Source organism: Oncorhynchus mykiss, chromosome 15, assembly GCF_057628025.1.
Source record: "Oncorhynchus mykiss isolate SJ-2025 chromosome 15, ASM5762802v1, whole genome shotgun sequence".
Lineage (NCBI taxonomy): Eukaryota > Metazoa > Chordata > Actinopteri > Salmoniformes > Salmonidae > Oncorhynchus > Oncorhynchus mykiss.
Window position 1 is genome coordinate 7,321,579 of NC_143036.1, and position 144,179 is coordinate 7,465,757.

Consider the following 144,179-nt stretch of genomic DNA (forward strand, 5'->3'; position numbering starts at 1 on the left):
ATTCAGCTATAATATATACAGTATCCTCCATTCAGCTATACTATCTATCCTCCATTCAGCTATAATATATACAGTATCCTCCATTCAGCTATAATATATACAGTATCCTCCATTCAGCTATACTATATACAGTATCCTCCATTCAGCTATAATATATACAGTATCCTCCATTCAGCAATAATATATACAGTATCCTCCATTCAGCTATACTATCTATCCTCCATTCAGCTATAATATATACAGTATCCTCCATTCAGCTATAATATATACAGTATCCTCCATTCAGCTATACTATATACAGTATCCTCCATTCAGCTATACTATCTATCCTCCATTCAGCTATAATATATACAGTATCCTCCATTCAGCTATAATATATACAGTATCCTCCATTCAGCTATAATACTTACAGTATCCTCCATTCACCTATAATATATACAGTATCCTCCATTCAGCTATAATATATACAGTATCCTCCATTCAGCTATACTATCTATCCTCCATTCAGCTATACTATCTATCCTCCATTCAGCTATAATATCTATCCTCCATTCAGCTATAATATCTATCCTCCATTCAGCTATAATATATACAGTATCCTCCATTCAGCTATAATATATACAGTATCCTCCATTCAGCTATAATATATACAGTATCCTCCATTCAGCTATAATATATACAGTATCCTCCATTTAGCTATAATATATACAGTATCCTCCATTCAGCTATAATATATACAGTATCCTCCATTCAGCTATAATATATACAGTATCCTCCATTCAGCTATAATATATACAATATCCTCCATTCAGCTATAATATATACAGTATCCTCCATTCAGCTATAATATATACAGTATCCTCCATTCAGCTATAATATATACAGTATCCTCCATTCAGCTATACTATCTATCCTCCATTCAGCTATAATATATACAGTATCCTCCATTCAGCTATAATATATACAGTATCCTCCATTCAGCTATAATATATACAGTATCCTCCATTCAGCTATAATATATACAGTATCCTCCATTCAGCTATAATATATACAGTATCCTCCATTCAACTATAATATATACAGTATCCTCCATTCAGCTATAATATATACAGTATCCTCCATTCAACTATAATATATACAGTATCCTCCATTCAACTATAATATATACAGTATCCTCCATTCAGCTATAATATCTATCCTCCATTCAGCTATAATATATACAGTATCCTCCATTCAGCTATAATATATACAGTATCCTCCATTTAGCTATAATATATACAGTATCCTCCATTCAACTATAATATATACAGTATCCTCCATTCAGCTATAATATATACAGTATCCTCCATTCAGCTATAATATATACAGTATCCTCCATTCAGCTATAATATATACAGTATCCTCCATTCAGCTATAATATATACAGTATCCTCCATTCAGCTATACTATCTATCCTCCATTCAGCTATAATATATACAGTATCCTCCATTCAGCTATACTATCTATCCTCCATTCAGCTATAATATATACAGTATCCTCCATTCAGCTATAATATATACAGTATCCTCCATTCAGCTATAATATATACAGTATCCTCCATTCAGCTATAATATATACAGTATCCTCCATTCAGCTATAATATATACAGTATCCTCCATTCAGCTATAATATATACAGTATCCTCCATTTAGCTATACTATCTATCCTCCATTTAGCTATACTATCTATCCTCCATTCAGCTATACTATCTATCCTCCATTCAGCTATAATATATACAGTATCCTCCATTCAGCTATAATATCTATCCTCCATTCAGCTATAATATATACAGTATCCTCCATTCAGCTATAATATATACAGTATCCTCCATTCAGCTATAATATATACAGTATCCTCCATTCAGCTATAATATATACAGTATCCTCCATTCAGCTATACTATCTATCCTCCATTTAGCTATAATATCTATCCTCCATTCAGCTATAATATATACAGTATCCTCCATTCAGCTATAATATATACAGTATCCTCCATTCAGCTATACTATCTATCCTCCATTTAGCTATAATATCTATCCTCCATTCAGCTATAATATATACAGTATCCTCCATTCAGCTATAATATATACAGTATCCTCCATTCAGCTATAATATATACAGTATCCTCCATTCAACTATAATATATACAGTATCCTCCATTCAGCTATAATATATACAGTATCCTCCATTCAGCTATAATATATACAGTATCCTCCATTCAGCTATAATATATACAGTATCCTCCATTCAGCTATAATATATACAGTATCCTCCATTCAGCTATAATATATACAGTATCCTCCATTCAGCTATAATATATACAGTATCCTCCATTCAGCTATAATATATACAGTATCCTCCATTCAGCTATACTATCTATCCTCCATTCAGCTATAATATATACAGTATCCTCCATTCAGCTATAATATATACAGTATCCTCCATTCAGCTATACTATCTATCCTCCATTCAGCTATAATATATACAGTATCCTCCATTTAGCTATAATATATACAGTATCCTCCATTCAGCTATAATATATACAGTATCCTCCATTCAGCTATAATATATACAGTATCCTCCATTCAGCTATAATATATACAGTATCCTCCATTCAACTATAATATATACAGTATCCTCCATTCAGTTATAATATATACAGTATCCTCCATTCAGCTATAATATATACAGTATCCTCCATTCAGCTATAATATATACAGTATCCTCCATTCAGCTATAATATATACAGTATCCTCCATTCAGCTATAATATATACAGTATCCTCCATTCAGCTATAATATATACAGTATCCTCCATTCAGCTATAATATATACAGTATCCTCCATTCAGCTATAATATATACAGTATCCTCCATTCAGCTATAATATATACAGTATCCTCCATTCAGCTATAATATATACAGTATCCTCCATTCAGCTATAATATATGCAGTATCCTCCATTCAGCTATACTATCTATCCTCCATTCAGCTATAATATATACAGTATCCTCCATTCAGCTATAATATATACAGTATCCTCCATTCAGCTATAATATATACAGTATCCTCCATTCAGCTATAATATATACAGTATCCTCCATTCAGCTATGCTATCTATCCTCCATTCAGCTATAATATCTATCCTCCATTCACCTATAATATCATAGCTCATCTGTAAATAGCCCATCCAACAACCTCATCCTCATACTGTCTGTATTTATTTATTTTGCTCCTTTGCACCACAGTATCTCTACTTGCACATTCATCTTCTGCACATCTATCACTCCAGTGTTTAAAATTATTATAATTACCTCGCCACTATTTGCCAATTTTATTGCCTTACCTCCCTTATCTTACCTCATTTGCACACAATATATATATATATACTTTTTTTCTACTATATTATTGATTATTTGTTTGTTTATTCCATGTGTAACTGTGTTGTTTAATGTGTCGAACTGCTTTATCTTGGCCAGGTCGCAGCTGTAAATGAGAACTTGTTCTCAACTGACCTACCTGGTTAAATAAAGGTGTTCTCAACTGACCTACCTGGTTAAATAAAGGTGTTCTCAACTGACCTACCTGGTTAAATAAAGGTGTTCTCAACTGACCTACCTGGTTAAATAAAGGTGAAATAAAAAAGAAAGAAAAAATACTGGCTATCATCCATTCAGCTATACTGGCTATCATCCATTCAGCTATACTGGCTATCATCCATTCAACTGTACTGGCTATCATCCATGCAGCTATACTGGCTATCATCCATGCAGCTATACTGGCTATCATCCATTCAGATATACTGGCTATCATCCATTCAGCTGTACTGGCTATCATCCATGCAGCTATACTGGCTATCATCCATTCAGCTGTACTGGCTATCATCCATGCAGCTATACTGGCTATCATCCATTCAGCTGTACTGGCTATCATCCATGCAGCTATACTGGCTATCATCCATTCAGCTGTACTGGCTATCATCCATGCAGCTATACTGGCTATCATCCATTCAGATATACTGGCTATCATCCATTCAGCTATACTGGCTATCATCCATTCAGCTACACTGGCTATCATCCATTCAGCTATACTGGCTATCATCCATTCAGCTACACTGGCTATCCTCTGTTCAGCTATACTGGCTATCCTCTGTTCAGCTATACTGGCCATCTACATTCAGCTATACTGGCTATCCTCTGTTCAGCTATACTGGCCATCTACATTCAGCTATACTGGCTATCTACATTCAGCTATACTGGCTATACTCTATTCAGCTACACCAGCTATCCTCCATTCAACTTAGTGAGTTGGAGTTATAGTAGTCAGGTCTTATGATTCAACTTAGTGAGTTGGAGTTATAGTAGTCAGGTCTTATGATTCAACTTAGTGAGTTGGAGTTATAGTAGTCAGGTCTTATGATTCAACTTAGTGAGTTGGAGTTATAGTAGTCAGGTCTTATTATTCAACTTAGTGAGTTGGAGTAATAGTAGTCAGGTCTTATTATTCAACTTAGTGAGTTGGAGTTATAGTAGTCAGGTCTTATTTTTCAATAATCGTATAAGACATTGCTCATTGACCCAACCTCCATATACATCATGAATTTTAAACCTAATTTACATAGACGATCATATTGGTTGTCTGTATTCAGATTGTCTTAAAGTTGGCTATACTGGGTTTCCTTAGCGACCAACACATTCCCAACGTCAGAGTGTCTTAGTGACAGCGCTCAGCCGAACGCTGTGTTAATTGCGATGCCATGCTTATTCGTCACGTAAGAAAGCAGCTAGTCTGGCGTAATTACAGGAGGCCTGCGTACCTCCCGATACATTATTCCTGAGTGCGTGTCACGGCATGCTAATGACCTAATGTATTCTGTTATTGTAATTAGGAGGCTATGCTAATTAATGGAGGATGGAGGGTTAGCATTCGGGGCTCAGGGCGTGAGTCTCAAATGGCACTCTATTCCCTGCAGTGAACCACTAGCTGACAGTAGTGCACGATCTAAGGAAATAGGCAGCATCAGAGAAACAGAGAAACAGGTGGCTCTGCTTCGGGTCTGTGGGTCACGGTAAAGAGGTTGTAGAGGTTGTAAAGAGGTTGTAAAGAGGTTGTAGAGGTTGTAAAGAGGTTGTAGAGGTTGTAGAGGTTGTAAAGAGGTTGTAGAGGTTGTAGAGGTTGTAAAGAGGTTGTAGAGATTGTAAAGAGGTTGTAGAGGTTGTAAAGAGGTTGTAGAGGTTGTCGAGGTTGTAAAGAGGTTGTAGAGATTGTAAAGAGGTTGTAGAGGTTGTAGAGGTTGTAAGAAATGTTGTGTAGCTTTGTGTTCTAATTCAGTGGTGTTGCATGTGCTATGTCATAGCATTGGTATGTTTATATCTAAAATTAATATTTTTTTCAATATCCTGTGATCATGTCGTGCCATCCCCGTATATCAGAAGGGTTCATTTTATTTTAAAAAAATGATTTAACCTTTATTTAACGAGGCAAGTCCGTTAACAACACTAGTAGTAGTTCAGGCAGTAGGAAGCTCTCTCAACCATTTATATGCAGATGATATAGTCTTATACTCAAGCTGGCCCCTCCCCGGATTTTGTGTTGAACACTCTACATCAAAGCTTTCTTAGTGTCCAACCAGCTTTCTCTACCCTTAACCTTGTTCTGAACACCTCCAAAACAAAGGTCATGTGATTTGGTAAGAAGAATGACCATCTTCCAACAGGTGTTATTACTACCTCTGAGGATTTAGAGCTTGGGGTAGTCGCCTCATACAAGTACTTGGGAGTATGGCTAGATGGTACACTGTCCTTCTCTCAGCACATATCAAAGCTGCAGGCTAAAGTTAAATCTAGACTTGGTTTCCTCTATCATAATCACTCCTCTTTCACCCCAGCTGCCAAAATAGCCTTGATTCAGATGACCATCCTATCCATGCTAGCATTATGGAGACATCATTTATAGATCGGCAGGTAAGGGTGCTTTTGAGCGGCTAGATGTTCTTTACCTTTCGGCAATCAGATTTTACACCAATGCTCCTTATAGGAGACATCACTGCACTCTATACTCCTCTGTAAACTGGTCATCTCTATATACCAATACTCCTTAGCAGGCCCACAACAATGGAATGGTCTACTGTATCAAAAGTTTTGGCCAAGTCAATAAAAATAGCAGACAATATTGCTAAGAATCAATGGCAATGGTGACGTCATTGAGGACCTTTAAGGTTGCAGTGGCACATCCATAACCTGAGCCGAAACATTATTGCACACCCGAGAGAATACTATAGACATCAAGAAAGCCAGTCAGTTGATTATTGACACATTTTTCCAACACTTTTGATACACAGGGCAAAATAGAAATAGACCTGTAACAGTGAGGATCAGCTCTATCTCCCCCTTTAAATAATGGATGAACCGTGGCTGCCTTCCAAGCAATGGGAACCTCCCCAGAAAGGAGAAACATGTTAAAAAGGTTGGAAAGGAGAGAGAGGCTTGGAGATGATCGGGGCACCAACCTTAAAGAAGAAAGGGTCTAAACCATCTGACCCAGACGTTTTTGGGGGGTCAAGTTTCAGGAGCTCCTTTAGCACCTCGGACTCAGTGACTGCCTGCAGGGAGAAACTTTGTAGCGGGGCAGGGGGAAAAGAGGAAGAAGCATCGGGGACAGTCGCATTAGAAGGGAAAAGAGGGAGGAGCATCGGGGACAGTCGCATTAGAAGGGAAAAGAGGGAGGAGCATCGGGGACAGTCGCATTAGAAGGGAAAAGAGGGAGGAGCATCAGGGACGGTCGCATTAGAAGGGAAAAGAGGGAGGAGCATCGGGGACAGTCGCATTAGAAGGGAAAAGAGGGAGGAGCATCGGGGACAGTCGCATTAGAAGGGTTGGGAGATGAGGAAATGTTGGACGGGCAAGGAGGCATGGCTGAGTCAAATAGGAATCCTGACTTAATGAATGGATGAGCGCTCAGCCATGTGCTTCTTATCAGTGACAACCACATCAGCAAAATGAAGGGACAGCTGTGAGGAGGAGGGTTTATTCTCCAGGTCTTTAACTGCTCCTTAAAGTAACTAACTTTTGCCTTCCAGAAAGCCTGACTGGACTTATTTCCCATTTGCCTGAACGATAGTCAGTCATCCTGAGGATGCGTGTGCCGAGCCTTTCACCAAATGCAATTCTTGAGGTGGAGTAACTCTGCCAGATCACGGTCGAACCAGGGGCTGAACCTGTTTTTAATTCTAATTTTCTTTACGGGGGCGTGTTTGTTAACAATACCACTGAAAATATCAAAGAAGAAGTCCAAGCGTCTTTGACAGAGGGGATCAAGATGATTCTATACCATTTTACAGAGGCCAGGTCATGAAGGAAGGCTTGTTCATGAAAGTTTTTTACCAAGCGTCTATGATAAATCAGGACATGTCGTTTCACTGAGCAGCCATTACGACCACAGGCTGTAAAACAGTGATAACTCAGGTCATTACAGAAAACACCAGGCTGATACCTATCAGGATTATTTGTGAGGATAACATCGAGAGTAGCCTTTTCTGGGTGGGATTGGTAATAATCTGAGAAAAATCTGGGGAGTCCCATTGCTTTAGGACTTGGTCAGGTGGTTTAAGCATGTCACAGTGTTGGTCACCAAGCAGGACAAATTCAGACTTAGTGTAAGGGGCTAGGAGAGAACTTAGGGCAGGTAGGGTACAGGCCGGTGCTGATGGAGGACAATAGCACCCAGCAACAGTCAACAAAGAGCTTTTTGAAAGTGTAATGCTTAAAACCAGCAAATCAAATTGTTTGGGGACAGACTTGGTGGAGACAACTGAGCACTGAAGGTGATCCTTGGTAAAGATTGCCACTCCCCACCTTTGGTAGATCTGTCTTGCCGAAAAAGATTTTAACCAGAAAGGTTAACATCAGTATTCAAAAAACTATTCCTTAACCACGTCTCAGCAATGGCCAACACATCTGGATTGGAGCTGTGAACGCACACTTTCAATTGACAATAAGCTTCTATTGTTAACGTGCAGAAAACCCAAGTATTTACGGTTGCAGAAATCAGTGAAGCAGATATCAGAGCGCAAGTCAGAATTGGGGCTAGCAACAGTAAAATGTTGCATGCCAGGGTGTACAGGCACATTTCCAGATATCATCAACAGTAATACAATCAGGGCACGGAAGAGGACAGGGAGAGCGCTGCAGTGCTGATTTATGACATCTGAATGTGCATCAGATGGCAACAAGATCATGTTGTTCAGCAACTTCATCAGGTAACATGAATACTAAGACAGGCAAAGACAGTTGGACAAAGAAAGTTTGTGGCTAATTAACAAAGTATGCAGGAGTCATGAGGCAAATAGCAAAATGCACAAGAAAAAAACAACAACTTGGGGCTAGCCATTGTAAGTTCAGAGTCACTCGCCCGAGCAAAAGCTCAGGAGAGAGGGGGGAGTGTGGTGGGGGTACCTGTACCAGACAGGGGGAGACAGGCCAGGGCAGACGGTGAACAGAGAGGGGGCAGTGCGGTGGGGACACCTGTACCAGACAGGGGGAGACAGGCCAGGGAGAGAGGGGGGAGTGTGGTGTAGGTACCTGTACCAGACAGGGGAGACAGACCAGGACAGATGGTGAACAGAGAGGGGTGAGTGTGGTGGGGTTACCTGTACCAGACAGGGGGAGACAGGCCAGGGAGAGAGGGGTGAGTGTGGTGGGGGTACCTGTACCAGACAGGGGGAGGCAGGCCAGGGAGAGAGGGGTGAGTGTGGTGGGGGTTCCCGTACCAGACAGAGGGAGACAGACCAGGGCAGACGGTGAACAGATCGCCAGGTGGAATCCAAGCAGCAGTGCAGCAGGCAATGGGAGTAGGTGTCACATCCACTTGGGAGAAGCTTTTAACTGTGGAGGCAGATTTCCAGTAGAAAATGCCAGTGGATGGTCTCTGAACAGCAGGAGGGGGCTTCAAAGGATGCTTCAAAGACTCCTGCCACTTGTTGGGCCCAAAGGCCTCTACACCTTTTTCTTCACACCTTAGTACTAATTGAATTTGTATCTGGTCTGTCCTTGCAAGCTTGCCAGGCTTTACTCAGCACTCAGTCCCCATTTAAAATAAAATGTATCATTGTAATGTACTTTCTTTTTTTTATTTTGTTTTTCAGTAAGAGAACGTGTAGGAAAAAAAAGAGCATTAGGTGATGTTGGATTTCATTCAGAGTTTACAGTTTCAACAAATCAGGTGTGGAATCCAATCGATTGTGTGTTTTTCCAACGTAGAAGAGTCCCTCAAGCATCCGAATATTAACCACCATCCCTCTGTCTTTATTTGCATATTTTACTAAAAAACATTGACCTTTTCCTCACATTTACAACCAATTAGAAGGCCACATATCCTGTCTTTGTGTGATTATTTTTGTTGTAGTTAACGTACAAGAGATCAACTGTTCTATTGCGATTCTGAAAAGTCTCTATTAAAACAAATACACATTTATGTCACGACTCGTCCCGAAGGTGGCTCCCCTTCCTGTTCGGGTGGCGCTCGGCGGTCGTCGTCACCGGCCTACTAGCTGCCACACACAAATGCGAGCACAGGAACACTACCTGATCTAACGACCACACGAGGGGACAGCTTTATTACAGGCCATAGTGTCTCTGTCTTCATCTCCCCATAGAAACAACAGTGACAGACCACACGAGGAGACAGCTTTATTACAGGCCATAGTGTCTCTAACTGTCTTCATCTCCCCCATGGAAACAACAGTGACAGACCACACGAGGAGACAGCTTTATTACAGGCCATAGTGTCTCTAACAGTCTTAATCTCCCCATAGAAACAAAATTGACAGAACCAGCAACAAAAACGGAAGGGATCTGTTGCAGCTCTGTAGAAGCCTTTGTACTTTGTCAATGGTAGGTTACGGGGGGGACTCTTTGGGGAGATTCACCTACTGCTCACCTCTTGGCCACAGTACAGTAGACTATATGATTACAGACATTGACCCTTTCTCTCTCAGCTCATTCATCGTCAATCACAGACAAATTACCTTGTTCCTCAAAAAGACAGACATGGAAACAACCACACATTCGCAGCCCAGTACGCTGTACAAAATCAGCTATTCATACAAATGGGCCCAAAACAGCATGGACGAATGCCAGAACAAGTAACCAAAAAATCCAAACACTCTTAGATAGAGGTTGTAAAGAAGTTGTAGAGGTTGTAAGGAGGTTGTAAGGAGGTTGTAGAGGTTGTAGAGAGGTTGTATAGGTTGTAAAGAGGTTGTAGAGGTTGTAGAGAGGATGTAGAGGTTGTAAAGAGGTTGTAGAGGTTGTAAAGAGGTTGTAGAGGACACATCCACTCACAGTAACGAAGGCATACAAAAAACATCAACATTATAAAACATCAACATTATATTCAGGCGAACAGAAAAAGAAGCAAAACTGAAATTGACAAAAATATTAAAAATAAAAAATTGTCTACAGATGACTGTTGGTTTGATACAGATTTGTAAAATTCAGATAAAAACGTAGAACTAAACCACAGCACAGAGACTCAAACAATGGTAAATTACAGCTTAATTACCGTGAGACTTTAAAACTCTATGAACGTACACACAGAAGAAGAAGAAAAAGCACAGTACAACAGGAAGCTGCTGACACTAACTGAGGAGTCCATAAACACAAACAACTTCAGGAAATATTTTAACAACTTCAAATCGAAACAAGAGGAATGAGCAGTACAATATGGTGACATTTTTAAAACGCTCTACAACATCGTTCAAATTGATGCAAATGCAGAACAAATGTATGAGAAGATGAATGGATCGGAAAAAGCTATAAAGGACAATCAAAATCTCCACAATTACTGACCAGGGGCTCTATAAGAAACTTCAGGCCCTCAAATTTAAAAAAGCATGCGGACCTGATGGTATCCTAAATGAGATGCTCAAACTCACTAGTGCAACATTTTATATTAGCTATATTAAAACTGTTTCATTTGATCCTGAATGTAGGTTATTTCCCTGACATCTGGAATCAAGGATCAAGGTTTATATATATAGGGTCCTGTACACACCACAATTACTTAGGTTTAAATATATAGAGTTCTGTACACACTACAATCACTTAGGTTTATATATATAGGGTACTGTACACACTACAATTACTTAGGTGTAAATATACAGTGGGGCATAAAAATATTTAGTCAGCCACCAATTGTGCAAGTTCTCCCACTTAAAAAGATGAGAGGCCTGTAATTGTCATCATAGGTACACTTCAACTATGACAGACAAAATGAGAAAAATAAATCAAGAAAATCACATTGTAGGATTTTTTATTAATTTATTTGTGGTGGAAAATAAGTATTTGGTCAATAACAAAAGTTTATCTCACTACTTTGTTATATACCCTTTGTTGGCAATGACAGAGGTCAAATGTTTTCTGTAAGTGTTCACAAGGTTTTCACACACTGTTGCTGGTATTTTGGACCATTCCTCCATGCAGATCTCCTCTAGAGCAGTGATGTTTTGGGGCTGTTGCTGGGCAACACGGACTTTCAACTCCCTCCAAAGATTTTCTATGGGGTTGAGATCTGGAGACTGGCTAGGCCACTCCAGGACCTTGAAATGCTTCTTACGAAGCCACTCCTTCGTTGCCCGGGCGGTGTGTTTGGGATCATTGTCATGCTGAAAGACCCAGCCAAGTTTCATCTTCAATGCCCTTGCTGATGATAGGCTTTGTTACTTTGGTCCCAGCTCTCTGCAGGTCATTCACTAGGTCCCCCCGTGTGGTGCTGGGATTTTTGCTCACCGTTCTTGTGATCATTTTGACCCCACGGGGTGAGATCTTGCGTGGAGCCCCAGATCGAGGGACATTATCAGGGGTCTTGTATGTCTTCCATTTCCTAATAATTGCTCCCACAGTTGATTTCTTCAAACCAAGCTGCTTACCTATTGCAAGTTCAGTCTTCCCAGCCTGGTGCAGGTCTACAATTTTGTTTCTGGTGTCCTTTGACAGCTCTTTGGTCTTGGCCATAGTGGAGTTTGGAGTGTGACTGTTTGAGGTTGTGGACAGGTGTCTTTTATACTAATAACAAGGTCAAACAGGTGCCATTAATACAGGTAGAGGACAGTGGAGGAAACAGTGGAGGACAGAGGAGCCTCTTAAAGAAGAAGTTACAGGTCTGTGAGAGCCAGAAATCTTGCTTGTTTGTAGGAGACCAAATACTTATTTTCCACCATAATTTGTAAATAAATTCATTAAAAACCCTACAATGTGATTTTCTGGATTTTTTTCTAATTTTGTCTGTCATAGTTGAAGTGTACCTATGATGAAAATTACAGGCCTCTCTCATCTTTTTAAGTGGGAGAACTTGCACAATTGGTGGCTGACTAAATACTTTTTTGCCCCACTGTATATAGTACTGTACACACTACAAATACTGAGGTTTAAATATATAGAGTACTGTACACACTGCAATTACTGAGGTTTAAATATATAGAGTACTGTACACACCACAATTACTTAGGTTTAAAAATAAGCTCAACTGAACTGAGAGAGAAAGGGCATTCTACGGCAATAAAAACCCAATTCAAATTGAAAACCAATTACACTTTATGGCAGTGAGATGTGGGGTCCACTTGCAAAACAAGATTTCCCCCAATGGGACAAACACCCCACTGAAACCCTGCATGCAGAGTTCTGTAAGATCCTCCTACATGTCCAGAGGAAAACTGCAAACAAGGCCAATATAAACACAAATAAGAGCAATTACATTTTTGGAAACATCTAAAATACAGTGTCCCCCTCTCATATCATAAACAAGCCCTGTAATGCCAAGAGCTGAGTAAAGAAAAGAGTCCCCTCATCCAGCTGGTCCTGGGGCTGAGTTCAAAGTACATGCTCGGGGAGAACAGCCATGCCATTAAGAAGACAGAGAAAAACCTGGCTCCCTGTAGAGGAAAGGCTGGGCAACCACTGCACCACAGCAGAACCCGAGACAGAGCTGCATTTCCAGACAACAACAAAAACAACTAGAGAGTGTAATTTCCCCAAATTTGAAACCCTTATCTAAGGTTTCAAAGACCTCTCTGATGAGAATAGGCTATCCATCCTGTTGGGGGAAGAAGTAGATAACTGTGGGTTGGCAGTGCACTACATTGCTAAATGCCATAAGAGGAAGGACAGTGTCTGACAGACCAACCATGTCCTCTATGCCATTGTTATTGTCCATTGTATGGTTATTTTCGGTACTGATTGTCCCGTTGAAAATCTTGATTATTATTAGTAGTTTTATTAGTAGTATTTTAATTATGTTAATATTGTAAATTAAATCACTTAATTTCCAAAGTACACTTTGGCAATATGTACATTGTTACATCATGCCAATAAAGCTATTTGAATTTAACTGAAAGAGAGAGAGCAAGAGAGAAAGATAGAGAACTAAAGAGAGCGAGAAGGACATATGCCCTGGCCGTGAGCAGAACAACAGGCCCAACCCTAAAGAGAGCGAGAAGGACATATGCCCAGGCTGTGAGCAGAACAACAGGCCCAACCCTAAAGAGAGCGAGAAGGACATATGCCCTGGCCGTGAGCAGAACAACAGGCCCAACCCTAAAGAGAGCGAGAAGGACATATGCCCAGGCCGTGAGCAGAACAACAGGCCCAACACTAAAGAGAGCGAGAAGGACATATGCCCAGGCCGTGAGCAGAACAACAGGCCCAACCCTAAAGAGAGCGAGAAGGACATATGCCCAGGCCGTGAGCAGAACAACAGGCCCAACCCTAAAGAGAGCGAGAAGGACATATGCCCTGGCCGTGAGCAGAACAACAGGCCCAACCCTAAAGAGAGCGAGAAGGACATATGCCCAGGCCGTGAGCAGAACAACAGGCCCAACACTAAAGAGAGCGAGAAGGACATATGCCCAGGCCGTGAGCAGAACAACAGGCCCAACCCTAAAGAGAGCGAGAAGGACATATGCCCAGGCCATGAGCAGAACAACAGGCCCAATACCTGGAGGTGTTCTTGAGGAGGGCCGACCAGGCTCTCCTCCAGGTACGACGAAAGCGGCAGACAAACATCTGGGCAGAAGGCATGCCGACCTCCTCTTCCTGCTCAGGGAAGAGCGGGGGCTGATACCCCAGGGAACACTCAAAAGGAGATAGGCCCGTGGAAGCGTAGGGAAGGGTGTTGCGGGCGTATTTGACCCACAGCAGCTGCTGGCTCCAGGAGGAGGGGTTGGCGGAGACCAGGCAGTGCAGAGTAGCCTCCAGATCCTGGTTGGCTCGCTCCGACAGGCCGTTGGACTGGGGGGTTCCCGAGAAGTTGGAGTGACCGATGAGATGGCGCTGCTAGCAGCTGGGTTACTGAGGGGCTGTGTGGTTACCACCGTGGTTGGCTGCCTCCCAGAGAACCCGTGGAATTGCTCCAGAAAAATGTCCAATACCCGGGTCATGGTGTTCAGTCAACTTTTGGACCCCCTCCATAAGGCCATGAAGCAGTTCCTAGTGCCTCCCGATGGAGGCTCCTTGGGAGATGGCATCGCGTAGTTGGCCCAGGTCAGCTGGGTCAGCCAGTACCAGTTCGTACTATAAGTATCAGGTTTGAAGGTAAGACCCAGATGCAGACTGTGCTGAAGTAACAATGTTTTTACAGCAACAGGGCAGGGAAATGACAGGTCAAGGCAGGCAGGGGTCGATAACCAGAGTAGTGGGGGCAAGGTACAAGACGGCAGGCGTGCTCAGGGTCAGGGGGAAGGCAGAGTGGTCAGGCAGGCGAACTCAGAGACAGGACAGGACAGGCAAGGGTCAAAACCAGGAGGGCGAGAAAAAGAGAGACTGTGGAAAAGCAGGAGCTGAGACAAAAAATTCTGTTTGACTTGACAAACAAGACGAACTGGCAACAGACAAACAGAGAACACAGGTATAAATACACAGGGGATAATGGGGAAGATGGGCGACATCTGGAGGGGGGTGGAGACAATCACAAAGACAGGTGAAACAGAACAGGATGTGACACCTAATGTGATGGTCTGGGCCTAAATCACACAAAAACGACACAAGACACTATGGAGCACAAAGCTTTTTACTATCTCATCCTGGAATATACAAGGTTTAAGGTCATCTGACTTTGCCCTAAAGAGCAGGAACCTGGAATTTATCAAAGAAATTGGAAATACAGACATCGTCATCCTACAAGAAACATGGTATAAAGGAGAAGGACCCACCGCTTGCCCTTTAGGTTACAGAGAGCTGGTAGTCCCATCCACCACACTACCAGGTGGATGGTATAGAGGAGACGGACCCACTGGTTGCCCTCTAGGTTACAGAGAGCTGGTAGTCCCATCCACCACACTACCAGGTGGATGGTATAGAGGAGACGAACCCACTGGTTGCCCTCTAGTTTACAGAGAGCTGGTAGTCCCATCCACCACACTACCAGGTGGATGGTATAGAGGAGATGGACCCACTGGTTGCCCTCTAGGTTACAGAGAGCTGGTAGTCCCATCCACCACACTACCAGGTGGATGGTATAGAGGAGACGAACCCACTGGTTGCCCTCTAGGTTACAGAGAGCTGGTAGTCCCATCCACCACACTACCAGGTGGATGGTATAGAGGAGATGGACCCACTGGTTGCCCTCTAGTTTACAGAGAGCTGGTAATCCCATCCACCACACTACCAGGTGGATGGTATAGAGGAGACGGACCCACTGGTTGCCCTCTAGGTTACAGAGAGCTGGTAGTCCCATCCACCACACTACCAGGTGGATGGTATAGAGGAGATGGACCCACTGGTTGCCCTCTAGTTTACAGAGAGCTGGTAGTCCCATCCACCACACTACCAGGTGGATGGTATAGAGGAGATGGACCCACTGGTTGCCCTCTAGTTTACAGAGAGCTGGTAGTCCCATCCACCACACTACCAGGTGGATGGTATAGAGGAGATGGACCCACTGGTTTCCCTCTAGTTTACAGAGAGCTGGTAGTCCCATCCACCACACTACCAGGTGGATGGTATAGAGGAGACGAACCCACTGGTTGCCCTCTAGTTTACAGAGAGCTGGTAGTCCCATCCACCACACTACCAGGTGGATGGTATAGAGGAGATGGACCCACTGGTTGCCCTCTAGTTTACAGAGAGCTGGTAGTCCCATCCACCACACTACCAGGTGGATGGTATAGAGGAGACGAACCCACTGGTTGCCCTCTAGTTTACAGAGAGCTGGTAGTCCCATCCACCACACTACCAGGTGGATGGTATAGAGGAGATGGACCCACTGGTTGCCCTCTAGGTTACAGAGAGCTGGTAGTCCCATCCACCACACTACCAGGTGGATGGTATAGAGGAGATGGACCCACTGGTTGCCCTCTAGGTTACAGAGAGCTGGTAGTCCCATCCTCAACATGACAGCAGGACATATGCCCAGGTCCTGAGAAGAGCAGCAGGCCCAAGCCCCCACCATTACACCTGCTCCAAGCCCCATCCTGCAACCTAAGAGGAATGTATCAGATGCTCAACATGCTCTGCTGACACCTACTGTGATGGTTCGGGGCCTAAACCCCACAAAAACAACACTAGACACTATGAAACACAAAGCTTTTACTATCTCTTCCTGGTATATACAAGGTCTGAGGTCATCTAAAGAGCAGGCCTAAAGAGCAGGAACCCAGACTTGCCAGACTGGCCTAAAGAGCAGGAACCCAGACTTCATCAAATACATTGGAAATACGGACATTGTCATCCTACAAGAAACATGGTATAAAGGAGAAGGTCTGACTGGTTGTCCTCTATGTTACAGAGAGCTGGTAGTCCAATAAACCAAACTACCAGGTGTGAAACAGGAAAGAGACTCAGGGGGTATGCTAATTTGGTAGGGGGCTGACCTAACCCACTCTATTAAATTAGTCAAAACAGGAACATTTTACATCTGGCAAGTAATTAATAAGGAAATGATCTCAACAGAGAAACGTGTCCTCATGTGTGCTACCTATATCCCCTAATAGAATCCCCATACTTTAATGAAGACAGCTTCTCCATCCTAGAGGGGGAGATCAATCATTTCCAGCCTCAGGGACATGTACTAGTCTGTGGTGACCTAAATGCCAGAACTGGACAAGAACATGATCCCCTCAGCTCACAGGGGGACAAACACCTACCTGACGGTGACAGCATTCCCTCCCCCATACGTCCCACCAACAAAAACAGGTCACAACTCCTACAGCTCTGTCGGACGCTGGGTATGTACATAGTCAATGGTAGAGGACTCCTACGGTAGGTAAACCTGTAGCTCTGTTACATCCTGGGTATGTACATAGTCAATGGTAGAGGACTCCTACGGTAGGTAAACCTGTAGCTCTGTTACATCCTGGGTATGTACATAGTCAATGGTAGAGGACTCCTACGGTAGGTAAACCTGTAGCTCTGTTACATCCTGGGTATGTACATAGTCAATGGTAGAGGACTCCTACGGTAGGTAAACCTGTAGCTCTGTTACATCCTGGGTATGTACATAGTCAATGGTAGAGGACTCCTACGGTAGGTAAACCTGTAGCTCTGTTACATCCTGGGTATGTACATAGTCAATGGTAGAGGACTCCTACGGTAGGTAAACCTGTAGCTCTGTTACATCCTGGGTATGTACATAGTCAATGGTAGAGGACTCCTACGGTAGGTAAACCTGTAGCTCTGTTACATCCTGGGTATGTACATAGTCAATGGTAGAGGACTCCTACGGTAGGTAAACCTGTAGCTCTGTTACATCCTGGGTATGTACATAGTCAATGGTAGAGGACTCCTACGGTAGGTAAACCTGTAGCTCTGTTACATCCTGGGTATGTACATAGTCAATGGTAGAGGACTCCTACGGTAGGTAAACCTGTAGCTCTGTTACATCCTGGGTCTGTACATAGTCAATGGTAGAGGACTCCTACGGTAGGTAAACCTGTAGCTCTGTTACATCCTGGGTATGTACATAGTCAATGGTAGAGGACTCCTACGGTAGGTAAACCTGTAGCTCTGTTACATCCTGGGTATGTACATAGTCAATGGTAGAGGACTCCTACGGTAGGTAAACCTGTAGCTCTGTCGGACGCTGGGTATGTACATAGTCAATGGTAGAGGACTCCTACGGTAGGTAAACCTGTAGCTCTGTTACATCCTGGGTATGTACATAGTCAATGGTAGAGGACTCCTACGGTAGGTAAACCTGTAGCTCTGTTACATCCTGGGTATGTACATAGTCAATGGTAGAGGACTCCTACGGTAGGTAAACCTGTAGCTCTGTTACATCCTGGGTATGTACATAGTCAATGGTAGAGGACTCCTACGGTAGGTAAACCTGTAGCTCTGTTACATCCTGGGTATGTACATAGTCAATGGTAGAGGACTCCTACGGTAGGTAAACCTGTAGCTCTGTTACATCCTGGGTATGTACATAGTCAATGGTAGAGGACTCCTACGGTAGGTAAACCTGTAGCTCTGTTACATCCTGGGTATGTACATAGTCAATGGTAGAGGACTCCTACGGTAGGTAAACCTGTAGCTCTGTTACATCCTGGGTATGTACATAGTCAATGGTAGAGGACTCCTACGGTAGGTAAACCTGTAGCTCTGTTACATCCTGGGTATGTACATAGTCAATGGTAGAGGACTCCTACGGTAGGTAAACCTGTAGCTCTGTTACATCCTGGGTATGTACATAGTCAATGGTAGAGGACTCCTACGGTAGGTAAACCTGTAGCTCTGTTACATCCTGGGTATGTACATAGTCAATGGTAGAGGACTCCTACGGTAGGTAAACCTGTAGCTCTGTTACATCCTGGGTATGTACATAGTCAATGGTAGAGGACTCCTACGGTAGGTAAACCTGTAGCTCTGTTACATCCTGGGTATGTACATAGTCAATGGTAGAGGACTCCTACGGTAGGTAAACCTGTAGCTCTGTTACATCCTGGGTATGTACATAGTCAATGGTAGAGGACTCCTACGGTAGGTAAACCTGTAGCTCTGTTACATCCTGGGTATGTACATAGTCAATGGTAGAGGACTCCTACGGTAGGTAAACCTGTAGCTCTGTTACATCCTGGGTATGTACATAGTCAATGGTAGAGGACTCCTACGGTAGGTAAACCTGTAGCTCTGTTACATCCTGGGTATGTACATAGTCAATGGTAGAGGACTCCTACGGTAGGTAAACCTGTAGCTCTGTTACATCCTGGGTATGTACATAGTCAATGGTAGAGGACTCCTACGGTAGGTAAACCTGTAGCTCTGTTACATCCTGGGTATGTACATAGTCAATGGTAGAGGACTCCTACGGTAGGTAAACCTGTAGCTCTGTTACATCCTGGGTATGTACATAGTCAATGGTAGAGGACTCCTACGGTAGGTAAACCTGTAGCTCTGTTACATCCTGGGTATGTACATAGTCAATGGTAGAGGACTCCTACGGTAGGTAAACCTGTAGCTCTGTTACATCCTGGGTATGTACATAGTCAATGGTAGAGGACTCCTACGGTAGGTAAACCTGTAGCTCTGTTACATCCTGGGTATGTACATAGTCAATGGTAGAGGACTCCTACGGTAGGTAAACCTGTAGCTCTGTTACATCCTGGGTATGTACATAGTCAATGGTAGAGGACTCCTACGGTAGGTAAACCTGTAGCTCTGTTACATCCTGGGTATGTACATAGTCAATGGTAGAGGACTCCTACGGTAGGTAAACCTGTAGCTCTGTTACATCCTGGGTATGTACATAGTCAATGGTAGAGGACTCCTACGGTAGGTAAACCTGTAGCTCTGTTACATCCTGGGTATGTACATAGTCAATGGTAGAGGACTCCTACGGTAGGTAAACCTGTAGCTCTGTTACATCCTGGGTATGTACATAGTCAATGGTAGAGGACTCCTACGGTAGGTAAACCTGTAGCTCTGTTACATCCTGGGTATGTACATAGTCAATGGTAGAGGACTCCTACGGTAGGTAAACCTGTAGCTCTGTTACATCCTGGGTATGTACATAGTCAATGGTAGAGGACTCCTACGGTAGGTAAACCTGTAGCTCTGTTACATCCTGGGTATGTACATAGTCAATGGTAGAGGACTCCTACGGTAGGTAAACCTGTAGCTCTGTTACATCCTGGGTATGTACATAGTCAATGGTAGAGGACTCCTACGGTAGGTAAACCTGTAGCTCTGTTACATCCTGGGTATGTACATAGTCAATGGTAGAGGACTCCTACGGTAGGTAAACCTGTAGCTCTGTTACATCCTGGGTATGTACATAGTCAATGGTAGAGGACTCCTACGGTAGGTAAACCTGTAGCTCTGTTACATCCTGGGTATGTACATAGTCAATGGTAGAGGACTCCTACGGTAGGTAAACCTGTAGCTCTGTCGGACGCTGGGTATGTACATAGTCAATGTTTAGGCTTTGAGGGAACTTGTATGGTATTTTATCCTCATGTCTTCCCTCTCTTCTCTCCTCCTTTCTCTGAGGGGTTTATATATATTAAATAGAGATTCAGGCATTGTGTTAGTGATCCAATTGAGGAGAAACGAAGGGATCGTTGTACAATATCTCCTGTCATCAGATTTGATTAAAAAAAAACAATGGTTGAGCCCAGCCTCTGTTTCTGCCAGTTGACTACACTATAATAAAATATTACCTTTATTTAACTAGGCTAGCCAGTTAAGAACAAATTCTATTTTACAATGACGGCCTAGCCCAGCTAAACCCTAATGACGCTGGGCCAATTGTGCACCTCCCTACAGGGCTGCCGAATCACAGACACTTGTGATACAGCCTGGAATTGAACCAGTGTCTATAGTGACACGTCTGGCACTGAAATGCAGTGCCTTAGCCCGCTGCACCACTCAAGAGCTCACCTATCCAACCGTAAAAGTCTGAGTCTCATTGCTCTACATTGTGCAATAAGCTGAGTGCACAAATTGGAAACTAGACTGATTAATTCTCAATAGAAAACCTGACATTTCACATTTACTTTCCCAATCCCTCTCTCGCTCTCTCTCTCTCTCTGCCCCTTTCTCTCCCTATCTCTGTCCCCATCTCTCTTTCTCTCTATCCTTCTCTGTCCCCATCTCTCTCTCTATCATTCTCTGTCCCCATCTCTCTCTCTGTCCTTCTCTGTCCCCATCTCTCTCTCTCTCTCTCTATCCTTCTCTGTCCCCATCTCTCTCTCTCTATCCTTCTCTGTCCCCATCTCTCTCTCTCTATCCCTCTCTGTCCTCATCTCTCTCTCAAATCATTTCAATTCAATTCAAGGGCTTTATTGGCATGGGAAACATGTGTTAACATTGCCAAAGCAAGTGAGGTAGATAATATATAAAGTGAATATATAAAGTGAAATTAACAATAAAAATTAACAGTAAACATTACACATTACACATACAGAAGTTTCAAAACAATAAAGACATTACAAATGTCATATTATATATATATATATATATTATCTCTCTCTATCCTTCTCTGTCCCCATCTCTCTCTGTCCCTGTCCCTCTGCCCCTCTGTGTCTCTCTCTCTGCCCCTCTGTGTCTCTCTCTCTCTGCCTCTCTGTGTCTCTCTCTCTGCCCCTCTGTGTCTCTCTCTCTGCCCTTCTGTGTCTCTCTCTGCCCCTCTGTGTCTCTCTCTCTGCCCTTCTGTGTCTCTTTCTCTCTGACCTTCTGTGTCTCGCTCTGCTCCTCTGTGTCTCTCTCTCTGCCCCTCTGTGTCTCTCTCTGCCCCTCTGTGTCTCTCTCTCTGCCCTTCTGTGTCTCTCTCTCTGCCCCTCTGTGTCTCTCTCTGCCCCTCTGTGTATCTCTCTCTGCCCCTCTGTGTCTCTCTCTCTCTGCCCTTCTGTGTCTCTCTCTGCCCCTCTGTGTCTCTCTCTGCCCCTCTGTGTCTCTCTCTGCCCCTCTGTGTCTCTCTCTCAGCCCCTCTGTGTCTCTCTCTCTGCCCCTCTGTGTCTCTCTTTCTGCCCTTCTGTGTCTCTCTCTGCCCCTCCGTGTCTCTCTCTCGGCCCCTCTGTCTCTCTCTCTGCCCCTCTCTATCTCTCTCTCTCTCTCAGCCCCTCTCTATCTCTCTCAGCCCCTCTCTCTATCTCTCTCTCTGCCCCTCTCTCTCTGCCCCTCTGTCCCTCTCTGCCCCTCTGTGTCTCTCTCTGCCCCTCTGTGTATCTCTCTGCCCCTCTGTGTCTCTCTCTGCCCCCCTCCGTGTCTCAAACCTGCCCGTCTCTCTCTCTATCTCTCTGCCCCTCTGTGTCTCTCTCTGCCCCTCTGTGTCTCTCTCTGCCCCCCTCTGTGTCTCTCTCTCTCACTCGCTCTCTCACCTCCAACCACAACCCGTGAAACAGCGGGGTCTCATATGACAATCTGACAATATCAGGTCCAAGCAAAAATGCTAAAGCTTTTAAAAGCCTTAAGGCCTTTGTAGCTGGGTGTTAACAGAGCTTTTCATTGCCAACTATAGCTGCAGGGTGGCGATTTGAATACTAATATCACAACAGGGACGGACACGAGTGAACATTTTGCTGAGCCTGAGTCCACATCACAGAACATCAGCCCTCCTACATTGAACACAACAGAGGTAGTATCCCAAACAGCACCCTATTCCCTGTGTAGTACACTGCTGTTGACCAGCACCCATAGAGAATACTTAGGGAATGGGGTGCTGTTTGGGATACTAACTCTGCTGTTGACCAGCGCCCATAGAGAATACCTAGGGAATGGGATGCTGTTTGGGATACTAGCTCTGCTGTTGACCAGCACCCATAGAGAATACCTAGGGAATGGGGTGCTGTTTGGGATACTAGCTCTGCTGTTGACCAGCACCCATAGAGAATACCTAGGGAATGGGGTGCTGTTTGGGATACTAGCTCTGCTGTTGACCAGCACCCATAGAGAATACCTAGGGAATGGGGTGCTGTTTGGGATACTAGCTCTGCTGTTGACCAGCACCCATAGAGAATACCTAGGGAATGGGGTGCTGTTTGGGATACTAGCTCTGCTGTTGACCAGCACCCATAGAGAATACCTAGGGAGTGGGTTCCATTTAAAACGAAGCAGGACACCCACTAATATGCTGTTTCAGAAGACCTTTGCTCTAAACAGACAGGATGTGGTTTTAAAGCCATGACAGATATATGCGCCTCAATCAATTTAAAACCAAATGGTTTCAGAGCCAGTAGAGCCAAAATCCTGTCCCAGACTGCATCTATAGAGTTAAAAGCTGTGCGGACGGAGATGGAGAACTCATAGGTGTCCTTGTTGAACTCTTCGTCGTAGTAATCGATCACGAAGCGGACTTCGTTCCCACAGCGGGTCCACGATCCAGTCATGACGGTCCAATGGCAACTCATATCTGAAGACTGATACAAATAGAATAATTCAAAATGTCTTATACTGTGAAATGGACTTTGTACGCTTCTCAAGGCACTGCCTCTTATCATATCACGCTGGCCCTTTAATTCAGAATGTACTCTGCACATATAACTTCTTCGCACAAACATTTCAAAGTAGAGGACCACAAAGTTACTGACAGCAATTTTCTGATGCATTCGAGCCCTAGAGGAGAACTGCTTGGCTTTGCCCCTCAAAACGTTTCAGGGACGGACCGCGTGGACATTCCCTAACAAGAAAAGTAAAATGTCAGCCAGAACGAGTCAAAAAAATTATAGTTATTTCCTCCTCATTTCCTCATTCCTCATCAGTCTGTAACACGGTGAAAGCAGTGTTAGATCTGGAGGTCTGATGGGTTATTGAATGTTTGGAAAGGCTTCTAAAAAGTATTCTCCATCAATTATTCCTAACTTTAACATAATTAACAATTTTTTATTTATTTAACTAGGCAAGTCAGTTAAAGAACAAATTCTTATTTACAATGACACCCTAGGAACAGCAGGTTAACTGCCTTGTTCAGGGGCAGAGTGACTGATTTTTACCTTGTCTGCTCTGGGACTTGAACTAGCAACCTTTTGTTACTGGCCCAACACTCTAACCTCTAGCCGACATGTCACCCCTAACTATAACTAGCTATGACTATGAATAACTAAATCCAGGAATGTCTATTTTCCTACTCACCTGGCGTGGTGGGCCTCCCACTTCAGATTCTCCTGCCATGCCTGATTGTTGTTGGTGTTGTGGATCTTGATGGTGTTGGACATGTCTTGTTGACCCAGGTCATCTTCCCTTCAGTGCCACCTGGTGGTGGGGAAGTAAATTGTTTTCTGCTGTTTTAAGCCACAGTGCTGCACCGTGTTGGCTCCAGCTTCTTGAAAGCACAGACATACAGGCCAACAGACTTCATGCCACCAGTCCAGTGAATGTGTCCAGCAACAACAACCAAAGCCACTCAGGTGACACATAGCAATTTTACATATCAATTTCATAGTCATGGCACGCTTCGTGTAAGAGTTATTGAATATTGAAAGCTCAAAAAACCTAGAACAAAAACAATTATAACATTTCTACAAAAAGAAAAGTGTTGGATTCTTCCTCTATCCTCCTCTGATTGGTGATATTTCATTTTCCTAGTCATGGCACGCTCTGCGTAAGAGCTATATGAGAGATCACCGTGATGTCACAGACTTAACAGAAAACATTGCAGTCAGAACACATCGTAAGCAGTGTTCACGAAAGAGCTCTCCACGCTTCAATACAGCTTCCTAGTAGATTTAACCCTTTGTAAATAGCATGACTGTAGTACGATGTAAACCTATCTAACATCATCAATGTAGCCTTAACCTTTCCTGAGCCTTAACCTTTCCTGAGCCTTAACCTTTCCTGAGCCTTAACCTTTCCTGAGCCTTAACCTTTCCTGAGTCTTAACCTTTCCTGAGCCTTAACCTTTCCTGAGCCTTAACCTTTCCTGAGCCTTAACCTTTCCTGAGCATTCCAGAACGTCTGTTCCGAGGAGTAGACCCGGTTCTTATGGGTTCCAGCCCCTGGGATCTTAGACTCCTTCCTCTCTGTTCATTGGCGGGTTGGTCAGGAGCAGGGAGTTTGATGGGGGGGGGGGGGGGGGGGGGGTGATAATAACATTAGCCAACATGTTGAAACTTTTTCCTTTTATCAGCTTTTATAAAGTGGATTTTCCCCACATCAAGCCTTTCCCTTCACTATTCTTGTTGAACACTATTCTTGTTGAACACTATTCTTTTGAACACTATTCTTGTTGAACACTGTTCTTGTTGAACCCTATTCTTGTTGAACACTATTCTTGTTGAACACTATTCTTGTTGAACACTGTTCTTGTTGAACACTATTCTTGTTGAACACTGTTCTTGTTGAACACTGTTCTTGTTGAACACGGTTCTTGTTGAACACTATTCTTGTTGAACACTATTCTTGTTGAACACTGTTCTTTTGAACACTATTCATGTTGAACACTGTTCTTGTTGAACACTATTCTTGTTGAACACTGTTCTTTTGAACACTATTCATGTTGAACACTGTTCTTGTTGAACACTATTCTTGTTGAACACTATTCTTTTGAACACTATTCTTGTTGAACACTGTTCTTTTGAACACTATTCATGTTGAACACTATTCTTGTTGAACACTATTCTTGTTGAACACTATTCTTGAACACTATTCTTGTTGAACACTATTCTTGAACACTATTCTTGTTGAACACTGTTCTTGTAGAACACTATTCTTGTTGAACACTATTCTTGTTGAACACTGTTCTTGTTGAACACTATTCTTGTAGATCATAAGCACTTTATCCCCTTACTGACCATGTTAGTGGAGTCGATGTCAGTCTGGCCCTGTGCAGCTGCTGTCTTCCTAGGACACTCCACAAACTCATAGGCCCAGGCCTGGCGCACCTGAGGCAGCAGCGTGCATCTCTTGTGCAGGGGCATCAGCAGTAGAGTGGTACATGGGGCACTCGGATGGTGGGGTCAACTACTGAGGCCATGGATTTGAGAAGTCAACGTTACAACACAGATCTAGGTAGGTCACAGTCAGGAAAAAGTCCTGCTTCAACGAGATAAGCTTCACAGAATAGAATGTGTTGTCGTCAGAGCGGAACATTGTTTCCTCAACCTGCCAGCTACATACAACACAGATCAGCCAACATCAATCTCCACACAAAATGCAAATGGTAAAAAAAATACATATATTTACATTTTATTGTCACCGGGTAGGTGCAGTGAAATGTGTTGTTTTACAGGGTCAGCCACAGTAGTACAGCACCCCTGGGGTAAATTAGAGTTAACTTAAGTGCCTTGCTCAAAGGGAACATCGACAGACTCCACTCCACACCTCTTCGGCTCAAGTATTCGAACCAGCAACCTTCCGGTTGCTTGCCCAATGCTCTAACCGCTAGGCTACATGCTACCCTTTAAATCTTTTTCCACTATAACTAGTAACAATAGTACATGGTAAACAAAGCTCAGGAAAAACAACAACGATAATATATACATACAAATAAATACATGGTTCTGGCTCAGTGGAGGCTGCTGAGGGGAGGACGACTCATAATAAGAGTTGGCACGGAGCCAATGGAATGGCATCAAACACATGTAAACCATGTATTTGATACCAATTAAATTATGCTCCAGCCATTACAACGAGCCCATCCTCCCCAATGAAGGTGCCACCAACCTCCTGTGCTCCGGTGTTGTGCCAAAAAGCCCCCCCCCCCCCCCCCCCCCGCCAGAATACCCTGCTAGAATCTCCTTCAAGCCAGTCAGAAACGAGTATTCAACAAGACTTAAAATATGTTTCATTGATTGGCGTTATTTGGGCATTTTACCATGACGCTGTCAAACATGGATTTATTGAGAGTGGTCACGAGTGTTTTGATGATACGTCATTACGTCATATGAGGACGGGAACCATCGAGAACATATTCAGTTTTTTTATGAAGGACTTCTGTTTCTATGATCCAGAAACCCTCTGCAGTGGTCAGTAGTGAACGCAGTGAACAGGTGTCGGGTCGCGCAACGCATACGTCATCTGGATGCGATTGCAACGTTAATTAGGGAAACGGTACCATAGCAGACCTGTAGGTGTCAATGTAACTCTATAGTGCAAATCAAACCGACGTTTCTTGGTCTCGTACACAGAATTTAGCGCAGGTGCAACGATAACGATTATATTTCTACCTTCAACAATGCAGCAATATCTAGCAATACAATAACAATATACACGTTGTCCAAAATACGTATCAGAATGATCAATATCAGAACGAGCAATAAGAGTCCAGAATTGAAATACGTATATATGTATGTGAATGGTGTGTCTATAGTCAATATTGACAGTGCATGGATAGAAAAGGTGTGGACAGCAGTAGTTATATAGGATGAGCCTTGACTAGAATACAGTATATACATATGAAGTGGACAGCAGTAGTTATATAGGATGAGCCTTGACTAGAATACAGTATATACATATGAAGTGGACAGCAGTAGTTATATAGGATGAGCCTTGACTAGAATACAGTATATACATATGAAGTGGACAGCAGTAGTTATATAGGATGAGCCTTGACTAGAATACAGTATATACATATGAAGTGGACAGCAGTAGTTATATAGGATGAACTAGAATACAGTATATACATATGAAGTGGACAGCAGTAGTTATATAGGATGAACTAGAATACAGTATATACATATGAAGTGGACAGCAGGATGGACAATGACTAGAATACAGTATATACATATGAAGTGGACAGTAGTAGTTATATAGGATGAACTAGAATACAGTATATCCATATGAAGTACACAACAGTAGTTATATAGGATGAGCCATGACTAGAATACAGTATATACATATGAAGTGGACAGCAGTAGTTATATAGGATGAACCATGACTAGAATACAGTATATACATATGAAGTGGACAGCAGGATGAACCATGACTAGAATACAGTATATACATATGAAGTGGACAGCTGGATGAACCATGACTAGAATACAGTATATACATATGAAGTGGACAGCAGGATGAACCATGACTAGAATACAGTATATACATATGAAGTGGACAGCAGTAGTTATATAGGATGAACCATGACTAGAATACAGTATATACATATGAAGTGGACAGCAGGATGAACCATGACTAGAATACAGTATATACATATGAAGTGGACAGCAGTAGTTATATAGGATGAACCATGACTAGAATACAGTATATACATATGAAGTGGACAGCTGGATGAGCCTTGACTAGAATACAGTATATACATATGAAGTGGACAGCAGTAGTTATATAGGATGAACCATGACTAGAATACAGTATATACCTATGAAGTGGACAGCAGTAGTTATATAGGATGAACCATGACTAGAATACAGTATATACATATGAAGTGGACAGCAGGATGAACCATGACTAGAATACAGGATATACATATGAAGTGGACAGCAGGATGAACCATGACTAGAATACAGGATATACATATGAATTGGACAGCAGTAGTTATATAGGATGAACCATGACTATTAAGGTGCCCAGTGTTTAATGGCTCTACAGTATGCACAGAGGGCAGCAGTCTCTGAGGTGCAGGGTAGAGTACTTGGTGATAGCCAGTTATTAATAGTGACTAAGGTTCAGGGCAGAGTACAAAGGCAGAGGCTCACTAGTGATGTCTGTTTAACAGTCTGATGGACTGGAGATAGAAGCTGTTTATCAGTCTCTCGGTCAGAGTCTCTGTTTATTAGTCTCTCGGTCCTTGATCATCTTTGACATAGTTCTCCACAGAGCTACAGCCTTGTGCTAGGTAACTGCCGAAATAAAATAAACATTTGAGTACACGAGGGATACAAAGAATATTGAAAACAGGTGCTTCCACACAAATCAAATCAATCAAATCAAATTGTATTAATAATAAATTAATATTAATATTAATAATTAATACATGTTATTGGTCACATACACATGGTTAGCAGATGATATTGCGAGTGTAGCGAAATGCTTGTGCTTCTAGTTCCGACGATGCAGTAATAACTAACAATTTCACAACAACTACCTTTTACACACAAATATAAGTAAAGGAATAGAATGAGAATATATACATATAAATATATGGATGAGCAATGACAGAGCGGCATAGGCAAGATGCAATGGATGGAATAAAATACAGTATATATATATATATATATATATATGAGATGAGTATTGCAAGATATGTAAACATTATTAAAGTGACTAGTGTTCCATTTATTAAAGTTGGCCAATGATTTCAAGTCTGTATGTGGGTGTCACGCCCTGACCATAGTAAGCTGTCTCTTCTCTGTGTTGGTTGGGGCGTGATAGTGACTAGGGTGGGTCATCTAGGTTTTTTGTATGTCTATGTTGGCCTGATATGGTTCCCAATCAGAGACAGCTGTTTATCCATATCTTCCTCGTTATGGGTGAACATTGGACCCCATATCTTCCTCGTTATGGGTGAACATTGGACCCCATATCCTTCTCATTATGGGTGAACATTGGACCCCATATCTTCCTCGTTATGGGTGAACATTGGACCCCATATCTTCCTCGTTACATTCTGAACATTTTAATAAAAACAACGAATGTCAAATCATAAAAAGGGAACACATATCTTCACAGATTTGACATGTAATTGTAAAAGATTTAAAAACTAAAAGTCAACCATGGCCAGCAACCAAGGATTTTTATTTTGAACATTTGTAGAATTCAGGGTTCACTTCACTGAACCATCTTAGCCTGTGTCCCCTCCCCCTCGTCATTCACTAAACACATGCAGAATGAGAGGACCTTTATTTTGAAAACTTATTTTGCACCATCACCAGTGCACTTCCTGGTTTACTTGAAGAATAAATAGATCATTGTAATGAAATGCAGACATGTAAGTTATTCATGTTTATTTGTATACTTTTCCTAATTGGATATTTCTGTGCTAGGTGTTAAGTCACATTTTTGTTTTCACATGTTCGCCATCATCATCATCATCATCATCATCATCATCATCTCTGGATTCCATGATGAACAAGTAGGTCTACCAAAGAATACTCATGGGGTTAATCATCATGTACAGGACTCAAATATTAACTGCAGCTTGCAATAACATGGCTTTTTATTTTAGTCTTATCTGCGTGCTGTTAGAGAGGGTTTGTGAGGAGAGGACCGTGATCATGCAATGACCACACTGTCACAACCATAGACTGACTGTATGACCACAAACATAGACTGACTACACTGTCACAACCATAGACTGACCACACTGTCACAACCATAGACTGACTGTAATGACCACAACCATAGACTGACTGTATGACCACAAACATAGACTGACCACACTGTCACAACCATAGACTGACTGTAATGACCACAACCATAGACTGACCACACTGTCACAACCATAGACTGACTGTATGGCCACAACCATAGACTGACCACACTGTCACAACCATAGACTGACTGTATGACCACAACCATAGACTGACCACACTGTCACAACCATAGACTGACTGTATGACCACAACCATAGACTGACCACACTGTCACAACCATAGACTGACTGTAATGACCACAACCATAGACTGACCACACTGTCACAACCATAGACTGACTGTATGGCCACAACCATAGACTGACTGTATGACCACAACCATAGACTGACCACACTGTCACAACCATAGACTGACCACACTGTCACAAACATAGACTGACTGTATGACCACAACCATAGACTGACCACACTGTCACAACCATAGACTGACTGTATGGCCACAACCATAGACTGACTGTATGACCACATTACTGAGTGCTGATGTTCTGATATTGACTATACCAACTCTACCATCGCTTCCTTCCCATAATCCTTCCTTCCCATAATCCTTCCTTCCCACAATCCTTCCTTTCCATAATCCTTCCTTTCCATAATCCTTCCTTCCAATAACCCTTCCTTCCCACAATCCTTCCTTCCCACAATCCTTCCTTCCCATAAACCTTCCTTCCCACAATCCTTCCTTCCCACAATCATTCCTTCCCACAATCCTTCCTTCCCATAATCCTTCCTTCCCATAATCCTTCCTTCCCATAATCCTTCCTTCCGTAAACCATATTTCCACCCATCCTTTCAGATCAGTGAACATTGAGGAGAGTTGATAATGAGATTATAAAATAACACGTCAGGGTTTCTACAAACACGTCAGGGTTTCTACAGTTTAGTTAAACTGAAATGTACAGAGCTTCAATTAACGTTGACCTATACTGGCAAACATTTAACTTAGAAACGGTTTATTACAATACCTTCTTATAATCCCCTCCACAAACATTGACGTGTTATTTTCCTTTTCACAGTGGACACGGTTTGTTAATCACATTGAGGCGGGCTTATGAAATAGAAAACAAACACAAATTAAAAGTTGTAAGAAAAAATCGCTGTGCAATTTAAAAATGTGTTAAATTTTAAATTGTAAAAAACAAGACTGCAGAACATAACAAGGGACAAATGTAATAACTGGGGTATCCTCTTTAATTTCACAGACGATTAAAAATATGCTTCTTTGTGTTCACCATAGAAAATAAAAGTACAATCAAAAAAAAGTACACATTTAAATCAATAAATCAAAAGTTTTTTTGAAAAGTAAACTTTTCATTTTGAATGAGGACAATGCTAGTATTTCTTATTAAGTATCCTCACATAAAAACATTTGTCAAAACTACTTTGTTTTTTAAAAAGTCATTCAGTCAGTAAAATGCAAAATGTAGTATGACACACCTTTCCATAAGTAATAATCTTAAGTAATTACAAGAAATACATCTTTAACGTGTGTATGTGCACATTAAACTAAACTCCTCAGAGAAAAGGCAGGCATAATATACATGTTACTTGTAATCATGAAAACTTTTCCTCATAAATCTACTAAAAAGATACATCATGAATACCTCTTTTACCAAATAAATTATACCTCTTTTACCAAATAAATTATACCTCTTTTACCAAATAAATTATACCTCTTTTACCAAATAAATTATACCTCTTTTACCAAATAAATTATACCTCTTTTACCAAATAAATTATACCTCTTTTACCAAATAAATTATACCTCTTTTACCAAATAAATTATACCTCTTTTACCAAATAAATTATACCTCTTTTACCAAATAAATTATACATCTCCTTAAACATAATAAAAATACACAGAGTGTACAAAACATTAGGAACACCTGCTCCTTCCATGACATGCTGACCAGGTGAAAAATATGATTCCTTATTCGTGTCACTTGTTAAATCCACTGTAGATGAAAGGGGAGGAAACCGGTTAAAGAAGGATTGTTAAGTCATGAGACATGTGTTGTGTATCTGTGCCATTCAGAGGGTGAATGGGGCAAGACAAAATATTTCTCTGCCTTTTCGAACGGGCTACGGTAGTATGTGCCAGGCACACCGGATTGAGTCACTGGCATCAACATGGGCCAGCATCCCTGTGGAACGCTTTAGACACATTGTTGACTCCATGCCTCTGACAAAACTGAGGCTGTTCTAAGGGCAAAAGAGGATGAAACAACATATTAGGAAAGGTGTTCCTAATGTTTGTACACTCAGTGTATGTAGATAAACATTGAAGACTTGCTCCAGTACATAACTGGTAAAAAAATGATATTTAATGCGATTCAGAAGAAGTTCCTTACACCAAGATCATGGAACAAGGGGAGTGTTAGTAGCCATTGGTCGAGCTCAGAGGGGACAAACTCATCCAATGACATTGTCTCAGTGGCACCTCATCCAAACAAACTCCAAGTTCCATATTGATCTGATACCCGGTACACACAATTCATTCCAGCATGCACCAGTTGACTGTACATATACGTTGGTATTGACAGTATGTGTGGAAAAAGAGAGAAACAACTTGTTACCACGATTATGCTATTTAAACTCTAATAAATTATTAAAAGTTTATTATTATATTTTAAATAAATAAATTATTAAGAGTTTATTATTAAATTATTATTAATGTTGACGACAAACCCTAACCCTATCATCTGAACAAATAAAATCCGGAAGGAATATCAGAATCCAGTTGACAACTCCCACAATGCATTTCCCCATTGCTTCAACTCACACATTCTCAAAGTTTCCCTTTCGACATCTTTTTGGTCAGACAAGCGAGCAGCGTGACATATCGTATGGCATAATCAGCAAAGTGTACCCATATCAGTCCCATTTTCGATTAAAACAAAAATATCAACATTAATATTTAGAACTAAAATCCTCCTAAATCGAACCCGGCTGGACAAATGTAAGGAATCCATTTATGCTTTTCTACTTCAACTTTCCCCTTTCCCCTACTTCAACTTTCCCCTTTCCCCTACTTCAACTTTCCCCAGAGAGTGACTGGCCCATAGGAGGCCTCACTCCATTTGAACAAGGGGTCTGTGTCTGTCGTTGAGCCAGGGGTCCGCCGGTCTGTATTCTTTGAGCTGGGGGTCTGTCTGTATTCTTTGAGCTGGGGGTCTGTCTGTATTCTTTGAGCCAGGGGTCTGTCTTCTTTGAGCCAGGGGTCTGTCTTCTTTGAGCCAGGGGTCTGTCTTCTTTGAGCCAGAAGTCTGTCTCTGTATCAGAGTGTCTCCCTGAGAGGTTTCTTTCAGTTGAGCTCACTCGTCTTGGATATAGGTTTGATTGCACTAGATGTTCATCCAGCCAACTGACAGACAGTCAGTTCGGGTTTAAACAGGAAGATGCTACACCCTGCCCTTCCTCAGCAGACAGATAGCAGATTTTTAATGACACAATTACAACAATAGGTTTTTGCTGCATGGGTTATTTGAGTTGGTTGGGTTTTTTGGGTTGGTTGGGCTATTTGGGTTGGTTAGGTTGATTGGGTTGGTTGGGTTAGTTAGGTTGATTGGGTTGGTTAGGTTGATTGGGTTGGTTAGGTTGATTGGGTTGGTTAGGTTGATTGGGTTGGTTGGGCTATTTGGGTTGGTTGGGTTATTTGGGTTGGTTGGGTTAGTTAGGTTGATATGGTTGGTTGGGTTAGTTGGGTTAGTTAGGTTGATTGGGTTGGTTAGGTTGATTGGGTTGTATGGGTTAGTTAGGTTGATTGGGTTGATTGGGTTAGTTAGTTTGATTGGGTTGGTTGGGTTGTTTAGGTTAGGTTGGTTGGGTTGGTTAAGTTGGTTGGGTAAGTTAGGTTGGTTGGGTAAGTTAGGTTGGTTAGGTTTAGTTGGGTAAGTTAGGTTGGTTGGGTAAGTTAGGTTGGTTGGGTTGGTTAGGTAAGTTAGGTTGGTTGAGTTGGTTAGGTTGGTTGGGTAAGTTAGGTTGGTTGGGTAAGTTAGGTTGGTTGGGTAAGTTAGGTTGGTTGGGTAAGTTAGGTTGGTTGAGTTGGTTGGGTAAGTTAGGTTGGTTGGGTTGGTTGGGTTGGTTAGGTTGGTTGGGTAAGTTAGGTTGGTTGGGTTGGTTAAGTTGGTTGGGTAAGTTAGGTTGGTTGGGTAAGTTAGGTTGGTTGGGTAAGTTAGGTTAGTTGGGTTAGGTTGATTGGGTTGGTTGGGTAAGTTAGGTTGGTTGTGTCCCAAAAAACTGTTTTTCAAAAACGGTTATTTTATTTGTACTCACCATTTGAACAATAATTAATTCCTCTGTGTTCAAAAGGGGCTTCAAGTTACTTTGGGGAGCACATGAGCATCACACCTTGAGTCTATGGTCTGGAACAAGCAGGAAACGTTTGACTTGGTGAAGTGTTGGGGAAAAACAGATACGTCATCCCAGGCATGCCGTTTTGTGATAAAATGCACAGAAAGTGTTGCTAACAGTTTCACCAACCACTGCCCCAGTTATTGACCCTTTGTCCACATCCAGCACAATGCTCCAATCTCAAAAGGGAAGCAAAAATGTGCTGCGTCAACTAGCATAAAATTCAGTCCGTGTGAGACTTGGCTTTTGATGTGTGTTAGTTGACCCTGAAACAGTCAGGTACTAATCCAATTGTGCACTAAAAAAAAGGGGGGACAGTGGTTCAATGGGTTTCCCCTGGTCATTCCATCAACCATCCCCTTTTTGCTTCTTAGTCAGTCTTTCCATTCTCTCGTGTCTCCACGTTGTGCCGTCGGGCCGAGCACATGACCTTGTAGCAGCCGCGGGCGATCTTGTGCATCCACATGACGTTCATGACATCCAGCGAGACACTGGAGATGATCCAGGCGGCGCGGCCTTCCGGCGGGACGCGGTAGAAGGCTTCGGTGCCGTACACGGACCACATGCGGCTGTAGTAGAGGGGCATGACGGCGATGCGAACCAGGAAGAAGACCAGGGCCATTGCCATCCCGTTAGCGATGTTGGGCTTGGAGGACTTGGGGTAACCTAACACTTCAAAGAACCAGCTGGAAGACAGTCAGAACAACGATGTAAAGAACGAGTCAGTCAAAACAACAATGTAAAGAAAGACACAGTCAGAACAACAACATAAAGAAAGACACAGTCAGAACAACAATGTAAAGAAAGACACAGTCAGAACAACAACGTAAAGAAAGACACAGTCAGAACAACAACATAAAGAAAGACACAGTCAGAACAACAATGTAAAGAAAGACACAGTCAGAACAACAATGTAAAGGAAGACACAGTCAGAACAACAATGTAAAGAAAGACACAGTCAGAACAACAATGTAAAGGAAGACAGTCAGAACAACAATGTAAAGAATGAGTCAGTCAATGTAAAGGAAGACACAGTCAGAACAACAATGTAAAGGAAGACAGTCAGAACAACAATGTAAAGGAAGACACAGTCAGAACAACAACATAAAGAAAGACACAGTCAGAACAACAACATAAAGAAAGACACAGTCAGAACAACAACATAAAGAAAGACACAGTCAGAACAACAATGTAAAGGAAGACACAGTCAGAACAACAACATAAAGAAAGACACAGTCAGAACAACAACATAAAGAAAGACACAGTCAGAACAACAATGTAAAGGAAGACACAGTCAGAACAACAATGTAAAGGAAGACACAGTCAGAACAACAATGTAAAGAATGAGTCAGTCAATGTAAAGGAAGACACAGTCAGAACAACAATGTAAAGGAAGACACAGTCAGAACAACAACATAAAGAAAGACACAGTCAGAACAACAATGTAAAGAAAGACACAGTCAGAACAACAACATAAAGAAAGACACAGTTAGAACAACAATGTAAAGGAAGACAGTCAGAACAACAATGTAAAGGAAGACAGTCAGAACAACAATGTAAAGGAAGACACAGTCAGAACAACAATGTAAAGGAAGACACAGTCAGAACAACAATGTAAAGAAAGACACAGTCAGAACAACAATGTAAAGGAAGACACAGTCAGAACAACAATGTAAAGAAAGACACAGTCAGAACAACAATGTAAAGGAAGACACAGTCAGAACAACAATGTAAAGAAAGACACAGTCAGAACAACAACATAAAGAAAGACACAGTTAGAACAACAATGTAAAGGAAGACAGTCAGAACAACAATGTAAAGGAAGACAGTCAGAACAACAATGTAAAGGAAGACAGTCAGAACAACAATGTAAAGGAAGACACAGTCAGAACAACAATGTAAAGAAAGACACAGTCAGAACAACAATGTAAAGGAAGACACAGTCAGAACAACAATGTAAAGGAAGACACAGTCAGAACAACAACATAAAGAAAGACACAGTCAGAACAACAATGTAAAGGAAGACACAGTCAGAACAACAATGTAAAGAAAGACACAGTCAGAACAACAACATAAAGAAAGACACAGTTAGAACAACAATGTAAAGGAAGACACAGTCAGAACAACAACGTAAAGAAAGACACAGTCAGAACAACAATGTAAAGAAAGACACAGTCAGAACAACAATGTAAAGGAAGACACAGTCAGAACAACAATGTAAAGAAAGACACAGTCAGAACAACAATGTAAAGGAAGACACAGTCAGAACAACAATGTAAAGGAAGACACAGTCAGAACAACAATGTAAAGAAAGACACAGTCAGAACAACAACATAAAGAAAGACACAGTCAGAACAACAATGTAAAGGAAGACACAGTCTGAACAACAATGTAAAGGAAGACACAGTCAGAACAACGATGTAAAGGAAGACACAGTCAGAACAACAATGTAAAGAAAGAGCAAACTGAAGTTTAACTTTGGGCCTAACAGGATTCAAACAACATATCTTTCACACATGTGAACATAAAAAATGGCCAGTAAAATCAATATATGGACGTTCGGGGTCATTTTGACCCTTAGACAAACCCCCCCCCCCCCCCCCCCCCAAAAAAAAAACTTAATTCCACCTTTAATAATTTGAAAGGTGTTGAACTTTATTTGAATGCAGTTCTCTCTGAAGACATAATAACAAGTTATCCATACTAGCAGAGGTGGAGGGGGACCTGTATCAGTGCTTTAGACCAGATAGACGGATCATCCACAGAGATATAGCTCCTCCCCATGTTCTCCCCTAAGACTGTGCTTTTCTACACCATGTATCGTATGACTGTGTACAAGACCAAAATTACCTTATTCTTGTGCATATAAAGATCTGCCAATGGTATAAATACTTAATAGAACTGCAAAACAGAACTCAGATACGCTGTAAATCTACACAGCTGTAGTGGTGTGTATTTCCCCGAATCAGCCCCGATCGTGGACTACAGGAAAAGGCGGGCCCGAACAGGCCCACATTAACATCAACGGGGCTGTAGTGGAGCGGGTCGAGAGTTTCAAGTTCCTTGGTGTCCACATCGAATCCCCTGGCTGACAAGGTACAACTCTGTCGTTCTGCCCCTGAACAAGGCAGTTAAAACATGTATTTTTATCTAACTAGGCAAGTCAGTTTAGAGCAAATTCTTATTGACATTGACGGCCTACCGGGGAACAGTTGGTTACACCGTCAATGTAAATAAGAATTTGCTCTAAACTGACTTGCCTAGTTAGATAAAGATTATTTTCTTTTATGTTTTTTTTTTTTAGAAAGTTCAGGCCTCAGAGTGTGGGGTGGTACCTACCATACGCATAATAAATATGTTTATATACAGTACATCTTATACATACCGCTGGTTCACACACGGCGTGGAGAACTCTGCAAGCAGACGGAAGTTAGCAAAATAAGGCAACATCCCTTGTCCCTGAAAGAACAAGGTGAAAAAGAAAAACCCGAAAGAAACAATGAAACAGGAACGAAAGGGAGTCAAAATGCTTTCGTTTTGGTCGAACATCACATCAGTATGGTTCAAGTGAGGCCTTCACACCGTTTGTGCCCAGAAAGACTCATCCATCGTCAATAACAAAAGAACACAAGGCATGTGATAATTGTTTTTTTTGGGGGGCGAGTTAAGATCTCACTTTTACCATACTGAACTTTTCAGCGCATAAACGTACATTTCAGGATCAATATTAAGGTACAAAATGGTAAATGTATTTTCCAATGGCAATAAGAAGTGGGAAAAAGTGCCCTCAAACAGCCTTGGTATTACCTACCGTACGTGAGGGTTATAACTCTGCTACAGATATCTTGGTGAAGAGACATTTTTATCTGTCAGTGCTGAACCAAAACTGAGATTAAGGAGACATTTTCAGATCTAAAATTAAATCATTGAAATCACTCTCTGAATATAGGTCGGCTCTTCTTCTATTTTTCAGATCAAACAGAAAACGTCTCGTCCCTCTCGGGAGACTCTAACTTCTGAAGGATTTATAGGTTCCATTTAATCTGTTGTTCTATTTCATCTCCAGTAGACCCTAATAACCCCAGTCATATGATTCAGGGTCTATTTGAGATGAGAACAGCTATGAGAACAGCTATGAGAACAGCTATGAGAACAGCTATGAGAACAGCTACGAGAACAGCTACGAGAACAGCTACGAGAACAGCTACGAGAACAGCTACGAGAACAGCTATGAGGCTTCAGTACCCGAAAGACCACGGGAAGTTAAAAAGGGTGCCACTCATTGAAAAGTGTGAGTTTTGCCAGTGAAACAGCTCATTGAAAAGTGTGAGTTTTGCCAGTGAAACAGCTCAATGAAAATCCCTTCACACAAACCGTGAATAGGATAGCACCACTGCTAACAACATAGTGTGCGCATACAGCCAGGATTTTACGAGTAGACATTCAGCCACTAGCCAAATGTGCAATGATTAGCCATGATTAGCCATGATTAGCCATGATTAGCCATGATTAGTCATGATTAGCCATGATTAGCCATGATCAGCCTTGATTAGCCATGCTTAGCCATGATTAGCCATGCTTAGCCATGATTAGCCATGATTAGCCATGCTTAGCCATGATTAGCCATGCTTAGCCATGATTAGCCATGCTTAGCCATGATTAGCCATGATTAGCCATGATTAGCCATGCATACAGTGCATCCGGAATGTATTCAGCCCCTTTGACTTTTCCCACATTTTGTTAAGTTGCATTCTAAAATGTATTAAATTGTTACATTTTTTTTCTCCCATCAATCTACACATAATACCCCATAATGACAAAGCCGAAAACAAGGTTTTATAAATGTTTGCAAATGTATACAAAATAAAAAATAAAAATACCTTATTTACATAAGTATTCAGACCCTTTGCTATGAGACTCGAAATTGAGCTCAGGTGCATCCTGTTTCCATTGATCGTCCTTGAGATGTTTCTACAACTTGATTGGAGTCCACCTGTGGTAAATTCAATTGATTGGACATGATTTGGAAAGGCACCCACCTGTATATACTGTATACGGTCACACAGTTGACAGTGCATGTCAGAAAGTGCATGTCAAAAACCAAGCCATGGGGTCGAAGGAATTGTTCGTAGAGCTCCGAGACAGGATTGTGTCGAGCCACAGATCTGGGTGAAGTTACCAAAACAATTATGCAGTGTTGAAGGTCCCCAATAACAAAGTGGCCTCCATCATTCTTAAATGGAAGAAGTTTGGATTCACTAAGAGAGTCTTCCTAGAGCTGGCCGCCCGGCCAAACTGAACTTGGTCAGGGAGGCGACCAAGAACCCAATGGTCACTCTGACAGAGCTCCAGAGTTCCTCTGTGGAGATGGGAGAACCTTCCAGAAGGACAACCATCTCTGCAGCACTCCACCAATCAGGCATTTATGGTAGAGTGGCCAGACGGAAGACACTCCTCAGTAAACGGCACATGACAGGCCACTTGGATTTTGCCAAAAGGCACCTAAAGACTCTCAGACCATGAGAAACAAGATTCTCTGCTCTGATGAAACCAAGATTGAACTTTTTGGCCTGAATGTCAAGTGTCACGTCTAGAAGAAACCTGGCACCATCCCTATGGTGAAGCATGATGGTGGCAGCATCATGCTGTGGGAATGTTTTTCAGCGGCAGGGACTTGGAGACTAGTCAGGATCGAGGGAAAGATGAACGGAGCAAAGTACAGAGAGATTATTGATGAAAACCTGCTCCTGAGCGTTCAGGACCTCAGACTGGGGGGAATGTTCAACTTTCAGCAGGACAACGACCCTAAACACACAGCCAAGACAACGCAGTAGTGGCTTCGGGACAAGTCTCTGAATGTCCTTGACTGGCCCAGCCTGAGCCCGGACTTGAACCCGATCAAACATCTCTGGACAGACCTGAGAATAGCTGTGCAGCGACGCTCCCCATCCAACCTGACAGAGCTTGAGAGGATCTGCAGAGAAGAATGTGAGAAACTCCCCAAATACAGGTGTGCTGTACTGAGTAATGGGTCTGAATACTTTAAATGTGATACTTCAGTTTTTTTAAATTATCAATTTGCAGACATTTCTAAAAACCTGTTTTTGGTTTGTCATTATGGGGTATTGTGTGTAGATTGATGACGATTTTATTTTTTATTTAATCCATTATAGAAAAACGAGGTAATGTAACAGAATGTGATAAATGTCAAGGGGTCTGAATACTTTCCAAATGCACTGTATAAGAGTCATGTGGTTATAGGACGGTATTGTAGCAGACCTCTGGGCCATTAAAACCCTCACATGAGCAGCAGTTAAGGGTCTCTCTCTCTCTCTCATATGTTATTTATTTCAGGCCTAACACAGGCTACGATTATCCAAAAGGGGAAACTTACCTTTTAACAAAAGTTCATAAATGGCATGTACTCACTCTCAAGATATGGACGTGTCAGGACACAATGCATTTGCTTCAAGTCTATACCAGAGCGGATATGAACTTTCCCCAGCATCTCTATGCTAATACCTCTAGATACTGGTAAGTCCATACTGTTACTGGACAGATAGGTCAGTGTAGCAGACAAGACAGGAAGGATTCAGTCCAGACGAGTCAGCCCGTTTTACATCCTACAAAACCTCATTTGAATTTGGTCTGTTTTTTTTTTTGCTTGAATGTTTTGCTGGTAATTGTGGGCCTAAATTATTTTAAGAAATCATATTAGCAAAGGATAAAGATAGACAGACAGATTAGGGGGGGGGGGGGGGAGAAAGTGTAACTATAGTTACAAGCAACAAAAAGAAGCAACAACAACGTTGATAGTTTAGCATGAGTTCTTGAACTCAAACAGCAATCAAATATTAGTCTATGAATTAATTTGCTTGTTTAGCAAGCTATTTTACCACAAGTTCTGTAGTATAGCCTCATTGTTTTCCCACTGATCTAGTATGACATAATAACAGAACACAATCTAACAATATGTCACCGAATTAACTACATGGGGCGGCAGGGTAGCCTAGTGGTTAGAGCGTTGGACTAGTAACCGGAAGGTTGCAAGTTCAAACCCCCGAGCTGACAAGGTACAAATCTGTCGTTCTGCCCCTGAACAGGCAGTTCTGGCAGTTCCTAGACCAGTTAACCCACTGTTCCTAGACCAGTTAACCCCACTGTTCCTAGACCAGTTAACCCACTGTTCCTAGGCCATCACTGAAAATAAGAAAAAAAAAACATATACCAGCTTTGATACAATTCTTATTTTAAATCACACAAAAAAGTAAGTCAATCAATTAGTAAGCTATCAATTAAATTGGATAATGAGGGTTTTATGTTGATTAAGTTCTTCATGTTGACTAAGCAGTCACGAATGTCCAGTGACAGTACGGCCTTAACCACCGTGTCCATCTGTCCTTCTGATCGCCTGTCAGTTGTAGCAGCAAGACAATTTAACCACATGGTCAATTATCTTACGAAGTAGGAAGTATTGCGTTCTTCAACAACACCATTCATTTTGCTCCGTTGCTTTACCATAATGGACTTTTCTGTCTCTAGAGAGAAAGGTTTTTTAAAAAGACATTTACATAGGAATGCATTACACCTCCGATAGGGTAGCTTATGCAATGCATATACTGTACAGTATGGTACTTCAAGTGTATTCGTTTAATCCAGTCGGGTAGGAATACAATTTGCATACAATGCTAAGGGATAATTATTGTAAAAAGGTTTAAGGATTTGGGTTGGCCTGAATCAAGGCCTGATCTTTGCCTTACTGATGAGCCTAGTGGTTAGAGCGTTGGGCCAGTAACCAGCAGGTAGCCTAGTGGTTAGAGCGTTGGGCCAGTAACCAGCAGGTAGCCTAGTGGTTAGAGTGTTGGGCCAGTAACCAGCAGGTAGCCTAGTGGTTAGAGCGTTGGGCCAATAACCGAAAGGTTGCTAGATCAAATCCCCGAACTGACTAGGTAAAAATCTGCCGTTCTTCCCCTGAACAAGGAAGTTAACCCACTGTTCCTTGGTAGGCCGTCATTAAAAATAAGAATTTGGTCTTAACTGACTTGCCTAGTTAGATAAAAAGGTTAAAAACTTAAAACAGAGATGCTTGAAGTTAAGTAGGCGAGCCCTCACAGAGCTATTATGGGGCATTACAGTGAGCACACATTCATAGACGAGATGCATTTAAGCATCATACATGGCGAAGGGTTATCATTAACATTTCAGTTGTTTTCAAGGGCCCTTTGCCATAACAGACAAGTGAGAAGAAACTGTGGAAATAGTGGGGTGGAGAGTGTGAGAGAAAGGAGACAGAACAGTAGGAAAGTAAGTTGCTTTGGCATGCACACACAGTACTGTTAAGACCTGGGAAAGCCAGGAGAAAATGGAGGCATGCACAGCTCAGCTCAGTCCAGCTCTATATAAGGCTGAGTCAGTGAAAGAAAAGCAGGATATTTTAATGGGAAGGTGATGACGAAGGGAAAGGCAACGAGGGTGTCGGCCACTACCATCACTAAGCATTCCATGCAAAAAAAACACCAACACTGTCACCATAGCCATAATCATGAGCTATAGAACCAGGTGACCAGGAAGACTACAGACCAAGGGTGAACAGCAGTGACCTGGATGGCTGGGCTCAAAACCTGTTTCAGCATTATAACTAGTGGTTATAGTGGCTTTAACCAGCATACAACCTGTTTCAGCATTCTAACCAGCTGTTATAGTGGTTATAACCAGTATATAACCTGTTACAGCATTATAACTAGTGGTTATAGTGGTTATAACCAGTATACAACCTGCATTCTAACCAGTTGTTATAGTGGTTATAACCAGTTGTTATAGTGGTTATAACCAGTTGTTATAGTGGTTATAACCAGCTTCTGTGTCACTGTCCATTCAAACGAGACAAGTTGCTTGACAAGACAGTGCTGATGAAGCATGGTCATACCTGATACTCAACGATATCAAACCTATCAAATGTTCTTTCAATCCAAACTAAATCGCTAACGATCATCCTAAACACGAAATAACACGTACCTCTCGTACCGTAACCACAACCCTTGTCATAACAAGAGACAGTCAACAAGCAACTCCCCCAAAAACTGTACAACACAACATCTAATTTGTGTGAGTGAACACAGAATCCTAAATCCAAGCCTACAGTAGAGTTTGACCTCATACTAATGTAACTGATTTCCTGCTCTTCTTTTCAACAGCTGAGGACTAGCTAACGAGAGGCACTTAACCTACTGTTTTACATGTTATTCTAACATCACATGTTCTCACTAGCAGAGACCTAGCGGAGCTAACAGTAGGTTAACATCACATGTTCTCATTAGCAGAGATCTAGCGGAGCTAACAGTAGGTTAACATCACATGTTCTCTCTAGCAGAGTCCTAGCGGAGCTAACAGGAGCAAAGCTGTGTTAGTTAGTTAGCATCACTGACCCTCCCTGCCCTGTGTTCAGCATCACTCACCCTCCCTGCCCTGTGTTCAGCATCACTCACCCTCCCTGCCCTGTGTTCAGCATCACTCACCCTCCCTGCCCTGCATTCAGCATCACTCACCTTCCCTGCCCTGCGTTCAGCATCACTCACCCTCCCTGCCCTGTGTTTAGCATCACTGACCTTCCCTGCGTTCAGTATCACACTCACCCTCCCTGCCCTGCATTCAGCATCACTCACCTTCCCTGCCCTGCGTTCAGCATCACTCACCTTCGCTGCCAAGCGTTCAGCATCACTCACCTTCCCTGCCCTGCATTCAGTATCACACTCACCCTCCCTACCCTGCATTCAGCATCACTCACCTTCCCTGCACTGCGTTCAGCATCACTCACTCACCCTCCCTGCCCTGCGTTCAGCATCACACTCACCCTCCCTGCCCTGCGTTCAGCATCACACTCACCCTCCCTGCCCTGCGTTCAGCATCACATTCACCCTACCTGCCCTGCGTTCAGCATCACACTCACCCTCCCTGCCCTGCGTTCAGCATCACACTCACCCTCCCTGCCCTGCATTCAGCATCACACTCACCCTCCCTCCCTGCGTTCAGCATCACTCACCCTCCCTGCCCTGCGTTCAGCATCACTCACCCTCCCTGTCTTGCGTTCAGCATCACACAGCGTGACACTCTCCCTCCCTTCATTCAGCATCACTCACCCTCCCTGCCCTGCGTTCAGCATCACTCACCCTCTCTGTCCTGCGTTCAGCATCACTCACCCTCCGTGCGTTCAGCATCACTCACCCTCCATGCCCTGCGTTCAGCATCACTCACCCTCCCTGCCCTGTGTTCAGCATCACTCACCCTCCCTGCCCTGCGTTCAGCATCACTCACCCTCCCTGTGTTCAGCATCACTCACCCTCCCTGCCCTGCGTTCAGCATCACTCACCCTCCCTCCCTGCGTTCAGCATCACTCACCCTCCCTGCGTTCAGCATCACTTACCCTCCCTGCGTTCAGCATCACTCACCCTCCCTGCGTTCAGCATCACTCACCCTCCCTGCCCTGCGCTCAGCATCACTCATCCTCCCTGCGTTCAGCATCACTCACCCTCCCTGCGTTCAGCATCACTCACCCTCCTTGCCCTGCGTTCAGCTTTACTCACCCTCCCTGCCCTGCGTTCAGCATCACTCACCCTCCCTGCCCTGCGTTCAGCATCACTCACCCTCCCTGCCCTCACCGTCACACAGCTGTTCACCTTTAGCTGTATCTTTCCCATCATGCCTGCATGTTCTGCTATTGGACAATAGGGAACTCACCAGTACATAGTAGTAAGCATACAGTGCAGCCAGGTGATGCACTACAAAGAACTTGTCGCCTATCGCCTTCCAATAGTAAAATATTATCAGCAGATCTGGAACACAAAGGAAAAGAGCAACACGGGAGTTAACTGAGATCATGTTGCAGCAGGTGAACAAAAAGCTGGGTTCAGAAATTAAACTATAAAACAAAACATTTTTACAGTCGAAAAGGAAATAGCCGATGTTCCCGATGCCGATAACCAACGTCGCCGAAGTGTGGCTAAAGATGGTCGAGGATGGCCTGTAATGAACGAGGAACGGCGATAGAAAGCCTGGTAAATCAAATCAAAGTTTATTCGTCACGTGCAGCGAATACAACAGGTGTAGTAGACCTCACAGTGAAATGCTGAATACAACAGGTGTAGTAGACCTTACAGTGAAATGCTGAATACAACAGGTGTAGTAGACCTTACAGTGAAATGCTGAATACAACAGGTGTAGTAGACCTTACAGTGAAATGCTGAATACAACAGGTGTAGTAGACCTTACAGTGAAATGCTGAATACAACAGGTGTAGTAGACCTTACAGTGAAATGCTGAATACAACAGGTGTAGTAGACCTTACAGTGAAATGCTGAATACAACAGGTGTAGTAGACCTTACAGTGAAATGCTGAATACAACAGGTGTAGTAGACCTTACAGTGAAATGCTGAATACAACAGGTGTAGTAGACCTTACAGTGAAATGCTGAATACAACAGGTGTAGTAGACCTTACAGTGAAATGCTGAATACAACAGGTGTAGTAGACCTCACAGTGAAATGCTGAATACAACAGGTGTAGTAGACCTTACAGTGAAATGCTGAATACAACAGGTGTAGTAGACCTTACAGTGAAATGCTGAATACAACAGGTGTAGTAGACCTCACAGTGAAATGCTGAATACAACAGGTGTAGTAGACCTTACAGTGAAATGCTGAATACAACAGGTGTAGTAGACCTCACAGTGAAATGCTGAATACAACAGGTGTAGTAGACCTCACAGTGAAATGCTGAATACAACAGGTGTAGTAGACCTCACAGTGAAATGCTGAATACAACAGGTGTAGTAGACCTTACAGTGAAATGCTGAATACAACAGGTGTAGTAGACCTTACAGTGAAATGCTGAATACAACAGGTGTAGTAGACCTCACAGTGAAATGCTGAATACAACAGGTGTAGTAGACCTTACAGTGAAATGCTGAATACAACAGGTGTAGTAGACCTTACAGTGAAATGCTGAATACAACAGGTGTAGTAGACCTTACAGTGAAATGCTGAATACAACAGGTGTAGTAGACCTTACAGTGAAATGCTGAATACAACAGGTGTAGTAGACCTTACAGTGAAATGCTGAATACAACAGGTGTAGTAGACCTCACAGTGAAATGCTGAATACAACAGGTGTAGTAGACCTTACAGTGAAATGCTGAATACAACAGGTGTAGTAGACCTTACAGTGAAATGCTGAATACAACAGGTGTAGTAGACCTTACAGTGAAATGCTGAATACAACAGGTGTAGTAGACCTTACAGTGAAATGCTGAATACAACAGGTGTAGTAGACCTTACAGTGAAATGCTGAATACAACAGGTGTAGTAGACCTTACAGTGAAATGCTGAATACAACAGGTGTAGTAGACCTTACAGTGAAATGCTGAATACAACAGGTGTAGAAGACCTCACAGTGAAATGCTGAATACAACAGGTGTAGTAGACCTCACAGTGAAATGCTGAATACAACAGGTGTAGTAGACCTCACAGTGAAATGCTGAATACAACAGGTGTAGTAGACCTTACAGTGAAATGCTGAATACAACAGGTGTAGTAGACCATACAGTGAAATGCTGAATACAACAGGTGTAGTAGACCTTACAGTGAAATGCTGAATACAACAGGTGTAGTAGACCTTACAGTGAAATGCTGAATACAACAGGTGTAGTAGACCTTACAGTGAAATGCTGAATACAACAGGTGTAGTAGACCTTACAGTGAAATGCTGAATACAACAGGTGTAGTAGACCTTACAGTGAAATGCTGAATACAACAGGTGTAGTAGACCTTACAGTGAAATGCTGAATACAACAGGTGTAGTAGACCTCACAGTGAAATGCTGAATACAACAGGTGTAGTAGACCTTACAGTGAAATGCTGAATACAACAGGTGTAGTAGACCTCACAATGAAATGCTGAATACAACAGGTGTAGTAGACCTTACAGTGAAATGCTGAATACAACAGGTGTAGTAGACCTTACAGTGAAATGCTGAATACAACAGGTGTAGTAGACCTTACAGTGAAATGCTGAATACAACAGGTGTAGTAGACCTCACAATGAAATGCTGAATACAACAGGTGTAGTAGACCTTACAGTGAAATGCTGAATACAACAGGTGTAGTAGACCTTACAGTGAAATGCTGAATACAACAGGTGTAGTAGACCTTACAGTGAAATGCTGAATACAACAGGTGTAGTAGACCTTACAATGAAATGCTGAATACAACAGGTGTAGTAGACCTTACAATGAAATGCTGAATACAACAGGTGTAGTAGACCTCACAATGAAATGCTGAATACAACAGGTGTAGTAGACCTTACAGTGAAATGCTGAATACAACAGGTGTAGTAGACCTTACAGTGAAATGCTGAATACAACAGGTGTAGTAGACCTTACAGTGAAATGCTGAATACAACAGGTGTAGTAGACCTCACAGTGAAATGCTGAATACAACAGGTGTAGTAGACCTTACAGTGAAATGCTGAATACAACAGGTGTAGTAGACCTTACAGTGAAATGCTGAATACAACAGGTGTAGTAGACCTTACAGTGAAATGCTGAATACAACAGGTGTAGTAGACCTTACAGTGAAATGCTGAATACAACAGGTGTAGTAGACCTTACAGTGAAATGCTGAATACAACAGGTGTAGTAGACCTTACAGTGAAATGCTGAATACAACAGGTGTAGTAGACCTCACAGTGAAATGCTGAATACAACAGGTGTAGTAGACCTTACAGTGAAATGCTGAATACAACAGGTGTAGTAGACCTTACAGTGAAATGCTGAATACAACAGGTGTAGTAGACCTCACAGTGAAATGCTGAATACAACAGGTGTAGTAGACCTCACAGTGAAATGCTGAATACAACAGGTGTAGTAGACCTTACAGTGAAATGCTGAATACAACAGGTGTAGTAGACCTTACAGTGAAATGCTGAATACAACAGGTGTAGTAGACCTTACAGTGAAATGCTGAATACAACAGGTGTAGTAGACCTTACAGTGAAATGCTGAATACAACAGGTGTAGTAGACCTTACAGTGAAATGCTGAATACAACAGGTGTAGTAGACCTCACAGTGAAATGCTTACTTACATGCTCTAACCAATGGTGCGGGGAAAAAAAGAGAAAAGAAAGTGTGTGTGTGTGTGTGTGTGTGTGTGTGTATGTATGTGTGTGTGTGTGTGTGTGTGTGTGTGTGTGTAGGTAAGTAAAGAAATAAAACAACAGTAAAAATACATTTGAAAATAAGAGTAGCAAGGCCATATACAGACACCGTTAGTCAGGCTTATTGAGGTAGTATGTACATGTAGGTATCGTTAAAGTGGCTAAGCATGTAGTGAACAAGGAATAGTGAAAGACAGCCTGGTGGAACAGTGAAAGACAGCCTGGTGGAACAGTGAAAGACAGCCTGTAGGAACGGTGAGAGACAGCCTGGTGGAACGGTGAAGGACAGCCTGTAGGAACGGTGAGAGACAGCCTGTAGGAACGGTGAAGGACAGCCTGTAGGAACGGTGAAGGACAGCCTGGTGGAACGGTGAAAGACAGCCTGTGACTGTCTGAATGGTGAAAGACAGCCTGGTGGAATGGTGAAAGACAGCCTGTAGGAACGGTGAAAGACAGCCTGTCGGAACGGTGAGAGACAGCCTGGTGGAAAGGTGAAAGACAGCCTGTCGGAACGGTGAAAGACCGCCTGAAGGAACGGTGAAAGACAGCCTGTCGGAACGGTGAAAGACAGCCTGTCGGAACGGTGAAAGACAGCCTGTCAGAACAGTGAAAGACAGCCTGGTGGAACGGTGAAAGACAGCCTGTAGGAAAGGTGAAAGACAGCCTGTCAGAACGGTGAGAGACAGCCTGGTGGAACGGTGAAAGACAGCCTGTAGGAAAGGTGAAAGACAGCCTGTCAGAACGGTGAAAGACAGCCTGTCAGAACGGTGAAAGACAGCCTGTAGGAACGGTGAAAGTCAGCCTGTAGGAACGGTGAAAGACAGCCTGGTGGAACGGTGAAAGACAGCCTGTAGGAACGGTGAAAGACAGCCTGTAGGAACGGTGAAGGACAGCCTGTAGGAATGGTGAAAGACAGCCTGTAGGAATGGTGAAAGACAGCCTGTAGGAACGGTGAAGGACAGCCTGTAGGAATGGTGAAAGACGGCCTGTAGGAACGGTGAAAGACAGCCTGTAGGAACGGTGAAAGACAGCCTGGTGGAACGGTGAAGGACAGCCTGTAGGAATGGTGAAAGACAGCCTGTAGGAACGGTGAAAGACAGCCTGTAGGAACGGTGAAGGACAGCCTGTAGGAATGGTGAAAGACAGCCTGTAGGAATGGTGAAAGACAGCCTGTAGGAACGGTGAAAGACAGCCTGTAGGAATGGTGAAAGACAGCCTGTAGGAACGGTGAAAGACAGCCTGTAGGAACGGTGAAAGACAGCCTGTAGGAACGGTGAAAGACAGCCTGTAGGAACGGTGAAAGACAGCCTGGTGGAACGGGGAAAGACAGCCTGTAGGAACGGTGAAAGACAGCCTGTAGGAACGGTGAAAGACAGCCTGTAGGAACGGTGAAAGACAGCCTGTCGGAACGGTGAAAGACAGCCTGTCGGAACGGTGAAAGACAGCCTGTAGGAATGGTGAAAGACAGCCTGTAGGAACGGTGAAAGACAGCCTGTCGGAACGGTGAAAGACAGCCTGTCGGAACGGTGAAAGACAGCCTGTATGAACGGTGAAAGACAGCCTGTAGGAACGGTGAAAGACAGCCTGTAGGAACGGTGAAAGACAGCCTGTAGGAACGGTGAAAGACAGCCTGTAGGAACGGTGAAAGACAGCCTGTAGGAACGATGAAGGACAGCCTGTAGGAACAGTGAAAGTGTGTATGCGACTAAAGTATGTCCGTGCCGATCTTACCAGATATGAGGTAGCCTGTTGTCATGCCAACATTTATCTTCACAAGTGTGGGATCTCCCCTGTTGGCAGAAAAAGACGGGATAAACGTTCAACACATCACAACACGGTTCTATATAACATACAGTAACAGTATGTACACAACACCGTGCCTCCATCACGCACTACGACAGAGCAACAGGGTCCTCACCAGACGGGGTCTTCATTGACGGCGTCGTCAAACAGCAGGATGTAGAGGCAAAAGAACCCCACTACCAGGGCATGAAGTGTGGACACCGTCCTAAAACACACAGAAACCTTGTCAAATCTGTGATGAAACACACACACACACACCTTGTCAAATCTGTGATAAAACACACACACACCTTGTCAAATCTGTGATGAAACACACACACCTTGTCAAATCTGTGATGAAACACACACACACCTTGTCAAATCTGTGATGAAACACACACACCTTGTCTAATCTGTGATAAAACACACACACACACCTTGTCAAATCTGTGATGAAACACACACACACCTTGTCAAATCTGTGATGAAACACACACACCTTGTCAAATCTGTGATAAAACACACACACACACCTTGTCAAATCTGTGATGAAACACTTTTTAATAAGTGATGCAGATTAAGCGTTTCAGAGTGCAGGAGGGCGCAGGGTGAATTAACTCTCTGGTTTCACGGCCACCGGCAGGCAGATTCAGACCAATTAGAGAAGGAGATGAAACGCTGTTCAGGGGTCAGTCAGTCACTCAGATATCAGAGAAGCAGGCAGTCATACAGACAGCAGAGGGTCAGTCAGTCAGTCAGAGGAGAGTCAGGCAGTCAGTCAGAGGAGAGTCAGACAGTCAGAGGAGAGTCAGACAGTCAAAGGAGAATCAGACAGTCAGACAGACAGCAGAGGGTCAGTCAGTCAGAGGAGAATCAGTCAGTCAGAAGAGACTCAGGCAGTCAGAGGAGAGTCAGTCAGTCAGAGGAGAATCAGGCAGTCAGACAGACAGCAGAGGGTCAGTCAGTCAGAGGAGAATCAGTCAGTCAGAGGAGAATCAGTCAGTCAGTCAGACAGCAGAGTCAGTAAGTCAGTCAGATATCAGTCAGTCAGATATCAGTCAGTCAGTCAGTCAGATATCAGAGTCAGTCAGTCAGATATCAGTCAGTCGGTCAGTCATATCAGTCAGTCAGTCAGTCAGTCAGTCAGATATCAGTCAGTCAGTCAGACAGATATCAGAGTAAGTCAGTCAGACGGCAGAGTCAGTCAGACAGCACAGTCAGATGGCAGAGAGTCAGTCAGTCAGATAGCACAGTCAGTCAGTCAGATGGCAGAGAGTCAGTCAGTCAGACAGCACAGTCAGTCAGATGGCAGAGAGTCAGTCAGTCAGATGGCAGAGAGTCTGGCAGTCAGATAGCAGAGAGTCTGGCAGTCAGATGGCAGAGAGTCTGGCAGTCAGATGGCAGAGAGTCAGTCAGTCAGATAGCAGAGAGTCTGGCAGTCAGATGGCAGGGAGTCTGGCAGTCAGATAGCAGGGATTCTGGCAGTCAGATAGCTGGGATTCTATCTTGCAACCTTTCGGTTACTAGACCAACGCTTTAACCACTAGGCTACCAGCCGCCCCAGATAAGGAGCCACATTGAGTAAATTACCTGTGTAATGACCTGTGAAAACATCTGGGTGACTTGAGGCATTGACAAATTAACAACAATAACACATTTATAGCAGACTGTCAAAACTGGCATGTATGTAGTGACACATGAAGGACGATCATATGATATCAGTGTTGCAGCCAGTAGCCAATGTTGTGTACCTTGAGTTCCATTCCACTTTCTGCTGGTCTGCTAGGCGTAGGAAGCCAGAACTGGCGCGGGGGGAGACCCAGGGACTGACCCGGTGGAAGAGCCACTGGAAGGAGAGGAAACTGGTGACCAAGATGACTAGGATCAGCTGGCTGAACAGGTCCATGGCTGCCCAACCCCACTGGAGAGAGAGAGGAAGAGAGGAGAGGAGAGGGGAGAGAGGAAGAGAGGAAGAGAGGAAGAGAGGAAGAGAGGAGAGGAGGAGAGAGGAAGAGAGGAGAGGGGAAGAGAGGAGAGGGGAAGAGAGGAGAGAGGAAGAGTGGAAGAGAAGAGAGGGGAAGAGAGGAGAGGGGAAGAGAGGAGAGAGGAAGAGAGGAGAGAGGAAGAGAGGAGAGAGGAGAGAGGAAGAGAGGAGAGAGGAAGAGAGGAGAGAGGAAGAGAGGAGAGGAGAGAGGAAGAGAGGAGAGAGGAAGTGAGGAGAGAGGAAGAGAGCAGAGAGGAAGAGAGGAGAGAGGAAGAGCGAGGAAGAGAGAGAGCAGAGAAGATAGAGAAAGAGGAGAGAGGAAGAGATCAAGAGAGGAAGAGAGAAGAGAGGAAGAGCGAGGAAGAGAGAGAGCAGAGAAGAGAGAGAAATAGGAGAGAGGAAGAGATCAAGAGAGGAAGAGAGGAAGAGCGAGGAAGAGAGAGAAGAGAGAAGAGAGAGAAAGAGGAGAGAAAGAGAGAGGGAGAGCAAGGAAGAGAGAGAGCAGAGAAGAGAGAGAAAGAGGATAGGAAGAGAGGAAGATAGGAAGAGAGAGAGAAGAGAGAGAAAGAGGAGAGAAAGAGAGAGAGCAGAGAGGAAGAGAGGAGAGAGGAAGAGCGAGGAAGAGAGAGAGAAGAGAGAAGAGAGAGAAAGAGGAGAGAAAGCGAGAGAGCAGAGAGAAGAGAGGAGAGAGGAAGAGCGAGGAAGAGAGAGAGAAGAGAGAGAAAGAGGAGAGAAAGAGAGAGAGCAGAGAGAAGAGAGGAGAGAGGAAGAGAGGAGAGAGGAGAGAGGAAGAAGAGAGAGAAAGAGGAGAGAAAGAGAGAGAGCAGAGAGGAGAGAGGAAGAGAGGAGAGAGGAAGAGAGGAGAGAGGAGAGAGGAAGAGAGAGAGAAGAGAGAAGAGAGAGAAAGAGGAGAGAAAGAGAGAGAGCAGAGAGAAGAGAGGAGAGAGGAAGAGCGAGGAAGAGAGGAGAGAGGAAGAGCAAGGAAGAGAGAGAAAGAGAGAGAGCAGAGAGAAAGAGAAGAGAGGAGAGAGGAAGAGCGAGGAAGAGAGAGAGAAGAGAGAAGAGAGAGAAAGAGAAGAGAGGAGAGAGGAAGAGCAAGGAAGAGAGAGAGAAGAGAGAAGAGAGAGAAAGAGGAGAGAAAGAGAGAGAGCAGAGAGAAGAGAGGAGAGAGGAAGAGCGAGGAAGAGCGAGAGAAGAGAGAAGAGAGAGAAAGAGGAGAGAAAGAGAGAGAGCAAAGAGAAGAGAGGAGAGAAGAAGAAAGGAGAGAGGAGAGAGGAAGAGAGAGGAAGAGAGAGAGAAGAGAGAAGAGAGAGAAAGAGGAGAGAAAGAGAGAGCAGAGAGAAGAGAGGAGAGAGGAAGAGAGAGAGAAGAGAGAAGAGAGAGAAAGAGGAGAGAAAGAGAGAGAGCAGAGAGAAGAGAGGAGAGAGGAAGAGAGAGGAAGAGAGAGAGAAGAGAGAAAGAGGAGAGAAAGAGAGAGAGCAGAGAGAAGAGAGGAGAGAGGAAGAGAGAGGAAGAGAGAGAGAAGAGAGAAGAGAGAGAAAGAGGAGAAAGAGTCTTTAAACATTAAAATACATTTTATAATACAATCACATTTTCACATAAAACACACTGTTACAAACAGACATAATACACTGACATATTGACTAGATAAAAACTCTTAACAGTCTATAAAGATAGATTGATTCTTCATCTGTCATAGTCCAGCATAACTTTCCTGTATTATATTTAAATGCTTTTAAAGTATCGTTTGAATTTATACATTGAAATGTTTCTGGATTCATCAGATAAATGATTCCATTTCTTTATTGCTCTGAATCTAAATGTTATTTTGCTTATTTCTCTTTTCTGTCTGGATAACACATAGATGGTGGACAATCTATTCCTAGTATTTACTGAATGTGTTGTCTCTTACCAACTGAATACTGCTGTGAATTGAGTTTGGCTGTTTTAAATGGTGTATATTATGAATTAAAATAAGCATGTTTTTTTTCAATTATTTGTTGACTGATGACCAACCAGGAGCATTGTGTGTGACTGCAACAGAAGAACCGTATCTCCACCTTAAAACAATCCTTTCTGCTTTGTTCTGTGCAATGTGCAGCCTCCTAATCTCACTTGCTGTTGCATTTTCCCAGACCACAGAACAGTTGTTCACCTGACTCCCAATTAATGCTTGGGTTATTTGCTTAAGAATCTTTCCCGGTAAATATTTAGCTATCCTTCTGATCATGCATACAGTTGTACATTTTTTTTTTTTTTACATAGATTATTTATTTGAGACAACCAAGATAAGCAGGTTTCTAGCTGCACTCCTAGAGTTTGGTTTCTGACACTTCTTCAATTTGTACTCCTCCCATGCTTCATTGTATCCCATGCTGCGTTGATCTGGTCCTGGTGGAACAGACCAACATAACGGTGTGGTTTTCTCGGTGTTTAAAATAAGTTTGTTCCGGCAAACCCACTCCCTGATATTTCCCATATCCACTTCTAGAGCTTGCTGTACCTGTTGAACCAAATGTCTTGCTGTATAAATTGTAGTATCATCTGCAAATATAGTAGCTTGAGTTTCAGATAAGGCATAGGGAATATATTAAGTAAAGAAGTGGCCCAAGGCAGAGAGAGAGAGTGAGAGAGAGAGAGAGAGAGGGAGAGGGAGGGCAGGGGAGAGAGAGGGCAGAGAGGGAGGGCAGGGGAGAGAGAGGGCAGAGAGGGAGGGCAGGGGAGAGAGAGGGCAGGTGAGAGAGAGGGCAGAGAGGGAGGGCAGGGGAGAGAGAGGGCAGGTGAGAGAGAGGGAGGGAGGGAGGGAGGGGGAGGGAGGGCAGGGGAGAGAGGGCAGGTGAGAGAGAGGGAGGGAGGGAGGGAGGGAGGGAGGGAGGGAGGGAGGGAGGGAGGGAGGGAGGGAGGTGAGAGTTGAATGAAAGGTCAGATAGATTCAACTAAATAGGGGAGTGGAGAAGCTAGGTGCTTTAGTCTGAACTAGGGGAGTGGAGAAGCTAGGTGCTTAAGGCTGAACTAGGGGTGTGGAGAAGCTAGGTGCTTAAGGCTGAGGAGCCAACAGCGGGTCACAATTCACCTTGTATTTTTTCATCTGTCAAGCACTTTTGAAAAGCATCTATTAATGAAGTTTGATGGATCGCAAGAGGCACACTGACTCAAACAGAGGAAGCACTGTGGATAATAAAGTGTTTGTGGCAATGCTGACATTATTGCCAGGGACAGGGTCCAGGCAAGGAATAAACAAAAGAGTTCACCTAGAACATGGAGCCAAGGTATTACGCCAGAGACACTGGAGTAGATCATTGCTGATCTATACAATGTGTTAGGCTATAAACACAGGGTAGGCTAAATATTAAAAGACCTGTGTAGATATGGTGGGCCTGTCATAGGCTGGACTTTAGGGTTGTCGGCTATCGTTTGTTCTTCTGTAGTTCTTGTCACTTGGCCACTCCCCGTGCTCTGGGTGATGGTGGCTTCGTCAGGTAGATTTGTCACGATGATACTATGATATGCAATGTCATTCGATGGTCTTAAAGTGACAGTACATGATTTCAAGTCCTACGTATGTATTATTGTCTGAGTAGAGCGTAAGACACCATCTGTGTATGTATCGTTGTTTGAGTAGAGCGCAAGACACCATCTGTGTATGTATCGTTGTTTGAGTAGAGCGCAAGACACCATCTGTGTGTGTATTGTTGTGATACTGGCTTGAAGAAAGAAGATTGCCAGTTGTTTTTTTTTTAACCTGTAACTGAACCAAGTGTATTGTAATACAATTGTATATTTTTCATAGTTTTTGCCTGGTCCATTGTATTGCTCATGATCCAACCGGTGGCCTGTCATCACCTGTCTCGTACTGGTTGAGATGGTCCCCGTCATCACCTGTCTTGTACTGGTTGTCTCGTACTGGTTGAGATGGTCCCCGTCATCACCTGTCTCGTACTGGTTGAGATGGTCCCCGTCATCACCTGTCTCGTACTGGTTGAGATGGTCCCCGTCATCACCTGTCTCGTACTGGTTGAGATGGTCCCCGTCATCACCTGTCTCGTACTGGTTGAGATGGTGCCCGTCACCAACTGTCTCGTACTGGTTGAGATGGTCCCCGTCACCAACTGTCTCGTACTGGATGAGATGGTGCCTGTCACCAACTGTCTCGTACTGGTTGAGATGGTCCCCGTCACCATCAGTCTCGTACTGGTTGAGATGGTCCCCGTCACCAACTGTCTCGTACTGGTTGAGATGGTCCCCGTCACCATCTGTCTCGTACTGGTTGAGATGGTCCCCGTCACCACCTGTCTCGTACTGGTTGAGATGGTCCCCGTCATCACCTGTCTTGTACTGGTTGAGATGGTCCCCGTCATCACCTGTCTCGTACTGGTTGAGATGGTCCCCATCACCATCTGTCTCGTACTGGTTGAGATGGTCCCCATCACCATCTGTCTCGTACTGGTTGAGATGGTCCCCATCACCACCAGTCTTGTACTGGTTGAGATGGTCCCCATCACCACCAGTCTTGTACTGGATGAGATGGTGCCCCTCATTAAACAGCAACTTGTGTAGCCTGGTAGTTGAGCTCTTTCAGGTAACCCTAGTTGGCAGGTGTAGCTGTGGCAAACGCTTAATACATCTGTCCATATAGGCCCTATGCATCAAACAAAACACTTGGTTTCCATTGAGCTTGAGACGATGTCAGCAGACTAGAAGGCGAACTGTAGCACACAACAGTGATCCCTGGAGTTCTACAGGAAGTATCCATAGAGATAGGTTCCTTCTGCTGCAGAATCTTCCTTTCGGAGCCGTGCAGCGTACAAGGAGCTCATCCGTACAGATAAAAGCCTTTGGCTCCAACAAGAGCCAGCTCAGCAGACACCACTTACACACAGTGCAGTCTCTATGCAGAGGAGAACCCGAACAACTGGAGATTATCGTGGTTGCAGCTGCGATTGGACACCCTAGATCGTCAATTCCTGATGCTGCTGCGATTGGACACCCTAGAACATCAATTCCTGATGCTGCTGCGATTGGACACCCTAGAACATCAATTCCTGATGCTGCTGCGATTGGACACCCTAGAACATCAATTCCTGATGTCCTACTGTACTATGTTGCCACATGAATTCCGTCAGTAACCATTCACGCAGTAAAATGCAGCTGCTAAGCATGTTAGTTCTGCTCTCCAAATATGTTTCTGTCACTTCAGGTAACAACATTTACAGTCATGTATTATTACTGCCTGTACCAGTAGATAGGCTACTCGGCTTTTACACTGCGAATCCCCCCCTGTGCAAGGGACTATTATTGTGTACTGCAGGTTCAGCCCACCAGCTCCCAGTCCCCAGCCTCAGCTGTAAAGCCTTTATCCAGCAGCAGCAGTGTTAGGGCTATGACCCAGGAGACAGCCCGTCTCAGCCACAGCACTGATGTGTGGCAATAAAACAGACAGATCCTGCCACTCAGAGATACACGCATCAGCATAGCTTCCGCAGCGCAGAAAGAACAATGAACGCACGCAATCACAGAGGACATCTGCTGTAGCTTCGGGTGACTCTCCCAGTGAGCTAGATCAATCACTGTGGTTTTACAATCAAAAACAAAGTCCTGAAGGACGGAGTCATCAAATCAAATTGTATTTGTCACATGCTTCGTAAACAACAGGTGAAACTAACAGTGAAATGCTAACTTCCCAATAACGCAGAGAAAGAAAATAGAGAAATAATATAAAGGTAATAACATGTAATAATAAATACAAGATGAGTAATGATAACTAGGCTATATACACAGGGTACCAGTACTAAATGATAACTAGGCTATATACACAGGGTACCAGTACTGAGTCAATGATAACTAGGCTATATACACAGGGTACCAGTACTAATGATAACTAGGCTATATACACAGGGTACCAGTACTAATGATAACTAGGCTATATACACAGGGTACCAGTACTAATGATAACTAGGCTATATACACAGGGTACCAGTACTAATGATAACTAGGCTATATACACAGGGTACCAGTACTAATGATAACTAGGCTATATACACAGGGTACCAGTACTAATGATAACTAGGCTATATACACAGGGTACCAGTACTGATGATAACTAGGCTATATACACAGGGTACCAGTACTGAGTAATGATAACTAGACTATATACACAGGGTACCAGTACTGAGTAATGATAACTAGGCTATATACACAGAGTACCAGTACTGAGTAATGATAACTAGGCTATATACACAGAGTACCAGTACTGAGTAATGATAACTAGGCTATATACACAGAGTACCAGTACTGAGTAATGATAACTTGGCTATATACACAGGGTACCAGTACTGATGATAACTAGGCTTTATACACAGGGTACCAGTACTGAGTAATGATAACTAGGCTATATACACAGGGTACCAGTACTGAGTAATGATAACTAGACTATATACACAGGGTACCAGTACTGAGTAATGATAACTAGGCTATATACACAGAGTACCAGTACTGAGTAATGATAACTAGGCTATATACACAGAGTACCAGTACTGAGTAATGATAACTAGGCTATATACACAGGGTACCAGTACTGAGTAATGATAACTAGGCTATATACACAGAGTACCAGTACTGAGTAATGATAACTTGGCTATATACACAGGGTACCAGTACTGATGATAACTAGGCTATATACACAGGGTACCAGTACTGAGTAATGATAACTAGGCTATATACACAGGGTACCAGTACTGAGTAATGATAACTAGGCTATATACACAGGGTACCAGTACTGAGTAATGATAACTAGGCTATATACACAGGGTACCAGTACTGAGTAATGATAACTAGGCTATATACACAGGGTACCAGTACTAAATGATAACTAGGCTATATACACAGGGTACCAGTACTAATGATAACTAGGCTATATGCACAGGGTACCAGTACTAATGATAACTAGGCTATATACACAGGGTACCAGTACTGAATAATGATAATTAGGCTATATACACAGAGTACCAGTACTGAGTAATGATAACTAGGCTTTATACACAGAGTACCAGTACTGAATAATGATAACTAGGCTTTATACACAGGGTACTAGTACTGAGTCAATGATAACTAGGCTATATACACAGGGTACCAGTACTGAGTTATGATAACTAGGCTATATACACAGGGTACCAGTACTGAGTCAATGATAACTAGGCTATATACACAGGGTACCAGTACTGAGTAATGATAACTATGCTATATACACAGGGTACCAGTACTGCGTAATGATAACTTGGCTATATACACAGGGTACCAGTACTGAGTAATGATAACTAGGCTATATACACAGGGTACCAGTACTGAGTAATGATAACTTGGCTATATACACAGGGTACCAGTACTGAGTAATGATAACTAGGCTTTATACACAGGGTACCAGTACTGATGATAACTAGGCTTTATACACAGGGTACCAGTACTGATGATAACTAGGCTTTATACACAGGGTACCAGTACTGATGATAACTAGGCTTTATACACAGGGTACCAGTACTGATGATAACTAGGCTTTATACACAGGGTACCAGTACTGAGTAATGATAACTAGGCTATATACACAGGGTACCAGTACTGAGTAATGATAACTAGACTATATACACAGGGTACCAGTACTGAGTAATGATAACTAGGCTATACACACAGAGTACCAGTACTGAGTAATGATAACTAGGCTATATACACAGAGTACCAGTACTGAGTAATGATTACTAGGCTATATACACAGGGTACCAGTACTGAGTAATGATAACTAGGCTATATACACAGAGTACCAGTACTGAGTAATGATTACTAGGCTATATACACAGGGTACCAGTACTGAGTAATGATAACTAGGCTATATACACAGGGTACCAGTACTGAGTCGATGTGCAGGGGTACGAGGTAATTGAGGAGGATATGCAAATATAACTAGGAATAAAGTAACTAGGCTACAGGATGGATAATCCATCTTCACAGTGGAGGTGTCATAATACCCATAATACCTAGCGGTCAAATAGGGAAATGGTTCCAATCATTTTTCCACCATTCCCTTTTCCCATAGCGAATTTTAGAAACACTTAAAATAAAAGCTGTGTTTCATGTAGGTTTACCCTGGCGTGACGTTTTGACAACCGGTTAAATCTCTCTAGGACAAAGACTACTTTTATCAATATAATCGTCCCTATTTACTCTCAGACTCAAAAAATGCGAATTAACATCAAAGTTGACATCATGCAAAACTACAAATCTCTGCAAGCTACTGCGCATCAATTTAAAACTTGTTCACAGAATTGTCCATTTAAAGAAATGTAGCCAATTTATGAATTACTACATTTAGCTAGACAGTTAATCCAGAGATTATTTTATTAATTTATTAATTAATTGATAATATATATATAATAATAATATATAAATATTTTTGCCCCTTTTTTCTCCCCAATTGGTAGTAGTTACAGTCTTGTCTCATCGCTGCAACTCCAGTACAGACTCGGGAGAGGCGAAGGTCGAGAGCCATGCATCCTCCGAAACACAACCCAACCAAGCCACACTGCTTCTTGACACAATGCCCATCCAACCTGGAAGCCAGCCATGAAACATCGTACACCTGCCTATGATAACTGGCATGCACTGCGCCTGGCTCACCACAGGAGTCGCTAGTGCACGATGAGACAAGGATATTCCTGTCGGACAAACCCTCCCTAACCCGGACGACACTGAGCCAATTGTGCGACGCCCCATGGGCCTCCCGGTCACGGCCGGCTGCGACAGAGCCTGGGCTCGAACCCAGAATCTCTGGTGGCACAGCTAGCACTGCGATGCAGTACCTTAGAGCACTGTGCCACCCAGGAGATTGATGAATCCAGAGATTCTTACATTTGCCTCGATTCGGCAGTCTAGTCCAGATCATCATGGCATTTGTAGTTCTTTATGATAGCCACATTAGCAGCTAATTAGCATTTCATTTTGGGGGATAAATACAGGTGAATCACCTTGTCCTAAATAGATTTACACAGTTAGCAAAACCTCACACCAGGGTAAGCCTATTTTATTTGAAGAGTTTCTAAAATCCTCTATGGGAAAAATGAATGGTGGAAAATGAATGATATTACCCATTTCCCTGTTTGACCGCTAGGTTTTATGGGTATTATGACTCATACTGTGGTACTTTATAAATAGTAGCAGAAGCATATGTGATGATGCAAAAAAAAAAGCTAGGGCAAAAAGGGGTCTATGCAAATAGTGAAATAGTTAACCAAAAAGCTACCTGGACTAACTATTTATCAGTCTTATGTCTTGGGGGTTAGAAGCTGTTCAGGGTCCTGTTGGTTCCAGACTTGGTGCATCGGTACCGCTTGCCGTGCAGTAGCAGAGAGAACAGTTTATGACTTGGGAGGCTGGAGTCTTTGAAAACATGTTGGGTCATCCTGGGAGAGTTAGTATGTGTGTGTGTGTGTGTGTGTGTGTGTGTGTGTGTGTGTGTGTGTGTGTGTGTGTGTGTGTGTATTTGTTGTTGCTTCTCTGTAATACTACAAGCAACCTAATTTATTGGGACACTGTGTTAACGAACCTCCAGACGAGCTTCAATACCATACAACTATTCTTCCGTGGCCACAAACTGCTCTTAAATGCAAGTAAAACTAAATGCATGCTCTTCAACCGATCGCTGCCCGCACCTGCCCCGAGCCGTCCAGCATCACTACTCTGGATGGTTCTGACTTACAATATATGGACAACTACAAATACCGAGGTGTCTGGTTAGACTGTAAACTCTCCTTCCAGACTCACATTAAGCATCTCCAATCCAAAATTAAATCTAGAATCGGCTTCCTATTTCGCAACAAAGCATCCTTCACTCATGCTGCCAAACATACCCTCGTAAAACTGACCATCCTACCGATCCTCGACTTCGGTGATGTCATCTATAAAATAGCCTCCAACACTCTACTCAACAAACTGGATGCAGTCTATCACAGTGCCATCTGTTTTGTCACCAAAGCCCCGTATATTACCCACCACTGCAACCTGTATGCTCTCGTTGGCTGGCCATCGCTTCATATTCGTCGCCAAACCCACTGGCTCCAGGTCATCTACAAGTCTCTGCTAGGTAAAGCCCCGCCTTATCTCAGCTCACTGGTCACCATAGCAGCACCCACCCATAGCAGGCGCTCCAGAAGGTGTATCTCACTGGTCACCCCCAAAGCCAATTCCTCCTTTGGCCGCCTTTCCTTCCAGTTTTCTGCTGCCAATGACTGGAACGAACTGCAAAAATCACTGAAGCTGGAAACCCATATCTCCCTCACTAGCTTTAAGCACCAGCTGTCAGAGCAGCTCACAGAGCACTGCACGTGTACATAGCCCATTTGTAAACAGCCCATCCAACTACCTCATCCCCATACTGTATTAATGTATTTATCTTGCTCCTTTGCACTCCAGTATCTCTACTTGCACAGTCATCTTCTGCACATCTACCATTCCTGTGTCGAATTGCTATATTGTAATTACTTCGCCATCATGGCCTATTTATTGCCTTACCTCCCTTATCTTACCTAATTTGTACTCAATGTATATAGATTTTTCTTTTTTATATTATTATTGACTACATGTTTGTTTATTCCATGTGTAACTCTGTGTTGTTGTATGTGCCAAACTGCTGTGCTTTATCTTGGCCAGGTCGCAGTTGTAAATGAGAACCTGTTCTCAACTAGCCTACCTGGCTAAATAAAGGTCAAATGTAAAATGCAAATTATGAAGTTAGGTTCCCAATCTGGGCTAGCTAAAGCTACCTCATAGCTAGCCGCCAAGCCATTTAATGCCATCAATCAAGTTAGTTAGACAAGCTAGCTGCTCTATCTTAGCTGGCATGCTTGGTAGACTTTAGAAAAGCAAGCACGCAAGCAATTACTAGGTGCAATTTGTTCTTAACTCTTGCCTAGTTAAATAAAGGTTAAAAAAAATGGATCACCAACCAGTAAGATTTCCAGCTCTCACAGACCTGTTATTTTTTCTTTAAGGAGCCCTCCTGTTCTCCACTCATTACCTGTATTAACTGCACCTGTTTGAACTCGTTACCCGTATAAAAGACAACTGTCCACACTCAATCAAACAGACACCAACCTCTCCACAATGGCCAAGACCAGAGAGCTGTGTAAGGACATCAGGGATAAAATTGTAGACCTGCACAAGGCTGGGATGGGCTACAGGACTATAGGCAAGCAGCTTGGTGAGAAGGCAACCACTGTTGGCGCAATTATTAGAAAATAGAAGAAGTTCAAGATGACGGTCAATCACCCTAGGTCTGGGGCTCCATGCAAGATCCATGCAGCAGTAAAATAACAATAGCGAGACTATATACAGGGGGGTACCGATACTGAGTACTCACCGGTTAGTTGAGGTAATATTTACATGTAGGTAGAGTTAAAGTGACTATGCATAGATGATAACAACAGAGAGTAGAGGTGTAAAAGGGGGGGGGGGGCAATACAAATAGTCTGGGTAGCCATTTTATTAGGTGTTCAGGAGTCTTATGGATTGGGGGTAGAAGCTGTTTAGAAGCCTCTTGGACCTAGACTTGGGCCTCCAGTACCGCTTGACGTGCGGTAGCAGAGAGAACAGTCTATGACTAGGGTGGCTGGAGTCTTTGACAATTTTTAGGGTCTTCCTCTGACACCGCCTGGTATAGAGGTCCTGGATGGCAGGAAGTCCGGTCCCAGTGTTGTACTGGGCCATTTGCACTACCCTCTGTAGTGCCTTGCAGTCGGAGGCCAAGCAGTTGCCATACCGGGCAGTGATGCAAGCAGTAAGGATGTTCTCGATGGTGCATCTGTAGAACCTTTTGAGGATCTGAGGACCCATGCCAAATCTCCTAAGGGGGAATAGGTCTTGTCGTGCCCTCTTCACGACTGTCTTGGTGCGCTTGGACCATGATAGTTTGTTGGTGATGTGGACACTAAGGAACTTGAAGCTCTCAACCTGCTCCACTGCAGCCCCGTCGATGACAATGGAGGCGTGCTCTCTGAACCAACTATATTAATTTGGGGACAGGTTGAAAAGCATTAAACATTTATCGCAATTTAGCAAGCTAGCTTGCTGTTTGGCAACCAACTTTAAGGTGTATTACCACTACCAACTGGACTGGAGAGTGAACCTCAGTTCATCTTTCAATCACCCACGTGGGTATATACTCCTAAAAACCAATGAGGAGATGGAAGAGGCGGGACTTGCAGTGCATCAAGCATCACAAACAGAAGCAAGTTCTTTTTTACATGATGAGCACAATGCTCATGTCACTTAAAATAGAACTTGGTTCTATTTGTGAAGCTCAATGCACTGCAAGTCCCGCCTCTCAAATCTCCTCATTGGTTTTTAGGAGCATATACCCACGTGGGTGATTGAAAGATGAACTGAGGTCCACTCTCCACTCGGTTGTAGTAATGCAGCTGACCCCATATCAAGTCCAAAGAAGAAAAATAAGCCTGAAGGAAGGAGGAGAGATGACGAGAAACAAATCTGGTTTACCGTTTTAACTGTGGATTCATTGTCTGAGTAGAGGACCTTGTGCATTTCAGGTAAAATAACAACCCAATGTTTATATACCAGGACAAATTAGACAGCAACAGCAAGCTAGCTAAATTGCCATGAATGTTTAATGCATTTCGACCTGTCCAAAAAAAATGTATATAATTGGTTCAGAGTTTGTTTTGATATTTCAACATGCATGTCCTGATCATGTCTGGTGTGGGGGGGGGACAAAGTCAGTGCAGGCACATGTGCGGTCTGGTCAGCATGTTAGCCTCTGGCTACACAGAAGCTCATTAATGCGCGCGAGCAGTGTGGGCGCAATGACTGAATAACATGTATGTGTAAAAAAAAGAAATTGCAATGCAAGCGTGATTTTGTCCACCCACACCAGACGCAATCAGACCAGATTAAAATATCAAAACTAACTCTTAACCAACTATATTCATTTGGGGACAAGTCAAAAAGCATTAAACATGCGGCAAAACCCAGCTGATTAATCAAATTACATTCTAAACTGAAGATCATGATTAGGTGATTATTGGAGTCAGGTGTGTTAGCTGGGGCAAAACAGTGACACCAATCAGACCCTGGAGGACTGGAATCAATCTGGGTTTGGGGTTTTGCTTGCATGCATCACCCAACCTGGCATTACAGGAAGGATACTGGGAGGCTGAGGACAACATCAGGGCCAGCAAACCAACTGCATAATCTGGCATCCCCGTCATCAAATCATATAGCTCCAGTGGGGTGTTAGAAGCACCAGTCGCTGTCATAAACGGGCACAATCCGTTGTGAAGGAACTCTCCGAGCTGGTTTAATCAACATCAATGTCTTTGTTTTGTTCATTTACCTAATTGTTATGTCTACTTAAATGTTTTCTCTTTATGGCTCCCGACTGGGGTAGAAGTCTAAGGCACTGCATCTCCGTGTTAGAGGCGTCACTGCAGACACCCTGGTTCGACTCCATGCTGTATCACAACCGGCCGTGATTGAGAGTCCCACAGGGCGGCACACAATTGGTCCAGCTTCGGTGTGGGCAGTCATTGTATATAATAATGTGTTCCTAACTGACTTGCCTAGTTAAATAAAGGTTAAATTAAGAAAACAAAATATTGTAGGCCTATACTGCAATTCAGTTTGTAGCCAACAAATGAAACAATAAATCCTGCGCATGTGTATATACATATATACAGTATATGTAATGTAGCGTAACATTAAAACGATGCAGTAATATCGTGATAAATGCGTTTACAATCAAAGATAATTCAGTCAATGTATTATTAATTTTCATTCGGATATTTTCAACCGATTTAACTAACAACATTCACGAACCAGCTCACGTTGCATTGCACGAACGACATTTCCTTCACTGTAATTGTAACATAGCGTATGGTTCAAAATCATAAACGAACAGCCTAAGAGACACACATGAACAGTCAGATTTACCTTTCTTCAGGCTTCCATGCAGATCTCTGTTCCGAACTCAACTGGTTTGTGATGGTGCGAAGGCATGGCAAATTCTTTCCGATGCCATGTTATGTTTAGCACTTTTAATATAGCTCTCTCGGAGCCTACAAGTCCGATTTTACCGTGCAAAGGGGAACCGTAGTTCTAAACTGCATTGCACAGAATGATAAATCCACCCCACATAACGCGCAAATTGACAGCGGTGTGGGATGCAGCGAAATTGACGCTCGCTTATGGAAGTGATGGGGAGGTTACAGTAGGGCAGGGCACTTCGATCATTTGGGGATCGAACTACAGCTACATTCTTAAAGAGATAGGCCTATTCACATACACCCCCACCCTCCCAACACACACACCCGTTCATGAAATATATGTGAATTTGCTAATATCAATTTAACTCCCTGATCAACAGTGACAATGTTTGGTGTTGCTGAAAAAAACATGGTTAGAACAGTGGTCCTGTGACTCAGATGGTGTTAGGGGGGGGGGGGGGGGATGGCCTACCAGGTGGTTTAGACTAGGGTGGGCAATTCCAGTCCTCGGGGGCCTGATACAGTTTTGGGCTGACCCACGCTCAAGCAATAAATAGGCTAATATTGCTTGAGATTTGAGGTTGCATGGCTCCCCAAGCCAGTCCACCAGGCCTATTAAAATTAAAATATGCTTCTGGGAAGATTTATCCCCCACAGCCGTCCTTCCTGCATGTTCTGGTTCAATGTAGTAGAAACTGTTATTATTGAGATTATTATATTGGCAGGTTATGACATGACAGTATGGCCATCAAATACAATGATTTAAGCCACATGACAGGGGATGTTGCATTTTGTGGTCTGGATGCTGACTTGTTTTGTTGAATAAACTCAACAAAGCCAAAAAGCTTACTTGATTAATGGTTAAAGCTTAATTAAAATCAATCTCAGCAGTTTGGTTTCCCCCGTTGACATCCATTTTATTGTTGCTTAGACCGTTTCCAGGAAACTGTACATGCATAACGCTTTCGCGCTCCGCTCCAACTGGTCCAAACGAGTGTCCGTAGTAGCAATCATGGCAGTGTTGTTAGGACTATTCACAGGATTTTGTTTTACAGTGATTTGTGTTATAGTGCGGCTTCTGATTGTGATTCGTTCTGGATCAAAATGTAAACCTGGAGAGAAAGGTCCCGTCTGCGTGCTTATCGTTGCTGGATCAGGTATCAACATTTTAAAAGTAACGTTAGTTAGCTAACTGGCTAAGCTAGCAGCAGGTACTGAAGCGTCCGAGACAATCCTTTGCTTTTTGGGGCATTTATGAATATTTTATCAATTACTAGGCTTTACTCTTTACTTTACACTTAATTGGCATTTCTTGCTGCCTTTATGCTAGTTATTAAACTACAGAGTAATAACAAATAATCGCGTTGTAATAATCTAGCTACTATTAGGGCTGACGTCACCAATAACAAACATGACGTGGCGGGTAAAATGAGGAAGAGATCAGCTCCTTTAAATCTAAATATATTTTTTATAGTCTGTAACATTATAATGCGCAGTCAGTGTTTTTTTTTTTTTTTGTCAAAACATCACGTTTTGACTTTCTTTAGAAACACTATTTTGCTTGTCTTCGAGTAATTGTAAATTGCACCATTATACGGATGATACTGTTTTGTTCTCTAAATTAGAGCCCTCTCTGTGAAACTCGCCATTTGTGAACTGCAGCATGCTTTCGATTCCATACGAAACTTGCTTGTTGACATTAAAACAACGTTTGTTATCCAAGTCTCATAGTATGGACCCCACTGACTTGCATAATGTAGCCTATAGGATAGCTTGAGTGGAGCACAAATTGATTGATGCATATAGATAAAAATAGATAGATAGGTAAACTAACTAAAACACGGATTAACCTTGGTTTCTTATTTAGAATAGTCCTGTTTGACTTTTGACAACAGGACGAAGATTGTACAGGCGACACTCCTGCCAGTCCTAGATTATGGTGATATAATATGTCTCCTCTGTTTTGGGCCAAACTGCTTTTAGTTCTAGTGCTGCTCATTCCTTCAGGATATATTACAGCTGGACATCCTGGTTAATTAGGTCCATTTAAGACTTTAATACCGGTTCATTGTGAAATGTACTTGTAAAATCTAAGAATTCTACTTTGTATATACTTTGTTTTAAACTGTTTGGATTGTTGTAACACAGAGCACCATTGGGAAAGGAGACCCAGGGGATAATATTAGTGCTCGCTTCTATTGACCATGTAGCCTATGTTACATCTATGCATTCATTGTGTTTTTTTTTTCTTCAGGGGGACACACCACTGAGATCCTGCGACTGATGGAGAGTCTCTCTCAGTCCTACAGCCCAAGACACTATATAATCGCAGACACAGACAAGATGAGCGAAGACAAAATACGCACCTTTGAAAACTCAAAGAAAGACACTGGTTCAAAAGGCCAGGTAGGCCTTACAGCCTCTTGCACATTTAAGTAGCATAGTTCTTGAATAGCTGATTTCAGACACAGTCATCAACTGCCCTTCAAAATAAGGAAAACATGGACAAATGAAGGTCTCAAGATCCCTGTTTCTTACTGCATTGTTACCGTTTGTTGAAATATGAATTCCTCTCTGTAATAGAATGTCTTGCATAACATTTTTGAGTTTTAATTATCTTTATAAGTCCACTTCTATTCAAATGAACATCTTATGTTGCTAAAATTCTCAATGAGATGAAATTCTGATCTGTAGTGTAAATCGAGTTCTCAGTGCAAGTCCTGTCCTCACCCCTAGATGGCGACAACTCCCTTTTCTTTCATTCTTTGGTGTAACAAAACTTCCCATCACTAGGCTACTTGCCTTTGGGATAGATTTCTCTCTGTATATAGTCAGTATTGCTTGTGGTACCTGTCCCTGCTGTAACTTGTATATTTTAGCCTACTTTGTCCTATCGATGTACCTGTGAGATTTAAGCTAGCCGTCTCCATTTTATCACTTCCTTCTCTTCCGTCAGTTTACCATCCAGAGGATCCCGCGAAGCCGCGAGGTGCGGCAATCCTGGAGTTCTTCTGTCATCTCCACTCTGAACGCCCTGCTCTACGCCGTTCCTCTGGTGTTCAGGCTCAGGCCAGACATGGTAGGTTGAATCTTAATATATCATCTAGCTTTGTTAGGCCAGACATGGTAGGCTGAATCATAATATATCATCTAGCCTTGTTAGGCCAGACATGGTAGGTTGAATCATAATATATCGTCTAGCCTTGTTAGGCCAGACATGGTAGGCTGAATCATAATATATCATCTAGCCTTGTTAGGCCAGACATGGTAGGTTGAATCATAATATATAATATAGCCTTGTTAGACCAGACATGGTAGGTTGAATCATAATATATAATATAGCCTTGTTAGACCAGACATGGTAGGTTGAATCATAATATATAATATAGCCTTGTTAGGCCAGACATGGTAGGTTGAATCATAATATATCATCTAGCCTTGTTAGGCCAGACATGGTAGGTTGAATCATAATATATCATCTAGCCTTGTTAGGCCAGACATGGTAGGTTGAATCATAATATATCATCTAGCTTTGTTAGGCCAGACATGGTAGGTTGAATCATAATATATCATCTAGCCTTGTTAGGCCAGACATGGTAGGTTGAATCATAATATATCATCTAGCCTTGTTAGGCCAGACATGGTAGGTTGAATCATAATATATCATCTAGCCTTGTTAGGCCAGACATGGTAGGTTGAATCATAATATATCATCTAGCCTTGTTAGGCCAGACATGGTAGGTTGAATCATAATATATCATCTAGCCTTGTTAGGCCAGACATGGTAGGTTGAATCATAATATATAATATAGCCTTGTTAGGCCAGACATGGTAGGTTGAATCATAATATATCATCTAGCCTTGTTAGGCCAGACATGGTAGGCTGAATCATAATATATCATCTAGCCTTGTTAGGCCAGACATGGTAGGTTGAATCATAATATATCATCTAGCCTTGTTAGACCAGACATGGTAGGTTGAATCATAATATATCATCTAGCCTTGTTAGGCCAGACATGGTAGGTTGAATCATAATATATAATATAGCCTTGTTAGACCAGACATGGTAGGTTGAATCATAATATATCATCTAGCCTTGTTAGACCAGACATGGTAGGTTGAATCATAATATATCATCTAGCTTTGTTAGGCCAGACATGGTAGGTTGAATCATAATATATCATCTAGCCTTGGTAGGTTGAATCATAATATATAATATAGCCTTGTTAGGCCAGACACGGTAGGTTGAATCATAATATATAATATAGCCTTGTTAGGCCAGACATGGTAGGTTGAATCATAATATATCGTCTAGCCTTGTTAGGCCAGACATGGTAGGCTGAATCATAATATATCGTCTAGCCTTGTTAGGCCAGACATGGTAGGTTGAATCATAATATATCGTCTAGCCTTGTTAGGCCAGACATGGTAGGTTGAATCATAATATATCATCTAGCCTTGTTAGGCCAGACATGGTAGGTTGAATCATAATATATCATCTAGCCTTGTTAGGCCAGACATGGTAGGTTGAATCATAATATATAATCTAGCCTTGTTAGGCCAGACATGGTAGGTTGAATCATAATATATAATCTAGCCTTGTTAGGCCAGACATGGTAGGTTGAATCATAATATATAATATAGCCTTGTTAGGCCAGACATGGTAGGTTGAATCATAATATATCATCTAGCTTTGTTAGGCCAGACATGGTAGGTTGAATCATAATATATCATCTAGCCTTGGTAGGTTGAATCATAATATATCGTCTAGCCTTGTTAGGCCAGACATGGTAGGTTGAATCATAATATATCATCTAGCCTTGTTAGGCCAGACATGGTAGGTTGAATCATAATATATAATCTAGCCTTGTTAGGCCAGACATGGTAGGTTGAATCATAATATATAATATAGCCTTGTTAGGCCAGACATGGTAGGTTGAATCTTAATATATCATCTAGCTTTGTTAGGCCAGACATGGTACTGTTGTCTGTGTACTGTACACTGCTTTATCCCATTTAGTCTCTGACAGTGCTTGCTTAAAAGCCCTTAACCAACAACGCAGTTCAATAAATAGTTAAGAAAATATTTACCAAATAAACTAAAGTAACACAAAATAACGAGGTTATATACAGGAGGTACCAGTACTGAGTCAATGTGCCGGGGGTACAGGTTAGTAATGAGGTTATATACAGGAGGTACCGGTACCGAGTCAATGTGCCGGGGTACAGGTTAGTAATGAGGTTATATACAGGAGGGACCGGTACTGAGTCAATGTGCCGGGGTACAGGTTAGTAATGAGGTTATATACAGGAGGGACCGGTACTGAGTCAATGTGCCGGGGTACAGGTTAGTAATGAGGTTATATACAGGAGGGACCGGTACTGAGTCAATGTGCCGGGGTACAGGTTAGTAATGAGGTTATATACAGGAGGGACCGGTACTGAGTCAATGTGCCGGGGTACAGGTTAGTAATGAGGTTATATACAGGAGGGACCGGTACTGAGTCAATGTGCCGGGGTACAGGTTAGTAATGAGGTTATATACAGGAGGTACCGGTACCGAGTCAATGTGCCGGGGTACAGGTTAGTAATGAGGTTATATACAGGAGGTACCGGTACCGAGTCAATGTGCCGGGGTACAGGTTAGTAATGAGGTTATATACAGGAGGGACCGGTACTGAGTCAATGTGCCAGGGTACAGGTTAGTAATGAGGTTATATACAGGAGGGACCGGTACTGAGTCAATGTGCCGGGGGTACAGGTTAGTAATGAGGTTATATACAGGAGGTACCAGTACCGAGTCAATGTGCCGGGGTACAGGTTAGTAATGAGGTTATATACAGGAGGGACCGGTACTGAGTCAATGTGCCAGGGTACAGGTTAGTAATGAGGTTATATACAGGAGGGACCGGTACTGAGTCAATGTGCTGGGGTACTGGTTAGTCGAGGTAATTTTGAGGGCTTGTGAGTGTCATGCTATATGAACATGTGCTCATCTCTCTGTGTCTCTCTCTCTGTGTTGTTTCAGGTGCTGTGTAACGGCCCTGGGACCTGCGTCCCTCTGTGCGCGGCAGGACTTCTCCTGGGCCTCCTGGGATTGAAGAGAGTCCTGCTCGTCTACGTTGAGAGCATCTGCAGAGTGGAGAGCCTATCCCTGTCCGGGAAGATCCTCTATCACATCTCGGACTACTTCTTTGTGCAGTGGTCCACCTTGAAAGACAAATACCCCAAATCAATTTACCTCGGAAGGATAGTCTGACTCTGAATAGACTATCTGGGGGGGGGGGGGGGGTTTACTGATACTATTTCATCATGTTACAAACGGGAAAACTTTGCTCTGATAGATCATGTTTAATAGTTTGCCTGCTTGATGGACTGTGATGTACATTTTTCTACAAACTACAATGTGAATACTTTGGAACATCGAGCCCTATACATAATCTATAGATAATCTATAGATAATCTATACATAATCTATAGATAATCTATACATAATCTATACAAACTACAATGTGAATACTTTGGAACATCGAGCCCTATACATAATCTATAGATAATCTATACATAAACTGTAGATAATCTATAGATAATCTATACATAATCTATACATAAACTGTAGATAATCTATAGATAATCTATACATAATATATACATAATTTATAGATAATCTATACATAATATATACATAATTTATAGATAATCTATACATAATATATACATAATTTATAGATAATCTATACATAAACTGTAGATAAACTATAGATAATCTATACATAATCTATACATAAACTGTAGATAATCTATAGATAATCTATACATAATCTATACATAAACTGTAGATAATCTATACATAATCTATACATAATAACTATGTAAAGCTCTTTTGGACCACTTCAATGTGTTATGAAATGGTGCTTTTATTACATGGTGCTGTGTACAGTGTAAAGAAATACTAAATGTTATTATTCATACCTGATATGTAGCTACAGTAGATCTGACTTGAGTGAGGTGTTGTTGTCACTACCATTGTGAATAAATTACATTACCTAAGCTTTCTGGTTTTGGATTCAACCCGATAAAGATAATCAGAGAGAACACCCAAAAACAATATGCTGAAGACACGACGCTGAAACCAGCTGTTGTCCTGTCTAGTGGTATGTCAGGATGGTGTAGTGCTGTCTAGTGGTATGTCAGGATGGTGTAGTGCTGTCTAGTGGTATGTCAGGATGGTGTAGTGCTGTCTAGTTGTATGACAGGATGATGTAGTGCTGTCTAGTGGTATGTCAGGATGGTGTTGTCCTGTCTAGTGGTATGACAGGATGATGTAGTGCTGTCTAGTGGTATGACAGGATGGTGTAGTGCTGTCTAGTGGTATGTCAGGATGGTGTAGTGCTGTCTAGTGGTATGTCAGGATGGTGTAGTGCTGTCTAGTGGTATGACAGGATGGTGTAGTGATGTCTAGTGGTATGACAGGATGGTGAAACCAGCTGTTGTCCTGTCTAGTGGTATGACAGGATGGTGTAGTGCTGTCTAGTGGTATGTCAGGATGGTGTAGTGCTGTCTAGTGGTATGTCAGGATGGTGTAGTGCTGTCTAGTGGTATGTCAGGATGGTGTAGTGCTGTCTAGTGGTATGTCAGGATGGTGTAGTGCTGTCTAGTGGTATGTCAGGATGGTGTAGTGCTGTCTACTGGTATAACAGGACGGTGTAGTGCTGTCTAGTGGTATGTCAGGACGGTGTAGTGCTGTCTAGTGGTATGTCAGGATGGTGTAGTGCTGTCTAGTGGTATGTCAGGATGGTGTAGTGCTGTCTAGTGGTATGTCAGGATGGTGTAGTGCTGTCTAGTGGTATGACAGGATGGTGTAGTGCTGTCTAGTGGTATGTCAGGATGGTGTAGTGCTGTCTAGTGGTATGTCAGGATGGTGTAGTGCTGTCTAGTGGTATGACAGGATGGTGTAGTGCTGTCTAGTGGTATGTCAGAATGGTGTAGTGCTGTCTAGTGGTATGACAGGATGGTGTAGTGCTGTCTAGTGGTATGTCAGGATGGTGTAGTGCTGTCTAGTGGTATGTCAGGATGGTGTAGTGCTGTCTAGTGGTATGACAGGATGGTGTAGTGCTGTCTAGTGGTATGTCAGGATGGTGTAGTGCTGTCTAGTGGTATGTCAGGATGGTGTAGTGCTGTCTAGTGGTATGTCAGGATGGTGTAGTGCTGTCTAGTGGTATGACAGGATGGTGTAGTGCTGTCTAGTGGTATGTCAGGATGGTGTAGTGCTGTCTAGTGGTATGACAGGATGGTGTAGTGCTGTCTAGTGGTATGTCAGGATGGTGTAGTGCTGTCTAGTGGTATGTCAGGATGGTGTAGTGCTGTCTAGTGGTATGACAGGATGGTGTAGTGCTGTCTAGTGGTATGTCAGGATGGTGTAGTGCTGTCTAGTGGTATGTCAGGATGGTGTAGTGCTGTCTAGTGGTATGTCAGGATGGTGTAGTGCTGTCTAGTGGTATGTCAGGATGGTGTAGTGCTGTCTAGTGGTATGACAGGATGGTGTAGTGCTGTCTAGTGGTATGTCAGGATGGTGTAGTGCTGTCTAGTGGTATGTCAGGATGGTGTAGTGCTGTCTAGTGGTATGACAGGATGGTGTAGTGCTGTCTAGTGGTATGTCAGAATGGTGTAGTGCTGTCTAGTGGTATGACAGGATGGTGTAGTGCTGTCTAGTGGTATGTCAGGATGGTGTAGTGCTGTCTAGTGGTATGTCAGGATGGTGTAGTGCTGTCTAGTGGTATGACAGGATGGTGTAGTGCTGTCTAGTGGTATGGCAGGATGGTGTAGTGCTGTCTAGTGGTATGGCAGGATGGTGTAGTGCTGTCTAGTGGTATGTCAGGATGGTGTAGTGCTGTCTAGTGGTATGACAGGATGGTGTAGTGCTGTCTAGTGGTATGACAGGATGGTGTTGTGCTGTCTAGTGGTATGACAGGATGGTGTTGTCCTGTCTAGTGGTATGACAGGATGGTGTTGTGCTGTCTAGTGGTATGACAGGATGATGTAGTGCTGTCTAGTGGTATGACAGGATGGTGTTGTGCTGTCTAGTGGTATGACAGGATGATGTAGTGCTGTCTAGTGGTATGACAGGATGGTGTTGTCCTGTCTAGTGGTATGACAGGATGGTGTAGTGCTGTCTAGTGCTATGCCAGGATGATGTAGTGCTGTCTAGTGGTATGACAGGATGGTGTAGTGCTGTCTAGTGGTATGACGGGACGGTGTAGTGCTGTCTAGTGGTATGACAGGATGGTGTAGTGCTGTCTAGTGGTATGACAGGATGGTGTAGTGCTGTCTAGTGGTATGTCAGGATGGTGTTGTCCTGTCTAGTGGTATGACAGGATGGTGTAGTGCTGTCTAGTGGTATGACAGGATGGTGTAGTCCTGTCTAGTGGTATGACAGGACGGTGTTGTCCTGTCTAGTGGTATGACAGGATGGTGTAGTGCTGTCTAGTGGTATGACGGGATGGTGTAGTGCTGTCTAGTGGTATGACGGGATGGTGTAGTGCTGTCTAGTGGTATGACAGGATGGTGTAGTGCTGTCTAGTGGTATGGCAGGATGGTGTAGTGCTGTCTAGTGGTATGGCAGGATGGTGTAGTGCTGTCTAGTGGTATGGCAGGATGGTGTAGTGCTGTCTAGTGGTATGGCAGGATGGTGTAGTGCTGTCTAGTGGTATGACAGGATGGTGTAGTGCTGTCTAGTGGTATGACAGGATGGTGTAGTGTTGTCTAGTGGTATGACAGGATGGTGTAGTGCTGTCTAGTGGTATGGCAGGATTTTGTAGTGCTGTCTAGTGGTATGACAGGATGGTGTAGTGCTGTCTAGTGGTATGACAGGATGGTGTAGTGCTGTCTAGTGGTATGACAGGATGGTGTAGTGCTGTCTAGTGGTATGACAGGATGGTGTAGTGCTGTCTAGTGGTATGACAGGATGGTGTAGTGCTGTCTAGTGGTATGACAGGATGATGTAGTGCTGTCTAGTGGTATGACAGGATGGTGTAGTGCTGTCTAGTGGTATGACAGGATGGTGTAGTGCTGTCTAGTGGTATGGCAGGATGGTGTCGTGCTGTCTAGTGGTATGACAGGATGGTGTAGTGCTGTCTAGTGGTATGACAGGATGGTGTAGTGATGTCTAGTGGTATGACAGGATGGTGAAACCAGCTGTTGTCCTGTCTAGTGGTATGGCAGGATGGTGTAGTGCTGTCTAGTGGTATGACAGGATGGTGTAGTGCTGTCTAGTTGTATGACAGGATGGTGTAGTGATGTCTAGTGGTATGACAGGATGGTGAAACCAGCTGTTGTCCTGTCTAGTGGTATGACAGGATGGTGTAGTGCTGTCTAGTGCTATGCCAGGATGATGTAGTGCTGTCTAGTGGTATGACAGGATGGTGTAGTGCTGTCTAGTGGTATGGCAGGATGGTGTCGTGCTGTCTAGTGGTATGACAGGATGGTGTAGTGCTGTCTAGTGGTATGACAGGATGGTGTAGTGATGTCTAGTGGTATGACAGGATGGTGAAACCAGCTGTTGTCCTGTCTAGTGGTATGGCAGGATGGTGTAGTGCTGTCTAGTGGTATGACAGGATGGTGTAGTGCTGTCTAGTTGTATGACAGGATGGTGTAGTGATGTCTAGTGGTATGACAGGATGGTGAAACCAGCTGTTGTCCTGTCTAGTGGTATGACAGGATGGTGTAGTGCTGTCTAGTGGTATGGTACTGTCATAGGATACCATATTTACAACAAGTCTGTTATTCAGATTTCTGCCTTGCTACAGTGGTCAACTGTAAGTGCTGTTATTGTGAACTGGAAAGTCTAGGAGCAAGAACTACTCCACTGGTTAGTGTTGGCCACACAAGCTTACAGAATGGTAGTGCTGAATCGCGTAGGAAGTTACAAATGTACTGTCCTCGGTAGCAACACTCACTACCGAATTCCAAACTGCCTCTGTCTGGAAGCAAAATCGGCACAAGGGACTGTTCATCGGGAGCTTCATGGAATGGTTTTCCATGGCTGGGTAGCCAAGTGTCGGCTGGAGTGGTGTAAATCACCCTGCCAAGTGTCGGTTTGAGTGGTGTAAATCACCATGCCAAGTGTCGGCTGGAGTGGTGTAAATCACCATGCCAAGTGTCGGCTGGAGTGGTGTAAATCACCCTGCCGAGTGTCGGCTGGAGTGGTGTAAATCACCCTGCCGAGTGTCGGCTGGAGTGGTGTAAATCACCATGCCGAGTGTTGGCTGGAGTGGTGTAAATCACCCTGCCAAGTGTCGGCTTGAGTGGTGTAAATCACCCTGCCAAGTGTCGGCTGGAGTGGTGTAAATCACCCTGCCAAGTGTTGGCTGGAGTGGTGTAAATCACCCTGCCAAGTGTCGGCTTGAGTGGTGTAAATCACCCTGCCAAGTGTTGGCTGGAGTGGTGTAAATCACCCTGCCAAGTGTCGGCTGGAGTGGTGTAAATCACCCTGTCAAGTGTTGGCTGGAGTGGTGTAAATCACCCTGCCAAGTGTCGGCTGGAGTGGTGTAAATCACCCTGCCAAGTGTCGGCTCGAGTGGTGTAAATCACCCTGCCAAGTGTTGGCTGGAGTGGTGTAAATCACCCTGCCAAGTGTCGGCTGGAGTGGTGTAAAGCTTGCCACCATTGGACTCTGGAAACGCGTTCTCTGGTGTGATGAATCACACTTCACCATCTGACAGTCCAACGGACTAATCTAGGTTTGGCGGATGCCAGGAGAACGCTACCTGCCTGAATGCACAGTGTGAACTGTAAAGTTTGGTGGAGGAGGAATAATGGTCTGGGGCTGTTTTTCATGGTTCGGGATAGGTCCCTGGTTCGGGATAGGTCCCTTAGTTACAGTTAATGATAAAGCATACATTCCAAGACAGTAGTTTTGGAATTGTTAGTTAGATTACTTGTTGGTTATTACTGCATTGTTGGAACTAGAAGCACAAGCCTTTCGCTACACTCACATTAACATCTGCTAACCATGTGTATGTGACAAATAAAATTTGATTTGATACAATGACATTCTAGACGATTCTGTGCTTCCAACTTTGTGGCAACAGTGACAATGCTCTAAGCGAGGTCCATACAGAAATGGTTTGTAGAGATTGATGTGGAAGAACTTGACTTGGCCTGCACAGAGCCCTGACCTCAACCCCATCGAACACCTTTGGAATTAATTCAAACACCGACTTCGAGCCAGGCCTAATCGCCCGACCTCACTAATGCCCTTGTGGCTGAATGGAAGCATGTCCCTGCAAAAATTTCCCAACATCTAGTGGAAAGCCTTCCCAGAAGAGTGGAGGCTATTATAGCAGCAAAGGGGGGGACCAACTCCATATTAATGCCCCATGACTTTGGAATGAGATGTTTGATGAGCAGGTGTCCACATACTTTTGGTCATGTAGTGTATGTCACTGACTCGCCACACACAGACCATATCTTTTGAAATCTGAGCCATTTTGAAGTTCATCTCTATGAGGATGACACAAGAACCCCCCCCCCCAGCTGACAAGGTAAGAATCTGTTGTTCTGCCCCTGAACGAGGCAGTTAACCCACTGTTCTTAGGCCGTCATTGTAAATTTGAACTGGTTCATAACTGACTTGCCCAGTTACTAAATCGAGCAGTATAGCTGACCATTTAGGAAGCTTGACTATAACTTAATAACAGACTTTATGAAAATTGATAATCCATATATATTCAATTAGACTGTACCAAGATGAAGCAGAAGTGTGACTCTGCCCAGCTCCTATATGACTACTCTGCATGACTCTGTGTAACAGTATAGCCTCTCCTAGCCCCTACCTGGGCTCAAACCAGGGACCCTCTGCACACATAGACAACTGACACCCATCGTTACCCATCGCGCCACAAAAGCCGCGACTCTTGCAGAGCAAGGGGAACAACGACTTCGAAGTCTCAGAGCGAGTGATGTCACCGATATTAGCGCGCAACACCGCTAACTAGCTAGCCATTTCACATCAGTTACATCAGCTCCTGTATCACTCTGCCCAGCTCCTATATGACTCTGCCCAGCAGCTCCTATATGACTCTGCTCTGCTCCTATATGACTCTGCCCAGCTCCTATATGACTCTGCTCTGCTCCTATATGACTCTGCTCCTTTATGACTCTGCTTCTATATGATTCTTCCCAGCTCCTATATGACTCTGCTCCTTTATGACTCTGCTTCTATATGACTCTGCTCCTATATGACTCTGCTCCTATATGACTCTGCTCCTTTATGACTCTGCTTCTATATGACTCTTCCCAGCTCCTATTTGACTCTGCTCCTTTATGACTCTGCTTCTATATGACTCTGCTCTGCTCCTATATGACTCTGCTCCTTTATGACTCTGCTCCTATATGACTCTTCCCTGCTCCTATTTGACTCTGCTCCTATATGACTCTGCTCCTATTTGACTCTGCTCCTATATGACTCTGCTCCTATTTGACTCTGCTCCTATACCAGGTGGAGTGTTGAAGATGATGAACCGTCAGTTCTAAAATATTACCTGTAAACCTGACACTGACAAACTGCATACTTTCAAACAAGGTCCCTTTATACACAGCGCAGAGGTTGAATGACAGTGGAAGATCGCAATCTCAACAAAGACAACGTGTGTGTGTGTGCGCGTGCGTGTGTGTGTGTGCGCCATGCCCTTGAGTGTCCTTTTCCACCTTGGATGGAGGCAAAGGGACCAATACTGCTTATTATGGACTCAGGGCTTCCAGTGTATAGCAGCTTGGCTGTTACTATTACACCAATAACATGCAAGGCAACCACCCGAGATGTAATTGATCTTTTCAGTGATGTATTAGACCTCCAGAGCAGCTTACAGAAGCACGTATGTTTGAGTGCCTTGCTCAAAAGCACATCCACAGATTTTTTTTCACTTAGTCAGCTCAAGGATTCAAACCAGTGACCTTTTGGTTCCCAGCCCTATGCCCTTAACCTGGGGCGGCAGGGTAGCCTACTGGTTAGAGCGTTGGACTTGTGACTGGAAGGTTGCACTGTTCCTAGGCCGTCATTGAAAATAAGAATTTGTTCTTAACTGACTTGCCTAGTTAAATAAAGGTAAAAATAATAAAAAAAAATAAAAAACCGCTAGCCTACCTGCCACCCTGTGCAATCTATAAGAGGAACCTAGATCAGGTTGATCAATATAGGCTTATTGTCAATACAATATAGATCAGGTTGATCAATATAGGCTTATTATAGGGAATGTACATGTGTAATTTTAGTACCCTACAGATCAAACACATGTATTTTACCTTTATTTAACTAGGCAAGTCAGTTAAGAACAAATTCGTATTTACAATGATGGCCTAGGAACATAAATACATGTATAACTTACATATACTGTACATGTGTAACATATAGGCTATTGTGCTTCGATTGCTGTCCTTTTTTCCATTCTGAATAACTAAAATGTGTAGCCACAACATCATGTCAAACCACATGCTCAGTAATAATAGATAACATGTAGGATTGTTCTTGTTGAAACGAGGAGCATAAATCACTTCTATATAAATGCGCAGTAGTAGCAGCCTCCAACAATGATCAGAGGGCATGTATATTCAGCTCATTTGATTGGCTCTGAAGTGTTCCGTCAATAGTCTTGCGACATTTTTTCAACAAATAAAAAGTTGGTATTGAAGTGGAGACGTTTCGGTCCGACGGGACACTGCGGTACTCACACACCACCACATCTGCACGGATTTGAACTCCTCTTTCGGACTGACTGAACGGGACCCAGAAGTACGCTGTTCATTGAGTGTTACAAAGTAACCGAACGGAATCGTTTCAGCTACATTGTAGCAAGGAATATTGACTTTTAAATCTCGAACAAAGATGACTTCATTCAATAAGGGACCAGCCTACGGATTATCCGCAGAGGTGAAAAGCAAAGTGAGTAAGGAACCCGACCAGTAGTTAAATATTTAGTTTTGGGGTATTAATAACCACTTGGTTTATTATCGACGTTTTTGAACTAACCAGCTGAACCAACCCGGTCTGCTGCTGCGTGCTACAGCCAGGTCAGGATACAGGTAACGGTTCAACTCTGCTATATGAAAGCGCCGTCGTACATCGTGGAATTTAGTTTATTCGGCTGGATAGGTCTACTGGCAGATTTGAAAATATGAGTATTTGTTCCGAGACGAGGTTTATTCGAGGCTGATGCACAATTGTGGTTGATAGGCTACATAGAAACTTAAACTAAAAGTAGAAAATAGTTTGCCAGGAGTTTCTCTCACATCAATTTAGATAGGCAGGCCTAAATGTACGAAATATTTTAATAAAACCAATCACTGGAAGTGGCTTGAATGGAAGCCAAGTCAATTCATTGTTCGTAGCAGGGAGACATTAAGGAGTCAGTAACGTAGGGGGGCGATGGAGAGGCTATGCCCCCACATTTCAATTGGGCAACCAATGGGGAGAGATTATGACTTTCAATCAAATGTATTTATGAAGGCTTTCTTAGATCAGCTGATGTCTCAAAGTGCTGTACAGAAACCCAGCCTAAAACCCCAAACAGCAAGCAATGCAGGTGTAGAAGCACGGTGGCTAGGAAAAACTCCCTAGAAAGCCCAGAACCTAGGAAGAAACCTAGAGAGGAACCAGGCTATGAGGGGTGGCCTGTCCTCTCCTGGCTGTGCCGGGTGGAGATTATAACAGAACATGGCCAAGATGTTCAAACGTTCATAGATGACAAGCAGGGTCAGATAATAATAATCACAGTGGTTGTAGAGGGTGCAACAGGTCAGCAGCTCAGGAGTAAATGTCAGTTGGCTTTTCATAGCCGATCATTTAGAGTATCTCTACCACTCCTGCTGTCTCTAGAGAGTTGAAAACAGCAGGTCTGGGACAGGTAGCACGTCCGGTGAACAGGTCAGGGTTCCATAGCCGCAGGCAGAACAGTTGAAACTGGAGCAGCAGCACGGCCAGGTGGACTGGGGACAGCAAGGAGTCATCAGGCCAGGTAGTCCTGAGGCATGGTCCTAGGGCTCAGGTCCTCCGAGAGAGAGAAAGAGAGAATTAGAGAGAGTATACTTAAATTCACGCAGGACACCGGATAAGACAGGAGAAATACTCCAGATATAACTTTCCATTGTAACACTGTATATTATTAGACCTTTAAATCAGTGAGGAACACAGACTGAGACCAGGGTCTCTTTTACAGCTGGGTCCTGACCAAGGTCTCTTTTACATCTGGGTCATGACCAAGGTCTCTTTTACAGTTGGGCCCTGACCAAGGTCTCTTTTACAGTTGGGCCCTGACCAAGGTCTCTTTTACATCTGGGTCATGACCAAGGTCTCTTTTACAATTGGGCCCTGACCAAGGTCTCTTTTACAGTTGGGCCCTGACCAAGGTCTCTTTTACAGCTGGGCCCTGACCAAGGTCTCTTTTACAGTTGGGCCCTGACCAAGGTCTCTTTTACAGTTGGGCCCTGACCAAGGTCTCTTTTACAGCTGGGCCCTGACCAAGGTCTCTTTTACAGTTTGGCCCTGACCAAGGTCTCTTTTACAGTTGGGCCCTGACCAAGGTCTCTTTTACAGCTGGGCCCTGACCAAGGTCTCGTTTACAGCTGGGCCCTGACCAAGGTCTCTTTTACAGCTGGGCCCTGACCAAGGTCTCTTTTACAGCTGGGCCCTGACCAAGGTCTCTTTTACAGCTGGGCCCTGACCAAGGTCTCTTTTAAAGTTGGGCCCTGACCAAGGTCTCTTTTACAGTTGGGCCCTGACCAAGGTCTCTTTTACAGCTGGGCCCTGACCAAGGTCTCTTTTACAGCTGGGCCCTGACCAAGGTCTCTTTTAAAGTTGGGCCCTGACCAAGGTCTCTTTTACAGTTGGGCCCTGACCAAGGTCTCTTTTACAGCTGGGCCCTGACCAAGGTCTCTTTTACAGTTGGGCCCTGACCAACGTCTCTTTTACAGTTTTGCCCTGACCAAGGTCTCTTTTACAGCTGGGCCCTGACCAAGGTCTCTTTTACAGCTGGGCCCTGACCAAGGTCTCTTTTACAGTTGGGCCCTGACCAAGGTCTCTTTTACAGTTGGGCCCTGACCAAGGTCTCTTTTACAGCTGGGCCCTGACCAAGGTCTCTTTTACAGCTGGGCCCTGACCAAGGTCTCTTTTACAGCTGGGCCCTGATCAAGGTCTCTTTTACAGCTGGGCCCTGACCAAGGTCTCTTTTACAGCTGGGCCCTGACCAAGGTCTCGTTTACAGCTGGGCCCTGACCAAGGTCTCTTTTACAGCTGGGCCCTGACCAAGGTCTCTTTTACAGCTGGACCCTGACCAAGGTCTCTTTTACAGCTGGGCCCTGACCAAGGTCTCTTTTACAGCTGGGCCCTGACCAAGGTCTCTTTTACAGTTGGGCCCTGACCAAGGTCTCTTTTACAGTTGGGCCCTGACCAAGGTCTCTTTTACAGTTGGGCCCTGACCAAGGTCTCTTTTACAGTTGGGCCCTGACCAACGTCTCTTTTACAGTTTTGCCCTGACCAAGGTCTCTTTTACAGCTGGGCCCTGACCAAGGTCTCTTTTACAGCTGGGCCCTGACCAAGGTCTCTTTTACAGTTGGGCCCTGACCAAGGTCTCTTTTACAGTTGGGCCCTGACCAAGGTCTCTTTTACAGCTGGGCCCTGACCAAGGTCTCTTTTACAGCTGGTCCCTGACCAAGGTCTCTTTTACAGCTGGGCCCTGACCAAGGTCTCTTTTACAGCTGGGCCCTGACCAAGGTCTCTTTTACAGTTGGGCCCTGACCAAGGTCTATTTTACAGCTGGGCCCTGACCAAGGTCTCTTTTACAGCTGGGCCCTGACCAATGTCTCTTTTACAGCTGGGCCCTGACCAAGGTCTCTTTTACAGCTGGGCCCTGACCAAGGTCTCTTTTACAGCTGGGCCCTGACCAAGGTCTCTTTTACAGCTGGACCCTGACCAAGGTCTCTTTTACAGCTGGGCCCTGACCAAGGTCTCTTTTACAGCTGGGCCCTGACCAAGGTCTCTTTTACAGCTGGGCCCTGACCAAGGTCTCTTTTACAGCTGGGCCCAGCGTACACATGTTAACACATACAGTTTAGGTACAATAATTAATAAACTAAACAAGACAAACTTAAACGATCACAGATAACACACACAAATAATTTTAATTAACAAATAATAATAAATACGGCATATTTAATTTAAATACAACAGATTTCATTTACACATAAGTTGTTCTACTAACAACACAAGAACTTGCATTACCCGAAACAATTAACTGTACAGCTGTCAGTCAGATGTTGGAATAGGTTCATTCATGTCAATTTAACAAAAACGTATTATTGTTTAAAGCCACACTCCTGAATGTGTTTCAATGACAGCCCATAGAAGTGAGAGAAATGTTCAAGTTGTGTAGATGGAGTTATGGATCCAGGCACTTACAGTGCACGAGAGATCACAATGGTAGTTTTTATACACATTTTACCACAACAACAAAAACTAAATATTGAGGTTATTAACCAACCTTACATTCTGTCCTACATTCAAGGCTAGACAGTTAAGGTAAACCTAGGTATACTCAATGGGTATGTAATTAGTTGAAATGACTTATTGAACAGTTGGAAATAATGTGGATTGTATAAATTGGCTGTCTGGATACTGTCAAGCTGTGCTCGGGAGAAACGATCAGCGTACTAGGAAATCATTAGAGGAATTCATAGGCTCATAGAACACTGGTCTCCTAGGCTACCAAGAGTTGCCTCTCTCTCTGTAGGAAATGACTCCCATCGAAAACAGGCAGTCAAGGCCGGAGGAGATAGCCGACTAACACGTTAAACATGGGCCTATGTGAAACTGTCTCATGTTTACAGTTTATGTCTGCCCACTCTCTGTTTGCTTTGATAGCACTGGTGCCAACAGCAAGCAAACCAAGCGTTCTCTCCAGATAAAAGATCAGCAGACTGTCACGGTCTACTTCCTGTTGGCCAATGATGAGAATATCAGGTTAAAAGAGAGAAGACAAGGGGCACTTTTCAACAAAGCTGAAGGAATTTATTGACCAGGACAATGACTTGTGAACAACACAGTATCTGGGATACTGGAAGTGTGTTGTCAGTTAGCAGAAAGCTGATAATCGACAGTGTTGTTGGAGTAGCTTTTTATAATTTTTATTTTTTTTGAATTTTTACCCTTTTTTCTCCCCAATTTTGTGGTATCCAATTGTTTTAGTAGCTAGCTACTATCTTGTCTCATCGCTACAACTCCCGTACGGGCTCGGGAATAGACGAAGGTTGAATGTCATGCGTCCTCCGATACACAACCCAACTAAGCCGCACTGCTTAACACAGCGTGCATCCAACCCAGAAGCCAGCCGCACCAATGTGTCGGAGGCCCGAGCACCTGGCAACCTTGATTAGCGCGCACTGCGCCCGGCCCGCCACAGGAGTCGCTGGTGCACGATGAGACAAGGACATCCCTACCGACCAAGCCCTCCCTAACCCGGACGACACTAGAACCCAGGGACTCTGATGGCACAGCTGGCGCTGCAGTACAGCGCCCTTAACCACTGCGCCACCCTTGTTGAAGTAGCTTTTAAGTGACATATTTCGATGTCGACTTTTGACACACTGAGTCAGTAGTTTGTCAAACGTCAGCAGATGTCAATGTCTCAAGCTCTGACTGAATACAGAACAGAAGCTGGAGGAACCAGCATGCTATTAATGAATCTGTTGTAACAATAACCTGTTCTCTCTCTCTCTCTCTCTCTCTCTCTCTCTCTCTCTCTCTCTCTCTCTCTCTCTCTCTCTCTCTCTCTCTCTCTCTCTCTCTCTCTCTCTCTCTCTCTCTCTCTCTCTCTATTCTGTTGGACCATGAGTTTTGTCCTTTTGAGAAGTCTCTCTATTGGAAGATGGGATATTATGAGAACAGATTGACTGAGCTGTGGTTCCAGACAGGGTAAAAAATCCTGTGTCTCAAACCATCTCTCTCTCTCTCTGTTTGTCCTGCCTTAATGAGACCAGACCATCTCATTCCTCAAAGGCCCAGTGCAGACAAATATGTCCTGTGTGTTTAATATTCATTTACACACCGAGGTTGGAATAATACTGTGAAAATGATGATAATGACCTTTTAGTGTAAGAGCTATTTGAAAAGACTGTCTGAAATCTCTGCCTCTTTTGTCCTGCCTGGTGACGTCACCAGCCGGTAAATGAGTTAATAGGCCAATGAGAAAGAGTGTTCCAAACCTCTGCCAATAACAGCTCGTTTTCAGTTTCCCCTCCCCCTCAGACCAGTCCTAGCAAAGTTCTTGCTTGAGAAATGACTCTTTGCTAAGAAAAAATAAGTTTTGTTTTCAATTAAAATGGCCAAAAATAATCACAGTAAGGTATTTTATTTTTACCCAGAAATGATTTGATATTGAGATAAAAAGATTTTTTAAAAAACGTCTGTATTGGCCCTTTTATTAACTACTTAGTGGCCCCTGTTTATGTTTGCGGCGGTATGACAAGCTTTTGGGTGAGGTAATCTTCTAAACCTCGACTGAAATCAGATGAGCGAGAGTATTTCAACCAACGCCGGGCTGGCCCAGCCGGGAAAACATTTTAAATGGAAATATCGTGTGCTTTCCGGTATATTCCAGGGTGGCTGCCAACACCGGCTTTAGTTGAGAGCTGCTTGTGTTAATATACAGTGGATTCTGACGGCTGGAAATGAAAAGCAGCTTGGTTTTCTTATGTACATACGTGTTAATCTTGAAAGATGACCAGCATCTGTCAATCAACTACACACACACACACACACACACACACACACACACACACACACACACACACACACACACACACACACACACACACACACACACACACACACACACACACACACACACACACACACACACACACACACACACACACACACACACACACACACAGAGAGAGAGAGAAAGTGGCGCAGCGGTCTAAGGCACTGCATCTCAGTACATAGAGGCATTACTATAGTCCCTGGTTCAAATCCAGGCTGTGTCACATCTGGATGTGATTGGGAGTTGGCCCAGCGTAGATGGGGTTAGGCTGTCATTGTAAATAAGAATTTGTTCTTAACTGACTTGCCTAGTTAAACATGGACACACTTGAATTAAGAAGAAACGGCATAGAAAAAAAACTGCATTTTTGTAACTGTCGTTGTGTTCAAAGTTACTTTCCCTCAGCTCATTTTCTTTATCTAGTCCTTCAAATCATCATGTCAATCATTAGTAATCAAACAACCCTGAAGTGCTGTCCAGTGGGTCACCACAACTCTCCGGGGGTTGAAGTGTGGACCAAATGTCTGACGGGTGTTTCCTTGATCTTACTTCTCAAGTGTTTTAAAAATAGAACAGGAATTCCCTCTGGAGCCTTGGAACACATGAACACACTGTTACATATTGTCTACAGCAGTTGGAGGGAACTTCAAGATGAACTATTTATCCAGTTCTCGAGGACACTGCTCTTGTTAAGGGTAAAGCTTTCCCCTAATCTGGTGCTTTCAACGTGAAAGAGAGAGTTGTCATTGAGGCCAGAAGGAGTTTGGTCACCAGCGGACACCAACCAGTCTTCGAGGCATTCCGAGTCGAACACCAAACATTTCTGTAGAAAAGCCAACTCTAATTGCATGCGCTATCTTTTGTTTTGTTTTTGTGCTGAGCTGTTTGGCGATAGGTGTACTAGATACAGAAACCCTGTTCACTGGGTAGGCAAAGTGTTCCTGTTTCGAACTATTTAATTTAGCCTGAAAAGACTAATTCCGCCTACCCAGTGGACCAAGAGGTCTGTGGATAAATCCTGTGTGGCTACTACACCGGCCAATCAGATGGCTCCAGTCACTGTGCCTATAGCTTGCTTCCAAGAGCCTGGTCACTGCCAAGTTTGATACTAGCCTACGTGAGATTTTATAACTTTTATCAAACCCCGATCAGAGAGAGAGAGACTGGGAAAGAATACAGCAAAGAGCTGCTGTTTTTCAAGTTCAAGTTTTTATTCACCGGTTTCATTCATCTCTATTAGAAAATTAGAAAATGTGCTTCTCCCTCCTTCCACTCGCAATGCAGCTGCAATGAATGAGTAGCCAAGTCGATCGATAGCGTCTATTTTAATATTGAGGAGTTTCTCACGTTCTCTGTTCGTAGGAACAACCATGAATTTGTGCATGAGGCAGATGTGTTTGTGATTCGATTCGAGTGTCCCCTCTCTAGTCCGTCCTCACCGGAGGGGAGAGCAGGGACCGTGAGAGGCAGATGTGTTTGTGATTCGATTCGAGTGTCCCCTCTCTAGTCCATCTCACCGGAGGGGAGAGCAGGGACCGTGAGAGGCAGATGTGGTTGTGATTCGATTCGAGTGTCCCCTCTCTAGTCCGTCCTCACCGGAGGGGAGAGCAGGGACCGTGAGAGGCAGATGTGTTTGTGATTCGATTCGAGTGTCCCCTCTCTAGTCCATCTCACCGGAGGGGAGAGCAGGGACCGTGAGAGGCAGATGTGGTTGTGATTCGATTCGAGTGTCCCCTCTCTAGTCAGTGTATCCGGAGGGGAGAGCAGGGACCGTGAGAGGCAGACCCTGTGCTGCCCCCTCCCTCCATTGAGACCAATGCCGTATTCAAAACAATTGGAAACTCTGAAATCTCAGACTTCTGACTTCAGTGCGTTCAATACAACTGGGAACTCTGAAGAAAAACGAAATTCGACTGCGAAAAATAATTTTTCAATGGTCATCCAACTCGGAATTCAAAGTCGTAAACTCTGGCATCTTTCTAGAAGCTCTGACTTTTCGACCTGAAGATCACTGATGCCGTGATTTGACCTCGTTTCCCCCCACTGAGTTCACCGTTCTCTTGAAGCCATCATGCCCATCAGAACCATCCAGTAAAATGAAAAAGCAAATTATTTAAATTTATGCTCCACTGTGCCTCGCAACTGCTACACCAACTGATCTATTCTGTTATCAAAGCTTGAGTTTTGAAATACAATCTGGTCTGAGAAGAACAATATTGGCAGGCCAGGCATGTAGCCAATATACTGTGGTAATGTATTAGACCTACTGCGCAAACCTTATTCCTACAGAACTGTTTTTATCCCACAAGAATCTAAACTCTGTCTAGCTATATGGGATTGTTTTAAGAAGGTCATACCAAGGATCACTTAGTGCCCAGTCCATTACTGGGACCAAGCTTCCTGCCATCCAGGACCCATATACTAGGCAGTGTCAGAGGAAGGCCCCAAAAAATAGTCAAAGACTCCAGTCACCCAAGTCATAGGCTGTTCTCTCTGCTACCGCACGGCAAGCGGTACTGGAGCAAGTCCAGGACCAAAAGGCTCCTTAACAGCTTCTACCCCCAAGCCATTAGACTGCAGAACAATTAATCAAATGGCCACATGAACTATGTACAACTATGTACACCACCTTTGTTTTTACACTACTGCTACTCGTTGGTTATTATCTAACCACTAGGAGGTAGGTAGCCTAGTGGTTAGCGCGTTGGACTTATAACCGAAAGGTTGCAAGATCGAATCCCCACAGGTTGAGCCCTATCTGAGCATGTGCTCTGCACAGGTTGAGAGAGGTCGAGAGAGAGCTGGGCTGGGGTGTTCCCATTCTATTTCCCTCCCTGCATTGGTTCAGGCTGGATCTCCCTTTCACAGTGAGATTCTGATTCCTTGTGTTGTCATATTAAGCCCAGTGATGCTGTTTTGGGGTGAATGGGAAGTGAGCCCTTTTCCTGAACCATTGTTCAGCTTTTTTTTTAACTTTCAGATTCCAGTCCAGCAAGATAAATAGTGGGGTTTTCACCAAACTTGACTTGTTCAACTTGGATGAGTCTTTGGGGAAGGATGCTATTATCTTGTGCACGTATGTTTTCGTGATAACACTATTGTCCATTACAACAAGTTAAAGACTCGATGGAAAATGACTGACTCTGGTGGGCTTTTTTTGTCAGGGCAGGGAACATACCAGTATTGCAATATATATGTTTTTTTAAATGGGAAAAACAAAAGTAAACACAAAGCAGACCAAACACGTTGGTCCTTTAAAAACCCGCTGTGCTTATAGCTTGTGAAAATAGTGTGTTGACTCAGGATGATAAATGTTGTTTCTTTTCCAACATTAAGGCTGTTTTCCAAAAGAAGTTAAATCCTCTTCCTGTTTTAGTTTCCTTTTAGTTTTAATTGAACTTTTACTACGATGCTTGTATCGTCCCAGCTCTACTTTTTGGTATGAAAAACTTGGTTATGCAGTAGATTTGGCCTTGTGTGCCTAAATGTGAGGTTATTTTACGTCCGTGCTTGGTTTCATTTCAGCTTTAGGAAAGTATTCAGACCCCTTGACGTTTTCCACATTTTGTTACATTACAGCATTTTTCTAAAAATGGATTTAAAAAAAAAAAATCCTTATCTACACACAATACCGCATAATGATAAAGTAAAACAGGTTTTTAGAAATGTTTGCTAATTTATAATAATTAAACAAATGGAAATATTACATTTACATAAGTATTCAGAGCCTTTACTCAGTACTTTGTTGAAGCACCTTTGGCAGCCTCGAGTCTTCTTGGGTATGGGTCTACAAGCTTGACACACCTGTATTTGGGGAATTTCTCCCGATCTTCTCTGCAGATCCTCTCAAGCTCTGTTTGGTTGGATGTGGAGCGTCGCTGCACAGATATTTTCAGGTCTCTCCAGAGATGTTTGATTGGGTTCAAGTCCAGGCTCTGTTTGGTTGGATGTGGAGCGTTGCTGCACAGATATTTTCAGGTCTCTCCAGAGATGTTTGATTGGGTTCAAGTCCAGGCTCTGGACATACAGAGACATGTCCTGAAGCCACCCCTGCGTTGTCTTAGCTGTGTGCTTAGGGTCATTGTCCTGTTGGAAGGCAAACCTTTTCTCTGGAGCAGGTTTTCATCAAGGATCACTCTGTACTTTGTTCCTTTCATCTTTGCCTCGATCCTGACTATTCTCCCAGTCCCTGCCACTGAAAGACATCCCCACAGCATGATGCTGCCACCACCTTGCTTCACCATAGTGATGGTGCCAGGTTTCTTCCAGAGGTGACGCTTGGCATTCAGGCCAAAAGAGTTCAGTCTTGGTTCCATCAGGCCAGAGAATCTTGTTTCTCATTGTCTGATAGTCTTTAAGTGCCTTTTGGGAAACTCCAAATGGGCTGTCATGTGCCTTTTCCTGAGGAGTGGCTTCCGTCTGGCCACTCTACCATAAAGGCCTGATCGGTGGAGTGCTGCAGAGAATGGTTGTCCTTCTGGAAGGTTCTCCCATCTCCACAGAGGAACTCTAGCGCTCTGTCAGAGGGACAATCGGGTTCTTGGTCACCTCCCTGACCAAGGCCCTTCTCCCCCAATTGTTCAGTTTGGCCGGGCGGCCAGCTCTAGGATGAGTCTTGGTGGTTCCAAACTTCTATTTAAGAATGATGGAGGACATTTTTTGGGGGTACCCTTCCCCAGATCTGTGGCTCGACACAATCCTGTCTCTCCATCTATTTTGTGAAATGCCTCCTGCAGCAAAGCACCCCCACAACATGATGCTGCCACCCCTTGCTTCACTGTTGGGATGGTGCAAGCCTCCCCCTTTTTCCTCCAAACATAACGATGGTCTTTATGGCCAAAACAGTTCTATTTTTGTTTCATCAGACCAGAGGACATTTCTCCAGAAAGTACGATCTTTGTCACCATGTGCAGTTGCAAACTGTAGTCTGGCTTTTTCATGGCGGTTTTGGAGCAGTGACTTCTTCTTTGCTGAGCAGCCTTTCTGGTTATGTTGATATAGGACTTGTTTTACTGTGGATATAGATACTTCTGTACCTGTTTCCTCCAGCATCTTCACAAGGTCCTTTGCTGTTGTTCTGGGATTGATTTGCACTTTTCGCATCAAAGTACGTTCATCTCTAGGAGACAGAACGTGTCTCCTTCCTGAGGGGTATTACGGCTGCGTGGTCCCATGTTGTTTATACTTGCGTACTATTGTTTGTACAGATGAACGTGGTACCTTCAGGCGTTTGGAAATTGCTCCCAAGGATGAACCAGATTTGTGGAGGTCTGCAATCTTTTTTCTGAGGTCTTGGCTGATTTGTTTTGATTTTCCCATGATGTCAAGCAAAGAGGCACTGAGTTTGAAGGTAGGCCTTGAAATACATCCACAGGTACACCTCCAATTGACTCAAATGATGTCAATTAGCCTATCAGAAGCTTCTGAAGCCATGACATAATTTTCTGGAATTTTCCAAGCTGTTTAAAGACACAGTCAACTTAGTGTATGTAAACTTCTGACCCCCTGGAATTGTGATACAGTGAATTATAAGTGAAATAAACTGTCTGTAAACAATTGTTGGAAAAATGACTTGTGTCCTGCACAAAGTAGATGTCCTAACCGACTTTCCAAAACTATAGTTTGTTAACAAGACATTTGTGGAGTGGTTGAAAAACAAGTTTTAATGACTCCAACCTAAGTGTATGTAAACTTCTAACTTCAATTGTGTATAAACATTTCTAGTTCACTTCACATTTCTACCACATCCAATCTATTCACATTATGCTGAATGTTTTCAGAGCTAACGGATAGTGGTTAAATATGAATGAAAACCAGCTGGACAGTACTTGGTCATGTGTGTGATTTGAACAAATGGTTAATCAAGTGGGAGTCATTCTGGTCAACGAATGTTCTGGTTTCATTCTATCGGTGAAGCTCCCGGTTAGAGATGACCTCAATTATATAAGATATTGTATAAATGGGAACGGTCACTTAATTGTAAGAAACTTTATGAATTGACTAGAACGTGTTAATTCAAAAGAGAGTAACAACTGGATACTGATTTAAACAGCAATTGCCTCGACAGTGGTGTATCTATCCTACATTGAATTGATCGTGTTGCACTTCTTAGGCATTCTGTACCTCAAAATCTTCTCCTTCCAGATGTTTCTGCAGTGTCATCGGGAAATGCTTGGGCTACAGAGTTGGGGGTGGTGAGGAGGGGTTCCTGGCAGCATTCCTAGAGAAGGACTGCTGTGCTGAGAGAGAGTGAGAGAACTGAAGAAGAAAACAACATCTCTCCTCTAATCTTCCCTGATTTCTCTCTGAGGAGGCTCAGTGTGTATTCTGGTGATGGTAGGATGTCTAGCTGCAATCAGTCAGTGGCACAAAAAGCCTCAAATGAATTCCTGTAAATGACAGTGTGCTCTCAAGCTGTTCAGAAAGAAGGGACAAGTTCCTTCCACTTCCTCCCAGTCTTTTCATTGAGCCAGAGCACCACTCATGTCCTCTTACGAGATGGGGGGGGGGCATTTGAAGATTTGCCCTTTTGTCTGTTATTAAGTTGAGAGCAGGGCCTCATTTTCTGACATCATATTTCAGAGGGAAATGGACACACACACACACTCACCAATTGCTTCAGAGAGGGCTCGTTTTTCTGTTGACTGCTTTGACATCCCAGCTGACAGGCTTTCGTGTGTGTGTGGTGTGGTGTGGTGTGGGGGGGGGGGGGGGGTTGCTACAAGTTTACGGGCTTTTAGTGTCACAGAGTGGTCCTGAAAAGCTGTCGTTTACCTCACTGTTTTTATTAGCAGCCGGTCAGTAGAACGCTTGGTTTGCATTGCTGGCCTGTAAAGTGAGGGGAAAAAGTATTTGATCCCCTGCTGATTTTGTACGTTTGTCCACTGACAAAGAATTGATCAGTCTATAATTTTAATGGTAGGTTTACTTGAACAGTGAGAGACAAAATAACAACAGGGAATGCACAGGGAATAAACTGCGTTTAAGCTGTTCATTGTGGAGGAACAATGTGTAAAAAAAAGAGTGGAGGTCAGATGTCTCTTTCCTCTGTGACTCGATCATAAAGAGGAGTCTGTCTGTCTGACTGACTCAGTGTGGATGACTAGTGTCTGTGATGTGCTCGTTGAAAGGCCATGTTTATAGGACATAGGCCAATGTTGAAGTGCTGTTTACAGTGGACTCTGAGCTGTTTATAATGGACTGTGAGCTAATGGGTGACTGCAACTGCTCAGCTGACAGTACCATATAAAGAACGGTTAAATTTACCCCTTTGTTTGACATTGTACAAAAGTCCTGGAAAATCTCCATGGCATTATTCAATCCAATTGTGGGTCATTTACTGAACAGTACTTACTCATTGACACTGAAGTACTGTACATTACAGCACAGAAACACTAGTGGCAGAACAAATATTTTTTTTCTCCCCCATGTAGGCCTACCATTTTTAGCAGATCCTGTACATCTGTTTACACAAATGAGATTGTGTGTCAGTGTATATGCTACGGTGTGTGTTTGGCTGCTTGTCATTTAAGGATGGAGCATGGTAAACACTCCAGGGAGCCAGTGGGGATGTGTTCAAGCCCTTAACTTATCGTCTTCAGTGTGTGTACACAAGTGTGTGAGAAAGAGCGGAAGCAGCTGGAGAAGAAGAAGAGCATGCAGCTGTAATTGGCTTCGCATTCACTTCCTCTGATGGCTTCTATCCATGATGTCAGTAACATTCACTTCCTCTGATGGCTACTATCCACGATGTCAATAGCATCATTTATAGGGCACAGGGAATAAACAACGTTTAGCAGTAAATCTGCACAGGGAATAAACAACATTTATCAGAGGGATTGCTACTATCCATAATGTCAATAGCATCACTTCCTCTGATGGCTACTATCCATAATGTCAATAGCATCACTTCCTCTGATGGCTTCTATCAATAATATCAATAGCATCACTTCCTCTGATGGCTACTATCCATAATGTCAATAGCATCACTTCCTCTGATGGCTTCTATCCACGATGTCAATAGCATCACTTCCTCTGATGGCTACTATCCATGATGTCAATAGCATCACTTCCTCTGATGGCTACTATCCATAATGTCAATAGCATCACTTCCTCTGATGGCTTCTATCCATGATGTCAATAGCATCACTTCCTCTGATGGCTACTATCCACGATGTCAATAGCATCACTTCCTCTGATGGCTACTATCCATGATGTCAATAGCATCACTTCCTCTGATGGCTACTATCCATGATGTCAATAGCATCACTTCCTCTGATGGCTACTATCCATGATGTCAATAGCATCACTTCCTCTGATGGCTTCTATCCATGATGTCAATAGCATCACTTCCTCTGATGGCTACTATCCATGATGTCAATAGCATCACTTCCTCTGATGGCTACTATCCATGACCATGATGTCAATAGCATCACTTCCTCTGATGGCTACTATCCACGATGTCAATAGCATCACTTCCTCTGATGGCTACTATCCACGATGTCAATAGCATCACTTCCTCTGATGGCTACTATCCATAATGTCAATAGCATCACTTCCTCTGATGGCTTCTATCCATGATGTCAATAGCATCACTTCCTCTGATGGCTACTATCCATGATGTCAATAGCATCACTTCCTCTGATGGCTACTATCCATGATGTCAATAGCATCACTTCCTCTGATGGCTACTATCCATGATGTCAATAGCATCACTTCCTCTGATGGCTACTATCCATGACCATGATGTCAATAGCATCACTTCCTCTGATGGCTTCTATCCATGATGTCAATAGCATCACTTCCTCTGATGGCTACTATCCATGATGTCAATAGCATCACTTCCTCTGATGGCTACTATCCATGACCATGATGTCAATAGCATCACTTCCTCTGATGGCTACTATCCACAATGTCAATAGCATCACTTCCTCTGATGGCTTCTATCCATGATGTCAATAGCATCACTTCCTCTGATGGCTACTATCCATGATGTCAATAGCATCACTTCCTCTGATGGCTTCTATCCATGATGTCAATAGCATCACTTCCTCTGATGGCTTCTATCCATGATGTCAATAGCATCACTTCCTCTGATGGCTTCTATCCATGATGTCAATAGCATCACTTCCTCTGATGGCTACTATCCATGATGTCAATAGCATCACTTCCTCTGATGGCTACTATCCATGATGTCAATAGCATCACTTCCTCTGATGGCTTCTATCCATGATGTCAATAGCATCACTTCCTGGTATTATACAAATGTTCCATCCCGCGTAACACCATATTTCCCACCAAAACCAGAAGTGTCATTCAAAAGCATATAAATATGATGATTTGATTAGAGTTTTTATCAGCATGAAGATTCAAAGCTGGTGCTACCTGAGCCTAATGAGACATATATTAAATACATTTAACGAGCCCTACATTAACCACATTTAATGAGCCCTACATTAACCACATTTAATGAGCCCTACATTAACCACATTTAATGAGCCCTACATTAACCACATTTAATGAGCCCTACGTTAACCACATTTAATGAGCCCTACGTTAACAACATTTAATGAGCCCTACATTAACCACATTTAATGAGCCCTACATTAACCACATTTAATGAGCCCTACGTTAACAACATTTAATGAGCTCTACGTTAACAACATTTAATGAGCCCTATGTTAACCACATTTAATGAGCCCTACATTAACAACATTTAATGACCCCTACGTTAACAACATTTAATGAGCCCTACATTAACCACATTTAATGACCCCTACGTTAACAACATTTAATGAGCCCTACGTTAACAACATTTAATGAGCCCTACGTTAACAACATTTAATGAGCCCTACGTTAACAACATTTAATGAGCCCTACGTTAACAACATTTTAATCAGCTCTACGTTAACATTTTAATGAGCCCTATGTTAACACCATTTTAATGAGCCCTATGTTAACACCATTTTAATGAGCCCTACGTTAACACCATTTTAATGAGCCCTATGTTAACACCATTTTAATGAGCCCTATGTTAACACCATTTTAATGAGCCCTACGTTAACAACATTGAATGAGCCCTACGTTAACAACATTTAATGAGCCCTACGTTAACAACATTTAATGAGCCCTACGTTAACCACATTTAATGGGCCCTACGTTAGCAACATTTAATGGGCCCTACGTTAGCAATATTCAATTGGCTCAACGTTAACAACATGTAATGGGCCCAAACCCAAATGATTGTTCGTTGACCAATACATATGTGATATAAAAGCCCATTGATGTAGCTAGCTATAAGCTCTCTTGGGTAAATAAATGAAACTAGCTCCAGCAGGCTAATCTTTTGGGAGTGCGAACTGTAATACTGTACTGTATTATACTGTATTATAAGGACTGGAGTTAGGCACCTCGTTCAAACCATGATGAAGCAGAGGAGAACATGTGTTCCTGGTGCAGCTCATGCGACCTACAAAGTTACACGTACAGGCTAGTTAGATTGATTGACATTTTTAAATATAATTGGGCCTATTTGCATAATTAGTAGGCTGACGCATATATACCTTTCATAATATTTCCCCTAATGTTATTAGCCTGCCTCCTCTCTCTCTCTCTCTAATGTTGCTTCATTTCTTCCTCGCTTTCAACAGTTAAATGAAATACATTTCGTTGTCCTATTCATCATTCTAATGACATCCTTGAATAATATAGGACTAGAATTAGATGCAGAAGGCTTGTCACTTGTCTTCATGAAGATCGAATGGTTATCGGTCTGAATCAATAACTGCTATTAGGTGTACCACATTCACTCTTCTTTCAATCTACCCCTGAGTTCAATAGGCTGCTGTAATTAACATTCAGCAAACAAGAGCTTGCGTCCCTCTTCTAATAGTCTACTGACATAACAAATGCTAATAAAATAAAGTCCAGCAAGCTATTCTAGTCTAGTTTTTCCTTGCATGGGACTACAAGAGCTAAGGAGCATTTTGTTTTAACGGAGAGAGGCCAGTGGAGCACAGGTCTGTCCGTGTTGCACAAGAGGCAGAGGCTGTAACTTAGATGAGTGATATCCATAACCCATCATTCATTAGATAAATAAAAGGCTAATAATGTATTTTAATATATTACCTGAAAGAGGCAGGCTAGGGCATTTATACATCAATCTAGAACAGGAGTATCTATTTTGGATGCAATTTGAATGGTTGATGGAGAAAGAGAAACTGCGAGGGAGTCCCCTGATTTAAAGCAAAGATATTCGAGTGATAGGCTGTTTTAAAACTCTGCAGCTGCAATTTAAAAATAATAATCTTTACAATTAAAAAACAAGGTGACCCCTGAAAGCCAGATGGGAGATGGGTAAATTAGACGTGCATTCAGTCTTTATATTACTGGAGCGTAGTTCATGCTGCAGAAGATGTAGGTCTACCTCGCTGTAGAGAAAGCCAGATGGGAGATGGGTATATTACTGTAGAATAGGCCATGCTGCAGAAGATGTAGGTCTACCTCGCTGTAGAGAAAGCCAGATGGGAGATGGGTATATTACTGTAGCATAGACCATGCTGCAGAAGATGTAGGCCTACCTGGCTGTAGAGAAAGCCAGATGGAGATGGGTAAATTAGTGCATTCAGTCTTTATATTACTGTAGCGTAGGCCATGCTGCAGAAGATGTAGGTCTACCTGGCTGTAGAGAAAGCCAGATGGAGATGGGTAAATTAGTGCATTCGGTCTTTATGTTACTGGAGCGTAGGCTGCTGCAGAAGATGTAGGTCTACCTGGCTGTAGAGAAAGCCAGATGGAGATGGGTATATTACTGTAGCATAGGCCATGCTGCAGAAGATGTAGGTCTACCTCGCTGTAGAGAAAGCCAGATTTAGACATTTCATATAATAATTTAGCGGTTTCTCTCAGTTATTTATCCCGTGAAAAGGGAGTGGTTTAGGGTGGTAGATCTCGGTAACCAGAATCCCTCCATTCAACCCTAATCACGTCCTCTCAGAGCTGTGTGCTGATGTCTGAAGCTGGGAGAACACACTGTCCTTACAGCATCAGGCCACACAATGAAACGACCAGTGTCGTATCGTATCCTGATACTGGAAATAGCTTAGGACTAATACACTCCAGGAAAAGATAGATCAGACCAGTCAATAAATGCCTTGATTTTTCAGTCAACAGCTTCTCTTTTGTTCTCAGTATAAATAATGTGCTTGCATAATGGGTTATTTAACTGTCAGAATTATCTCCCCTATGAATTGCATTTGAAGTAGAATCATAAATTACGTTTATCTATTTTATTTTTCTCACACTGACTTTATTGAAGCCAAGATGTAAATCTGAAAGCATTTTACGGCGTGATTCACCACAACCCCGAGGACCTTGTTTGCTCTTAGAACCTTGTTGTGTCCAATCCACATCACATGAATCAGTCTGCTAAATGTCTGGTTGGCAAAACAACATGTCAACGTTTGAGCTTTAAACCTCCAGTCTACCCCTCCACCAGATGACTTACCTCACAGCTCAATGCTCACACTGCTGAAGGCTGAATATAACAGTGTAACGATGTGCGCTGTGAGTCGGGGAGCAAGTTCAGGGAGTGTTTTAATAAATAAATGGAACATAATCCAAAACAAGAAACAGCACACAGACATGAAACAGAAACAACGACGCCTAGGGAAGGAACCAGGGAAGTGATGGAGTCCAGGTGAGTCTGATGACGCGCAAGTGTGCGTAACGATGGTGACAGGTGTGCGCCATAACGAGCAAGCCTGGCCGGAGAGGGAGCACATGTGACAAACAGATGGCACCCTATTCCTTTTATAGTGCACTACTTTTAACCAGAGGCCTATGGTCCATTTAGTGCACTACTTTTAACCAGAGGCCTATGGTCCATTTAGTGCACTACTTTTAACCAGAGGCCTATGGTCCATTTAGTGCACTACTTTTAACCAGAGGCCTATGGTCCATTTAGTGCACTACTTTTAACCAGAGGCCTATGGTCCATTTAGTGCACTACTTTTAACCAGAGGCCTATGGTCCATTTAGTGCACTACTTTTAACCAGAGGCCTATGGTCCATTTAGTGCACTACTTTTAACCAGAGGCCTATGGTCCATTTAGTGCACTACTTTTAACCAGAGGCCTATGGTCCATTTAGTGCACTACTTTTAACCAGAGGCCTATGGTCCATTTAGTGCACTACTTTTAACCAGAGGCCTATGGTCCATTTAGTGCACTACTTTTAACCAGAGGCCTATGGTCCATTTAGTGCACTACTTTTAACCAGAGGCCTATGGTCCATTTAGTGCACTACTTTTAACCAGAGGCCTATGGTCCATTTAGTGCACTACTTTTAACCAGAGGCCTATGGTCCATTTAGTGCACTACTTTTAACCAGAGGCCTATGGTCCATTTAGTGCACTACTTTTAACCAGAGGCCTATGGTCCATTTAGTGCACTACTTTTTTTTAAACGTTTTTTTTATTTTTTACCCTTTTTTTCTCCCCAATTTCGTGGTATGAAATTGTTTAGTAGCTACTATCTTGTCTCATCGCTACAACTCCCGTACGGGCTCGGGAGAGACGAAGGTTGAAAGTCATGCATCCTCCGATACACAACCCAACCAAGCCGCACTGCTTCTTAACACAGCGCGCCTCCAACCCGGAAGCCAGCCGCACCAACGTGTCGGAGGAAACACCGTGCACCTGGCAACCTTGGTTAGCGTGCACTGTGCCCGGCCCGCCACAGGAGTCGCTGGTGCGCGATGAGACAAGGACATCCCTACCGGCCAACCCCTCCCTAACCCGGACGACGCTAGGCCAATTTTGCGTCGCCCCACGGACCTCCCGGTCGCGGCCGGTTACGACAGAGCCTGGGCACGAACCCAGAGTATAGGCCTCTTGTTAAAAGTAGTGCACTAAATGGACCATAGGCCTCTGGTTAAAAGTAGTGCACTAAATGGACCATAGGCCTCTGGTTAAAAGTAGTGCACTAAATGGCCCATAGGCCTCTGGTTAAAAGAAGTGCACTAAATGGGGAATAGAGTGCCATTTGGGACAAATCCGTAATCTCTGCCCCTGACAGCACCGTAACAGCCTGGCTAGCTGACATCTGAAGTGTACAGATTCTTCTCCAAGGGGAAAAACGGTGTTCTAATATAAAGTAGATTATGGAAACACACCATGCAAACCTGTCGCGTGATATTTCCCTCCCGTAGCTGATTCGGTGAGTGTTTGCATGTCCTGCGTTCGTTCGTTGTTGTGATCTGACACGTGTGTGAATAGAGAGAAACTGGTGATTATGTAACACGTGGACCTCTCTGCTGGGTTTATTGCTGTGAGATGTGATTTTTTTGTCTGAGTTCCTTAGTTCAAAGCAGCTTGAGACATTTTCACATCTCTTAACCCTGTCAAATTATGAAATACAACTATCGGAAGGATATATTTAATGAGACAGTTGATGACAGTTTTTAAAGGGGAAGGTGTTGTTACTAAGATACCCGTCTCATGTGACCGACCTGAACATAGTATCTGGCCAGGACATGAGGGATATGGCTTTAAGTTCCAAGATTACAAAGATAGTAACTTTTACTAAGACACTGACTGTTCTCAGATCGCAGGGAAATATGACATGCAAAAGGAGGAGGAGCTTCGGTTCTGGATCGAGGAAGTGACGGGGATGGCCATAGGAGAGAACTTCCAGAAGGGTCTGAAGGACGGAATCATCCTGGGAGAGTAAGTGTGTGTGTGTGTGTGTGTGTGTGTGTGTGTGTGTGTGTGTGTGTGTGTTTCTGAGCTGATACTGACAGAGGATTGACGTGTGTGTGTGTGTGTGTGTGTGTGTGTGTGTTTCTGAGCTGATACTGACAGAGGATTGACGTGTGTGTGTGTGTGTGTGTGTGTGTGTGCGTGTGTTGTGTGTGTGTTGTGATCTGTAGCTGATGTTTGCTGGGTGGAAACACTGACATTGATTTTTACATGAGTAATCAATCACACTCCTGTCACTGTCCACAGATTGATTAGCATCTGGTCTATTTCCCATTCCAGTGGAAAACATATTTGATACACATGTCCATACACATACATATTGTCCTCCCCAAGATTCACTTGTTAAAACTACTATCAGTTTGTCGTAAGATGTCATTTTTACATTGAACATGTGTGCTTTAATGAACATGAGCACTTTAATAATGAACATGAGTACTTTAATAATGAACATGAGTACTTTAATAATGAACATGAGTACTTTAATGAACATGAGTGCTTTAATAATGAACATGAGTGCTTTAATGAACATGAGTGCTTTAATAATGAACATGAGTACTTTAATGAACATGAGTGCTTTAATGAACATTAGTACTTTAATGAACATTAGTACTTTAATGAATGACTCCTTCACTCCTTTCCCCCAGATTGATAAACAAACTGCAGCCCGGCTCGATAAAGAAAATTAACCACTCACAACTGAACTGGCACAAGGTAGGCTAATGCTCTGAACTGGCACGAGGTAGGCTAATGCTCTGAACTGGCACGAGGTAGGCTAATGCTCTGAACTGGCACGAGGTAGGCTAATGCTCTGAACTGGCACAAGGTAGGCTAATGCTCTGAACTGGCACAAGGTAGGCTAATGCTCTGAACTGGCACGAGGTAGGCTAATGCTCTGAACTGGCACGAGGTAGGCTAATGCTCTGAACTGGCACGAGGTAGGCTAATGCTCTGAACTGGCACAAGGTAGGCTAATGCTCTGAACTGGCACAAGGTAGGCTAATGCTCTGAACTGGCACGAGGTAGGCTAATGCTCTGAACTGGCAGAAGGTAGGCTCATGCTCTGAACTGGCAGAAGGTAGGCTAGTGTTCTGAACTGGCAGAAGGTAGGCTCATGTTCTGAACTGGCAGGCTCATGTCTTCGCCAAACGTTACCTCAGTGTATGGTGTTGTTCACACCCTTCCATAATAATATGAACACTTTTCCCAAGAAAGCACAGAAGCCATAGAGTGGCTGTTCACGTCATTAAACACCATTTAAGACCTGTTACAATGTCCTGCCTGGAGAATAAGTGGATTCATTCATTAAGCCTTCCCCTGTCTCGCTTTCTCGCTCTCTCGCTCTGTCTCTCTCTCTTTCTCTCTCTGTCTGTCTCTCTCTTTCTCTCTGTCTGTCTCTCTCTTTCTCTCTCTGTCTGTCTCTCTTCCTCTCTCTGTCTGTCTCTCTTCCTCTCTCTGTCTGTCTCTCTTCCTCTCTCTGTCTGTCTGTCTCTCTTTCTCTCTCTCTGTCTGTCTCTCTTTCTCTCTCTCTGTCTGTCTCCCTTTCTCTCTCTGTCTCTCTCTCTGTCTCTCTCTCTTTCTCTTTCTCTCTCTGTCTGTCTCTCTCTCTCTCTCTCTGTGTCTGTCTCTCTCTTTCTCTCTCCGTCTGTCTCTCTTTCTCTCAACACCTTTAATGAGTTATTACTTTCGGATATTTTTCCCTAAGCCCCTTCCCATCCCTGCTATGCCCCTCCCCACCCCCTCTGTGTTCTGGGGCCTGTTCAGGAGGATGTAACATCGCAGAACATTCAGATATGGTTTAGTGTAGAAGGGATTGTCTTGTCAGATAGAATAGGGAATAGTACCAGCTCTGTTACCCATGTTGTTGTGTTCCCCCAGCTTGAGAACCTTGGCAACTTCATCAAAGCCATCCTGGCCTATGGCATGAAGCCTAATGACATCTTTGAGGCCAACGACCTGTTTGAGAACGGCAACATGACCCAAGTCCAGAGCACATTGCTCTCCCTGGCCAGCATGGTGAGGGGGGTGGGGAGGATGGACTTTCCTACATGTTTTCTGTGATAATACTTTTTAGTTTTTTAAAACATACAAGAAGACATGTTATGGTAATTAGTGTATACTGGGACAGCTACAGTAAACTGTTACCAAGACATTCTGATGGGGTTCCTTCTCTGCTGACAGCTACAGTAAACTGTTACCAAGACATTCTGATGGGGTTCCTTCTCTGCTGACAGCTACAGTAAACTGTTACCAAGACATTCTGATGGGGTTCCTTCTCTGCTGACAGCTACAGTAAACTGTTACCAAGACATTCTGATGGGGTTCCTTCTCTGCTGACAGCTACAGTAAACTGTTACCAAGACATTCTGATGGGGTTCCTTCTCTGCTGACAGCTACAGTAAACTGTTACCAAGACATTCTGATGGGGTTCCTTCTCTGCTGACAGCTACAGTAAACTGTTACCAAGACATTCTGATGGGGTTCCTTCTCTGCTGACAGCTACAGTAAACTGTTACCAAGACATTCTGATGGGGTTCCTTCTCTGCTGACAGCTACTGTAAAGTGTTACCAATACATTCTGATGGGGTTCCTTCTCTGCTGACAGCTACAGTAAACTGTTACCAATACATTCTGATGGGGTTCCTTCTCTGCTGACAGCTACTGTAAAGTGTTACCAAAACATTCTGATGGGGTTCCTTCTCTGCTGACAGCTACTGTAAAGTGTTACCAATACATTCTGATGGGGTTCCTTCTCTGCTGACAGCTACTGTAAACTGTTACCAAGACATTCTGATGGGGTTCCTTCTCTGCTGACAGCTACAGTAAACTGTTACCAAGACATTCTGATGAGGTTCCTTCTCTGCTGACAGCTACTGTAAAGTGTTACCAATACATTCTGATGGGGTTCCTTCTCTGCTGACAGCTACTGTAAAGTGTTACCAAGACATTCTGATGGGGTTCCTTCTCTGCTGACAGCTACAGTAAAGTGTTACCAAAACATTCTGATGGGGTTCCTTCTCTGCTGACAGCTACTGTAAAGTGTTACCAATACATTCTGATGGGGTTCCTTCTCTGCTGACAGCTACTGTAAACTGTTATCAAGACATTCTGACGGGGTTCCTTCTCTGCTGACAGCTACAGTAAACTGTTACCAAGACATTCTGATGGGGTTCCTTCTCTGCTGACAGCTACAGTAAACTGTTACCAAGACATTCTGATGAGGTTCCTTCTCTGCTGACAGCTACTGTAAAGTGTTACCAATACATTCTGATGGGGTTCCTTCTCTGCTGACAGCTACTGTAAAGTGTTACCAAGACATTCTGATGGGGTTCCTTCTCTGCTGACAGCTACAGTAAACTGTTACCAAGACATTCTGATGGGGTTCCTTCTCTGCTGACAGCTACAGTAAACTGTTACCAAGACATTCTGATGGGGTTCCTTCTCTGCTGACAGCTACAGTAAAGTGTTAGCAAAACATTCTGATGGGGTTCCTTCTCTGCTGACAGCTACAGTAAAGTGTTACCAATACATTCTGATGGGGTTCCTTCTCTGCTGACAGCTACTGTAAACTGTTACCAATACTTTCTGATGGGGTTCCTTCTCTGCTGACAGCTACAGTAAACTCTTACCAATACATTCTGACGGGGTTCCTTCTCTGCTGACAGCTACAGTAAACTCTTACCAATACATTCTGATGGGGTTCCTTCTCTGCTGACAGCTACAGTCAAGTGTTACCAATACATTCTGATGGGGTTCCTTCTCTGCTGACAGCTACAGTAAACTGTTACCAAGACATTCTGATGGGGTTCCTTCTCTGCTGACAGCTACAGTAAACTGTTACCAAGACATTCTGATGGGGTTCCTTCTCTGCTGACAGCTACTGTAAACTGTTACCAATACATTCTGATGGGGTTCCTTCTCTCCAAGAGTCTTGTAGCATCAATATACAGTATTTCCACATTCTTATCTCATTCCATAGGCAAAGACCAAAGGCATTCACACATCGTGTGACATTGGTGTAAAATACGCAGACAAACAGAAACGCCATTTTGATGACAAGAAGATCAAGGCTGGACAGTGTGTCATCGGACTGCAGGTAGGACATGCTGGGGATGATGTGTGATAGGTTGTTCTGTTACTGGATGTGACGATACAATACAATGTGTCAGTTTTGTTCATTGTTGTACCTTTCAGTATTTTGCCAGTGGAAATAATCCCGATAATAGAATGTTTATATGTAGCTTATTTTAGTGATTCTTCAAATGTAATACATGCACAATCGCTCTGTAATGGAGGTCAGATACCTGTAGTGGAGGTCAGATACCTGTAATGGAGGTCAGACACCTGTAATGGAGGTCAGATACCTGTAATGGAGGTCAGACACCTGTAATGGAGGTCAGACACCTGTAATGGAGGTCAGACACCTGTAATGGAGGTCAGAGGTCAGATACCTGTAATGGAGGTCAGACACCTGTAATGGAGGTCAGATACCTGTAATGGAGGTCAGACACCTGTAATGGAGGTCAGACACCTGTAATGGAGGTCAGACACCTGTAATGGAGGTCAGAGGTCAGATACCTGTAATTGAGGTCAGACACCTGTAATAGGCCTATTCAGCTAATGGTTCTATGTTCCTGCGTGTTTAGATGGGGACCAACAAGTGTGCAAGCCAGGCTGGTATGACAGCGTACGGGACCAGGAGACATCTTTACGACCCAAAGACCCAGACAGACAAGCCTTACGATCAGACCACCATCAGTCTGCAGATGGGCACCAACAAAGGAGCCAGCCAGGTAAAGCCAATGATGTATTTTAACACTACCCGTATGTCTACGGGTGGAACCCACACAGTTGCTTTTACAGTGGTCCACTTCCCCTTTTGAAACCATGATGGGACCTATGTAATGGAAGGAACTACCCAGCAAGTGCCAATCTCAAATGAGTTGGGGGAATGTAACAGGGAGTTGGGGGAATGTAACAGGGAGTTGGGGGAATGTAACAGGGAGCCGGGGGAATGTAACAAGGAGTTGGGGGAATGTAACCGGGAGTTGGGGGAATGTAACAGGGAGTTGGGGGAATGTAACAGGGAGTTGGGGGAATGTAACAGGGAGTTGGGGGAATGTAACCGGGAGTTGGGGGAATGTAACCGGGAGTTGGGGGAATGTAACCGGGAGTTGGGGGAATGTAACAGGGAGTTGGGGGAATATAACAGAGAGTTGGGGGAATGTAACAGAGAGTTGGGGGAATGTAACAGAGAGTTGGGGGAATGTAACAGAGAGTTGGGGGAATGTAACAGAGAGTTGGGGGAATTTAACAGGGAGTTGGGGGAATGTAACAGATAGCCGGGGGAATGTAACAGAGAGTTAGGGGAGTCTAGATATACTTTGCACATCACCATAATCACATTGTTGATATACATAATACTCATTGTTGTCTTGAAGAAGACCATCCAGGTCAATATTCCTGCCTTATAACTGTTTTCTTGGAAATCTCCTAAATGTGTCCCTGTCCTCGCGTCTTCTCCACTCCTCTCCTAGGCCGGTATGTCCTGCCCGGGAACACGTCGTGACATCTTCGACAATAAGCAGGTGCAGCAAGTGGACAACTCCACCATATCCTTGCAGATGGGCACCAACAAGGCAGCGTCCCAGAAGGGCATGAGCGCATATGGCCTGGGACGCCAGGTGTACGACCCCAAGTACTGCGGCTCGCCCACCGAGCCTGTCATTCATGCCGACGGGAGCCTGGGCACCAACTGCTCAGAGATCAGCGACAGTGACTATCAGGCTGAGGAGTTCCTCCACGAGGGAGAGGGGGAGGAGTACCCAGTGGCTTATCATGAAGAGGACGACTACAGCGACGTGGCCCACTACAACGAGGTCGAGCAGGGCATCGACTATTAGGGCTGTCCCCTCAGGGCCATCCGGCACTAGCCTGGTCCCAGATCTGTCTGTGCCGCCAGGCTAATCCGGCTCCACCATAACAGCCGCTAGACGGAACAGTTAAACCGTGTATTTTAGCCACGACAAACAGATCCAGTCTTTTTCCTCGGTAGCCTTATTTTTATTGCTGTTTTTAAATTGAAGCATAAGAGAGGAAATGTTGCCTTGAGTTCATTACTTCTTCACCTCCTGCCAACTCCTCTTCCATTATGAGCAGCAGTGGTTTCAGTCAGTTAAAGCATGTCATGTCCTGAGATCCAGTGTTTAGGGTGGGGCGATATTAGGATTGAGAACATTCCTTCTAAATCGACTGTTACATTATGAGGTATGGAACATTGTGGACGTAAATGTTGTATCATCTGCAGCCATTTCATGTTTTTTTATCCCCAGACATGCTTTACTCATTGACTCATCCCTTTAAAGGAATTCACACAATTAAAATTAAAATGTTCACCAGCTGCTTTTATCCTTTTTAAATGTTTACCCATCTCCTAGCCAACCTAAAAGGACCACTATTACTTTCTTTATTTTATTGATACAAATCAAAGTGAGTGGAAAATGTTGAGGAGTCAGGACATTTTAATCTATTTCATTTTAGCAGGTTTCAATCTTAACCAAATGGACCATTTTAGCTTTTTTCCTGAAATCCTGAAGTGAGTGCGTTCTAATGGCTTTTTCATGAGACCAGATGACCAAACCATAATGTTCTGCTTGTATTGCATACAGTATGGCTAATCATAATCACACCATGTTTTTTTAACCAGGAAATTAGCCTTGAGGTTAGAAACCTCTTTTTTTTTCTCGATCGTGACCTGGCAAGAAATCAGCAGGAAGTAGTCAGTGTGTACTGGAAGTAGTCAGTGTGTACAGGAAGTAGTCAGTGTGTACAGGAAGTAGTCAGTGTGTACACACAACACAATACATTAAACACTATAAGAATGGTCAATTACATTCACTTTTCTATCAGAGCGTTAAACTCTGGCAGCGGCACCATCTCTTCCTGTTTTAAAGTATTTTGTAGTTTGTTCAAAGTCCAAGAAATGTTGTAGGAGAAGGATTGTTTCCCCCATTTCTGTCCTTTCCCTGGGAACTGACTGAGAGTGGAGACGGTAGGGTGGTGATGGTGCTAGTCGGGAGAAAATACATGTAAGGAGTATTACAAGCACTGCCTTGTACACAAATATGTACCAATGCCTTCTGGTAGGAAGTGAGGGCCACTTCACCATGTTATATAGTTGACAGGGAGAGGCATAACAGACGCTATACTCCTTCACCAGAGGCTGTGGGAGAACTTTAGTACAGCATCCTATGTAGAAGGTGATGACATGCTTTGGTCCTTCAAGCCAGACGCTGGACATTGCATCTGTAGCAGGATGTACTGTATCTTGGATGTGACCCATGACCCTAATATCCTGCAGCCTTTTAGTACTGGTTGGGGTGCAAATGACAGTTGAATAATTACTTTGTACATGTGCAAGTGTATTGTTAACAGCCTTCTGGTCTGGGATCAGGGCTGTGGCCTCCCCAGCAGGGGATGGATCTGGTCTGGGATCAGGGCCTTGGCCTCCCCAGCAGGGGATGGATCTGGTCTGGGATCAGGGCATTGGCCTCCCCAGCAGGGGATGGATCTGGTCTGGGATCAGGGCATTGGCCTCCCCAGCAGATCTCATGATGAGTAGCAGCCCGTCAGCTGCAGGAAATGGTCCCACACACACACACACACACACACACACACACACACACACACACACACACACACACACCAAGCCTCCATGTGTCTCTCCCACGAGCCTGAAATATATTCTCCTTCACCCACCCCCATTCCTCATCTCCCCCATTCCCAAATCCCAGGAGAGGTGCTTTGAGTCACACCACGAGGAGCAGCTAGCTGGAGCTCTCAGCTAATAAAGTCCAGATCTCAGAGGGAGGCTAGCTGGGAAAGGCTCATTCTCCCTTTCTATTGTCATTGGAGGAAACCAGCCATCCATCAGGTGTCATTAGATCCCAGACTGGCTCTATCACATTTAATTTGTATTATTGTATTTAACTTTTATTTAACTAGGCAAGTCAGTTAAGAACAAATTCATATTTACAATGACGGTCTACCAGGGAACAGTAGGCCACCAGCTAGCTGCTCCTTGTGCCATGACTCAAAGCACCTCTACCTTGTTCAGGGGCAGAACAACATATTTTTACCTTGTCAGTTCGGGGATTTGATCTTGCAACCTTTCGGTCACTGGCCCAACACTCTAACCACTAGGCTACCCGCTGCCCAATCGTTACCTGCTGCCCCAACGTTACCTGCTGCCCCAACGTTACCTGCTACCCCAACGTTACCTGCTGCCCCAACGTTACCTGCTGCCCCAACGTTACCTGCTTCCCCAACGTTACCTGCTGCCCCAACGTTACCTGCTGCCCCAACGTTACCTGCTGCCCCGACGTTACCTGCTACCCCAACGTTACCTGCTGCCCCAACGTTACCTGCTGCCCCAACGTTACCTGCTGCCCCAACGTTACCTGCTGCCCCAACGTTACCTGCTGCCCCAACGTTACCTGCTGCCCCAACGTTACCTGCTGCCCCAACATTACACTGCAGAACCTCTCCAGTAATATGAAAACACTAGAAATAGATACATGAATGAGTTATTGTTTTCTTTGAACATTACGGTCATTATTTTAAAGAAACATGCAGTTTGTAACGTGAGATGAAGATAAAAGCAGTTTAAAACTACAACTCCTCTGTTTGAATCCTGATTAACTACTTTTAAGTAGGATTGAAATGGAGGGTCTGTGGTTTTAAACTGCGTGTGTACCTTCTCTGTTCCTTATTCAACTCATTGGTAAACCTTTCTCAGGTTACTGTGACTGAGCAAAAGACAACACAAATATGGACATTAATCATAACCGAATGGAAGCCTCTGAAACACTAACAGTTCCATGACTAACCAAGGTTACTCCACATTGTTTTAAAAACCTTCAGTACACAGGCTGTCTGAGCAGGATCTGTTGAGGTGTGTGAGCTTTTGTGTGTGTGTGTGTGTGCGTGTGTGTGTGATTGTGAGTGAGTGAGTGATTGTGTGTGTGTGTGTGTGTGTGTGAGTGAGTGAGTGAGTGATTGTGTGTGAGTGAGTGAGTGTGTGTGTGTGTGAGAGAGAGAGGGGTCGGGGGGTATCTAGACAGTTGCAGGACTGGTTGGTTGGAGTTCTGCCTTGCCTTCACGGCCTTCCTACCGTGTTACTGCGGTAACCACCTTTTTTGGACTAAATTCTCTTGAGTCTTGCGGTTTCATCTTGGATTCCACAGCTCTCACACAAAGCGCAGATTATTCCCAAGCAGCCAACTGACTAGGGATGAAAAAAGGAGACAACCAATGTCCAACACTAACACTCTGCAGCCCCGTCCAACACACAGCCACCCTCAGAACGGACACACAGACAGCCACCCTGAGAACGGACACACAGACAGCCATCCTGAGAACAGACACACAGACAGTCACCCTGAGAACGGACACACAGACAGCCACCCTCAGAACGGACACACAGACAGCTACCCTCAGAACGGACACACAGACAGCCACCCTGAGAACGGACACACAGACAGCCACCCTGAGAACGGACACACAGACAGCCACCCTCAGAACTGATTCACTGAACCGTCCCTTTCCCAGAACTCACTAGGAATGCTAGTTCACTCATCACTTTGCTTTCAGATCAGCCTTTCTTCTGCATAAGAAGAGAGAGCAGCAAACTTAACCTAATTGAATTCAATGCTGTTTGACGTCTAATGTTTCTATGGATGCAGGAGGATCCACTAGTCCTCTGATCCCGCTAGTCCTCTGATCCCGCTAGCCCTCTGATCCGCTAGTCCTCTGATCCCGCTAGTCCTCTGATCCCGCTAGTCCTCTGATCCCGCTAGTCCTCTGATCCCGCTAGTCCTCTGATCCGCTAGTCCTCTGATCCCGCTAGTCCTCTGATCCGCTAGTCCTCTGATCCCGCTAGTCCTCTGATCCCGCTAGTCCTCTGATCCGCTAGTCCTCTGATCCCGCTAGTCCACTGATCCACTAGTCCTCTGATCCCGCTAGTCCTCTGATCCCGCTAGTCCTCTGATCCGCTAGTCCACTGATCCACTAGTCCTCTGATCCCGCTAGTCCTCTGATCCCGCTAGTCCTCTGATCCGCTAGTTCTCTGATCCCGCTAGTCCTCTGATCTGCTAGTCCTCTGGTTGTTTATCGGCTTGTATCGCCGACCAAGCCATCGGAACTGTTAATCAAGTTCTACGTTACTGTCACGATTGAAAAATAATTCCTGAGACAGCATTAATGCAGGGGTTTCTTTATTCTGGCCACACAAACATATACAAGCAAACAGAGAGACTAGCAGTTAACATTTTAAATTATTAAAATGTATTTAAAATTATTTAAAACTGGTAAACAACTAAACGGTCAGTACATGATGTATGAAAGGACACGAGGAAATGTTATTTTCAGTTAATGGCTGTGTCCATAATGGTATCTTCCATTCCCTTCAGTGCACTACTGTTGACTAGTGCACTACTGTTGACTAGTGCACTACTGTTGACCAGTGCACTACTGTTGACCAGTGCACTACTGTTGACTAGTGCACTACTGTTGACTAGTGCACTACTGTTGACCAGTGCACTACTGTTGACCAGTGCACTACTGTTGACTAGTGCACTACTGTTGACTAGTGCACTACTGTTGACTAGTGCACTACTGTTGACTAATGCACTACTATTGACTAGTGCACTACTGTTGACCAGTGCACTACTGTTGACCAGTGCACTACTGTTGACTAGTGCACTACTGTTGACTAGTGCACTACTGTTGACTAGTGCACTACTGTTGACTAGTGCACTACTGTTGACTAATGCACTACTATTGACTAGTGCACTACTGTTGACCAGTGCACTACTGTTGACCAGTGCACTACTGTTGACTAGTGCACTACTGTTGACTAGTGCACTACTGTTGACTAGTGCACTACTGTTGACTAGTGCACTACTGTTGACTAATGCACTACTATTGACTAGTGCACTACTGTTGACTAGTGCACTACTGTTGACCAGTGCACTACTGTTGACTAGTGCACTACTGTTGACTAGTGCACTACTGTTGACCAGTGCACTACTGTTGACTAGTGCACTACTGTTGACTAGTGCACTACTGTTGACTAGTGCACTACTGTTGACTAGTGCACTACTGTTGACCAGTGCACTACTGTTGACCAGTGCACTACTGTTGACTAGTGCACTACTGTTGACTAGTGCACTACTGTTGACTATCTGTTGGCGTTTGGACCTGGACCTACCGAGAACCCGATTCGTGTACCGAACCCTGCTATCCTTGACCTCACCTACGGCCTGGGTGGACCAGGACGGAGAAACAAACACAAACACACAGGTCCTGTTCGAAAGAACTCTCATTCTTGGGTGATTTGGTGACAGTTTACCACTTAATTTGTGACAAACGCTCCTAACCTTGATGAGGTTTGCCACAATATATTTTATATTTTAGATTCTTCAAAGTTTACCTTGACGACAGCTTTGAACACTCTTGGCATTCTCTCAAACACCTTCCCCTGGAATGCTTTTCCAACCGTCTTGAAGGAGTTCCCACATCTGCTGAGCGCTTGTTGTGTAAGGACCGACGCCGAAGACGAGAAGCGGGTATGGGGAGTTGACATTTAATTAGGAACAGACAAAGAGCAGAACAGAAACAAACGACCATTACTGCAGCAGTGGAGAACAGAGATTTGGACTCATCAAACAGATTTCCACTGGTCTAATGTCCATTGCTCGTGTTTCTTTGCCCAGTTCCTACTAACAATAATGTGCAGTGCTACTCGATACCCAGAGGCTATTCCTCTCCGTACTATAACGGCTAAGACTGTGGTGAAGGCACTAGTGAAGTTCTTCTCTACGTTTGGACTCCCTAAAGTAATCCAAACTGATCAGGGATCCAACTTCATGTCTAAACTGTTTTCAAATGTGTTAAAGACATTGTGTATTTCCCATCAGGTCTCTAGTCCGTATCATCCAGAGAGTCAAGGGGCTCTAGAACGCTGGCATCAGACACTGAAGGCAATGCTACGCAAGTATTGTATGGATACCAGTACTGATTTGGATGAGGGGGTGCCCTTTGTCCTATTTGCTATAAGGGAAACGATACAAGAGTCCTTAGGGTTCAGCACTGCTGACCTTGTGTTTGGACACACCCCACGGGGTCCGCTTAAAGTTTTGAAGGAGCATATCTTATCTCCTACACCCAGTAGCGCCCCTAAAAATGTGTTGGAATATGTCAGTAAGATGCGGGAGAGACTGCACGCCGCATGTGCGTTAGCCCAAAAGTCTCTCTCCTTGTCTCAAAAACGCATGAAGTTGCATTATGACAAAAAGGCTGTTGGCCGTTCATTTGCACCAGGGGATCAAGTTTTAGTTTTGTTGCCAATCCCTGGCTCATCTCTGTCAGCACGTTTTTCTGGACCATATCTGGTGGAAAAGAAAATCAATGACACCAATTATGTGATAAAGACACCAGATCGAAGGCGTTCTTCCCGTGTGTGTCATGTTAACATGCTGAAAACATATTATGTGCGTGAATCTCCCGACAGCTCCTCAAGTAAGCCGGTCCAGCCCGCCGTCTCCAGTGTGGCTGCGGTGGTGCTGAAGCCTGGCTGGGACCTAGATGAGGATAAGGTGTCAGGTGCGTGAATGAGGACCCAAAAGCGAATTAACAAAACAGAGTTTCTTTAATGACGAAACACACGTAGGCTCAGATGGACAGGCAGATTCTGACAGGACAGGACAAGGTTAGATGAACAGGCAGATTCCGACAGGACAGGACAAGGTTGCAGCAAACACGACGATAGTCTGGTTCAGGCATGAGTAACACAAACGAGAATCCGACAAAGACAGAAGCAGAAACAGAGAGAGATATAGAGACCTAATCAGAGGGAAAAAGGGAACAGGTGGGAAAAGGGGTGAACGAGGTAGTTAGAGAAGACAAGGAACAGCTGGGGGAAAGAGGGGAAGAAAAGGTAACCTAATACGACCAGCAGAGGGAGACAGGGTGAAGAGAAAGAACAGGAACAGGACACAACATGACAATACATGACAGTACCCCCCCACTCACCGAGCGCCTCCTGGCGCACTCGAGGAGGAAACCTGGCGGCAACGGAGGAAATCATCGATCAGCGAACGGTCCAGCACGTCCCGAGAGGGAACCCAACTCCTCTCCTCAGGACCGTACCCCTCCCAATCCACTAGGTACTGATGACCACGGCCCCGAGGACGCATGTCCAAAATCTTACGGACCCTGTAGATAGGTGCGCCCTCGACAAGGATGGGGGGGGGGGGGGGGAGACGAGCGGGGGCGCGAAGAACGGGCTTAACACAGGAGACATGGAAGACCGGGTGGACGCGACGAAGATATCGCGGAAGAAGAAGTCGCACTGCGACAGGATTAATGATCTGAGAAATACGGAACGGACCAATGAACCGCGGGGTCAACTTGCGAGAAGCTGTCTTAAGGGGAAGGTTCTGAGTGGAGAGCCAAACTCTCTGACCGCGACAATATCTAGGACTCTTAGTTCTACGCTTATTAGCAGCTCTCACAGTCTGCGCCCTATAACGGCAAAGTGCAGACCTGACCCTCTTCCAGGTGCGCTCGCAACGTTGGACAAAAGCCTGAGCGGAGGGGACGCTGGACTCGGCGAACTGAGATGAGAACAGCGGAGGCTGGTACCCGAGGCTACTCTGAAAAGGAGATAGCCCGGTCGCAGACGAAGGAAGCGAGTTGTGGGCGTATTCTGCCCAGGGGAGCTGTTCTGACCAAGACGCAGGGTTGCGAAAAGAAAGACTGCGTAAGATGCGACCAATAGTCTGATTGGCCCGTTCTGCTTGACCGTTAGACTGGGGGTGAAAGCCGGAAGAGAGACTGACGGAAGCCCCAATCAAACGGCAAAACTCCCTCCAAAATTGAGACGTGAATTGCGGACCTCTGTCCGAAACGACGTCTGACGGAAGGCCATGAATTCTGAAAACATTCTCGATGATGATTTGTGCCGTCTCTTTAGCAGAAGGAAGCTTAGCAACGGGAATAAAATGAGCCGCCTTAGAGAACCTATCGACAACCGTAAGAATAACAGTCTTCCCCTCTGACGAAGGCAGTCCGGTGACAAAATCTAAGGCGATGTGAGACCACGGTCGAGAGGGAATGGGAAGCGGCCTGAGACGGCCGGCAGGAGGGGAGTTACCGGACTTAGTCTGCGCGCAGACCGAACAAGCAGCCACGAAACGACGCGTGTCATGCTCCCGGGTGGGCCACCAAAAACGCTGGCGAATGGAAGCAAGCGTACCCCGAACGCCAGGGTGGCCCTGGACCGACTGAACACCGTGCGCAGATCGTGATATTCCTCCGGCACCCCTGTCAAATCACCAGGCTCCTCCTGTGAAGAAGAGACAAAGGAAACAGGAGGGATAGCAGACATTAAACATTTCACATGACAAGAGACGTTCCAGGAGAGGATAGAATTACTAGACCAATTAATAGAAGGATTATGACAAACTAGCCAGGGATGGCCCAAAACAACAGGTGTAAAAGGTGAACGAAAAATTAAAAAAGAAATGGTTTCGCTATGATTACCAGAGACAGTGAGGGTTAAAGGTAGCGTCTCACGCTGAATCCTGGGGAGAGGACTACCATCCAAGGCGAACAAGGCCGTGGGCTCCCTTAACTGTCTGAGAGGAATGTCATGTTCCCGAGCCCAGGTCTCGTCCATAAAACAGCCCTCCGCCCCAGAGTCTATCAAGGCACTGCAGGAAGCTGACGAACCGGTCCAGCGTAGATGGACCGACAAGGTAGTGCAGGATCTTGAAGGAGAGACAGGAGTAGTAGCGCTCACCAGTAGCCCTCCGCTTACTGATGAGCTCTGGCTTTTACTGGACATGAAGTGACAAAATGACCAGCGGAACCGCAATAGAGACAGAGGCGGTTGGTGATTCTCCGTTCCCTCTCTTTAGTCGAGATACGGATACCTCCCAGCTGCATAGGCTCAGCACCCGAGCCGGCAGAGGAAGATGGTAGTGATGCGGAGAGGGGGGCAACGGAGAACGCGAGCTCCTTTCCACGAGCTCGGTGACGAAGATCAACCCGTCGCTCAATGCGAATAGCGAGTTCAATCAAGGAATCCACGCTGGAAGGAACCTCCCGGGAGAGAATCTCATCCTTTACCTCTGCGCGGAGACCCTCCAGAAAACGAGCGAGCAAAGCCGGCTCGTTCCAGCCACTGGAGGCAGCAAGAGTGCGAAACTCAATAGAGTAGTCTGTTATGGATCGATTACCTTGACATAGGGAAGACAGGACCCTGGAAGCCTCCTCCCCAAAAACAGATCGATCAAAAACCCGTATCATCTCCTCCTTAAAGTCCTGATACTGGTTAGTACACTCAGCCCTTGCCTCCCAGATTGCCGTGCCCCACTCACGAGCCCGTCCAGTAAGGAGAGATATGACGTAGGCGATACGAGCAGTGCTCCTGGAGTAAGTGTTGGGCTGGAGAGAAAACACAATATCACACTGGGTGAGGAACGAGCGGCATTCAGTGGGCTCCCCAGAGTAACACGGCGGGTTATTGATTCTGGGCTCCGGAGATTCGAAAGCCCTGGAAGTGGCCGGTGGATCGAGGCGGAGATGGTGAACCTGTTCTGTGAGGTTGGAGACTTGGGTGGCCAGGGTCTCAACGGCATGTCGAGCAGCAGACAATTCCTGCTCGTGTCTGCCTAGCATCGCTCCCTGGATCTCGACGGCTGAGTGGAGAGGATCCGAAGTCGCTGGGTCCATTCTTGGTCGGATTCTTCTGTCAGGTGCGTGAATGAGGACCCAAAAGCGAATTAACAAAACAGAGTTTCTTTAATGACGAAACACACGTAGGCTCAGATGGACAGGCAGATTCCGACAGGACAGGACAAGGTTAGATGAACAGGCAGATTCCGACAGGACAGGACAAGGTTGCAGCAAACACGACGATAGTCTGGTTCAGGCATGAGTAACACAAACGAGAATCCGACAAAGACAGAAGCAGAAACAGAGAGAGATATAGAGACCTAATCAGAGGGAAAAAGGGAACAGGTGGGAAAAGGGGTGAACGAGGTAGTTAGAGAAGACAAGGAACAGCTGGGGGAAAGAGGGGAAGAAAAGGTAACCTAATACGACCAGCAGAGGGAGACAGGGTGAAGAGAAAGAACAGGAACAGGACACAACATGACAATACATGACATAAGGAGGACGGGTTGGAGTTACACCATACGTTACAGCAAGGTGAACGCCTATGTAATTCAGAGATGCTGAAGAAGTTACCCTCTCAAATGGAACATTTGGATAACGATCAAACTAAGGATCTTATCCTATTGATAAACAGTTTTCTCAGTGTGTTTCAGGACATTCCAAGTCGCACATCCATCTTGGAACATGACGTGGATGTGGGGAACGCTGTTCCTATACGTCAGCATCCGTATCGGGTTAATGCTAAGAAAAGGGAGGTAATGAAAAGTGAGGTAGCTTATTTATTACAGAATGACATGGCAAAACCCAGTAACAGCTCCTGGAGTTCCCCATGTATTCTTGTTCCTAAGCCTGATGGTACGTCCCGCTTATGTACATACTAAGTAAATGCAGTTACAAAGTCTGATTCTTTTCCTCTACCTCGCTTAGATGACTGTATTGATAGAATGTGAAGGGCTCGGCGAATGTGGTTGCTGACTCTCTATCACGGGTTTACTAACTGGGGATACGTTGGCTTTTGTTATTGCAAAACTAGGTTTGCAATTTTTGTGGTGGGTGTGTTACGTTCCCCAGTTTATGTGTTGTAGTTTGTGTATTTGCATGTGTTTTATTTCAGGAAATGGCTTCCTGAAATCCCTCAAGCAGCTGATTGGTCGACTCCAGGGCTAATTGGAGAGCTGACCACGCCCCCTCGTCAAGACACAGCTGTCTCCAATTACCTGTTCCTTCTGAAGCTATATAAAAGCCAGTGTTCTGTTCAGGAGAGAGAGATTTGCTGGGAGGTCATTGCAGAGCGATTGTTTGTGATAGAGAGATTTGCTGGGAGGTCATTGCAGAGAGATTTTGCTAGAGGTTGATTTTGCTGGGAGTTCATTGCTGAGAGTTGGTATGTTCTGTGAGTTTGTTGCTCAGGTAGAGCTTATTTGATGTCCTTTGTTTCTTAGTTTGTTTGAAATTGTTTAATATTCTGTTTCATTTGTTCCCAGGGGGAAAGGGGAAGGCACCTTGGGAGTGCTTAGGCAAGAGGCCCGCGGGCATACATATACCCGTAGTATATTCACTGTCTAGGCACACTAGGTAAGACCTGGGCGGACCACCCCCTGTATTTTGGTTAGGGCACCAGGTGGTGCTAAATTAGGTAAGTGGTGGGTAGGCAGGTAAGATAGGAGAGGGGGGGGCTTTCAGATTTACTTTATTTGCTTTGGTTCCGTCCAGCCCCTTTTCCCCATATTACCGTGTAAAGGAATAAAGTCCTTGTAAACGGTACCACATTCTGCCTGTTGTCATCCTTACTCGCACCTACAGTCCATACCTCTTTCACTTCACGGAGAGTTTAGTTGTAGCAGGGTGTTGCGTTCCCTCTTCATAGAGGCGTGCGTAGCACCAACCCAAACACACAGGGTACCAGGTCCAGAGCACGAACACCAAACATCATACACACGTAACAAATGAGTAATCCCGCACAAAACAAGGCCGGGTAGCCTAGCTATAAATAAGGAAGCCCATCAAGCAAACACAAAAAACAGAGGTGCAACTAATAAGACAAAACAAACAGAAAACGAAAAAGGGATCGGTGGTGGCTAGTAGGCCGGTGACTACGACCTCCGAACACCGGCTGAACAGGCAGGGGAGCCAACTTCGGTGGAAGTCATGACAACAGTAGGTCTAACCTGTAAAGAGTACCAGACCATTTCAGTCACGATCCTATCTAACCACACAAACCGGTCTAAGGTGTTTTTCACACCTGGTCCCTTTCAGACAGTTCTTGTGAACTCAATGCGGGTCCGCTCGTTTTTTTGGAACAGAGTTTGGAAAAACCTGCAGTTAAGTGCTGCAACACCGTTTCACCATATGCCCTCACATTGGTAATGAGGTGTAGGTTTTCAGGACAAAAATGTAGGCTGTTTTTGGATATTGATCAGCAATCGTCAAGGATTATTTCAACATATTTGAGTTTGTAGTTCAGATCATTTTCTATATGAATTAAATGAATTAATCTTATTATTTTTGTAAAAAAAAATTCTCAGTCGTTTGGAGAGGTTTGGAGAGGTTTGGAGAGATTTGGAGAGGTTTGGAGAGGTTTGGAGAGATTTGGAGAGGTTTGGAGAGATTTGGAGAGGTTTGGAGAGATTTGGAGAGGTTTGGTACACTGAAGAAACATATAAATGCAACATGTGAAGTGCTGGTCCCATGTTTCCCGAGTTGAAATAAAAGATCACAGAAATGTTCCATACGTACAAAAAGCTTATTTCTCTCAAATGTGCACAAATTAGTTTACATCCCAGGTGTGGCATATTGAGAATTTGTATTTAAAAAAATTAAAAATAGGAAAAACTTTGGAAATAGAAATAGCTTCTACTTCTCAGTTTATTGAAAAGTCATTGAAAATAAAATCTGTTTTTTCAAATGTTTAATTGTTATTTAAGTTAACTTTCTGCCTTCAATTTGAATTTACCCCAGCCCTTGTGCACACTGAAAAAGCCAAGTCAGAGTTGGCTTCCCTCCAGTGCTCAAACCATCCATTTGGACCAGGCCATCACAGGCCTGGTTGAGTCTGGCTAAAAAAGCAACCTATCCCATCCTTCAGCAGCGTCACCATGCAGTCAGCCCTCCCTCCCTGCAAGCCCCTGGCCTGTGTTGTCCTTCGACACCTTTCCATAGAGTGCGCTCTGTCCTGTTCCCTGAATAACAGCTCCTTTCAATGGTTTTGTTGGATGGGAATTTTGGCCCCAGCTGCCCCAGCTGCCCCAACCCCACCAGCTGATGAGGAAGGTACTGTAGGTCCTCAGGCCTGTTGCCTTTCTAAGAACCAGATGACACCCAAAACGTTGCGGTGCTGGGAATGACTCAAATGATTGGTTATGTGATTCCCTAATGCACATGGTACTGATAAACAAGACATTCGTCTAACAGAAGCGATGAGGTCGCCTGCTAACCTTTGACCTCAGAGGTATCACTGTAGCGTGGGGCAGACAAAAGCAACAGTGGCTGAAGAGCATGCTGGTATTTTAAAACGTAGCCGGCGACAGCATTCCTGCCTCTAATCTAATAGAGAAACACAGCAAACAGCCGCTCTGTAGGTTGTGGAGGTTACTACCACCAAGGCTAGGGCACCAAGATAAGGACGTGACTCCGACACCCAATCAGAGTTGGATGAGGATTAGACAATGGAAAAACGTGTGATTCACCGGGACCAGGGAGTCAGAATCACTACCATGGGAGAGATAGAGAGATGGGATACATTTTTTGATTGATGATTAATTTAAGACATGATATCAATTATCTGTGCACAAAACAAATGTTTTACATTAAACAAATTAAATGCATTGGATGATTAAATTCATAATTTGCACTCACAACAAACAGTTTTCACCTTGTAACGCTACACAAACAATACACTTATCATTCCCCTCCAGGCTTTAAAAATAAATTGCAATGTCTAAAAACTCTGTGTTCATCCTATAGCCAGAACACTTCAGGGTGAGCACCAACAAAAACATTCTCTCTCTCTCTCTCTCTCTCTCTCTCTCTCTCTCTCTCTCTCTCTCTCTCTCTCTCTCTCTCTCTCTCTCTCTCTCTCTCTCTCTCTCTCTCTCTCTCTCTCTCTCTCTCTCTCTCTCTCTCTCTCTCAATTCAATAAATTGACTTTATTGACATGGCAAGTTCATTATTACTTACATTGTCAAAGTATACATATAGAAAAATAAAAGTATATATTTATATATATATATATATATATATACATAAAATATATATATATATTTATATATAAGTAAATGGTGAGACCAACAGCAATAATAATAGTAGTAGTGGACATGGGATTACCATCAACAACAACTACAACAGCAATATTAATCAGAACAACAATACATTAAATCAATGGTAGTAGACCAGTGTCAACATGACTGAGAAGACACATGACGTGGTAGTAGACCAGTGTCAACATGACTGAGAAGACACATGACATGGCATGAAAGACAAAACAAAACAAGTTGGGAAATATTATCGACATTACATTGTACTTTTCACTGGCTTTTCTCTATCTCTCTCTCTCTCTCTCTCTCTCTCTCTCTCTCTCTCTCTCTCTCTCTCTCTCTCCCCCTCTCTCTCTACAACGTCCTATTATGACAAACTCAAGTCTCTAAGGCTAACAGGACAGTGTCTGTGTACCCTGTAGTAGTGGGACCATCTAGTGGAGAAGACATGTTTAGTGTAAGGACTTGGTGTGTCTGGACAAGCAGACCTCTTGTGGTGGCTGGGAGTAGTACTGTTCACCGAAAGTTGAACATAACATCTGGGTCATCTTGAATGGCATCATACATTATGTTTGAACAGTACAATGCAGTACTCAATCCAATGAAAACACAAGGGCAGTGTAACCCTATCTATCTCACTCACTCTTCCTCGGTGTTCACATCCCTAAGGACATATCATGGTCCAAACACACCAAGACAGCCGTGAAGAGGACACGACAACATCTCTTCCCCCTCTCAGGAGACTGAAAAGATTTGGCACGAGGCAAGATACTCAACAAGTTCTCCAGCTGCACCATAGAGAGGCTCCTGACTGCCTGCAACTTTTATGTCTCATCACGTACACTGCTGCTTCTGTTTATTATCTATCCTGATGTCTAGTCACTTTATCCCTACCTATATGTACATATCCACCTCAATGACCTCGTACCCCTGCACATCGACTCGGTACTGGTACCATGTGTGTATAGCCATGTTATTACCTTGTACCCCTGCACATTGACTCAGTACTGGTACCCTGTATTCTGGTATGGAGGGGGGCTTTATATTCTGGTATGGAGGGGGCATTATAATCTGGTATGGAGGAGCATTATATTCTGGTAGGGAGGGGGCGTTATATTCTGGTATGGAGGGGGCTTTATATTCTGGTAGGGAGGGGGCATTATATTCTGGTAGGGAGGGGGCGTTATATTCTGGTATGGAGGGGGCTTTATATTCTGGTAGGGAGGGGGCATTATATTCTGGTAGGGAGGGGGCATTATATTCTGGTAGGGAGGGGGCATTATATTCTGGTATGGAGGAGGCTTTATATTCTGGTAGGGAGGGGGCATTATATTCTGGTATGGAGGGGGCATTATATTCTGGTAGGGAGGGGGCATTATATTCTGGTATGGAGGGGGCATTATATTATGGTATGGAGGAGGCATTATTTTCTGGTATGGAGGAGGCTTTATATTCTGGTAGGGAGGGGGCATTATATTCTGGTATGGAGGGGGCATTATATTCTGGTAGGGAGGGGGCATTATATTCTGGTATGGAGGGGGCATTATTTTCTGGTATGGAGGGGGCATTATATTCTGGTAGGGAGGGGGCATTATATTCTGGTAGGGAGGGGGCATTATATTCTGGTATGGAGGGGGCATTATTTTCTGGTAGGGAGCGGGCATTATATTCTGGTATGGAGGGGGTGTTATTTTCTGGTATGGAGGGGGCATTATTTTCTGGTATGGAGGGGGCATTATATTCTGGTATGGAGGGGGCATTATATTCTGGTATGGAGGGGGCATTATATTCTGGTATGGAGGAGGCATTATTTTCTGGTAGGGAGGGGGCATTATATTCTGGTATGGAGAGGGCATTATTTTCTGGTATGGAGGGGGCATTATATTCTGGTAGGGAGGGGGCATTATATTCTGGTAGGGAGGGGGCATTATATTCTGGTAGGGAGCGGGCATTATATTCTGGTATGGAGGGGGTGTTATTTTCTGGTATGGAGGGGGCATTATATTCTGGTATGGAGCGGGCATTATATTCTGGTATGGAGGGGGCATTATATTCTGGTATGGAGGGGGCATTATATTCTGGTATGGAGGGGGCATTATATTCTGGTAGGGAGGGGGCATTATATTCTGGTAGGGAGGGGGCATTATATTCTGGTATGGAGGGAGCATTATTTTCTGGTATGGAGGGGGCATTATATTCTGGTATGGAGGGGGCATTATATTCTGGTATGGAGGGGGCATTATATTCTAGTATGGAGGGGGCATTATATTCTGGTATGGAGGGGGCATTATTTTCTGGTAGGGAGGGGGCATTATATTCTGGTATGGAGGGGGCATTATATTCTGGAATGGAGGGGGTGTTATATTCTGGTATGGAGGGGGCATTATATTCTGGTATGGAGGAGGCATTATATTCTGGTAGGGAGGGGGCATTATATTCTGGAATGGAGGGGGCATTATATTCTGGTAGGGAGGGGGCATTATATTCTGGTAGGGAGGGGGCATTATATTCTGGAATGGAGGGGGCATTATATTCTGGTATGGAGGGGGCATTATATTCTGGTATGGAGGAGGCATTATATTCTGGTAGGGAGGGGGCATTATATTCTGGAATGGAGGGGGCATTATATTCTGGAATGGAGGGGGCATTATATTCTGGTATGGAGGGGGCATTATATTCTGGTAGGGAGGGGGCATTATATTCTGGTAGGGAGGGGGCATTATATTCTGGTATGGAGGGGGCGTTATATTCTGGTATGGAGGGGGCATTATATTCTGGTAGGGAGGGGGCATTATATTCTGGTATGGAACGGGCATTATTTTCTGGTATGGAGGGGGCATTATATTCTGGTAGGGAGGGGGCATGATATTCTGGTAGGGAGGGGGCATTATATTCTGGTAGGGAGGGGGCATTATATTCTGGTATGGAGGGGGCATTATATTCTGGAATGGAGGGGGCATTATATTCTGGTAGGGAGGGGGCATTATATTCTGGTAGGGAGGGGGCATTATATTCTGGTATGGAGGGGGCATTATATTCTGGAATGGAGGGGGCATTATATTCTGGTAGGGAGGGGGCATTATATTCTGGTAGGGAGGGGGCATTATATTCTGGTATGGAGGGGGCATTATATTCTGGTATGGAGGGGGCATTATATTCTGGTAGGGAGGGGGTGTTATTTAACACAGTTCTACTTGATAATCCATAGTTTCTGCCAAATATCTGACAGCCAGCAGATTGTGTAAACACAGAAGTTTCAGTTATCACACTAAGGATCACATTGATTTACTGTTTGATCTCTGACGACCGTGAGAAAAACTACAAACTACTGTGACAGAACTGACTCATCTCAAATGGATTCTTCATCATAGTGTCCCTCCCATTAATCAGACATGTTTGGACAGAGATGTGTTTAATAGGTGTTTATTTTATTGTGCTCTATTTCATCATGGGTTTTAGACTGGCTCTGTGGTTTATATCATGGGTTTTAGACTGGCTCTGTGGTTTATATCATGGGTTTTAGACTGGCTCTGTGGTTTATATCATGGGTTTTAGACTGGCTCTGTGGTTTATATAATGGGTTTTAGACTGGCTCTGTGGTTTATATCATGGGTTTTAGACTGGCTCTGTGGTTTATATCATGGGTTTTAGACTGGCTCTGTGGTTTATATCATGGGTTTTAGACTGGCTCTGTGGTTTATATCATGGGTTTTAGACTGGCTCTGTGGTTTATATCATGGGTTTTAGACTGGCTCTGTGGTTTATATCATGGGTTTTAGACTGGCTCTGTGGTTTATATCATGGGTTTTAGACTGGCTCTGTGGTTTATATCATGGGTTTTAGACTGGCTCTGTGGTTTATATCATGGGTTTTAGACTGGCTCTGTGGTTTATATCATGGGTTTTAGACTGGCTCTGTGGTTTATATCATGGGTTTTAGACTGGCTCTGTGCTTTATATCATGGGTTTTAGACTGGCTCTGTGCTTTATATCATGGGTTTTAGACTGGCTCTGTGGTTTATATAATGGGTTTTAGACTGGCTCTGTGGTTTATATAATGGGTTTTAGACTGGCTCTGTGGTGTATATCATGGGTTTTAGACTGGCTCTGTGGTGTATATCATGGGTTTTAGACTGGCTCTGTGGTGTATATCATGGGTTTTAGACTGGCTCTGTGGTTTATATAATGGGTTTTAGACTGGCTCTGTGGTTTATATAATGGGTTTTAGACTGGCTCTGTGGTTTATATAATGGGTTTTAGACTGGCTCTGTGGTTTATATAATGGGTTTTAGACTGGCTCTGTGGTGTATATCATGGGTTTTAGACTGGCTCTGTGGTGTATATAATGGGTTTTAGACTGGCTCTGTGGTTTATATCATGGGTTTTAGACTGGCTCTGTGGTGTATATCATGGGTTTTAGACTGGCTCTGTGGTGTATATCATGGGTTTTAGACTGGCTCTGTGGTTTATATCATGGGTTTTAGACTGGCTCTGTGGTTTATATCATGGGTTTTAGACTGGCTCTGTGGTTTATATCATGGGTTTTAGACTGGCTCTGTGGTTTATATCATGGGTTTTAGACTGGCTCTGTGGTTTATATCATGGGTTTTAGACTGGCTCTGTGCTTTATATAATGGGTTTTAGACTGGCTCTGTGGTGTATATCATGGGTTTTAGACTGGCTCTGTGGTGTATATCATGGGTTTTAGACTGGCTCTGTGGTTTATATCATGGGTTTTAGACTGGCTCTGTGGTGTATATCATGGGTTTTAGACTGGCTCTGTGGTTTATATCATGGGTTTTAGACTGGCTCTGTGGTGTATATCATGGGTTTTAGACTGGCTCTGTGGTGTATATCATGGGTTTTAGACTGGCTCTGTGGTGTATATCATGGGTTTTAGACTGGCTCTGTGGTGTATATCATGGGTTTTAGACTGGCTCTGTGGTGTATATCATGGGTTTTAGACTGGCTCTGTGGTGTATATCATGGGTTTTAGACTGGCTCTGTGGTTTATATCATGGGTTTTAGACTGGCTCTGTGGTGTATATCATGGGTTTTAGACTGGCTCTGTGGTGTATATCATGGGTTTTAGACTGGCTCTGTGGTGTATATCATGGGTTTTAGACTGGCTCTGTGGTGTATATCATGGGTTTTAGACTGGCTCTGTGGTGTATATCATGGGTTTTAGACTGGCTCTGTGGTGTATATCATGGGTTTTAGACTGGCTCTGTGGTGTATATCATGGGTTTTAGACTGGCTCTGTGGTTTATATCATGGGTTTTAGACTGGCTCTGTGGTGTATATCATGGGTTTTAGACTGGCTCTGTGGTGTATATCATGGGTTTTAGACTGGCTCTGTGGTGTATATCATGGGTTTTAGACTGGATCTGTGGTGTATATCATGGGTTTTAGACTGGCTCTGTGGTGTATATCATGGGTTTTAGACTGGCTCTGTGGTGTATATCATGGGTTTTAGACTGGCTCTGTGGTGTATATCATGGGTTTTAGACTGGCTCTGTGGTGTATATCATGGGTTTTAGACTGGCTCTGTGGTGTATATCATGGGTTTTAGACTGGCTCTGTGGTTTATATCATGGGTTTTAGACTGGCTCTGTGGTGTATATCATGGGTTTTAGACTGGCTCTGTGGTGTATATCATGGGTTTTAGACTGGCTCTGTGGTGTATATCATGGGTTTTAGACTGGCTCTGTGGTTTATATCATGGGTTTTAGACTGGCTCTGTGGTGTATATCATGGGTTTTAGACTGGCTCTGTGGTGTATATCATGGGTTTTAGACTGGCTCTGTGGTGTATATCATGGGTTTTAGACTGGCTCTGTGGTGTATATCATGGGTTTTAGACTGGCTCTGTGGTGTATATCATGGGTTTTAGACTGGCTCTGTGGTGTATATCATGGGTTTTAGACTGGCTCTGTGGTGTATATCATGGGTTTTAGACTGGCTCTGTGGTTTATATCATGGGTTTTAGACTGGCTCTGTGGTGTATATCATGGGTTTTAGACTGGCTCTGTGGTGTATATCATGGGTTTTAGACTGGCTCTGTGGTGTATATCATGGGTTTTAGACTGGCTCTGTGGTGTATATCATGGGTTTTAGACTGGCTCTGTGGTGTATATCATGGGTTTTAGACTGGCTCTGTGGTTTATATCATGGGTTTTAGACTGGCTCTGTGGTTTATATCATGGGTTTTAGACTGGCTCTGTGGTTTATATCATGTGTTTTAGACTGGCTCTGTGGTTTATATCATGGGTTTTAGACTGGCTCTGTGGTGTATATCATGGGTTTTAGACTGGCTCTGTGGTGTATATCATGGGTTTTAGACTGGCTCTGTGGTTTATATCATGGGTTTTAGACTGGCTCTGTGGTTTATATCATGGGTTTTAGACTGGCTCTGTGGTGTATATCATGGGTTTTAGACTGGCTCTGTGGTGTATATCATGGGTTTTAGACTGGCTCTGTGGTGTATATCATGGGTTTTAGACTGGCTCTGTGGTGTATATCATGGGTTTTAGACTGGCTATGTGGTGTATATCATGGGTTTTAGACTGGCTCTGTGGTTTATATAATGGGTTTTAGACTGGCTCTGTGGTGTATATCATGGGTTTTAGACTGGCTCTGTGGTGTATATCATGGGTTTTAGACTGGCTCTGTGGTGTATATCATGGGTTTTAGACTGGCTCTGTGGTGTATATCATGGGTTTTAGACTGGCTCTGTGGTTTATATCATGGGTTTTAGACTGGCTCTGTGGTTTATATCATGGGTTTTAGACTGGCTCTGTGGTTTATATCATGGGTTTTAGACTGGCTCTGTGGTTTATATCATGGGTTTTAGACTGGCTCTGTGGTGTATATCATGGGTTTTAGACTGGCTCTGTGGTGTATATCATGGGTTTTAGACTGGCTCTGTGGTTTATATCATGGGTTTTAGACTGGCTCTGTGGTTTATATCATGGGTTTTAGACTGGCTCTGTGGTGTATATCATGGGTTTTAGACTGGCTCTGTGGTGTATATCATGGGTTTTAGACTGGCTCTGTGGTTTATATCATGGGTTTTAGACTGGCTCTGTGGTGTATATCATGGGTTTTAGACTGGCTCTGTGGTGTATATCATGGGTTTTAGACTGGCTCTGTGGTGTATATCATGGGTTTTAGACTGGCTCTGTGGTGTATATCATGGGTTTTAGACTGGCTCTGTGGTGTATATCATGGGTTTTAGACTGGCTCTGTGGTGTATATCATGGGTTTTAGACTGGCTCTGTGGTGTATATCATGGGTTTTAGACTGGCTCTGTGGTGTATATCATGGGTTTTAGACTGGCTCTGTGGTGTATATCATGGGTTTTAGACTGGCTCTGTGGTTTATATCATGGGTTTTAGACTGGCTCTGTGGTTTATATCATGGGTTTTAGACTGGCTCTGTGGTTTATATCATGGGTTTTAGACTGGCTCTGTGGTTTATATCATGGGTTTTAGACTGGCTCTGTGCTTTATATCATGGGTTTTAGACTGGCTCTGTGGTGTATATCATGGGTTTTAGACTGGCTCTGTGGTGTATATCATGGGTTTTAGACTGGCTCTGTGGTGTATATCATGGGTTTTAGACTGGCTCTGTGGTGTATATCATGGGTTTTAGACTGGCTCTGTGGTTTATATCATGGGTTTTAGACTGGCTCTGTGGTGTATATCATGGGTTTTAGACTGGCTCTGTGGTGTATATCATGGGTTTTAGACTGGCTCTGTGGTGTATATCATGGGTTTTAGACTGGCTCTGTGGTGTATATCATGGGTTTTAGACTGGCTCTGTGGTGTATATCATGGGTTTTAGACTGGCTCTGTGGTGTATATCATGGGTTTTAGACTGGCTCTGTGTTGTATATCATGGGTTTTAGACTGGCTCTGTGGTTTATATCATGGGTTTTAGACTGGCTCTGTGGTTTATATAATGGGTTTTAGACTGGCTCTGTGGTGTATATCATGGGTTTTAGACTGGCTCTGTGGTGTATATCATGGGTTTTAGACTGGCTCTGTGGTGTATATCATGGGTTTTAGACTGGCTCTGTGGTGTATATCATGGGTTTTAGACTGGCTCTGTGGTGTATATCATGGGTTTTAGACTGGCTCTGTGGTGTATATCATGGGTTTTAGACTGGCTCTGTGGTGTATATCATGGGTTTTAGACTGGCTCTGTGGTGTATATCATGGGTTTTAGACTGGCTCTGTGGTGTATATCATGGGTTTTAGACTGGCTCTGTGGTTTATATAATGGGTTTTAGACTGGCTCTGTGGTTTATATAATGGGTTTTAGACTGGCTCTGTGGTTTATATAATGGGTTTTAGACTGGCTCTGTGGTGTATATCATGGGTTTTAGACTGGCTCTGTGGTGTATATCATGGGTTTTAGACTGGCTCTGTGGTGTATATCATGGGTTTTAGACTGGCTCTGTGGTGTATATCATGGGTTTTAGACTGGCTCTGTGGTGTATATCATGGGTAAAGACTCCAGTTAACTGGGTCCTCATCAAGATATGTGAAGTTCTTGTCCTGGCAGTCCAGCAGCGTTCGTGGAACAAGAAGATCCAAGCTGTTCCCAAGCCGGCCACAAGGGGGCAGATGACTGGTGTTTCAAAGCAGGAGACAAGTGTGGAAATTGAGAAAGAAAACAATTGAATGTCCTCGGTTGACTTCAGTTTGTTATATCCTCTGATCTCATCATCGAAGTTTCCCTTGTCAGCTTTGGGGATTGTCTTATTCTGGCTGTCATTCCTTGGTGCATGACCTTCAATTGAAATGTTTATTTTTTTAACCTTTATTTAACTAGGCAAGTCAGTTAAGAACAAATTCTTATTTTCAGTGACGGCCTATGAAGAATGGGTTAACTGCCTGTTCAGGGGGAGAACAGATTTTTACCTTGTCAGCTCAGGGATTCGAGCTTGCAACCTCTCGGTTACTGGCCCAACGCTCTAACAACTAGGCTACCTGCCTCCCCAAAGCTACTGTCCAGTGTTTCCAGATTTCTATGAAATATTACCTATAATTAATTACCATTTCACTTTTATTGTACGTTAAAAAAGCATTAAAAATGTTCATGAGAGTAGACAGCTGATTGGCCAGATCATCCTCCTCTAGACCCGGGTCTCCCAAGGTGTTTCTGGTCACCTGATTAACTTTTATTATCAGCGGTGTGACAACTGCTCATCAATATCTGCCCCTACATTCTTAATAACCCTTTCCTGGTCAACAAGCACATCTGTGTGCTCGTCCTCCTCACCAGGTTCTTGACCTGACTGCCGTTCGGAGTCGTAAACCGACTTCGGTGGGAAAATGTTTACCTACGATGGCCACTGGCACGCTGGAGAAGTGTGCTCTTCACGGATGAATCACAGTTTCAACTGTACCGGGCGGATAGCAGACAGTGTCTGAATGAACTCAGTCCCTCTCCTGTCTACAGTGTCTGAATGAACTCAGTCCCTCTCCTGTCTACAGTGTCTGAATGAACTCAGTCCCTCTCCTGTCTACAGTGTCTGAATGAACTCAGTCCCTCTCCTGTCTACAGTGTCTGAATGAACGTGAATGAACTCAGTCCCTCTCCTTTCTACAGTGTCTGAATGAACTCAGTCCCTCTCCTGTCTACAGTGTCTGAATGAACTCAGTCCCTCTCCTGTCTACAGTGTCTGAATGAACGTGAATGAACTCAGTCCCTCTCCTTTCTACAGTGTCTGAATGAACTCAGTCCATCTCCTTTCTACAGTGTGTTGTGAATGAACTCAGTCCCTCTCCTGTCTACAGTGTCTGAATGAACTCAGTCCCTCTCCTGTCTACAGTGTCTGAACTCAGTCCCTCTCCTGTCTACAGTGTCTGAATGAACTCAGTCCCTCTCCTGTCTACAGTGTCTGAATGAACTCAGTCCCTCTCCTGTCTACAGTGTCTGAATGAACTCAGTCACTCTCCTGTCTACAGTGTCTGAATGAACTCAGTCCCTCTCCTGTCTACAGTGTCTAAATGAACTCAGTCCCTCTCCTGTCTACAGTGTCTAAATGAACTCAGTCCCTTTCCTGTCTACAGTGTCTAAATGAACTCAGTCCCTCTCCTGTCTACAGTGTCTGAATGAACGTGAATGAACTCAGTCCCTCTCCTTTCTACAGTGTCTGAATGAACTCAGTCCCTCTCCTTTCTACAGTGTGTTGTGAATGAACTCAGTCCCTCTCCTGTCTACAGTGTCTGAATGAACTCAGTCCCTCTCCTGTCTACAGTGTCTAAATGAACTCAGTCCCTCTCCTGTCTACAGTGTCTGAATGAACTCAGTCCCTCTCCTTTCTACAGTGTGTTGTGAATGAACTCAGTCCCTCTCCTTTCTACAGTGTGTTGTGAATTAACTCAGTCCCTCTCCTTTCTACAGTGTCTGAATGAACTCAGTCCCTCTCCTGTCTACAGTGTCTGAATGAACTCAGTCCCTCTCCTGTCTACAGTGTGTTGTGAATGAACTCAGTACCTCTCCTTTCTACAGTGTGTTGTGAATGAACTCAGTCCCTCTCCTTTCTACAGTGTCTGAATGAACTCAGTCCCTCTCCTGTCTACAGTGTCTGAACTCAGTCCCTCTCCTGTCTACAGTGTCTGAATGAACTCAGTCCCTCTCCTGTCTACAGTGTCTGAATGAACTCAGTCCCTCTCCTGTCTACAGTGTCTGAATGAACTCAGTCACTCTCCTGTCTACAGTGTCTGAATGAACTCAGTCCCTCTCCTGTCTACAGTGTCTAAATGAACTCAGTCCCTCTCCTGTCTACAGTGTCTAAATGAACTCAGTCCCTTTCCTGTCTACAGTGTCTAAATGAACTCAGTCCCTCTCCTGTCTACAGTGTCTGAATGAACGTGAATGAACTCAGTCCCTCTCCTTTCTACAGTGTCTGAATGAACTCAGTCCCTCTCCTTTCTACAGTGTGTTGTGAATGAACTCAGTCCCTCTCCTGTCTACAGTGTCTGAATGAACTCAGTCCCTCTCCTGTCTACAGTGTCTAAATGAACTCAGTCCCTCTCCTGTCTACAGTGTCTGAATGAACTCAGTCCCTCTCCTTTCTACAGTGTGTTGTGAATGAACTCAGTCCCTCTCCTTTCTACAGTGTGTTGTGAATTAACTCAGTCCCTCTCCTTTCTACAGTGTCTGAATGAACTCAGTCCCTCTCCTGTCTACAGTGTCTGAATGAACTCAGTCCCTCTCCTGTCTACAGTGTGTTGTGAATGAACTCAGTCCCTCTCCTTTCTACAGTGTGTTGTGAATGAACTCAGTCCCTCTCCTTTCTACAGTGTCTGAATGAACTCAGTCCCTCCCCTGTCTACAGTGTCTGAATGAACTCAGTCACTCTCCTGTCTACAGTGTCTGAATGAACTCAGTCCCTCTCCTGTCTACAGTGTCTGAATGAACTCAGTCCCTCTCCTGTCTACAGTGTCTGAATGAACTCAGTCCCTCTCCTGTCTACAGTGTCTGAATGAACTCAGTCCCTCTCCTGTCTACAGTGTCTGAATGAACTCAGTCCCTCTCCTGTCTACAGTGTCTGAATGAACTCAGTCCCTCTCCTGTCTACAGTGTCTGAATGAACTCAGTCCCTCTCCTGTCTACAGTGTGTTGTGAATGAACTCAGTCCCTCTCCTGTCTACAGTGTCTGAATGAACTCAGTCCCTCTCCTGTCTACAGTGTGTTGTGAATGAACTCAGTCCCTCTCTTGTCTACAGTGTGTTGTGAATGAACTCAGTCCCTCTCCTGTCTACAGTATCTGAATGAACTCAGTCCCTCTCCTGTCTACAGTGTGTTGTGAATGAACTCAGTCCCTCTCCTGTCTACAGTGTCTGAATGAACTCAGTCCCTCTCCTGTCTACAGTGTCTGAATGAACTCAGTCCCTCTCCTTTCTACAGTGTTGTGAATGAACTCAGTCCCTCTCCTTTCTACAGTGCATTGTGAATGAACTCAGTCCCTCTCCTGTCTACAGTGTCTGAATGAACTCAGTCCCTCTCCTGTCTACAGTGTGTTGTGAATGAACTCAGTCCCTCTCCTGTCTACAGTGTCTGAATGAACTGTCCCTCTGCTTTCTACAGGTTTTCACATGTGACTATGTGACTGGTGATTGTTACCAAAACCAACTTTGAATTTTAAACAATAACCCTGTGTTCGGGGCAGTTGTATGAAGTTGCTTAAAACACCATTCAACTGCATGTTAATGACAGGAACGTGTTCCTGTTGAGAGTGAACATTTACTATAGCCTGCTCCCCGATCTGTTTGTGCTTGTTTTGTCAACTCCTGTGGTCGTTGTATAGGAGCTGGGCAAGACAGCACAAACAGATCTGAGACCAGGCTAGAAGCACCAGGTTGGCTACTTCCTGGGAGGTGGTGACCACAGGAACAAAGCCCCGTATTCTTCTACAGTCTTGGCAAAGCAGACACAGCCATGTGGCATGCCAGGTACCCAATCTCATTGGGACAAACTCAAACCTTGTCCCAGATCTGTTTGTGTTGTAAAGACAAATCCTATGACTACGAACGTAAGAACTTGCCTAACAGATCTGGGACCAGATTAAAATAAAATAAACAATTGGAATCATAAATGTGGTGAAATATTGGAATTTACATACCAGGAGGTTAATCATCTGTTAGATTATTACATCTGTTACTGACTGAGTGACAGTTTGAGTGATATTATAGGTTGGAGTATCTGTCATGACCTTACCTTTAAAAGAAATGTGCCTGTCACAATGCAGGCAGACTTAACACACTTGAACCTTTACTAAATATTGACAAATAATAAAATGGATGGAGCCCTGGCAGCATGGAGCCCTGGCAGGATGGGGCCCTGGCAGCATGGGGCCCTGGCAGGATGGGGCCCTGGCAGCATGGGGCCCTGGCAGCATGGAGCCCTGGCAGCATGGAGTCCTGGCAGGATGGGGCCCTGGTAGAATGGGGCCCTGGCAGAATGGGGCCCTAGCAGCATGGAGCCCTGGCAGGATGGGGCCCTGGCAGCATGGGACCCTGGCAGCATGGAGCCCTGGCAGGATGGGGCCCTGGCAGGATGGAGCCCTGGCAGCATGGAGCCCTGGCAGCATGGGGCCCTGGCAGCATGGAGCCCTGGCAGCATGGAGCCCTGGCAGGATGGGGCCCTGGTAGAATGGGGCCCTGGCAGCATGGGGCCCTGGCAGCATGGAGCCCTGGCAGAATGGGGCCCTGGCAGCATGGAGCCCTGGCAGGATGGGGCCCTGGCAGGATGGAGCCCTGGCAGCATGGAGCCCTGGCAGCATGGGGCCCTGGCAGGATGGGGCCCTGGCAGAATGGGGCCCTGGCAGAATGGGGCCCTGGCAGGATGGGGCCCTGGCAGCATGGAGCCCTGGCAGGATGGAGCTTTGGCAGGATGGGGTCCTGGCAGAATGGGGCCCTGGCAGAATGGGGCCCTAGCAGCATGGAGCCCTGGCAGGATGGGGCACTGGCAGGATGGGGCCCTGGCAGGATGGAGCCCTGGCAGCATGGAGCCCTGGCAGCATGGGGCCCTGGCAGCATGGATCCCTGGCAGGATGGGGCCCTGGCAGCATGGAGCCCTGGCAGCATGGGGCCCTGGCAGGATGGGTCCCTGGCAGAATGGGGCCCTGGCAGCATGGGGCCCTGGCAGAATGGGGCCCTGCACCATGGAGCCCTGGCAGAATGGGACCATGGCAGGATGGTGCCCTGGCAGCATGGGGCCCTGGCAGGATGGAGCCCTGGCAGAATGGAGCCCTGACAGGATGGGGCCCTGGCAGGATGGGGCCCTGGCAGGATGGGGCCCTGGCAGGATGGGGCCCTGGCAGGATGGGGCCCTGGCAGGATGGAGCCCTGGCAGCATGGAGCCCTGGCAGCATGGAGCCCTGGCAGCATGGAGCCCTGGCAGGATGGGGCCCTGGCAGGATGGGGCCCTGGCAGGATGGAGCCCTGGCAGGATGGAGCCCTGGCAGGATGGGGCCCTGGCAGGATGGGGCCCTGGCAGGATGGGGCCCTGGCAGGATGGGGCCCTGGCAGGATGGAGCCCTGGCAGCATGGAGCCCTGGCAGCATGGAGCCCTGGCAGCATGGGGCCCTGGCAGCATGGAGCCCTGGCAGCATGGGGCCCTGGCAGGATGGGGCCCTGGCAGCATGGGGCCCTGGCAGCATGGGGCCCTGGCAGAATGGGGCCCTGGCAGCATGGGGCCCTGGCAGAATGGGGCCCTGCACCATGGAGCCCTGGCAGAATGGGTCCCTGGCAGGATGGGGCCCTGGCAGGGGGCATTGTTTCCTGGGTGTATCATCGAGGTAAGGAGGGGGCTCACCTTCACCTCCCTCAGAGATTCACATATGCATAAAAGGAAGTCACACTGCAGTGACGATGAAAATAAAAGGAGGGGTGTCTCCCCATGGCGTGTCCCACTCAGAGAATCAGAGAATCAACGTAGAGATAAGAAGGTTTAACTTACAGTTGAAGTCGGAAATTTACATACACCTTAGCCAAATACATTTAAACTCAGTTTGTAACAATTCCTGACATTTAATCCTAGAAAAAATTCCCTGTCTTATGTCAGTTAGTATCACCACTTTATTTTAACAATGTGAAATGTCAGAATAATAGTAGAGAGAATGATCTATTTCAGCTTTTATTTCTTTTATCACATTCCCAGTGGGTCAGAAGTTTACATACACTCAATTAGTATTTGGTAGCATTGCCTTTAAATTGGGTCAAACTTTTTGGGTGGCCTTCCACAAGCTTCCCACAATAAATTGGGTGAATGTTGGCCCATTCCTCATGACATAGCAGGTGTAACTGAGTCAGGTTTATAGGCCTCCTTGCTCTCACACGCTTTTTCAGTTCTGCCCACACATTTTCTATGGGATTGAGCTCAGGGCTTTGCGATGGGGACTCCAATACCTTGACTGTTGCCCTTAAGCAATTTAGCCACAACTTTGGAAGTATGCTTGGGGTCATTTTCCATTTGGAAGATCCATTTGCGACCAAGCTTTAACTTCCTGACTGAGATGTTGCTTCAAGATGTCCTAACTGACTTGCCAAAACTCTAGATTGTTAACAAGAAATTTGTGGAGAGGTTGAAAAACAAGTTTTATTAATGACTCCAACCTAAGTGAATGGAAACTTCGACCTAAACTGTATGTGGTTTCAGTCACAACACAGAGGGTACACAGCAGTCACAACACAGAGGATACACAGCATTCACAACACAGAGGATATACAGAAGTCACAACACAGAGGGTACACAGCAGTCACAACACAGAGGATATACAGCAGTCACAACACAGAGGATATACAGCAGTCACAACACAGAGGGTACACAGCAGTCACAACACAGAGGATACACAGCAGTCACAACACAGAGGATACACAGCAGTCACAACACAGAGGGTACACAGCATTCACAACACAGAGGATACACAGCATTCACAACACAGAGGATATACAGAAGTCACAACACAGAGGGTACACAGCAGTCACAACACAGAGGATATACAGCAGTCACAACACAGAGGATACACAGCATTCACAACACAGAGGATATACAGAAGTCACAACACAGAGGGTACACAGCAGTCACAACACAGAGGATATACAGCAGTCACAACACAGAGGATATACAGAAGTCACAACACAGAGGGTACACAGCAGTCACAACACAGAGGATATACAGATGTCACAACACAGAGGGTACACAGCAGTCACAACACAGAGGATATACAGCAGTCACAACACAGAGGATATACAGAAGTCACAACACAGAGGGTACACAGCAGTCACAACACAGAGGATATACAGAAGTCACAACACAGAGGGTACACAGCAGTCACAACACAGAGGATATACAGAAGTCACAACACAGAGGGTACACAGCAGTCACAACACAGAGGATATACAGAAGTCACAACACAGAGGGTACACAGCAGTCAACACAGAGGGTACACAGCATTCACAACACAGAGGATATACAGAAGTCACAACACAGAGGGTACACAGCAGTCACAACACAGAGGATATACAGAAGTCACAACACAGAGGGTACACAGCAGTCAACACAGAGGGTACACAGCAGTCACAACACAGAGGGTACACAGCAGTCACAACACAGAGGGTACACAGCAGTCACAACACAGAGGGTACACAGCAGTCAACACAGAGGATACACAGCAGTCACAACACAGAGGGTACACAGCAGTCAACACAGAGGGTACACAGCAGTCAACACAGAGGATACACAGCAGTCACAACACAGAGGGTACACAGCAGTCACAACACAGAGGGTACACAGCAGTCAACACAGAGGGTACACAGCAGTCAACACAGAGGATACACAGCAGTCACAACACAGAGGGTACACAGCAGTCAACACAGAGGGTACACAGCAGTCACAACACAGAGGGTACACAGCAGTCACAACACAGAGGGTACACAGCAGTCAACACAGAGGGTACACAGCAGTCACAACACAGAGGGTACACAGCAGTCACAACACAGAGGGTACACAGCAGTCAACACAGAGGGTACACAGCAGTCAACACAGAGGATACACAGCAGTCACAACACAGAGGGTACACAGCAGTCAACACAGAGGGTACACAGCAGTCACAACACAGAGGGTACACAGCAGTCACAACACAGAGGGTACACAGCAGTCACAACACAGAGGGTCTACAGCAGTCAACACAGAGGATACACAGCAGTCACAACACAGAGAGTACACAGCAGTCACAACACAGAGGATAAACAGCATTCACAACACAGAGGGTATACAGAAGTCACAACACAGAGTGTCTTGACTGAACTATTTGAGCATAATGTGTGTGTACCAACAAAACCAATTGAGCAAATCCCATAACATTTTCATGTCGAAATAGCTTTTGGTTTCTACTATATAGCCTACAGTAGCCAATACAGTATGTGGTGTCGAAAACGTCTTGAGGCTAGGGGGCAGTATTCGGAAGGTCGGATGACTGACGTGTCCGAAGTAAACTGCCTGCTACTCAGGCCCAGAAGCTAGGATATGCATATAATTGGTAGTATTGGATGGTAAACACAGTTCCTAGGGTTTCCACACGATGTCAACAGTCTTTAGAAAGGGTTTCAGGCTTGTTTTTTGAAAAATGAGCTGGAATTTGTAGTTTTTCAAAGTGGCTCTCATTTGGATTGTAGTCTTGTGGCGCGCGTGGATGAGGGCGTGCACTTCGTTATTTATCTCCGGAATTGAACATACTATTCTCCGTCTTAAATGTTATAGTTTATTTACATATTAGGGTATCTGAGGATTGATTAGAAACGTTGTTTGACTTGTTTGGATGAAGTTTACCGGTAACTTTTGGGATTCCTTTGTCTACCTGTAGAACAAGTGGAACAGGTGGATTACTGAATCAAGTGTGCCAACTAAACGTAGTTTTTTGGGATATAAAGAAGGACTTTATCGAACAAAAATACAATTTTTGTAAAGGGAGGCCAGATGCTCGCTGGCTTTCCTTGCCTTCAATGCTACGGGCGGCAACAATGTCATCCTCGTCTGGACCAGACAGCATCAGATAGATGTGCTACACATAGAGAGACAGACAGAGGGCGCTGTTTCTCTCACTCGGATGCTTTCTCCTGTGAGATACATTGCAAATTGAACGAGAATCATGAAACACAGAAATATGAAAGATAAATTATGTTTAATATATTTTTTTTCTCTGTACATTTTTTTTGGTAAGCCTGACTTCCCTTGGCATTCATGAATGCACGCCACTGGATACAAGAAACCACTTTCCAAAATAAAAGTCATTATTATTACCATACAGTGAATTAGACCATGTAGACGACCCCTCTGCCTATTGGCTTATTTGCATATTCAACCCTGTCTCATGGGCTACCCCCTCCAATAGAATTCACCCTGGCTCTACTTACAACAAATAATAGATTCAATCTTGCCAAATTTTGATTTGTTGCATTGGAAAGGGGCTGATATAATGTTAATTCGATCACAGAGAAAACATTGATCTATATAGTGCCAACTGTTGGGGCAAAATCAGTGAGTTCAATCTCTTGCATGGCAGTCCTGGTGGAGGTGTGTGGCCACACATTTTTTAACAATTTCAACTAGGCAAGTCAGTTAAGAACAAATGATTATTTTCAATGAGAGCCTAGGAACAGTGGGTTAACTGGTCTAGGAATAGTGGGTTAACTGGTCTAGGAATAGTGGGTTAACTGCTTTGTTCAAGGACAGAACTACATATTTTTTACCTTGACTGCTTGGGGATTCAATCTTGCAACCTTTCGGTTACTAATCCAATGCTCTAACCACTAGTCTACTGCCGCCCCATGCCCCATGCTCTCAGTTTAGAGGGAACACTGGTAGAGAGGCCAAGTATCATACGTATATTTACAGTGTCCAATCCCGGTAGTCAAGGTTGGAGACGTATCTGTTTTGGGGAATAGCTTTATACTCTAACTAACTGCCTTAGTTAGCACAAAGTACAGCCATTCAGTATTTTGTAATTTTTTAAATTGTACCTTTATTTATACAGGTTTTTATCATTGAGATAACATCTCTTTTCCAATAGAGACCTGGTCCAATAGCAGCAGGAGGAACAACGTTCCAGACAAAACAACTTACGTACACTAACACAACATTAAACAAAACTATAAACACACATACAGGCCAACAAAAACATTTCACGAAAGTCTTGACTAAAAACAGCTGTCCCAACGACAATTACACTCTTCTATGATATAAACATCGATCAAGTGTTTAAACTCCACCAACGAAACTAGATCCTCACATTTTAAAATGTTCAGGAGAGAATTCCAGGACCACGGAGCTAAGTAACTAAAACTATTTCTACCATGACCTGTTCAAATTTTTGGTACTGTTAGAAGCAAATCAGAATGGGACCGTAATTGATGTTTATTTACTGACCTGACTAAAAAAGAATGGCCTTATAGATCAGTGTATACCAGTGTTTAAGCCTACAATATGGCCTTATAAATCAGTGTATACCAGTGTTTAAGCCTACAATATGGCCTTATAAATCAGTGTATACCAGTGTTTAAGCCTACAATATGGCCTTATAAATCAGTGTATACCAGTGTTTAAGCCTACAATATGGCCTTATAAATCAGTGTATACCAGTGTTTAAGCCTACAATATGGCCTTATAAATCAGTGTATACCAGTGTTTAAGCCTACAATATGGCCTTATAAATCAGTGTACACCAGTGTTTAAGCCTACAATATGGCCTTATAAATCAGTGTATACCAGTGTTTAAGCCTACAATATGGCCTTATAAATCAGTGTATACCCGTGTTTAAGCCTACAATATGGCCTTATAAATCAGTGTATACCAGTGTTTAAGCCTACAATATGTCCTTATAAATCAGTGTATACCAGTGTTTAAGCCTACAATATGGCCTTATAAATCAGTGTATACCAGTGTTTCAGCCTACACAAGGTCAATGACGACCAGCCAACAGCGCTGTAGAGATCACAATGATGTGTTAGACGTTTCTGATTTGTAATGAACCTGAGGGCTGCATGATACACTGAATCAAGTGCTCTCAGGGTAGTGGCTGAGGCCTGCATATATATAACATCACTAGAATCTAAAACATTCAGTAATGTACACCAGTAATGTACCAGCTCCTTCCTGGCCTCCAGAGAAAAACAAGCGTTATGCCTTTAATAAAAACGTATTCTCAGCTTGAGCTTCCTTATCAAGTTCTCTACATGCACAGTGAAGCTCAGCTTATCATCAACCCACACACCCAAATATTTGTACAATTTAACTTGCTCTATAGTATGTCCAGCCAATGTAGCAATGACATGATTAGTAACATGCCTGACATTTGAAAATACCATGCATTTAGTTTAACCTGAATTTAGAACCAGCTTTAAATCATACAGATTCTGTTGTATGATGTTAAATGCTCTTTGGGCATTTTCAAAAGCTAAAGATAAACTACTACCACTTGAATAAAGAACAGTATCATCTGCATAACAATGAACATCCGCTGTTTCAATAAGATCCCCAATGTTGTTGATATGCAAAATGAACAACAGTGGGCCCAAAATAGAACCTTGCGGAACACCTGAGCGCCACCTCTACGGACTCAGATTTACAACCATCCACCATTACACATTGTGTACGATTTGATAGGTAATTTATAAACCAATCTAGAGCATGACCAGTAATTCCACAACATTTTAACCTTTGCACTAACACAGCATGGTCAAAATACTTTGATAAATCAATAAAAACAGACACACAATGTAACTTCTTATCAAGAGCACAGTGGATGTCATTTAAAACCTTCAATGTTGCTGAAACAGTGCTGTGGCCAGACCTAAAACCTGACTGCATTCCATTTAAGATGTTGTTTTCGTGGTGGTAGACCTTTAGCTGTCTACTAACTAAGGACTCCAGTACCTTTGACAGTACAGACCATTTTGATATGGGTCGATAGTTGTCAAGTAGCGAGGGATCTCCACCTTTCAGGAGAGGCAGTACAAAAGCAGATTTCCATAACTTGGGGATTTCCTGAACATCAAGTGTGAGGTTAAAAATACATGTTAAGGGGAGAGCAATGATGTCTGCGACTAGGTGTAGGAGGCAGGGGTCTAGTTCATCAGGACCAGGGGATTTTTCTGCATCAATTTCTTTCAGGGCTTTACACACTTCTGAAACAGAGAAGGATGAAAATGAGAACCTGGTGAACCTGCACTATAACAACAGCCACCTAATTAAAACAGCTTTCAGAGTTCCCAGAATACTTGTGTAAAAGCCCAGTTGAAGATCCTTGCTTTAATTAAATCAATCTTCCTAAACTCTCTTGGCCAGAGTGGCTGTGGAATGCAGAGCAGAGCAGAGCAGGGCTAAAGCCAAGTAACACTACAGCCTGATCAATCTTCATCCCTGTCCAGACCAGACCCTTGCTCAGCTGATGAAGTCAGCGCGTGCATCCATCATGGTACACTACTCCCTACTCACTGCACTATATCACATCAGACCATAGGGATCTGGTCAATAGTAGTGCACTACATAGGGAACAGTGTGACATTTGGGACATACACAGGATCTTGTGTACATCACGTCTTCCTGTTGCACTCACCTGTTGTTCACTCACCGGAACTTTGAATTTGATTAAAATGTAAAGATAAAAGTGAAGTGTAATTTAGTTGTAGCGCCTAAGTTGAATCTAATTAAGAACAAACTAATGATGATAATCACTGAATTACTACAAGGTGCAGGTCTGCGGTCTAAGTCTAGTGATAGCCTGGTTCATGTATCGCTATTGGCTGATACATTCTTTACGCGTCTATACAAAGTCCATGGAGTCACTCACTATGAGCCTCCTTACGTGTCTTTCAGTAAACTATTTAGATATAATGTGAGCGAAAACTGTGAGAAAGTCAAGACTACATTCTTAGAATGGTAATGGTTCCTAAAGGGTTCTTGTTCGGCTGTCCCCATAGGAGAACCCTTTTTGGTTTCAGGTAGAACCCTTTTTGGTTCCAGGTAGAACTCTTTTGGGTTCCTTGTAGAACCCTCCGTGGAAAGGGAACCACAAGGGTTCTACCAGGAACCAAAAAGGGTTCTTCAAATGGTCCTCCTATGGCGACAGCCGAATAACCATTTTAGGTTCTAGATATAACCTTTTTTTCGAACAGTGTATAATCTAAGTTTCTGGAGAATGTTTCCTCTTCAGGTTTTCTATCAAACCTCCAAAGGAGCTTTAGAATGAAATCTCTCAGAGGCAGATCTAAATAGATTATATTTTCTGCTTATCTGACCTATCCTCTGGTCTCTCCTTCTCTCATATCTCCTTCTCTGGTCTCTCCTTCTCTGATCTCTCCTTCTCTGATCTCTCTTAATGTTGCACATATTGTTATAAAGTTAAACCAATGGTCACCAGCTGTAGACACAGTAGCATTACTCTGGTATGAGAGCTACACACTCT

The 144,179-nt window shown here is 44.0% G+C and overlaps 3 protein-coding genes and 1 pseudogene across 6 annotated transcripts; 2 read left to right on the forward strand and 2 right to left on the reverse strand.

Annotated features, from left to right (window-relative positions):
• Window positions 1-12,726: 12,726 nt before the first annotated feature.
• On the reverse strand, window positions 12,727-26,787 carry LOC110490888 (holocytochrome c-type synthase-like; annotated as a pseudogene).
• Window positions 26,788-31,451: 4,664 nt separating this feature from the next.
• LOC110489535 (TLC domain-containing protein 4-B) lies at window positions 31,452-66,906 on the reverse strand. Of its 2 annotated transcripts, XR_016486435.1 has the most exons (8): window positions 66,587-66,906; window positions 52,368-52,537; window positions 50,753-50,842; window positions 50,566-50,624; window positions 45,364-45,458; window positions 38,015-38,088; window positions 32,088-35,315; window positions 31,452-31,880 (listed from the first exon to the last, which is right to left on the reverse strand). XR_016486435.1 is itself a non-coding variant. In XM_036945687.2 (7 exons), exons 2-7 carry the CDS (start codon window positions 52,520-52,522, stop codon window positions 35,000-35,002), a joined length of 789 nt encoding a protein of 262 aa, XP_036801582.1. In that variant the 5' UTR covers window positions 52,523-52,537; window positions 66,587-66,906; the 3' UTR covers window positions 31,452-34,999. The 2 variants fall into 2 exon arrangements, 1 of the variants encoding a protein (XP_036801582.1); XM_036945687.2 differs by having other exon boundaries at window positions 31,452-35,315.
• Window positions 65,061-73,689, forward strand: LOC110489536 (ALG14 UDP-N-acetylglucosaminyltransferase subunit). 2 transcript variants are annotated; one of them, XM_090199061.1, is made up of 4 exons: window positions 65,061-65,187; window positions 68,894-69,045; window positions 69,596-69,718; window positions 72,668-73,689. In XM_090199061.1, exons 2-4 carry the CDS (start codon window positions 68,923-68,925, stop codon window positions 72,896-72,898), a joined length of 477 nt encoding a protein of 158 aa, XP_090055187.1. In that variant the 5' UTR covers window positions 65,061-65,187; window positions 68,894-68,922; the 3' UTR covers window positions 72,899-73,689. The 2 variants fall into 2 exon arrangements, with proteins under 2 accessions (XP_090055187.1, XP_021417932.2); XM_021562257.3 differs by lacking the exon at window positions 65,061-65,187 and adding an exon at window positions 67,611-67,796.
• Window positions 73,690-81,133: 7,444 nt separating this feature from the next.
• On the forward strand, window positions 81,134-108,602 carry LOC110490889 (calponin-3). Of its 2 annotated transcripts, XM_090199062.1 has the most exons (7): window positions 81,134-81,577; window positions 102,053-102,174; window positions 102,852-102,918; window positions 104,083-104,220; window positions 106,184-106,300; window positions 106,851-106,997; window positions 107,742-108,602. In XM_090199062.1, exons 1-7 carry the CDS (start codon window positions 81,521-81,523, stop codon window positions 108,105-108,107), a joined length of 1,014 nt encoding a protein of 337 aa, XP_090055188.1. In that variant the 5' UTR covers window positions 81,134-81,520; the 3' UTR covers window positions 108,108-108,602. The 2 variants fall into 2 exon arrangements, with proteins under 2 accessions (XP_090055188.1, XP_090055189.1); XM_090199063.1 differs by lacking the exon at window positions 104,083-104,220 and having other exon boundaries at window positions 81,306-81,577.
• The last annotated feature ends 35,577 nt before the right edge of the window (window positions 108,603-144,179 follow it).

What these genes read in the sequence shown, in the direction of transcription:
- LOC110489535 (XM_036945687.2), bottom strand. Translation starts at nt 52,522, where the DNA reads ATGGACCTGTTCAGCCAGCTGATCCTAGTCATCTTGGTCACCAGTTTC. An exon ending in AAAGTGGAATGGAACTCAAG is followed by an intron (nt 50,843 to 52,367) that starts GTACACAACATT and finishes TGTGTGTTTTAG; the next exon opens with GACGGTGTCCACACTTCATG. An exon ending in AACAGGCTACCTCATATCTG is followed by an intron (nt 45,459 to 50,565) that starts GTAAGATCGGCA and finishes TTTGTGTTCCAG; the next exon opens with ATCTGCTGATAATATTTTAC.
- LOC110489536 (XM_021562257.3), top strand. Translation starts at nt 67,652, where the DNA reads ATGGCAGTGTTGTTAGGACTATTCACAGGATTTTGTTTTACAGTGATT. An exon ending in ACACTGGTTCAAAAGGCCAG is followed by an intron (nt 69,046 to 69,595) that starts GTAGGCCTTACA and finishes CTCTTCCGTCAG; the next exon opens with TTTACCATCCAGAGGATCCC. An exon ending in TCAGGCTCAGGCCAGACATG is followed by an intron (nt 69,719 to 72,667) that starts GTAGGTTGAATC and finishes GTGTTGTTTCAG; the next exon opens with GTGCTGTGTAACGGCCCTGG.
- LOC110490889 (XM_090199062.1), top strand. Translation starts at nt 81,521, where the DNA reads ATGACTTCATTCAATAAGGGACCAGCCTACGGATTATCCGCAGAGGTG. An exon ending in CCGCAGAGGTGAAAAGCAAA is followed by an intron (nt 81,578 to 102,052) that starts GTGAGTAAGGAA and finishes GACTGTTCTCAG; the next exon opens with ATCGCAGGGAAATATGACAT. An exon ending in CCAACAAAGGAGCCAGCCAG is followed by an intron (nt 106,998 to 107,741) that starts GTAAAGCCAATG and finishes CTCCTCTCCTAG; the next exon opens with GCCGGTATGTCCTGCCCGGG.